A 144179-nucleotide genomic window follows, 5' to 3' on the forward strand; every position below is an offset into this window, starting at 1 on the left:
GTATTTTATGGCATTGTACATTTTTTGTTTTTATTTGAAGGCTGAGGCTTCATTAATAAACACAACCCCAATAATCATCATTAGTTTTGAGATGTTGCTGTGAATACCTTGTCTGATAGGCTACAGTAGTGTGGCATACAGTAGATAGGCTACAGTAGTGTGACATCAGCACATCCTGGCTAGTGTCTGTCGCACACGGCTAGGCGAATGGGATGATGGGCCTATTTGGGAGAAAGTCCAGGGCTGTTTTTTAGCCCCAGTCCGTCCCTGGATGGGACTGGATAATATTCTGGTTGTTCCAAACCAATCTGACTTCTGACCTATAATGCTGCCTGAATCATAATTATACACTGTTCGTTCATTGGCCAGAGGAGAACTGGCCCCCCGACTGAGCCTGGGTTCTCCCAAGTTTTTTTTTCTCCATTCTGCCACCTGATGGAGTTTTGGTTCCTTGCCATTGTCACCTTTTTCCACCTTTGTTGTCATTGGCTTGGTTTGCTTATTTGGGGACATTAAATTGAATACGTAATACGGATGTGCATGATATCAATGTCTTCAGAGATTCGCGTTTTTGTTTTGGGAGACCGTTTTCAAAAACTTTCACTTTGAAACCCGTTTTCAAATCTTTGTGTTTTTTGCGCACCCAAAACGTTGTTGTCGTGTAAACGAACGGCTAAAACGCATTCAAAGTTTTACGTTTTTAGTTGAAAACGGTGTCGTGTAAACAGCCCCTAAAAGGGAATACACCCTGGCGGCGAAACATGGTAGTTGGCCGATAGTGCAAAGCCAGAGCTCAGCCTTCTCAGATGACAGCCCATGGCTGAGTCGAGGGAGGGAGGAGCCAATGTGTAGCTGTGGCTGATGACATCCTGGTGACTACTGATGGAGGCAGAGCTGATGGAGCCCAGGGCGCATATGGAGATCCGATGGAACTGAGCGACATTGCTGGGATGCTGTGGCGACGAGCGTCTGAGGCGGAGCCGGTTTGATGGAGGACAGAGGCGACGCCGAAGGGAAGGAGGAGCTCACTGCTGCCGTAGGGGTGGTAGAGTGCAGTGGAAGAACCTGTGGTGGAAGCAGATTGACGACTGACCAAGGTGGGACTAGGGAACCTGGTGAAGCCACAAGGCCGATGGTATCTGGTGGAGCCGGAGGTGGAAGGAGCCAAGGCGAAGCCAACAGGTTGACAGACTGAGATGGAGCGAAGGGATCAGAGGTGGAGCCACAGTATCTACTTGCTCAGGCACTGATGGTGGTTGCTTGACCTGAGGCTCGACATCATAGCAGGGCATCCTTAGAGATGGCGAAGGGCTGCAAACCTCCAACAGAGGCAGGGTTGGAGGACTTGGCTGAGCTCTGCGGTGATGGTGACAGAGGTAGGCTTGATGAGATCAATGACGGTTATTCCAATTCCCAACAGGTTAATGAAACAGTCTCAGTGCAAACTAAAAGGGAACACACATCAACTTAAATACTAAAGATAACGAGGTGTAAACAGCTGGACCAAACTAACTAATAACAGTGACCATGGAACTCATTAGTGGTGGGAAACAAAGACACCACTAATGGGAAACAAAGACAAAGAAACACATGTGATGAATGAAAACAAACTAAAAGTCCATGAAAGCAAACTAACTGAACATAATGGTGACATCAGCATATTAAACAAATTTTAAATACCAAAATACCAGTTGAACAAAAGGCATTGAACAAAGATTATAAGGAAAAATGGGAATTTAATGAAAAAGGTAATTTTTATTTTAAAATATAATAATTTCAGATCTATTAATTTTAAGCATTTGCATATTTTTCTGAATAATGACACTGATTAACTTTAATAGACTGACTTTTTTGACACTGGATAGTTAAAATTTTATATTTATGGGTCGATGGGTTTAACTTAGAATAATGAGTGTAATAATTCTTAGTAACATATGACGCCAGTAGAGGGCGGAGTTTTTTTTTTTGTATTGACTGTTGGCTCTGACAACAGAGGTGTATCAGATTGCAGCAAGCACACTTTGATGTACATTAGAGGTTATTTGTCTGTTTCATTGTGCATTTCAGTAGTACTTGTTGGCACAGGGTTCTCGCTGTGAGTATAAATCAGAAATTTCCAATTCACATGTCCTGTATTCTGCACATACTCATGTACAATGATGACATCTTGTGCAAAAGCTGAGTAGAGAACATCTGATCAACTCTTTAAGTATGATGCAATAAAGACAAGAAAAAAAAAGAAGAAAAGAAAAGAAAGAAAGACAAGAAACAAAGTCAGATTTTTTTGTAATTCATCACCATGGGACTTTATTTTTTTTTCATTGGTCATGATGAACATGTAGTTTTCACTTAATTAACAGCATCGTGAAATATATTTGAAGTACTTTAGGCCTGGTACTTTATTATTATTATTATTATTTTTATTATTATTCTTTCAAGTAGCCATATTATTCTTTCAAGTAGCCTACATTTAAGCACCTCCTGATAAAGAACTTGGCGTGTATTTTCCATTAATGACCAGTAGGGGTCACCCAGTATTTGTGTACATTTTCTAATCTGGTTGTCTTTGAATGTGTTTGATTCTTACTGTTTACTGTTACATTCCCATTCATCTCAAGGACATTTTCACTGATTGCTCATAAAGCCCTGGTAGTGCTATAATGAGTTGTGAAGACAGCAGGCAGAAAAAGTCAATTTCATGCTTTCAAGCAAGAGCTTCCAATTAACTTTAACATATCACATTGCTTCTTAAAGGGATAGTTCACACAAAAATGAAAATTCTGTCATCATTTACTTACCCTCATGTCGTTCCAAACCCGTAAGACTTTCGTTCATATTCGGCACAGATCGCTTAATATGATTAAACAGATTTAATTTAGTCTTTTAACTATTCCTAGTTGAAAGACTAACTTTCCCTTTAATGGCTGTTGAGGCTTTTTTCTTACAGAAATGTTTTTCCTTAATGATGCAGTTAGCATATACCAGGGGCTAACTGTCTATGCTAACCAACCAAACCCTAATTTCTCTGAGATGTGAATAATGTATCGTGAACACTAATTTGGGCATTAACAAGGGCCTTAATCCACTACATATTGGGACACTGATGTTTCATTGACCTGAAACACACACTGAAAGTTAGTATTTATCAACAGCATTGCAGTATTTTGTATTTGTCATTCATTCTGCCGGTGTTATAATGTGATTTGCGTTCTGTCTTTCTGCCTGTTTGTTTACAGTGTTCCAGCATTTCTGGATATGTAACACAAGAATGGCCAAATGGAGCGTCAGATGATGGGCTAGATGTTTCATGCCTCTCCCACGCTGCACATATGAGCTGTTAGTAACATTGAAATTATGTTATAAGAAGGATTAAAACTGGTATAATGAAACTGATGTTAAAAACTACTGCTATACTTTTCACATAAAATGGTCAACTATATTCCAAGAATTCCTCAATAAGGGTGTCTATATATATACACACAGTTTTTTTATGTATATTTTGTAAAAAAGAAAAGAAAAAAATGTCTGCCTTCTGATAGAAATGTTAGCTTTTCAGGACAACACTAAGTGTTCTTTTGTATGCAAAGTGTCCTTTGTTTTTAAATGATTAATTTGAATAAACATTAAATTATTATTAATCATTTTTTTAAATATATAAATTTATATACTTTTCACAAATAACTTTAATTTAATTTCCTGACTGTCTTGACAGACAAATAGGAGGTTCTGGGACATTGTGCTATATCATTCTCGATCTCTATAAACCGAAGAGAGTCCTCAGAGTGGGGCGTCCTCTTGAGTTCTGTCCCAAATCCCAGTGGGCCGTCTGTAGGGCTCTCACGTCACTCCTTCCGTCAGTCTCATAGGGGTCTGACATCTGCCACCATCCACAGCCCAATTTTATTATCATACACAAACAGTACAATCATAATTAAATACTGTGACACATACTAAAAGTCATATTGTGAGTTTTTGTAATTAACAAAAGCATATGATTTTTCTAAAAGAAAGTACCAAATAAAACATCCTTAAAACAACATTTGCTGCATAATTAAATCCTTTAAATTGATGCCTGGTTCTAGATATATTCTCTTTTTACTAGAAAAGACAAAGATATACTCATTAAGAATATGATTGTTTACAGTATCTGGTCAATTTAAATGTTTGCCCATGCATGTTTATATTTAAAATGCATCCAGCATACAGCAGTATTTGCTCATAATTTAGACAGCTGCATGTGCATTGAGGGCATCTCTGTAAATCCCAGTAGATTGAAAAGCAATGATCAGACAGTGTTATCTGCAGAAAACACACGCTCTTTTAACATGTTCAGGAAGACAGGAAAGGACATCAGCGTGCAGGAATGCTCTGGCTATGATTTCCTCCTGTCGCTCCTCTTAATTCCTAATCTGAGGGGAAAGCTGTCTATCTAGGGGATTTGTACAGCTGTCAATTAAAATCCCTTGACACAACCCTCCCCCTCTCTTTCTCTTTTATTCACTGCTTTCCCTTTCCCTTTGTTTCTTCTCTTCACTGGGGCTGTGTAGTCTTTAAAGTCAATGTGAAATAGTCAGAGGCGACCTTTGCAATTCGGAAGCAAAACGGTCGTAGACCCCCTAATGACAAAAAAGACAGACAAAAATATTGCATGCAATGCGACAGCAATTACTTTATTATCTCTGTTATATTTAACAATGTTATCTCATATTTCAGTCTTAAAGTCCCCTGTAGTCAATAATTGTATCCCTTAAAACTCATCTTTGATCCTGTGAATTTTTTTTTAATTCATGCCTTAAAGTAGCTTGAATGTAACTCTACACCATTGCTTCATTTAGTATACGTGGATTCATGAATATGCAAATGAGTTCCACCTCCACTCACTCATACAGGTTAATCTACAAGTCGATGTATCAGAATGGTAATGTGTTTTATGCATCGCTCTCTACAGCGTCAGACACAAAACGATAATTAATATGATTAGCCTTTGGCTTGACTATGTTATCAAACAGCTAATAATGTGTTACTAATGTTACACAAACCATGTTCCCGATCACCACCTCAGAGTCAGACAGCAACCTATAAAAATCAGCATCCTTATAAAAGATTTGAACAACGTAGAACTTCAGTGGAGAAAGGCATATAGTTCATCATAACATCATAATATACACCATACATATAAATAATTCATCCGCTATATTGCTAAATGTACCTGATTTTTCATATCAACAGAAAATAGTATACTGGGATAACCTGACTTCTCTTGAGACTCCCCTGCTTCAGAGTATAGTTAATGATATGCTAAAGCCCACCCCACATTGACGCAATTGGTTACAAAGTAGTTTGTGACATAAGACAGGCTATTATAAACCATGTTTTTGAGACTGTCTTTTTTTCACTGCAGTTTTAAGGAGAAAATACTCAGCAATGATGTTGACTTAGGAATTTGCAAATGGCTTGTCTTAAAGAATATTAAAAACACCACATAGACATATAAACAACATTAAAAACCCACAGGGGGTGACATGTAGAAATGACATCAAAAGCAGAAATCATTGGTCAAAAATTTATATTTACACAAATTGACCACCAACCACAACTTTCAGGCGCCTTCTTTATTTTTATTTTTTTTTAGCTTAACTGTCATGGAATGGAAACCACAGGATACAGCTATGCTGCCTTCAAAAATCAGTCAGATGAAGGTATCTCAGGAGACAGGAAGTGAAGTTAACGTTGGATTAAGACGTGCCTTGATGCCTTCCTACCTTACAATGCATCCACTGTCTTTATGAGTGAGTCGTCGAGTCATTCATTAGAAAGATTCGTTCAAAAATGCAGATTCATTCAGGAACCAAACGTCACTGTATTGCTTGGAGACACACAATGATTTGTTTAGAATAATTTTTGTGGGCAAAATAGATAAAAAACAGACAATATTGACAAAATTGTGTCTAAAATGTAACCTAATATGTCACCTAATATTCTTGTTTATTGAACTGTATTAAATCATATTTTGCAAACTCGCTGATATTCAAGAAAACAGCACTCTTGCTCGCATGGTATTGCATGAAAATTCATACAGTATTTGGTCTTGTTTACCAAATCGCTTCCTTCAATTACTTCCTCCTGTCCTGTCTCCTCTGTTATCTACTCCTTACCGGAGAAGGAGCACGAGTGGCCATGCTCTGCCTCTGGCCATGACTCCAATCCTAAGACTGTGATGGACCAGGTCTCTCAGAGGTGTTAGGCGAAGACGTAGACCGGTACAGACAAGTTTCCTCGGAAAGCTGCTGACCGTTCTCCCTCCTCTCTAAACCTTCCGACTACTGTCTCTATAGATGTGCCAAAATGTTCAGAGGGTGAGACTGGTACATCAAGGAGAAAGTTTTTCTCTTTCTCCTTGATGTCTATGACCGTTGTCTGAAGCACGTATATACACAGTTTAATTGGCTGACAACAGTCCATGACGTCACTACTGGAGCGTATGTGTGTATAAGAGGGTGCCTACAGTAGTAATACAACTTTTTTGTCTGAAGGAGACGTGCAGGCAAGCCGAGGCATGGCAATGAGAGGCAGTGTTTCGTTCCCCTTCTCAGGAACTTCTTGAAGTTGAACTGAACTCTGCGTCTTGGATTGACGCTATGGAGAACAAATATCCACTCTGCCATGCTAAAGGAATGCCTGCCTCATTAGCTGTGCCTATGCACAACTACAATGGGCATAGCATTATTGACTTTACGGACTTGTTTAGCCAGATTCAGAGGTGTCAATCATACAGGGTGCATCCTAAAACTCATAGACCTGTCAAGTGGTAATAATCCCTTGACCATTTTCCAAGCTCATATGCCCTGTGACAAGGAAAGTCCCAACCTTTTTTAACCTTCCTCCCTTCCTTGTTGGCCCAGCCTTAGCCACGTGCGGCCCAGGAGCAGAGCTTTAAGATTTAGCTATGTCAGCTTCTTTAGCTTGACACAGCTATTCATGAATACTGACCCAGACAACTTTTATAAGCTACCCTGGCCTACCACTACCACAAGAGGGAGGAAACAGGTTGCCAGGTTCTAAGGGAGTGGTTTTGGCTCCAACAGGGAATAGAGGTCCCTACATTAAAACCCTGACACTATTGGAGGGTTCTACTCTACACTCATCCCAGAAAGGACTGCCCAGACCTGTCCAGGGTACCAATACTCCCAGCACCTGACAAAGGTGCCTGATAAGAAAAAGAGCAACTAAAAAGCAATTTAACCTCTACTTGTTAGGTTCCACAGGACTAGTTGAGGACCCTACTTTAAAACCTAAACTGTAGGAGAGGGTTCTAAACGAAAGCTGCTAAAGGCAAATTAATCCCTACTTGTTAGGTTCTACAGGGCCGTTTGAGTTTCAACAGGGGGTGGAGGATCCTATTTTAAAAGGGATGTTACTTCTCCTCTGTGATTTGGTCTTGTTTACCAAATGGCTTCCTTCAATTACTTCCTCCTAGTGTCCCGGAGGTCTGAATCCATGGTGCAGCATGGCTCCACGACTGCTTCACAGGAGACAGTCCCTGGTCCAAGTCTTTAAGCAGATCTGCCTGGTAAGCTTGCAACACCGTCATCGCGTGCAAGGAACCACCGGCCTGACCTACTGCTGTATAAGTCCTGATGTTAAACACAATTCAGCAGGAATTCATTAATTCAAGGACTACCTTCCGACCCGAACCATGGGCTGTATGTGCTCAACTCTCATCCCTCACGAAAGAGTCAAGCATAGGTGGAGCTTCTCACTGTGACCGCATCACAAAGCATTCATTCAACTCCTTCGAGACCCGAACAAGCTCCGTTCAAAGACAGATTCTTATCACTCAATCGGAATTACAGCGTGAACAGAGTCTGCTACCACAAATGCATTGCTATGAGTGCCATCAACTCCCTCGAGAGCCGAACGAGCTTGTATAAATGCTGACTACTATCCTACGGATGAGAATCAAGGAAGTTTATTTCTTGTCTCTTTCAGTCACTCTCACAAATGCATCATAATGAGCACATCCGGCTTCCTCGAGGAGTCGAACGCGCTCACAGCGTTTGCTTTAAACAGGTATACAAACGAGCATCTCCTTGTTCCCCCACAGCCTTGATCCAGGGACAAGATCACTGCATGTTGAGTTCCATTTTGAAAGGGAACCTTTTTCATTTTTTATAACAGTTGTATTCAAATGGCGAAAAAATCTATTTGAATAAATCTCAGTATTAAGTGGTATGAAATTTAAACTTTAATTACAATATGCATTGATTTTCATGCTAGCAATAAATAAAACAACATAATATGAATAGGTCATTGTCCACCCTTGTCACAAAATATCTGTATGTCAGTATTAGAAAAATCAGTATTTCAAAATCAATCACCTATTTTCAGTTTTGAGTTTATTTAATAAAAGACTACTGCCCTTGGATCCTGCTTCCTCTAGTGATGGGCAGATCGAGACTTCATGAAGCAATGAAACAGTTGAACCAAATGGGCCATATTGTTTCGAGGCTTCGAATCAATCCGACACCCGTCTCAACGGTGACACCTAGTGGTCACTTGCAGGTGTTGAACTGAAACAACCTTGACGAGCCATTAAAAAAATTTTGTTTTTTTATTATTGTAATTTTCTAATATGTGAAGCTTGTAACCTGTAGGCTCCTCACTGTGCATAATGTTATTTTGGTCCAGCAAAATTTATATTAATAAAAGAAATCAAGCCACAATGTCTCACTTTTTTAGAGATTTTTATTCAAAAATATTAATTTCTCTGCTTTGGAAGGACTTAAGCCTGGTTCACACGGCAGGATAATTGGGCCGATTTTAGCCCCGATTCACCCCTTCCGACAATCTTAAGGATGCTCTGATTATCGTAAAATAATCTGATCAGATATTCCTGCCGTGTGTGGTGTGTTAAGGCTGCTCTCGTCTGCTCGGAAGGACGTCGGGACCGCTCCGATCTCAAATCGGGGATATCCAACATGTTGGATTTATTTGGCCCGATTTCTTCTTGTGTGTGGTGTCCCCCGAGCACGCAGCCTGTGGACTGTGGAGTGTAGCCAATCAGAAAGCGAGGTGACGAGGCGCGAGGAAGCACCGGGAAATATAATCAAAACAGCCGGCGGCATGGCGCACCAGAAAGTCCGGTGGACGTCAGAGATCATCGCCTTTTATTTTGATAACGTTTTTTTTTCGGTTACAAACAAACTACAAAATATTGCCACTGCATCCTCTTCGTCCGCCATGATTGTTTTCTCTGAAGTCACGTTTGATCTCGAGGTATAGTGCGCGATTTCCCATCTGATCTGGGAATGCTCGGGAGTCAAATCGGTTCGTGTGTGATGTGTTGATTTTGCCGTGTGGCTGCGCACCACACACTGTACGACCAAAACTGTTAGACCCGTGATTTTATATCCCTGTGTGTGGGGTCTCTCAGGTTTGGAAAATCGGCCGACAATTTTAAAATCGTCCCGTGTGAACCGGGCTTTAGCCTACTTCTTTTTTTACAGTTAATTTCTCCAGCCTTTGAAAAAATCCTCTCACAAGAGACACTTGTTGCTGGCATGCAAAGATATTTTTTAGCTAGAACATACAAATGAGGAAAGATTACTGCTCTCTCTTTCCAGTAAGTTTGTGGATCATGAGTTCTGGGCAAATACGCAAATTTCAAATTCTCCTCAAATGGCGCATCATGGATGATGTATTGTTGCAGTAGGGTAGCTGCCGATCATACACACATCTCACTTTATTTAGGGTTTCTAAACGGAAATGCTCCCACACCACAGATGTACGGCATCTCTTCTGGGGAGCCTCCATTTTATCTATCTATCCAAATCTATCTATCTATGTATCTATCTATATGAATCTATCCATGTATCTATAATCTATCTATGTATCTAGATATAATCTATCAATGTATTTATATATGTGTGGTCTGTTCCCGACCGTGTCAATCAAACGCTGATTCGGCGGACCACACCTGATGAAACACTTAGGATGCTTTCACATCTGTAGTTTGGTTCATTTGGTCCGGACCGGGCAAAAAATTATACTTTGTAGCATTTTTAAGGCGTTTTGGTTCCTTTTCACACCACACTGATCGCTCTGGTCCGAATCAGTTTATGAGTTGATAAAACGAACCAAAATGCAGTCATGTGACAACATCCACATCACTCGGAATGCATTTCCATAACTGCACTTCGTTTGGTCAGAATTAACGTGCGGGACAATTCCAACAGAACTCCCAGAAGTAAACAAAGCCAGCAGACTACACGTCGCTGTTTACTATGGAGAGACGACTGCGTGGGCTGATTGTATCCTTGGTCATATTTTATTATATAGTTTGTCTACACCACTTTAGACAAACAATAATATTTGAGAATGAACCGAGGATGCGGCTCGAAAATAATGTTAATAATAATTTCTATCAGGCTCCGCACCTCCTCACAACTCCAAGTTTGTCCGCGAGCTGCAAACTGTCAACAAACATTTCTCCTCATCCTATAATGCACAGCGCAGCTGACTACGGCAACTGGCTTAGTCCAAAAATGCGCAGTTCTTTGGCAGTTGGTTCTGTTCGAGGTCGGATCACGTTCTCACCACAAACGAACCGCTCCAGAGTTCGTTTCAAAGCGTACCGAGACCACCTCTTCCAGGAGGTCTCGGTACGCTTGTTTGGTCCGCTTTTGGTGCGCACACGAGTGCGATTGCCGCATTCTCACCTGCCCAAACGAACCGCACCAACGGGGAAAACGAACTCTAGTGCGATTCAACCGAACTAAATGAGGCAGGTGTGAAAGCACCCTTAGTGAAACACTTCGAGGCTTCGTTTGGCCATAGTCACGTGACATGGGTGTTTTGAATCACGCTTCGGATCAGTGGTTCGAAACATCTGCGCTTCGGGATCTCGCAAAGCTTCGGAACGACTGTTTCGGGATGACTGTCAGCCATCCCTACAAATGGGCCATATTGTTTCGAGGCTTCGAATCAATCCGACACCCGTCTCAACGGTGACTCCTAGTGGTCACTTGCAGGTGTTGATCTGAAACAACCTTGACGAGCCATTAAAAAAATGTGTTGTTTTTTTATTATTGTATTTTTCTAATATGTGAAGCTTGTAACCTATAGGCTCCTCACTGTGCATAATGTTATTTTGGTCCTGCAAAATGAATATTAATAAAAGAAATCAAGCCACAATGTCTCACTTTTTTAGAGATTTTTATTCAAAAATATTAATTTCTCTGCTGTGGAAGGACTTAGCCTACTATGTCACTATATCACCAAAAATCCGCTATCTCAAAATCAAACTCCTCTCACAAAAACCCACGAGGTCAATATGCGTTGATTTCACTTTTATACAGATGTGCGATTGTGTGGTCTGTTCCCGACCGTGTCAATCAAACGCTGATCGGCGGACCACACCTGATGAAACACTTAGTGAAACACTTCGAGGTGTTTATCACTGTTATTTATCACTGTTAAATTGTTATACCACCATAATAATGTTGCTATCATTAGCCGGTAGGGTTGGGAAATAGCCAATTGCCAAATAAATCAGAATTTTTGGGCTAAATGGCGATGTATGGTATAATCTGAGTATTTAATTATTATTTTTCTCTTTGAAAAAAAAAAAAAGTATTTAATAAAAATATTAATTAATTAATTATCAATTAATATCCTGATCAATATTGTCCTACAAACAATGTTCATATTGAAGGTTATAAAAACAAACATAGTGTAACCTTGCTGTCTATCTGCAGTCTATCCAAAAAAGGGGTCAAATCACATTACATTCTAACATTGCAACATTACAATCTAAAAACAAAATAATGCTTTTTAAAGAAGTAGATAAATTTACTAAACTTAAAATAAAAAATAAAAACAAAGCTAATATCATAAAAATACACATGTAGGTTTGAAATTCTCTAGCACATTTATGCTCACCAACAACAACAAATATTCAACAACAAATATTTTAGCTAAATATATTTATCATTTAGTGCTAATGTATATTTTAGTCAGAATAATTGCGCTCCTATTCTATTGCGCTCCGTCTGTTCGGCGCGCATGCACGCGGCGGCGCTCGTTCACGGAAGTTTAGCTTGCAGAAAGCTCATCCTCTCATGACAGCAAACTGGAAATATTGACTTTCTAACATTTACAGATGGAGAATATGTCCGTGAAATATAAGTTATGCACTGAGGAAATTATTGGATGTCACTTCAGCTTATGGCTAAAAATTATTAGAGGTATATTTGTTTCCACCAATCGCTGCACAAGTGAAGTTTACGTATGATGACGAAAGCACGTTAGTGCGAGCCCTCCCGGAACCCATAGAGAATGCATTGCAGTGCCAACAGTTTGAAAAAAAATATCTTTGAATGTAAGTCTATGGGAACACTCTGGGCGATTTTCGGCCATAGTGAAATCGGCCAAAAAGAGGCGGTACTCCACAGAACGTGACTTGGCGCTGATTGGACTATATCCAGAGGCAGAACAAAAGTGAGTGACTGCTAGCATAACTCTGTGGTTGAATGAGATTGTGATTGAAAAAGTCCCTTTCACACTTTGGTGGTGCGTCGCCCGATCGCCCTAATGAAGAAACCGCCGCTGTTCATAATGCTGTTCGACCATGAAAGTCTATTAAAGGTACACTGTGTAGGAATTTCTCCCATCTAGTGGTGAAATTGTATTTTGCATTCAAACGAAAAGTGCTTTCTAGCGCCTGGCTTTTTCAAATGCATGTTGCAACTATGGTAGCTGTTATGTACAAAGAAGCTATGACAACATGTCTTCCAATAGCACTTCATCGAGTTTTCTTTTGGGTGATGAGGTTCGTTATTTCACTTTTTTGGCGACGAGGATTCCTTCTCCTGTGGCTCGGCATAAGTATGATCCTGCATTATGAAGTACCGTGCAGTGCACCCTTTCAAATTTGCCGGGGCAGTGACAAGCGCCTCTCACTGATCTCCTTGTCTGTTTCAGCTGGTTTCAGTCAGCTGGCTCTGAACGAAAACGCATTGTGGAAATGCGTTGAGGTAGGCTAGTGCTTTTTGTCCCTCTCTGCTATTATAGTTTTTCAAAATGGTGGAATGACATGGAAGCCTCCTTGGACTTACCCGTCCAATATAAGTAAAGATAAGAAATTCTTCGCTTTCGAGGATAAGTCAGATCATTGGCAGAGGTAATTTTATACCAATGAGGACATATTTATGAATAAAGACATTGATTTTAGCTAATAAAATACTTAAAAAACTACACAGTGTACATTTTAGAAAGTATTTTTTTATTCATGTTGGATGTAAAGGGCAGTTTAGCAGGCAGATACAGGCTGTGCATGAGTGGCTAAATTTTTACTGCTACAAGAAGTGCTGCAGACAGACTTTAGTCTTGTTTAGAGCAAGAGAAAGACCTTTCCTTCCGCTGACATGATGAAGGGGATGACTCAACTGTCTGTGCTGCGCAGAAGCGTTTAACCCGTTCATGAGCTTCAGGAACAGGCAGGATGCCCAACGATGACAGCAGCTGCTGACTGACTCTTCAAAATAACTAATTTTACTGATGCTTTATGTAATGCTCACATGAAACATACCATCAAACCCTGAAGCATCACACCCAAAATGATTAGGATGAAAGCATAGAAACAATAAATGGACAAATATTGTTAATATTATTATTATATTTGTGCCTCATATAGTGTTAAAGGAAAAATATTGGCATAAAATGTATTTAAAAATTACAATGATTACAGAGACTTAAAATATTAATCAAAAGCTTATTTTAAAAAGTCATGTCTTCACAAGCTTGGTAAAAATGTGAATGCTTGATTTCACATTTTTAGGCAGCGTCACTAGATCTATTTATGTTTTACAGTAGAGTGTGGCAAAAAATGTCACCAGTTGAGAAACAAGGTTTAAAGTGATAATACTATAGAGCTTTATAATAGTAAGAAATTATTTCTAAACATATTTGTGTCGTGTTTAAGGGAGTATTATGCATGCCGTTGCGTTTTGTTGGTACATATATGCCCTGACATCAGCTCAGATCTGCTGTCAGGACGCTTTACCTTCATAGCAGTGCACTCAAATCAGCCCTCACCGGCTAATTCTCTCTCTCAGTGCACAGATGCCACAGGCTCTCTGTGTTTGCTCTGAGTGCATGATGGTCAGTGTTAGTCATCAGCCCTTCTGTTCCCTGCAGGTACTTCATGACTCTTTTTTTCATTCCAACTTCTGTCTTTACTCAGTGTACTGAAAGGGGCTTCGGATAACAGCACTTTAAAGGGCTTGTGTCGTGAGGAAACTCATTTCCTTTGATCTTTTCAGATAAAAGACTTCAAACATACTATGCATTTCGAGCGTCGATCCATTTATTGAAAATAAACTGGACATATTCAGCTCACACAGTAGAGCATGATGCTAGCAACACCAATGACATGGGGTTTGATTCCCAGACAACGCATGAATAGATAAAATGCATACTTTGAATGCAATGTAAGTTGCTTTGGATAAAGCATATCCCTGTAGTTATCCTTACTTTAAGGCCAGACACTACGGGCAAAAACAGTGTTTTTTCATGCATCTGTCACTTTTGAGATTTGGGCTTTTTGGCTTTTCATAAAGTGTTTTGGCTTTTCATAAAATGTTTTTAAACTAGTGGACAGAAAACATCCAAATTACACTTTTAACTGTATCTTTAATAGCACTTAATATATTTGCGTTTGTAGATTTCAATTACAGTATATATCTTTAAAGGACGTTTTCTCAAAATGAGTTTTTCCTCCTACATTGAGCCATAAATCTGCACTTCAGTAGCACTTACATTCACCAAACTTTACAGTTTTGTTTTTATCTATATTCTGAAGGTTATTATAGAGGGGTTTATTCATATATAATTTTCCTGATTTTATACAACATTTTATTCGAAAATGGCAAATCTATTTTTGGCAAATCTGTCTAAATCTGTGTTAGTGAGCACTTCTCCTTTGCCAAAATAATCCATCCACCTCACAGGTGTGGCATATTAAGATGCTGATTAGACAGCATGATTATTGCACAGGTGTGCTTTAGGCTTGCCACAATAAAAGGCCACTCTAAAATGTGCAGTTTTACTGCATTGGGGGGTGGGAAGAATAACGCTGTCGTATACGCTGATCCAGAGCATCACAAACACATTCATTCATGCTGACTGCAGGATTGTCCACCAGAGCTGTTGCCCGTGAATTGAATGTTCATTTCTCTACCACAAGCCGTCTCCAAAGGCGTTTCAGAGAATTTGGCAGTACATCCAACCAGCCTCACAACCGCAGACCACGTGTAACCACACCAGCCCAGGACCTCCACATCCAGCATCTTCCCCTCCAAGATTGTCTGAGACAAGCCACCCGGACAGCTGCTGCAACAATTGGTTTGCATAACCAAATATTTCTGCACAAACTGTCAGAAACCGTCTCAGGGAAGCTCATATGCATGCTCGTCGTCCTCATCGGGGTCTCGACCTGACTGCAGTTCGTCGTCGTAACTGACTTGAGTGGGCAAATTCTCACATTCAATGGCGTCTGGCACTTTGGAGAGGTGTTCTCTTCACGGATGAATCCCGGTTTTCACTGTACAGGGCAGATGGCAGACAGCGTGTATGGCGTCGTGTGGGTGAGCGGTTTGCTGATGTCAGTGTTGTGAATTGAGTGGCCCATGGTGGCGGTGGGGTTATGGTATGGGCAGGCGTATGTTATTGACAACGAACACAGGTGCATTTTATTGATGGCATTTTGAATGCACAGAGATACCGTGACGAGATTATGAGGCCCATTGTTGTGCCATTCATCCACGACCATCACCTCATGTTGCAGCATGATAATGCACGGCCCCATGTTGCAAGGATCTGTACACAATTCCTGGAAGCTGAAAACATCCCAGTTCTTGCATGGCCAGCATACTCACCGGACATGTCACCCATTGAGCATGTTTAGGATGCTCTGGATCGGTGTATACGACAGCGTGTTCCATTGAAGAGGAGTCAACAGCCATTGAAGAGGAGTGGACCAACATTCCACAGGCCACAATCAACAATTTTTTTTGAGAACTGCACATTTTAGAGTGGCCTTGTATTCCGGCAAGTCTAAGGCACATCTGTACAATAATCATGCTGTTTAATCAGCATCTTGATATGCCACAACTGTGAGGTGGATGGATTATCTTGGCAAAGGAGAAGTGCTCACTAACACAGACTTAGACAGATTTGTGACATTTTTTTGAGAGAAATGGGCCTATTGTGTAAATAGAAAAAGTCTTAGGTCTTTGAGTTCAGCTCATGAAAAATGGGGGCAAAAACAAAACTGTTGCGTTTATAATTTTGTTCAGTGTAATTACTTTATAATGATATGGCAATATGAACTTTAGTGTTCAGTATTCATACCGTTTCGCTGTCTGTGTTTTAAATGCGCATCTAAAGTGTCAGTGCTCTCTGTGAAGCGTGATCTCTCTGTGCTGCGCACAGCCTCACGTGTTAATGTAAACAACTCAGCCAGTGATAGTTCGTTATTTGGCCTCTGGTTTCCGCTCTCGCTCTGTATAATGCCAGCATTGTCTCTGTCTCTTCCCAGCATGCTCGTACTGTGTTATGACAGCATACTCTTCTCTCAGCCGCTCCAGCAACGGACGCAACCCGGGAAAATCGACGATAACGATAGTTCCACCAATCAACTATCGGTACCAATATATCGGCAAAAACGATGAATCGGTCGACCTCTACTAGGGAGAGTTAACTTATTGAGGCCTCCGATCCCTAGGATAGCAATTTGTGAGTTATAGGCTCTCTGTGAGCCTTCTTACAAGATATCCTGAGTGTGGGGCATTGTAAGGTCTCCTTTTGCTTTAGAGAGTGGTGATGCTGAGACCTCCATTCCTAGAGCTCATCTAGGTTGTTTTCCAAGTGGTTAGGCACCTGTCATGCCGGAGGCATTCCCCATAGTGACCCCTAGAGGACTCAGCGTCTTGTTCCTTATTCTTAGGGAACGCCTCGGTTACGACTGTAACCTCGGTTCCCTGAAGAGGGAACGAGCGTTGCGTCGAAACTGACGCTATGGGGAACGCTTTGCGTGATGACGTCTTGAAGCACATGTAAAATCAGTCCAATGGTGTGGCGGAACGTCAGAGGCGGGTGACGTCACGTACCAGGAAGCTATAAAAGCCGGTCCGAAACAGAAAACGAAAGCTTCGTAAAGTCTGAAGTCGCGCTGACAGGCATGAAGGAGATATGGCAAGGCGACGCATTGTCGTTCCCTCTTCAGGGAACCGAGGTTACAGTCGTAACCGAGGCGTTCCCTTTCAAGGGAACTCGCGTTGCGTCGAAACTGACGCTATGGGGAACGTCTATACCAACGCCTCCATAGCTACAAATGTCTGTCCTGTGTGTAATCAAGTGAGCAGCACTAAGAAGACAAAACATGAGACCCTGGAGCAGAGTCTAAATCCAGAGAGTAGAACCTGACGAAGGTGTGCGGTGAGGACCAGCCTGCCGCATCACAAACGTCCTGTAAAGACACTCCTGATATAAGGGCCTTAGAGGCCGCCATACTCCTAGTAGAGTGCGACCGGACAGCCAAAGGAGAAGGCTGTCCCGCCGCCTCATAAGCAAGTGAGATAGCCTCAACCACCCACTTGCTCATTCTTTGCTTAGACACCGGACCTCCCTTGTTAGGAGACCCAAAGCACACAAATAATTGATCACTTTTACGCCACAGGGCAGCTCTGTGGACATAAGCGTCTAACGCCCGAACTGGGCAAAGCAAATTATTAGCCTCCTGGTCCGCATTTTGAAAAGGAGGAGGACAGAAGGCCTGCAGAACAATAGGTCTAGCCACATTAGTGGGGACCTTGGGGATATAGCCCGGTCTAGGGTGAAGAAACGCTTTGACCATACCCGGAGCAAACTCCAAGCATGACGGAGCAACCGACAATGCCTGGAGATCCCCTATTCTCTTCAGAGAAGAGATGGCGAGAAGAAACAGAGCTTTCAGAGTTAGAAACTTCTCAGGAACCTCCTCAATGGGCTCAAAGGGGCCCAGGGAAAGGCCTTGCAGCGCAACGGACAAATCCCATGGTGGCACCCTAGAGCGAACTGCAGGCCTCAGCCTCCAAGTGCCACGAAGGAAACGAGATACCAAAGGGTCTTTCCCCACAGACATTCCACCCAAAGGAATGTGGTAAGCACCTATGGCCGCCACATAAACCTTTAAGGTGGACGGGGTCAGACCTGCAGTGAACCGGTCCTGCAGGAACTCCAGAACTGTACCAATTGGGCAGTTGACTGGATCCAACCGACGGTCACTACACCAAGAAGTGAATACTCTCCACTTCAGGGCATAAAGTTTCCTCGTGGAGGGAGCTCTGGACTGTAGAATGGTCTCAACAACCTCAGTTGAGAGACCTGACTCTATGAGCTGGGCCCCCTCAGAGGCCAAGCCCACAGGTTCCACAGTTCTGGGCGGGGGTGAAATATTGAGCCCCCTGCTTGGGACAGAAGGTCCCTCCTGACAGGAAGCTCCAGAGGATGCCCGTCGAGGAGGGACACAAGATCGGGAAACCATACTCTGCCCGGCCAGCGCGGGGCTATAAGAAGCAGGCAAACCCGGTCCCTGCGAACTCTCTCCAGAACTCCCGGGAGCAGAGCAACTGGGGGAAAGGCGTACAGACATAGCCTCGGCCACGTCTGTACCATAGCATCCAGTCCCAGAGGAGCTGGATGCGTGAGGGAGAACCAAAGTGGACAGTGAGACGTCTCTCGAGACGCAAACAGATCCACTTGTGCTTGGCCAAACTCCCTCCATATCAGCTCCACCACCTCGGGGTGGAGCCTCCATTCCCCGGGCCTCGGCCCCTGTCTCGACAGAGTGTCTGCTCCTATATTCTGTACCCCAGGGATGTAGGCTGCCCTGAGTGACAGCAACTTCCCCTGGGACCACAAGAGGATATGGCGTGCCAGATTGGATAATGGGCGCGAGCGCAAACCCCCTTGGTGGTTGATATAGGTGACTACCGACGTGTTGTCCGTATGCACTAACACATGGTGTCCCCTGAGATCTGTGATAAAGCTCCTCAGAGCCCGGAAGACAGCTAACATCTCTAGGCGACTGATATGCCAGGAACGATGATGGTCTTCCCACAGACCTTGAGATGAACGACCCTCTAGGATCGCTCCCCAGCCCGTGAGGGAAGCATCCGTCGTTAGCAGTTTGCGACGACAAGGAGCTCTCAACACTGGGCCCTGGGACAGGAACCAGGGTTTCTTCCACATAACCAAGGCACGTAGGCATCGCCGCGTGACCTTGATTGTGCGAAATGGGTTGCCCCTCGGGGAAATGGGTTGCCCCTGCTGCCATGAGACCCAACAGTCTCTGGTACTGTTTGACAGTGAGTAGCTGGCCTAGCTTTACACTTTTCACAGCTGCAAGGATGGAATCTACACGTGGCGGTGACAGGCGCGCCTGCATCGACACAGAATCCCAAACCACGCCTAAAAAAGTGGTCCTCTGAAGTGGAGAAAGCACACTCTTCTTGGCGTTCAGCCGTAACCCCAGCTCTTTCATGTGGGCGAGAACAACATCTCGATGTTGAACCGCCAACTGATGCGACTGAGCTAAAATCAACCAATCGTCGATGTAGTTCATGATGCGAATACCCTGGAGGCGCAGAGGCGCCAGAGCTGCATCCACGCATTTGGTGAAAGTGCGGGGTGATAAAGCCAGGCCGAATGGAAGAACTCGATATTGGTATGCTTTGCCCCCGAAAGCAAACCTCAGGAACTTCCAATGACACGGACGGATGGAAATATGGAAATATGCATCCTTGAGATCTATCGTGACAAACCAGTCCTCGGACCTGATCTGTGGCACGATTTGTCTCAAAGTTAACATTTTGAACTTGAGCTGCATGACTGACTCGTTCAGAACTCGAAGATCTAAAATGGGACGCAATCCCCCGTCCTTTTTTGGAACTATGAAGTACCGGCTGTAAAACCCGGTTTCCCTGTTGGAGGGAGGTACATATTCTATGGCCCCTTTCTCTAACAGAGTGTTTACTTCCTGTTCCATAACCAGAACCTGCTCGGGGCCCACCACTGTGGGCAGGACCCCCATAAACCGAGGTGGGCGTTTCTTGAATTGTATCTGATACCCTTTTTCCACGGTCTGCAGGACCCAACGAGAAACATTTGACAGTAGCTTCCACGCTGTCAAAGATTCTACTAGAGGTACCAGCCTCTCGAGACTGGTTTCTGGATTTTGTTGTTGTTGAGTAGTCGGTTCGTCGCCCTGTAACGGCGCACCGGCAGGGAACGACCGAACAGACTGCTCTAGCACCCTCCTCAGAGGGGGCGGGCATCCCGAGGCCACTACGTTTCCGGGTGGACCTTGAGATATGTGCTCGCCGGAGACCGCTGCGCCCTGTAACACCGGAGGCGGCAGGGTTGGCAGAACGGTCCCCTGAGGGCACAGAAGAGAGACGGGCACCGTGAAAAGAGGTGTTAACCGCTCTGCTTCGGGGGGGACTACCCTCATTTGTCCTGAGCCCTCGGACGTCAGGACTTTTTCCCAGCAGCCTTCTTGGCGGTAATAACGGTCCGCAGATCCGTTCTACCCCTCGAAGGCTGCTGGGTTTGAGAGCGCCCTCCGTGTCCCCGAGATTTTTGTGGGGGAGCACGGGAGGACACACTCTGTTTTTGAGTGGCACGATGTACAGCGCTCTTTTTAGAGGAGTGAGGCTGCTCCCGCTCAGCAGCCTCAATGAAAGAACGGCGGGGGAGAAGTTTTTGCAGCTTCTTTTGTTTAGAAGCTTCTTGAGATTTAGCTACAGCACTGTTAACTGCATCACCAAAAAGACCAACAGTGGAGACCGGAGCATCTAAGAGAACGTGTTTCTCTTTGTCTTTAATATCGCTCAGATTGAGCCACAGATGCCTCTCAGTGGCCACCAGGGCTGCCATAGACCGCCCGATTGATTTAGCGGTCTCCTTGGTGGCCCTGAGAGACAGATCTGTGGCTCTGCGTAGTTCGGCCACCGTGTCAGGACCAATTCCCCCGCCCTCCTCTAAATCTCCCAATAATTCTGCTTGATAAGCTTGCATAAGGGACATCGTATGCAGACACGCTGCAGCTTGACCAGCGGCTGCATACGATTTATGAACCAGTGCTGATGTGAATTTAACTGGCTTAGAGGGAAGTGAAGGAGCCTTCAAGGAAGATGCCGTTGCTGGAGAGAGATAGCTCGCAAGCGTCTCCTCCACCTTCGGCATCTCCCCATAACCATATTCTTTATATTTATAAATGGAAGAATAGTGAGATGTTTGTGGTGTGTACACTCTGTAAGACACTGGTTTTCCCCACGATCTCGACACCTCGGTGTGGAGATCGGGGAAAAACGGAAGGCTCCTGCGCTGAGGCTGTGTACGAGATGGCAGGAAGCGTTCGTCGAGCTTACTTTTCGAACGAACGTCCTGCCTATCCTCTGGCCACTCAATAGATAATTTCTGAACTGCTCTCGTGACAACATCGAGCAATTCCTCAAAAGCGTGAGACTGAGGTGGCGAATCCTCAGACTCAGCTTCAATACTAACAACGTCCAACTCCTCAGAGCTGGACAATTGCAGTATTGGTGCCTCCATCGGGGGGGAAGAAACCGCAGCGCGTGCTTTCACACCCTGATGAGAGGCACTGGATCTATCAGAAGGAGGCTGAAATAAGGCAGAGCCCGTCTCAGCATCCACTGATAAATCCATTTGTGAACCCCAGGTCGGAGATCGACGCCGTGCCTCGGCAGCGGCGGGACCCAAGCCCTGGGGAACGTGATCGGGATTGAACCGAGCCAAGCGGGATCGGAGCGTACGAAATGGAAGCGCCTCGCAATGCACACAGTCACCACCCTCGAGTGCTGACTGGGCATGCTCCTCACCCAAACAAACAACACAAAGAGTGTGAGTATCACCTCCCGTTAAATAACGCGGGCAGGGATGGACACACACTCTAAACTGCTGCTTGCTCGCCATACTGAATATATATATATTCGGTTGTTAAGTCGTGACGTAACCAATACTCTTTCCGGGTCCAAAGTCCAGGTCCTCTCTACCTACCTACCGCTTTCGCTGGTGTTTTGGTTATTATTGAGTGTTTTTACAATGCCGCAGTGCTGTGTCTCGTGTCCCGAGCTAACTCACTTCAACCTCGTAAATCTTCTTTTTCATTGAGGACTCTACTCTTAATTATGCCACCTGAGTGATGAGCTACACTAACCACTCTGTTGGTGTTAAAGGAATTTAAACCCTTTTTGACCGCCAAGGGTGCCTCACTAAGAAGGACGTGATCGTAAATAAATTTACAGGTTCCACCGTTGTTATTTCTGGACCGCTTGGGACCCAAAACGTCACGCGTGACGTCAGACTTAACAATCGGATATAATATAGACAGACAACACCAAATAACAAGGACAGATTCAACACAGAGCGCAACTGAAGACTCAGAAAGCTTTCGTTTTCTGTTTCGGGCCGGCTTTTATAGCTTCCTGGTACGTGACGTCACCCGCCTCTGACGTTCCGCCACACCATTGGACTGATTTTACATGTGCTTCAAGACGTCATCACGCAAAGCGTTCCCCATAGCGTCAGTTTCGACGCAACGCGAGTTCCCTTGAAAGGGAACCATGGTTACATGCGTAACCTGAGACGTTTTCCGAACTCTGATGCGCACCCACGAAACGTACCCGAGTCCGCATAAAAAGTGTAATTGCTGTTATTCAGATGCTCTATGCATTTGTTTAATTATTCATTTATAATTAAATCCATCATTTCATGCATTAGGCATAGACCAGATGAAGAGCCAGCATATCAGATAAGCAAAGCCCATAACCTATCGTCGTTATAACGATCGCAAGCAACGGTGATTAGACTTTGAAAGTGCAACATTTCAAGGTATAATCAAGAAGCTACAAGGAAGCTATAGGTGACGTGAGAAATGATTCAACTTGAAGATTGCATCTAGGACAAGTCTATTTATCCTGCATACTGTGTCTGGGAAAATCTATCATGCTGGTGTTTGATTGATATATTTTTTTAAAGGTTTAAAAATAATATTATTACAACTGAAATCAGAATTTTCAAATATTTTGTGCTTGTGAGATATAATCAAGCTTTAAGTGCTATTTAAGTGAAGCTTAACCCTCTGGGGACCAAAAACGCGCCCGCGCGTTTTGCTCGTTTTTTTTTTTAGCAATGAAAAATAAACACAAAATGCTCTGTTAATTTTGATCTTTCATTTTCGTGTAATACATCAATCGATCCTGTTCAGTTTCTATTTTTTTTCTGTATACTCACAATACAAATAAAGTGTTTTGCTTTTTGACAAATAAAGAAAAACTAACATGATGCTATTTCTGCCTTCTCTCTGTCAGTAAACTCCCATTTGAAACGCGTTCGAAAATTATCTATAACTCCGCGAAAATTCAGTCAAACAGGCAAACAGACCCACGGGCATAAAGCTTGAGATCGCAGCTTTTAAATGAAGTAATTTATATAAAAAACAAATATTATCAGCTTCTGTAATCTGTATAAAAAGAGAGCGACTCCAGTCGAGCTCATTAGGAGCCATTCAAAAGTAATTTGACCACGCCCCGGAGAGCGCGTGCTATTCAAACGCAAATTCTGAGAACCATTTCAGTCTGTGAAACGCCCCCACATCAGCTGTAAACAAAGAGGCATAATATAGCCTACCTTATGGAGAAAATTTTCCGTGCTGATATGAGGAGCAGATCCCGCTGAGGAGTGAGGTAGGCTAAGTTATCCTTTCTCAAGTGTTAATGTGGAATAACGTTATGGAATAACGTTGTAGGCTTATGTAAACAAAAAGATGAATCGCGTTTCTATAATATGAATAGCGTTTCTGTGAGATGAATGAAGGGTACATATTTGTAAAGACTGTTTAGCCTAAATATGAATCGCGCGTCTGTGTGTGAAAGAATAAACTGCTTTTACAGTTACAGTTACTGCGTTACAGTCAGGCGAAGTATGAAAGACAACATTTTGTTGACTAGATTTGGGTACAGTTTTTACTGTAGAATATACTGTCACATCAAATAAGCTTTTCTGCTCATATATATAAAATACTATTTTGTCAAAAATAAAGTCATAGACTAAGATGTTCCAATGTTGGCTATATTCAAACTAATGAATACATATGATAAAATGTAGGCCTATAATCTTTTTTTCTTTTTTTTTACAAAGAAAGAGTACTTTTTTTTGCAGAAATATTGCTGAAATTGTAATTATTGTTGTAATTGTAACCTTTTTAATAAAATAGCAAAACATATTTACAAGATAGATGTAAGCAAAATCTTAAATGGTCAATATAAGTCTTCTTCTAAATATATAGGCTATTTTGTCCTTGCATTGTGGCTCAGTCAGTGTCACACCTGAATGAATGGCTAATTATGCAGAGTCATTATGCAGAGTGGGTGGGACTGGGTAATCTAAGGTGTAAACTACTCCTCCCCCTCGCATATTTGCTTTCCAAGCAAAACCTGTTTTACACCATTTAAATCAATGTTTTTTTTTTTTGTGAACGATAAAGCAAGACTATTTTCACATAATTTTGAAGCTAGAACTCCAAGAGAAAACATCCATTAGTCAAAAGTCTTGTGGGCACATATTTTGTATGAGTTTTGTGGTCTTATTTCAGCAACTTTCATTTTTATTTTTTTAAATAACCACGCATAAACATTATTCTCTTAAAAATACAAACATCTACATACATGTTGCTCGCATATTATGGTAGGCCTGTTTGTGCTATATAGAGTGAATTTACACCTTTGCCATTAACATGTTTATAAATAACTGAAAAAAGCACAAATGTCAGAGCATGTCAGAACATCTCAAGGGCCCCAAAAACAGCTTGGTCCCCAGAGGGTTAAAGGGAAACTACACGTGTATAGAAACCTTTCTTTTGGGAAGAATAAGTAATTTAATACATTTTGAGTACATTCTCTCTGCAGTTAAGGTTTATTCATTGTGTTATACACAGTGAAGTGAAATTTGTAATCATTTTATTTTATTTTATATTTCTTGATCCAAAATTGAAGCCATTTACAAGTAGATAAGTTTAAACTGATGCAATATTGAAGTCTGTATTTAGAAAATTCTGATTTCCATATTTCTATAGTTGTTAAGAAACTCGCACAGTTATTATCAACCTGATTATTCACTTTCAGGCACATTGTAGCTTACATTCACTTATAAACAAGCTTAATTTAACACACACAAATTTAATTTAAGCTCAGTGGTCACATACATTCTATATTCATTCGAGGATGTCTGACTCAAATGCTGAAGCCTGCCTTAAAAATGCCAAATCAACTGTTCAGCTTGAAGTTACAGACCAAGAACATGCAGAGGAAGAGGTGGAAAGGCTGCAAAGAAGTGAAAGAACCAGAACCTTAACAGAAAAGGGAAGAGAACTTCAAGAAAAGAGGTACCGTTTTTTCATATTAAACTATGTTATTCCCTTAACTAAGACGAGTTGATACATATCTCTCTCGTCTCAGTGCGTGCACTCAATCGCTCTGGCGCGCGGCGACACTTTGATAGCACTTAGCTTAGCCCAGTTCATTAGTTAGGGACCAAGCAGAACAGGTTGTGTTTCACAATTTTTCAGACGCAAGTTTCAGTGGATACGGTGCATGTTCATATCTCCATGCAGTAAGTGAAACAGGGCAGGTCAGTTGCTCACTCATCGTGGGAAAAGCGAGAGTAGCCCCTACAAATTTAACGACTATCCCAAGGCTTGAACTGTCGACAGCTGTGACAGTCCATAACGGTGATGTCATCAGAAGGGAACTGTAAGCGTATTACTGGACTGATTCGATGGTGGTCCTTGGCTATGTGAATAACGATGCCAAGAGATTTCAAAGGTTTGTAGCCAACCGAATTCAACGCATTAAAGCCAGTACATACCCTGAACAATGGCGTCATGTCAGCTCTGAAAACAATCCTGCTGACCACGCCTCACAAGGGCTGAGTGCCATTCAGCTGAAAGAGTCTAACTGGCTAAAGGAACCCAACTTTCTGTGGCAGAGGAATCTCCCACACAAAGAGGAAACGGTGGGAGAAATAGAAATGACTGACCTGGAGCTTCAGAAAGCCCACGTTTGCACAGTTAAGACAAAGGAAGTCAATTCAATGGTGAACCACTTTACTAAATTTTCTGACTGGTCCAGGGCAGTGAGGGCTGTCGCCAGGCTCAAGAGATGCATCAGAGAATTCAAGAAAGTTCAGCCAAGAATGAATGAAGCAACTAGTCTTGAAGAAAGAAAAGAAGCTGAAATAGCCATTATCAAGCTGGTGCAAGAAGACGCCTTCACTGAAGATATCCAAAAGATCAAGCTCCAGAAAGAAGGTACCCTGAACAAGCACAACAGTTTGCGTCAGTTAAATGCCTTCTTGGACAAGAATGGTGTCCTCAGGGTGGGAGGACGGCTATCTCAATCAACCTTGCATCATAACGTTAAGCATCCCGTAATACTTACGAAGAAATCTCACGTGTCTGCCTTGCTCGTTAAACATCATCATGAGCATGTACACCACCAAGGAAAAGGCATAACCATGAATGAGTTGAGTGCAAACAGATTATGGATCTAGGGATGTGGAAACGTGGTCTCTTCACACATCTACAAGTGTGCAAAATGTAGAAGATACAGAAGAGCTACTGAGGTTCAACGAATGGCAGATCTATCGGAAGAGAGAACAGAGACATCCCCTCCCCTTTACATTCAGTGGTATAGATTGTTTCGGCCCCTTCATCGTAAAGGAGGGAAGAAAGGAATTAAAACGATATGGATTGCTGTTTACCTGCTTGTACTCTAGAGCCGTACACACAGAAAGGCTTGACGATCTGACCACAGATGCTTTCATGAATGCACTTTGAGTGTTCATAGCCATCAGAGGACCTGTATGCCAATTAAGATGTGATCAGGGAACAAATTTCATGGCCACTAGAAGAGAGTTTTCTGAGTTGAGCAAAGGGATGGATTAAGGAACGTCTGCGAGCAATCAGTTGTGAATTTGTAGTGAATGTTCCCTCAGCGAGTCACATGGGCGGAGTCTGGGAGCGCCAGATTCTAACGATCCGAAGTATCCTGACCGCCAAGCTCGACAAGTCTGCAAGTAGACTTGATACCACAACTCTGAAGACATTCCTTTACGAGACAATGGCCATAATAGCAGACCGCTGAGAGTTGAACATCTTCACGATCCTGCCGGTCCAGAACCCCTCACTCCTAATCACATACTAACCATGAAATCTGCAATCATTCGGACAGTTCGGCAAAGAAGACCTCTATCTGCGTAAAAGCTGGAGAAGAGTGCAATTCTTGGCCAATGAATTTTGGCAAAGATGGAAACGTGAATATCTGTTGAATCTCCAACAACGTCAAAAATGGAAATTCACAAGTAGATGACATTGTGATTCTGCAAGTTGACAACGCTCAAAGAAACGAATGGAAGCTTGCCAGAGTGGTAGAAGCTCACCCTAGTTCAGATGGCATTGTGCGAAAGGTGAAGCAACTAGTCAGTGACACTACCTTTGTTAAGGGAAACCCACAAACTACATCAGTTTACCTAGAAAGGCCTATTCACAAGGTAGTTACTTTACTTGAAGCCAATTAAGTCACATACACATCATGACTACACTCATTTAGGACTAAAAGGCATGAATCAAATTCTTTTCATATTATTATTTGATCACATATATTATTTGTTCTAAGAAAATTCCCACATTTCGAGTAAATGAGTGATTTTGGTGGGAGTGTAATTGTTGTTATGCAGATGTTCTATGGATTTGTTTAATAATTCATTTATAATTAAATCCATCATTTCATGCATTCATCTATTGGAGGTACAATGTAAAAATGTGAATTTGATGTAATGCCATGTAAATTCATTTGTGGCTCTTTAAATGTAAGGCGTAAGTCGTTCCACTTTAGCGGAAATGACAAAATATTGCGTCGCCCCCGATGCAGCCAACAAGGTATTTGCAGCCAACGAGGTATTTGTTTCACATGTATACTTGTTTGATGTATTGAAAGCATATTTTTTTTGCATCTCGTTTCCTTTAAGACTGCATTGTATAATAGGCTGATGTGTTTGTATTATGTTAATTTATGAATGCATTTCTCATGGCGTAAACAAGACGAGCCAAATAATTAAAACGCCCGTTTTAAGGAACCGACCTGTGTCTGTGTTGTAGTGAAGAGAGCTACAAAAAGGGTGGTCTGGGGTACAGTTCATGTGATCTCCAGTATGGATCGCTGCTGATATGAACGCAATTGTACTAAATCATCGAAGCAAGCCTCTATTGATGACGGATTATTTGATGAAACTGTGTGTGTTTCACTCCCTTCCTGGCAAGCATGACGGCAATGCAAGCAGTGAATGTATATCTCACTCTGTTCCTTAGAACATTTACAGTACATTCGTGGCCGATTGACGCAAGTGTTGTTTTGTGGTGACAATCTGAAAACCAAACCAAAGGTTCAATAACCAAAATATAAAAGTGAGGTGAGCAACGCTATGCATTTTGCCACCTTAACATGCGCCACCGTTACCATGCAGTAGAAGTAAACAGCTGTTGCTTTAATGAGGCAAGGATTTAAGATTGCTCTCTGTCCGAAGCTCTAGACTGAAACATAGAAGGAACTGAGCCTTTGCTACTGCTGGCCCTAAACTTTGGAATAACTGGCCAGTATCTATCAGAACAGCTTCATCTCTTTCTGTTTTTAAATCAAAGCTCAAAACTCACTTAATTACTGTGGCCTTTAATCTTTGTTCCAGTCTCTATGTTATTTTTTATATGGATTGTTAATATGTATTAATTTTGTTTTTCCTTATTTATTGATCATGTTGTTTCTGTACAGCACTTTGGTCAACCTTGAGTTGTTTTCAAATGTGCTTTGTAAATTAACAATGAATGAATAAATGAACACAACTAGCAGAGAGACTACCACTGCATCAACAAGTGCAGTTACAGTTTTTAAATAAAGCAGTATAATCTTAATGTTTGTTGGCCCATCCTCGACCTAACCACATGTTACTGTAATCTGTAACAAGCCTGGCTTATAATTATTTGTAATTTGACTCATTATCCCTACTGAAACATTTAATAATACACACTATTTCAGACATAATATCATCATGAATTGTAACTGTGAAAAATATGCTTACATTCATCATAAATGGCTCTACTCTTCAGCACAATGTAAAACCAAACATAACAGAACATTAACACTAACAGATCTCCCCTATATTAATATTGTGCAAAAACACATGCAATACCACTTAATTTCAACATTTACTCCTAGAGTCTTAAGCAAAGCATGATGGGAACTAGAAATCTGCTGTAACTCATTCTGTTTAATTGTGTAAATATGTATTGAATTTCTGCCCCCTTTATGACCAATAGCTGTATAGTAATTATATATAGCTGAAATTGCATGAGTTTCATAATGAATTTTTCCGCATTAACATTGTTTCTTTAACATTATAAATTTTTTTCCTGTTTATTACTGTGAAACTTTGAAAAAGCTTTGTTACATTTCTTTGTGAATTGTGGCTTTCTCTATAGGCTACTATATTTGCTCCAAAAACAGATTCATTGAATATAAACACAGTGATTCTGAAGCACTGGGACAAAAGACTTAACCAATATGAAATAATCTGAATGAAGGAATGAAGACCAACTGTTATATTTCCTGATTTTAAAATGTTAAAAACAATGAACTTCAGTAACACTTCATTTCGATAGTCTACTTTAGACACTCTACTGACTATAAGTATCTTTGCAACTACATCAACTTCTACTAACTCTAGCCTAACAATCTACTAACAGTCTACTACTAGACTGCTAATACTCTAATGAGAGTTAATTGACAATGTCAAAAGTGGATCATCAAAATAAATTGTAACCTGAACTACTACTTCCGTAAGAATATCATAATGTTACTTATTATTTTTTATGTTTTTTTCTTAATGTAATATGTAATTGAATCTATATAATGTATTGAGTAATGTATGGTCTAAAATTTGAGGGATTTGAGGTAGTATTATATTCTGTGTGAATTTGTGTTAAGAACACTGTAGTTGAAGTCAAGTCAAATGTATTTGTATAGCTCTTTTCAAAATAGACATTGTTTCAAAGCAGCTTTACAGAAAATTGTGATGTTAATATTTATGATATCAGTTGAGATTTGTGTATGTAGTGATGATCTGATTCAAGTTGTTATTCTACCAGCTAATGGGGAGTAACATTGTAGGGCACATTTGGTCTCATGTCTCATGAATAGGAAGGGAGCTGTGCTCGTGGATATTACCACCTCTAGCCTGCTGATCTGAACAACTAAATTCTTCCACTGCAATTAGAGGTGCTCACCAGTGTGCTCAACATGATCAACGCTGGTTGTTAGTGGTTACCTGTTGTTATGGTTACCATTTCCCTCGTTCCTCGCAACAAAATCTCCCAAGAGCTCTGTGTAAGCACCAAGACACTGCATACTGTATGAACGTGGCATTTGTCCCTGAGATGTGCAGCAGACACAGACACACGCAGACAGTTACTCAGCATAATTATATAAACACACACACTTGTTTATTTTGAGGACTTGCATAGATGTTGGGGTTTCATATGTTTTATGGGGATGTTCCATAGACATAATGATTTTTATTCTGTACAAACTGTATATTCTATCCCTTAACCCTACCCATAAACATACCCATAAAAAAACAAAAAAAAATTACATTTTCAAAAACCATCATTCTGTATGATTTATAAGCGGTTTTCCTCATGGGGACCAAGAAATGTCCCCACAAAGTCAAGGATTTCTGAAATGGCTGTCTTTTTGGGGACGTATGGTTTACCAGGACCACACACACACACACACACACACACTCCATTTGTCGATAAATGGAAGATAAAAATATGAAATGTAATGCAAACACTAAAACATTAATGTAAGTGTAGAATAAAGACCATCCTGTTAATGGTAATATGTTTGTTTATGCATAGTTTGTTCTAACAACAACAACAAAAATTATTTTGAGGCAATTTGGTTACTGTATATTTTGACAGATCCATCACAGAAGTGATGCACACTGCATTCAAGGTATAATATATATATATATATATATTTTTTTTTTTTTTTTTTTTTTTTTTTATCAGTTCATGCATTGGCTGGGAGTCAAACCCACAATCTTGGCGTTGGTAGATTTGTAAACTTGGAACAACAAAATTCTGCTTTATACGTTTATTTAATTTGTTTTTATTATTTTGTAAAATAATTTTTACTATAAAGGTTTTTTATACAAAGGTTATTTTAAAATTTCTCACACATTTGTATTTTTTAGTTAGAGATGTAAACCTGCATCCGCAGGTAATTACGCTTTTTACTTGTGTTTTTTTATTTTTTTATTGCTAAGATAAATTATTAAGCAGTTAAGACCTTTTTACTGTATATATGACTTAATATAAAAAATATACAGTATTAATAGTGTATTTCTGGTGTTTGGGGTTGGTAAATAAGATGCATGCGATAAGAAAATTTTGTATCTAGTGCATGAAATTGTAATGCGGCTAGAGGCCAATTACGCTGCCACATTAGCTGCTGTTGTGTGCTTTTATTTTAGCACAGGCCTGCGGACAAAACCTTTATATGAGTCAAGAACATGCAGATTCACAATATTAAACTGGATGAGCAGATAAACATACATCTAACAATCACAGTCATCAAAGCAGCAAATGCATAGAAGCTTTTAAACAGGACATACATAAAAAGGAAGCAGCCGTCATCTGAGCTGCGGTCATCTCTCGATCATGTCCAGAGCTTGCGTCTTTTTGCATTTCACTGAAGACTGGCATTATTGCTCCAGGCGAGCTTTCATGACAGTTAATGCAAAGACGAGAAGAGCTGTGTCACGTGTGCAGATTAGAGTCTCTCACAAAAGCCATGTATTCAGACTTCAGCCCTTGGCATCTGCTGCACTCTCAGCTCCTGCTGAATCAAGAAAAAGAGGTTCTTTAAATCTCTGTTGACTTACCGCTCATTCAGAATGCCTAAAGGGAGCTAACGCAACAGAAGAATAAAGCTCTTTGCTGTGTACATATATGGGGGCTGGCTGGCAGTACCACATCAAACAAAAATCAATAGTACAAGAGTAAAACTTGAGAAATATTAGGAAAAATAAGTTTAAACAGCATATTAACTACCAATTGTTTGAGCAGAAAAAAAACAAAAAAACTGCGGAAGCCTAGCATGCCATTTTGTTGTGCGTGGGGTTTCTGGTTATTTTTTGGGAACCAATTCCTAATGTTTTAGGTTCTTTTTAGGTTCTATTATTTGTAACCATAAATTAACGTTTTCAGAATGTTGCAGAGAGGTATTTGTATGACAGCTTAATTAAAGTTATAAAGAACACAACAAACTCTAAAGGTTTTATTTTTATAACCATAAATTAACATTTCCAGAACGTTGTAGGAATGAAATGTTGTTAGTTGTAAGGCAGCATGAATTGTAATCATTATTAAAGAAGCACTATACAAATTTGAGATTGATCGATCCTGAGGGCGGTGTGGAGGGCCAGGCTCATGTGGCGGAAGTGGGCCTGGAAACTAAAGGTTCTTGCACAACTGAGTCCGAATTTTTCATATGCGTGATTCGGTGGCTCTGAATTGTCAAAACACCATTCAAAATGCTTGCTCTGGATGCGAAAAACGCAGAAAATCGAACCCGATCTGAATTTTATTATGACAGACTAAAGTTTTGGAGGCAGTGTGTAAGTGTGATTGACAAAACATTAAGTCGTATTTATTTTTTAACGTGTGAAAATTTCGGACGCGAATTTCGGACTCAGTGTGCAGGGACCTTTAGGTGGAGACGGAGGTTCCGAGAGCCAAGGCGGAGCCGGCAATGACCAGGATGGAACCAGTGGAGTAGAAGGGCCCTCCAAGGTGGAGCAGGACGGAGCTGAAGATCTCAGGAGACCACCAGGGTGCAGGAGACCACCAGCGTGAAGCAGGCCGGGCAGAAGACCACCACAGCCAAGTAGATGGGACCCAAGACCCCCACAGTAGAGCAGAAGACCCCCACGGCTGAGCAGACAGGACTGAAGACCACGGTGGATCTGGCTTTTCTTAAGACCACTGTGATGGATTTTTTAATTAATCATAACTAACATTTATTTTTCTTGCAGGAACAACATTCATATGCTTTTGAATTTTAAATGTTTCAAAATTCTTTGGCGAAAACTCGTGACTTTGAGTGTGTGAGTGTATAAATAACAAATAGGCGAATTGAAACAAGACAGATGTATACGGTTCAAAACTTGTGATTATGAAGTAATCACAAAAACAGAGTTTGCGTCATTTTCGCCATGCTCCTATTCTATAAAAACAGTTGTATTCCTGTTTGCTGGTAGGATTCTCTCTGAAATTTGTCTGAGATCATCCGGCCGTGATTAAAGCTTCTTCTTTGGGGACATTCTCTGAGGAAATGCTCGAGAAATCTCCCGGCCATGATTAAAGCATTTAAAGGACATTTGCTCAAGTCTGTCTGTTTATTATTGCAGCACAGCCAGTTAGTTTGTGGAACAAGTTATTTAGTGAAACACTTGAGACCTTACTACCAAGTGATAGTGTGAAGCGGGCTAAGAACACTAGAGACCTTATTCCCAAGTGATAGTGTTCGGTAGGGGGCGAGACGTCGTTCGACTCTTTGTGAGACTCTTAGGCGGGGTTAAATTGCAGTCAGGTAACTCTAATTCTTGGGCATTTTATTTATGCTGTAAGAACAGACTACGCTTAGGCAACTCAACTGAGTATAATACTTTCAGGTGTCAAGGACACTTGGTTCAACCTAAATCAGGTGCGTAGGGGGAAAATCTACCACACCACCATGGATCATAGAATGATGTCAGTACTGTCGGTGCTGGATACCACGGCAAAACTTAAACATAGAGAACAGAGAGATTATTGATGGCATCAATGGCTGTAACAGGGAGCTCAGAGAGTTCAAAACAGGCAGATATTTTATAGATGGCCTCCTTTGTCATGACAGGGCAGACAGATCATATTCGGCATATTCGGCATCCTTGGCTATGACTGGGCAGAGAGAGAATTCATATTTGGCCTCCTTGGCCGTGACAGCGGTAACTGGGAACACAGGTATAGCAAATTAGCTCTAAGAAATATTAATAATCAATAATAACTTGTTATAATTGATTATGAGTATTTGGATCAGTTAATAGAATTAACTTAATGTAGTAAAATTAATATTACAATCAATTAACCTGTTTGTGCCGTTGAACACTCAGGGCCCTATCTTGCACCCAGTGCAATTGACTTTGTACACCGACGCATGTATCATTCCTATTTTGCACCCGCGCACAGCTGACTTTTCCCTCCACAGACACATGTCGGTAAATTAGGGGATGAACTTGTGCACCCGGGGGCGGTTCAGCGAAAAGAGGAGGCGTGTTCCGGCGCAAACGTTCCCTGGTGCTATTTTGCAGTTCCAGAAAACTATTTCGCCACAGACCAGGAAAAGCCTAGTCTAAAGTCAGTGCGTTTTCAGTGGCGCGTTCAGATGCTATTTTAAGGGCGCATGCTTGGCCATAATGTAGCGTGTGCACAACTTTGCTTCTCTCATCTACACACAGACGCAGCAGTTGCCATTTTTGCAAACCGTACATAATTACAAGGAAAAATATTCCACATGAGGGAAATCATTGTGGTGTCCATGAAGATGTAAAAAAATAGGCATAAATCTAGCTTACACATTTACCAAAATTATTATACGCCTGTTTAACGGAAACAAATTTTTGGGTAACTAACCAATTTGTCACTTCTCTGTCTTTTACGGCCCTGACGAGAACGTTGGTCTCCTCGGCTTTGAACCGCTCCTGGCAAATCCGCCGTTATAATAGCAATCCGCCATGGAACAAGCGCGCTTGCTCTTAAAGGGAATGTAAGATGATGCTCTGATTGGTTTATTTCACGTTACGCCCAAACCACACCTATGAGTAATGTAGCTAGTTCAGACCAACCCATTTTAGATTTGCGCCAAGATCCGCCCACAAAGTTACTTGCGTTTGATACTTACGTTTCAGATCGTTAAAATAGGGCCCTCAGTGTTAATTGTTTATTAATTCTAAGAAATGTACATTTCTGGGGCATGGGAAATGTCTTTCTTACTGTACAGTACTATTCAGAACCTGTAGTCAAAATCTATGATTTGGGACTCCAGTATATGAGATTGAGACATGGACAACTTTACGTGTGACATGAACAAGACTTTATTAACTAGACTAAACATTTAAACTACTCTAACATACACATACATGCATACAGTTTACCGAGGGAAAGAGATCTGAAGCAGAATACAGGAAAGCAAGAAGTTATAGCATTGTTTGAAATTCAGCAGATCAACAGCCTTGAGAAAACCATTAGTTTAGTTATAACACGCCCTTCTTTAAAAGGGGTAAGGATACTTAATGTATCAAATAATGAGACTAAGTTTGTTTGATACTTGCATGTCTCGCCCATTTGAATTAAACTGTCCTGATGCAATTTGTTGAGGCTCCAGTTGATCTTTGCTGATGTGGTCTTGATGAGAGAGAACCAGTGGTAGTCAGAGGATCTTTGGTGTATGGAAAGACAAGGCCGCAGCCTCCCAGCTTAGAAAAATAAGTTGTCAGAACGTTTTGCTAACATTCCCATTAGGTTAGGAAAACGTTATTTCTAAATGTTTTTTAAACATTGAAAACGTCCAGTTTTTTTATGTATTAAGAAAGTTTTTTCTTGGTTAATGTGAACGTTAAAGGAACATTCCATTTAATCATTTTGAAAATGTTTTTGAAAACATTATTTATAAAAGTTTTCTGAACGTTCAAAACATCCGTTTTTCTAATGTATTAAAAACAGATTTTTTTTTCTTGGTTTATGTGAACGTTACAGGAACATTCCATTCTATCATTTTGGAAATGTTATGAAAACGTTATTTTTGAATGTTTTCTGGACGTTCACATCACCCTGAATGGACGTCCATCACCGGGCTTACACACAGACACTCGAGTATCGCTAATTAACCTATGCTGCATGTGTTTGAACTGTTGTACTTGAAGGAAATCACAGAGAACCTGCTAACTCCTGGCTCAGCCGGGACTCGACAAGTTGTGAGGTCATAGACCTTCTTGTTGTGAGGCGATGTGGGCGATGACCCACTGAGCCGATGTGCTGCCCTGTTTCTATATATGTATATATTTATTCATAAAATGTAAGCAATTAATTTCTTACAGCTACAGGTCTGGATTTCAAAGTAACAGGATTTTTAAGTACCAAAAACTGTTGACACATTTGTCCAGAGTGTTTACATATTTGTCCAGAGTATAAAGTTTCTAAGTGCATTAAATATTTGAATTACAAAAATAACAGAGAAGACTTTACTTTAAGATTCACAATTTACTGTAGTAGTACACAACATTTTGTAAGAATATCTGGGAAGTACACAGTCCAAACAATGGAATCATAAAAAGCAAATATTACATTTACTAAACCAAAAACACAACCCACCACAAGGGAAAAAAGAACACAAACTCAAACATACATCTAGACAAGTCAAATCTAACAAGACATGTGGAAAACAACACAATAGAAAGAAGAAGAAAAAACACCACAAAATGATGTTCTGTGTATGAATTGTTTCATACGGAGTTTCAAAAACTGTCATATTACAGTGATGAAATGATGTTACTGAAGGGAAATTCAAAGTCTTGATTGATTAGTGTAATGCATTAGGTTCAATCACAGCTAACAAAGAACCCAACAAACACAGAACTTTCCCCCTAACGTGCCCATATGGTTCCCATTTGGTTATTGTTTTGGGAACCAAATAAGAACGTTCTAGGAACGTTCTCTGTATGTTTTTTTAGGTTTTATTTTACAGTATATTTTAAAGAGAGCTTTCCAGAACGTTCCCTGCAAGTTCGTTTTTTTATAATCTAAAGTTCCCATAACGTTCACTAACGTTCTTATGTTAGGACAACACATTTTCAAAACATAAAAAAAAACTGGATGTTTTGAATGTTCAGAAAACATTAAAAAAAATAACGCTTTCATAACATTTCCAAAATGATAAAACGTTCTTAATACTTAAAAAAACGGATGTTTGGAATGTTGAAAAAAAATTCAGAAATAAAGTTTTCCTAACATTTCCAAAATGATCAAATGAACAAAGAAAAAAAAAAACGTTTTCCTAACATTTCCAAAATTATAGAATTGAATGTTCCTCTAATGTTCTCATAATACATTTTACATTTATGCATTTGGTAGACGCTTTTTATCCATAGCGACTTACATTGCGTTATCCTATACATTTATACATAGGTATGTGCAATCCCCTGGGATCGAACCCACAACCTTGCGTTGTTAACGCAATGCTCTTACCACTGAGCTACAGGAAAGCTATATAAACAAATAAAAAAACGTTCTTACTGTAATACTTAAAAAAAAAAACTGATGTTTTGAACGTTGAGAAAACATTCAGAAACAATGTTTTCATAACTTAATGAATGTTAGAAAAACATTCTAAGAACATATTTTTGTTATCTGGGAATGTTGTTCTAAGAATGTTCTCAGTCCCACTGCCTTCTATGTGCCATAGACATTGGTGTTTAAATGTAAATAAATAAATGATATCCTGATCTAATCTCACTTTTTTATATTCATATCCAGTTGGGAGAAATATTTACTTTTTTTTGGTAAATATTGGTAAAAATTCTTAGACATTACTGCTTTGGCTCTCAGGGCCCAAGATTCTCATCTTTGATTAATATTTTGAGTGTTTTGGATTTTTTCTTTTACAAAGTGCTACGGCTGGCCCAGATGGAAATGTAAACTGTTCCAAAAAAGTATTGTCTGGACCTCTGCTGGGAAGGAAATATAGAGACTGGACCTCTTGGAACTTTAATTTTATATCCCTGCTTTAGATGAACGTTTGACCCTGATTTCAATGTCACAATACTTATACATCTGGTTTAACAAGTGATAGCCTCAACAAACTACAGACACACAGAAACAGGTGAATGCAGTTCTATTTTAAACTGTTTTATATAGCTCTGGAGATTATCTTGAAGCATGAATAAAGACTGAGGTCATGTGACCCATATTTTACCACAGAATGAAGTGAATGAGAAAGAGTGCAAATGCCACGATAAGAGAAGCAGCAGCAGATCTTCAGCCAACTCATTGTTAATACTCCACCGGGATCAGTTCTCCATCACCTGTTACCCGCTTGACACCTTCAAAACATAATCTCTCTCCTTTCCTCTTACACTTAACCCACTCATTCCTTTTTTTTAAGCATTTATCATTTCCCTACTTGTCTTCAACGGCAGCAGTTTTTCAGTGTTTTATTTTCACACAGGCAGATTGTTCAGCATATGGAGAGGGCAAATGAGACGGTGTTTGAGGGATAAAGGACTTCTGTAAGATATCACAGCTTCCCCGCAAAAAATTAAATAAAAAACGAATGATAAAAGGGACATGTCTCACTCAGCGTGACTGAGAAATTGTGTACTCTGGATTTTCAGTAACATCTTAAGTAAGTTTTAAAGTAACATCTCTCAGTAAAACGTTGTACCTAAAAAGCATCAGCCCGAAGGAGCGACGTGGGGCCGCCCTCCCATGGGCTCACCACGGGCAGGAGGGACCGTAAGGGGCCGGTGCAAAGTGGATTGGGCGGCAGTCGAAGGCGGGGGCCTAGACAACCCGATCCCTGGACAAGGAAACTAGCTCTAGCGACGTGGAACGTCACCTCGTTGGCGGGGAAGGAGCCTGAGCTTGAGAGGTACCGACTAGAGATAGTCCGCAACCACTCACAGCTTGGGCTCTGGAAACACACTCCTTGAGAGAGGATGGACTCTTTACCACTCTGGAGTTGCCCATGGTGAGAGGCGCCGGGCTGGTGAGGGTTTGCTTATAGCCCCCCAGCTCAGCCACCATGTGTTGGAGTTCACCCCGGTGAACGAGAGGGTCGCTTCCCTGTGCCTTCGGGTCGGGGATAGGTCTCTTACTGTCGTTTGCGTCTACGGGCCGAAGAAGCGGAAGAAGATTATGATGATGATAATCCATGAAGGCAAGTCAAGATACTTTATGTGCAAGGCATTTGTAATGATATATATTCGTAAATCGAATTAAGGCAAATCAGGGTTTCAGGTAAAATAAGATGTTAATTTAGAAAGTATTTTAAAAAATCACTCTGACAATGACTTGAATAACTTGAATTAAAGACTCTTCAATGATACAAATATTTTAAATGTTTTATTATTTAAAGGTATAGCGGAGGATCTTTCCAAATTTTAGATAAGACCCGCCCTCTCCACTTTTTGAAAAGTTTGATTGATTCACCAGAATGATTGACAATTAGGAGGACCAATAGTTTAGACTACCCACCAGGAAGTAAAACATCCTCTGCTATACCTTTAAGTACACTGTAAAAAAAAAACCCGTGAAAAAACGGTATTATTCCGGCAGCTGGGGCGCCAGAAAATTACCGTAAAATAACGGCAAAAAACAATCTCGTTAAAATACAGTAATTTTCCATAATTAAATAACAGATTATATCTTTAATATTACATAAAATCTTATGTAATTATTGGGATTTTTAACGTTTAAAAAAAGTCATATACACCTTTAAAACAATTAAATACTGTAAATTTAAGGTTTTATACAATTATTTTATATAATAATGCTGTCTATCTACAGTAATTTTATTTTAATATAGTTTTTCTGTGTAAAATAACAATGAAATTATGTATAAAAAATGCACACAAGTACATAAATTCAAATACAAATGTTTGTAAATTTACAGTTTTTATTTTTATTTGTACCGATCCAATTTCACAACATCTCTAATTAAGTTCTTAATAATAGCAAATGTACAGTCAATTTCTTTTAAATTAACTAAATGTATGAGTACAGAATACCTGCATATTTACAGTATTAGTAATTGAACAAACACTAAACATCAAGATAAGTGATTGATAGGAAATAGATGCTTAGTATATAATTTAGAACATGTAAATATATCCACAATAAAAAGCAATTACCGTATACCTTTACAGTGTAACTTATTTTAACATTTACAATTACATTTTATCCAAAGTGACTAACCAATTAAGATAATAATTAAAGATAATAAAAAGCAACAAGTGCAGTGACAAGTCCCAGTTAGTCGCACAGTACACATAGCAAGTTTTTTTTTTTTTTTTTTTACAAAGATATAGTATTATTGGGTGAAGTGTTTATGAAAAAGATGGATCTTTAGCAGTTTCTTGAAAATGTGTTGAGTTGCGCCGGTCATTCCACCACCAGGAAACAGTCCAGGTAAATGTCAGTGAAAGTGGTTTTGTGTCTCTTTGGGATGATGGCACCACAAGGCGCCGTTCACTTGCAGAACACATGCTTCTGGAGGACACATCTGAAGCAGTGAGTTTAGGCATAGGGCTACCTTTAAAGACAACTCTTGCTGCAGCATCTGGATCAGTTGCAGAGGTTTGACTGATACTGGAAGAGCTGCCAGGAGAGCATTACAATAGCCCAGTCTGGATAGAACAAGAGAGTTGTGTAGCTCCGATAGGAAGGGCCTGATCCTCCTAATGATAAGGCAAATCAGCAGGATCACAGCAAGTATGTTTTGGCTGAAAGTTGAACCATAAGCAGTTCTGTCTTGGCAAGGCTGATTTGAAGGTGAAGGTCATTCATCCAGCAAGAATTTTCCATCAGGTAGGCTGAGATGCGAGCAGCAACCGTCAGATCATCTGGCTGGATTAAAAGGTAGAGATATGTGTCATTAAGATATTAGTGATAGGAAAAGTCATGTTTCTAAATGACAGAGCCTATAGTTAAAAAAAAGAAAGAAAGATGGGTGGAATCTAACACAATCGTAATCTTGCTGTAGCAAATCCAAACCTTGTGCATACTTTTAGTGCAATCATATGGAATCAGAAGACTGTTATGAACATATGGAATCAGAACCATTATGATTTTTATGTTTTAATGAATTCTTCCCATACCTTGTTTGCCATGATCATCTGCTTTCCACGTGACCTGAAATCACACACACACACACACACACACACACACAAGTTATTTTAAAACTCAGTATTAGATTTACACATGTCAGAATATGTTCCATTGGGACAATGCAAAAACTCAACTGACTATGATCTTGAAGCTGAGCTGGAAAGGCCAGCAGTAATATTTTGAGCTGCCATGTGATTTTAGCTAAGTTACATTTATAGAAAGTAACATTAAATGAATATGATTTACTGTGACCTAGACCTAGATACACCTAGGGGTTCATCATGTTGTATTCATATTCTAGTCTTCCTGTTCTAGGCTTTCCTGTATCATCAACAAGTACGTTAAGTTACAGACAGTATTTCGATTTCTTAACGGTCTTAATAAAGTTAGTCATGTTAACTATTACGAAATAAACAAAAGAAACACAGTAGGCCTATTTTTAGTAAAACTGTGGCTATTACAATGGTAAAAAAAAATCAGCTAAAAACGTGTTTACTACAATTTTACTATAATAAAATAAAGTACAAAAAAAAAGTTTACAAAAAAAAAAAAAAAATTTGAAAAATAAAGTTTTCAGCTTCCAGACATGGTTTCAAAATGTCCCGCCATTTAAGAGATTGGTTTAATGTTACTGACTATCATAACGAAGATTTTATACACAATTATGGACTTTAATATGAATAACAAGTCTACTAAAGATTGTTTTAGGTCTATAAGTTAACAAGTAAGTTAGAGTGGGTTCAACTGATCTTTCTTAACACAGATCGATAATTGAAAAGACCCATGCTGCATTTGTGTTTTGCCCTCGACGCCAGTTATGACTGAACATAATTTAAGAATGCTAACGTTAGCATGGAAACAGTCTAACCACTTAACACAAATGTAATATAAAATATCATTTACATGTAGTATTAGACTCTTACCTCAGCCGTTGATCGGTCGGGATGAGGTCTGCTGTGACGAACCAGGCTCACTGAAAAAGGGCGCGTTATTTCCGGACTGACACCAGACTACAACTAATATGTGTTCAGCAGCGCTCCTGCTCACGGCTGCTTCTGTCGAATACGATTATAGCTCTGAATTCAAATCTCCCGCTTGCCCTTGACACAGATCGACGACAGAGACAGATTTGTAGCTAACCGTTGTGGGCTGGGCGGGACTAAGCAACGAATCGTAATGGCGGATAATTTGAATCTGCGCGCGGCCGCGCGCGCGGGCACACACACACATTCAAACGCACACAAAGCCACGCAATGTGCAGCAACGCAGATTTGGAAAAACGATTCATAAAATACATAAAATATAGGCCTAAATGAAATTTACGGGCAAATACAAATGATGATCAAAATGAACATCTATTTGCAAGACAAAATTAAAAGATTATAAATAATTAAATAGGCCTGCCTAATGTGTGGACAAATCTTAAAACTCACTTTAACCCCCACATGCTTAATAATCTTTAAGGAAAACATGTTAAGTGACTGCTGATTTCTGCAGTTATACCTTATTTTCTTTGTTTTCTAATTCCACAGAAATAATCTGTAAAATATTACTTAATTTTTTATGTAAAATTACACATAACCCTATAAAATTACAGATAATTTCCTTTAAAAAACGTTAAATTAATGTAAAACCACAATAAAAGCAATTACCTGTAAATTTAATAGTGGATCTTTAAATTACAACAAATATCTGTAAAATAACAGGTATTCACTGTATAATGACAAAACGGCAAAATTCTGTAAAAAATACAGACAGTTTCCTGTAAATTTACAGTTTTTTTTTACAGTGTAGGGTTTGATGTCAAACACTCTATGTGGTGTTACTGTACCACCCTTAATGAAAAACAAATGTTAAAAGTCCTTAATAATTTTAAACTTTTATTTAGGACATGGTTGGTTGATAGTTCATGCAGATTTGGTCAAAAAGATTTTTTTGTCATATTCTATTTTGGTACCTTAATGACCTGAGTCATGAAGTTGGCTTCACGTGTCTCAATCAGAAGTGCTGTTGCCATAGTTTTATCCCAGTGGGAGAAAATATTCCAGATTTTGAAAATCTAATTTTAAATCAGGCTTCAAATCAAAAGCTTTGACATTTGTGTTCATGCAAGGCTTAAAATGTGTGCAAGTTGACATTACACAATATTTGAAGAAGAAAGTATCTGGTCCTGTGAGATTTCTTTAGTAAAATTGAGCATTGTGATGCATCATTTGCAGTTCTAAATTGATGCACATACAGGAATCATCCATGTGAATTCCTCTGTGCTCGGTTAGTTGAATATGTGCACCGTTTCTCAAAATAACTCACAGATGCCAGAGAGTAAATCACATGAGAAGAGTCAGAAAATGGCAGTTAGCAGGCTTTCATATATTTCATACACCATTGTCTGTAGACAATAACCTACGTGTCTTGTATATTGCATAATGCATACATATAAACATGTAAATAAAAAGCTTAGTGAGCATGATAAAAGAATCTACAACAAAGACAATAGTTATATTTATCTTTTATTAATGCTTTCACTTTAGTTACCCTTTTATTAACAGTGTTGCTTGGGGTTAAAAGTCCACTGAAGTGCCTTGAAACAAATAGCATTATTCAATGTGTTGAGGTCATTTCTACTGAAACAGGAAGACGGGGGGGACATATTGAACAGCTCCTCCCCCTTTTTAAAATAGCCAATAGCGTTTAGTTTATATCACAGCTCGACCAGAGCCGTTGAGCTCGACAAAGCCGCAGTTTCCTTCTAATCTCTAACCGTTTCTTCTCCTAATCTCCTCCGTCTCTTTAAAATATAGTATTCTGTGCAGAATTCAAATGGGTTCGATATACGTTTTTTGGTCTGCGCCAACTCGGTCATCCGCTCTGTGCTATCGTGTCTCTGGACCAGAGCAGACTGTGTGCGTGGTGTGGTGGCTCGCGTGAAACCAGACTTCATTCGTCCCAATGGAAAGCATATTTACACTGTCTGAATAGTTCCCTATTCCCTATATAGGGCATTATGTGCCATTCACCATGTAGAAAATAGTAAATGTGTGAACAAGTGACTGATTTCAGCAGCAGCTTCAGCGTCTATTTATAATATAGGCGGAGGGGCGCTTTAGATTCTAGAGAGCATTTGATTGGCCAGAAAATCTGATGAGAAGCTGAAGTACAGAGTGATGTCATCATAATCATTGATACATATTGGCAGAAGTGAGAGACTGTTTTGAATGCTTCTATCTTCTAAATGCATATTTTGTCATTGTTTGGAGCACACTAGCTTAACCTTGAGGCTTAATTACATTAAAAACTAAATCTTAACTTAAATTTGCAAACATTTTTAAAAAAAAAAAGGCTTTGCTACATGGGTTAGAGATCAACAATTAAAAACTCAAACCTTCAATCTTAAATAGGGTATTAAACATTAATTTTATAGCATGTTTGGTATTAAAAAACATAAATAGCTAGACTGTTGAACGGAATCTCTCCCCCCACACATTTCAGCGAAATGATTCGCTTCATTCAATTCATTTGTGTGACCACTCTTGTTCTGGTCCCCGCGCGACAGGTGGCTGCTTCTTATCAATGAAATCAACATTTGGTTTGTTTATCACTGCGAATTTATTTCCATATCCATCCACCTCAAAGAAAGTCCTCACAGCCGAGTGATACACCAACGCTTTGCGAATCGATTCATTCAAAAGAATCCGTTCAAAAGAACCGAGTCCTATGAATCACTTCAGTACTTACGCTCAGAGCACACACATGTATTACCAGAGTGACGGGAGGATGTTTGGATTATGATGCACATCTTTATCCGAAGCAGAATCTAACGGCAAAGAAAACGAGTGTGGATTTATGAGTGGCTTTTTGGTTTTTAATTCTACAGGTCTTTTATTAATGAATATTTAATGGCTTGGAAATGGAGATAGCTTTGGTGAGTTTTGATAAGCGAGGAGATGGAGGCAGTGATGGAGAAACCTACCAGAACCAAAACTCACTGGATCGTCCACGCTTGGTCCACAACAAAGAAATATACTCCAGAAGTCCACAACAGAGCTCATGGAAAATGAACGACATGAACAACACAATGATGGGCTCCACTGAGAATACGGTGGATTATTACAGTCCCCATTTGTTTGATGAGGACATTCTGGATATGGATATGGACCATGAGAACAACGAACGAGTTCTTATTAATATCGCCGGGCTGAGGTTCGAGACCCAGTTGGGCACTCTGAACCAGTTTCCCGACACTTTACTGGGAGATCCTGACAAGAGAATAAAGTATTTCGACCCCCTCAGGAACGAGTATTTCTTTGATCGTAACAGACCGAGTTTTGACGGAATCCTTTATTTCTATCAGTCCGGAGGGAAAATCCGGCGACCTGTTAACGTGTCGATCGACGTGTTTGCCGACGAAATCCGTTTTTATCAGCTGGGAGAAGAAGCGATGGACCGTTTCCGCGAGGACGAGGGCTTTATCAAAGAAGAGGAAAAACCGTTGCCACAGAATGAGTTTCAGAAACAGGTATGGCTCATTTTTGAGTACCCTGAAAGCTCCAGTCCTGCGCGAGGCATCGCTATCGTCTCCGTCCTCGTCATCACCATTTCCATCATAACTTTCTGTCTGGAAACTTTACCCGAGTTTCGCGACGAGCGAGAGCTTCCAGTGACCAGTCGCGCGATCAATGGTACTCAAGAGCGCCCGTCGCTCACCTTCACCGACCCGTTCTTCATCATTGAAACCACCTGCGTGATTTGGTTCACCTTTGAGCTCTTTGTGCGCTTCTTTGCTTGTCCAAGTAAGTCAGAATTCTCCAAAACCATCATGAACATCATTGACATCATGTCCATCATGCCTTACTTCATCACACTGGGCACAGAGCTGGCGGAACAGCAGGGCCAGGAGCACAATAATGGCCAACAGGCCATGTCTCTGGCCATACTAAGGGTCATTCGTTTGGTTCGGGTGTTTCGCATATTTAAGCTCTCTAGACACTCCAAGGGGCTTCAGATCTTGGGTCAGACTCTGAAAGCCAGCATGCGAGAGCTGGGCCTCTTGATCTTCTTTCTTTTCATTGGTGTCATATTGTTCTCCAGTGCTGTCTTCTTTGCTGAGGCAGATGAACCGGAGTCTCACTTTTCCAGCATCCCAGATGCCTTCTGGTGGGCGGTGGTGACCATGACAACAGTTGGGTATGGTGACATGAGACCGGTGACGGTGGGGGGCAAAATTGTGGGCTCTCTCTGTGCCATTGCTGGGGTGTTGACCATTGCACTACCGGTGCCCGTCATCGTGTCTAACTTCAACTATTTCTACCACAGAGAAACTGACCAAGACCAGGCATCTCTCAGAGACGAGCCAAATAATGGTGGCCCTTCAAACCCATGTGATGAAATTCATGGGCTGAGGAAATCATCAACCTCCAACTCCAGAGATACAGAACACAACGAAGAAACAACGCCTGTTGAAAAGACTAACATGAAAGCTAACAGCAGAATGGATATTAAACGTTCCCTTTATACATTTTGCTTGGACGCTAGAGAAACAGACCTCTAGTTCATCCATCACCATCCCATTGCACTACCGGTGCCCGTCATTGTTTCCAACTTCCACCTTTCCAGCTATTTTAATCTCAGGGATACTTACCAGGAGCAGCGTTGTTGTGTTGTTGTCATGTGTTGAAGAACTCTTCAAATTCCAGTGATTAAGAATATAGTGAGGAATGAAACATGTTTGAGAAGACTAACGTGATAAATTGAATATTAAATGCTCCTGAGAAAGACAAACCTCTAGTCCATCCATGCTTAATGCACCCAAAATCTGTGCAATCCAAGGATCATCGCACTGCTAAAATCCTGGAAAGTTGCAGTTATTTTTTTAAAGTACATTTTAATCTGTTGATCTCTTGGGCACCAACAGCTTTTAAGCGTTACTTTTAAGATTTGTTATTCAGAGCAGAAAACAAAATAATAATTAATTAAATAAGTAAAATATTAAGAACTTGCTTTGATGGGATGCTTTGAAATTCAAAAATCACAGGCCTTAACTCTTTTACTTATTTTATTGTATATAGTTCCCCAATGTCTCCAACTTATGTGAAAAGCCAAAATAGGGTTTCTTCTTTTAAAGCATATTATTTAAAAAAAACAAAATGCATGTACATAATTTTCTGTAAAATAATTGTTTGGACTTTAGGGTCTTGATCAATACCACTTTTATTGTTAGTCTAAAACACAGTTTTTGTGAAGTTTGTGGCTATCAGTATCTTAATTTATTTATAGCAATATTTTTTCACTCGATTTTAAAACTAATTGGTGTATGAAATCTAAGAAGCACTCCAAGGAATCGGACAACTTTAATGTGTTTTGCCGCTGAACTCACAACGATGAAGCCTTGTCAATTTTATCCCTGAAGTTTGATGTATTCAAGCAGAAATGGCCGTGTACAGGAGAGAGAAACCTCTACAAATGACTGAACCATGATAATCCACTGACACCAGAGGAGAACTTGAAGAAAATCCAGTGATCCAATTTCATATAAGGTCAGTCTCCTCATTTAGTCTTCACTGTCTGTTTCATTTGCTTTCAGTGCTTTTCTTGCGTTTGAAATGTTGTGTTTTTTTATACACAATTGTAACCACAGTTATTGTACATTTAATATTTTATGACATTATAATATTTTAGCATTTGTTCATTTAACCCTAATAGACTAGCCAAAAAAAAAAAGGTTTATGTACAGCGTAAAAAAACGTTAACCCCAAAAATGTGCAAGTACATATTCTTGAGTAGGCCTATGTTTATTTCAAAGCAGTCGACCCACACACACTTAACATTTTCATGATTCTGGAATACTCTGGAATTTACCTCACTGACCCCCTGTATAGCACCTGAAATGGCATGCTGTGAAAATAGTATTTAATAAAAAGGATCGTTCACCCACATTTTTTTATTCTGTCATCATTTACTCACCCCAAAAAATACTCATACAGATTTGGAACAATTTGAGGGTGAGTAAATGATGACAAAATCTTCATTTTAGGGTGAACTATCCCTTTAAATTGTTCTAAACAAGTGTTTAAATTTTTACACAGCCATTGCGTTGCATGATCTAAAATTCTGAGAATTAGTACATATTTATTCATGTTGAGCTGTTAAATGACATATCATAGACAAAATTAGAATCATTATTGACGCTGTGTGAACATCCTGTATGCAAGTGCTTGAAAGAGAGTGAGGAGTTATTAGGTGCCAGGAACCTGAAAATAAGTGTGTGTGATTGTGGCCGTGGCGATCACACACACGGTTGTTCTATGAGGAGTGACATATCCTGTTTCACCGAGGATTAGATATGCCCGTTATAGGTTATATCACATAACCTTCGAGAAAGTGTTTGAGTTTGTGTACTGCATGCTTATTTTGGTTGCATAGATACATGAGACAGCTGCATTTTGGACAGTGGGCAGTGTAGGTCAGGAGTATAAAGTATAAAGACTGATAGCAATAAAACTTAGGCACATCCAAATGACATATCGACACGTTTCTGCAGGAAGATCTTCATATGCACTCTGAACTAAGCTCTATGGTGTTTGTGTTAATTACACACTAAAATGTGAAATTTGGCGCTGTAGAGACTCCATTCAGACCCCTGGGCTTGTTCATCTACTAATTTCGTAATTTTGTAATTTCCACTGAAACAGGAAGCTAAGGCGAGACATATTGAATGGCTTCTCTCCCTTTTTAAATAGCCAATAGCGTTTAGTTTACCTCATAGACTGCAATTCGGACTTGACAGCACCATGGAAGCGAATCCGAGCGCTGATGATACGTTTGATTAAATAGAAGAAGTGTGAATAAATTCTTGTCATTTCATTCATAACCAACGTACTGTTGGAAAACGGTAATAAAACTCAAGCGTTTGAGCAACCGAACACACTTCTCCAACCCATATTGTTCCATGACGTGTCAACGGTTCCTTTGGCCAGGTGGTATTTATAGCTTAGGGGGCATTTATAGCATTTATAGCATATTTATAGTCGCGGGACGCTCTAGATTCTAGAGAGCATTTGATTGGACAGAAGATGTATTGAGAAGCTGAAGTCCGCGGTGATGTCATCAAAATCCAAGATCCATTTTAGCGGAAGTGAGAGACTATACGTTTTGAATGCTTATATATCTCCTAAATGCGAATTTTGTCATTGTTTTGGAGCACACCAGCTTATTCATAACCTTAAAACCCAGTTTGTACTTCTGCGTCGAACTCGCGCCGTAGCTACGTCGTAAGCTGTGTGTAGCAAGCGTAGTCTCTGCCATACCCTGACGTGCACAAAATGTAACAACGCGTCAATTCTATGCGGACCGCAAGCGCTGTGATTGGTCTGCTATAGCCCCTCCCCCAGGTTTCACATGCTCCCTCTGCATGTGTAATTGCACATCAATGCGGGCAACGACGCAGAAGTATAAATGAAAACCGACGTGTATTCCACAGCATAGAGCAGTGGTTTTCAAACTTTTAACACCAAGTACCACCTCAGAAAATATTTGGCTCTCCATGTACCACCATTATGACCAAAATTAAAATACAGTAGTAGTAGGCCTAACTATTCAGCTACAGCTATGCACAGCTCAAAAACCAGGCAGTTTTATTTATAATAAGAATATTTATTATTGTCAGCAACTTTAAACATTGTAACAACACAGTTTTAACATCAACACTGCACAGTGCTGCTTACATACAGGTAAATAAAAAAACTTAAATAATGATTAAATTAAAATGTATTGAACCTAAAAGCGAAATAAAACCTGTACTTAAAGATTAAATTAAAATGTATTGCATTTAAAGTACACGTTGTTGACAACTTACATGAGCTTAATGTTATGTGTGCGCATGCCTCTGTGAACACAGTCCTGAGATGTCTGGGTCAATGGAGGTCAGTTTCAGTCTCACGTTTGGCTTAGCATCCACCCTGCTTCTGTACTTTGTTTTTATGACAACAAGTGAAGAGAAGCCTTTCTCGCTTAGATACGTGGTCACAAAAGGAAGGAGAAAACGCACGGCCTTGTCAGAAAGCACAGGCTATTCACTGTGCTGCTTTATCCAAAAGTCCAACAATGTCTGCTTTCTGAAAGCTGCCTTCTATGTTTCGTCACAAGACAACTCTATTAAACTCTCCTGCTCACCAACAGTTAAGTCCTCTGAAGCCATTTGAGAGGTGTCAATGTTGAAATGGTTTATCATTCAGCTGCTAGCTTCAGGCATCACTGGGAATAATATTTAAGGAACTGTTGTCTGAGCGACACGAGGTGTGCAGTGATGTTTTCCCTGATTCCACCAACAAGCGTCAGGTCATTGTCAGACAGAAAACTCTCCAAGCAGGGAAAGCTGAAACATCACCTGTCTTGACTTTGATTTCAAATAACTCAAGTCAATTCAAGTCAAGTCACCTTGATTTATATAGCGCTTTTAACAATATGGATTGTTTCAAAGCAGCTTTACAGAGATAATAGGAAATTACCGTAACAGATTGTTTAGGCTTTACAACAGCTCTAGGATAAAGTTATTGTCCAGCTAAAGTTAGTTTCGATTGATTGATTGATTCACTATCCGTTATCTCTGCGCAAACCTCAAAAACGCAAACCCGCGAAAATGAGACGTCGCGCACATGCGCATTACGTGTTCAGTCCAAAGGTATGTGCGTTTGAATATATATGTGCGTAGGCGTGTAGTCCTTCTTTACAAATCAACCTTCAATAAACTACTTGTCTGGCCTTAATTTATAATGCAGATTTTTTTTTTTTTTTTTTTTTTGTCTGCGTAGCCACGCGAACCGGAATTATCCCGACAATATTTTATCTGTACTGAGGTAAAGCTAAAGGCCTATGTGCGATGGGCGCCACCTGATAATAATTGATAGGATTATTATTGCTGCTTCCATAGCCATCAGTGTGTATTTTACAAACTCTAAATGTATTGTTTTTTTTTAGTACTTATATGAATTTAAATGTCTGAAACCTAAAATAAACATTATGTGGTTGAAAACCCTGAATAGTTGTGAATGATATATGACAAGCGCTGACTCCGCTGAGCGCGTCCGTCTCTGGCTCAAGGCTGATTTAAGGCCTATTTATACTTCTGCGTCAAACTGCCGCCGTAGCTACGTCGTAGGCTGTGTGTAGCGCGCGTACCCTTCGGCGTACCCTGACGTGCACCTCTCCAAAAATGTAACAACGCGTCAATTCTACGCGGACGCAAGCGCTGTGATTGGTCTGCCAGAACCCCTCCCTCGGGGTTTCACATGCTCCCTAGGTGCGCGTCAACGCGGACAACAACGCAGAAGTATAAATTAAAACCAACACGTTGCCTACGGCGTATAGGCTCCAGCGTAGGTCCGACGCAGAAGTATAATGAGGCCTTTATACTTCTGCGTCGGACCTACGCCGGAGCCTCTACGCTGTAGGCAACGCGTTGGTTTTCATTTATACTTCTGCGTCGTTGTCCGCGTTGATGTGCAATTACACTTGCAGAGGGAGCATGTGAAACCCGAGGGAGCAGTCCTAGCAGACCAATCACAGCGCTTGCGTCCGCGTAGAGTTGACGCGTTGTTACATTTTTGGAGAGGTGCACGTCAGGGTAAGCCGAAGGGTACGCGCGCTATACACAGCCTACAACGTAGCTACGGCGTGAGTTTGACGCAGAAGTATAAATTGGGCTTCAGTGCCAGCCAACGCGCGAAAGCAGAGTTTGAATTTAGCAGTTGATCACGTGATGCACTGACCGTTCATTGACACTTTGAGAATCAATGGCAAAGAGGATACGCCGTAGGTCCAACGCAGAAATATAAATTTGGCTTAAAGGGTTAGTTCACTTTCGGAACACAAGTTAAGATATTTTGTATTATTTCTGAGAGCTGTCTCACTCCTCCATAAAGCCAGAGCTGTATGTTCTCGCGCATGCGTCGTGGCGCTCGTGAACTCACTCAGAGGCCCATACAGAAGAACATGAATAGTTGAATAAACTCGTTCTTTTTTTATTTATTTTTTTTGTACAAAAAGTATTCTTGTTGCTTGATAAACTCAAGGTTGAGCCACTGTAGTCACTTGGACTATTTTAACGCTGTCTTTACTAACTTTTCTGGGCAGGCAGATGCAATTTCATAGAAGCCTATGAAGGAGTGAGACAGCTCTCAGATTTCATCAAAAATATCTTAATTTGTGTTCCGAAGATGAACGAAAGTCTTACGGGGTTGGAACAACATGAGGGTGAGTGATTACTGACAGAATTTTAATTTTTGGGTGAACTAACCCTTTAATGCTAACATATTCATACTAAAAGCTAAAAAAAACGTTAGATTTCAGGGGGCCTTTAAGCTCTTGAAAGTGCTTCATGATTGCAAACATGTCACGACTGTCTATTTTATTTTATTTTATGTGTGCAAGCTAACCATGTTAAATTTGGTTGAAGAGGAGGGTCTGAGCTCATCATAAGCATTCGCTGGAGATGTGATAAGCTCAGACCCCTCTTTTCAACCAAATATAACATGATTAACATAATGGTTAGGCTGCGAATGGGGACAAATTTGACAAGGACCAACGGAGGCTTTCAAAGCAAGATTCACTGCACTGCAATAGTACAAAAACAGCACAAACCTTTGCCATTATAGTGAGATGAATAACATATTCTGACATCACCTGTGCTCCTTACTTTAATGTCCTTGTATAAAAAAAGTAAAAATGTAATTCATTGCATCACAATCATTAAACAGCAATTTTGTACATTTACTATAACCAAATAGCTATTGCTGCAGTTATGATGAATTTTTGTAGGACAAGTGGCCAAACACAGACGTTAACATTACACTAGATCCAAAAAGGATTTTTCCATTTGCTTTAGGACAATTCTAGAAAATAAGCATATGTCCAACAAAAGATTATGATTCTTAGACTTTTTGTTCACAATGATAATCTTCACAAATGAACATGTTTCCGAATTTTTAAGTCTAAATAGAATCGCCAGAAGTAAAAAGCTACACAGCAGTCACATGACTTAGTCACCACCATTAAGCTTCTGATGACTCTTTATTTAAAAAAAAAATGTTCCCCTGAAAGTCTGAGTTAGAGTTCTTTGCAATAACACAACGAGGCTATAAAAGCAAACTAGTGAGTAGATGAGTTCACCTGTCCGACTGATGTCATTTGATGTCCAGTTTCAGGTATTTAACCAAAAGCCCGTTCAAAAATCCCATTGACTTCAGGACAACAGAACCAGAAGTGCTAAAATGCCCTCAAGTTGTTCCAAACCTGTATGAGGTTCTTTTTTTCTGCAGAAAACAAAAGAAGATATTTTGAAGAATGTCCAAACAGTTGTGGGGCACCATTGACTTCCATAGTATTTGTTTCCTTACTATGAAAGTCAATGGGGTCCTTCAAACTGAACAGTTGTGATTGTGAATTGCTTGCCTTTATTGAATCAGTTATCTGTATTGACCATACAGATTCATTTGCTTCATTTGCAATCAAAAGGCTGTTGTATTACTCTGAATCTAACCTGTCACTGTACATCGATAGATAAGCTTTTGTCAGTGTGATCTGGCTGTTGGTGAACATCTGGCTGGAGTTAGTAATACCTGTTAGTAATTATACTGTATTATATAATTATACTGCATTTAACTTTTTTGGGGGTGATTATGTTGAAAATATTTGTAGAGCATCAGTAGAGTATTATTTAACACAACAATCCATCTTTCATCAATGAATATTAACACTATTTTTATGAGGCAAAGATGGGCGGTGTTTGCATGTGCAAAACTCACTAGCATGATGCTAGGGTGTTATAAATAAAGCATTGCTATAGTTTTCTTAGTGTTTTATCATGTTGTTATGCAATGGCTACAGTGTTCTAGGTGGTCAATAATTAGTTTAGCTTTGAAGCACTTTTAGGCATTTGATTTACTCAAGCATAACTTGGTTTCAACTTAATGTTGAAATCCTTAAGGATGGAAAATTGCCACCCTGGCTCAGAAAAGGGTTACAGTTTGCTGGTGTAAAATCAGCATAAATGTGGTCTAGGTCATTTTGTGTCTATTCACAGTCAAACATCTGTGTGTTGGTGAATTGGATCTCAGTATGTTTTATTTTCCTCATTCTTCAGTCAAATGCATCAATATTGCGGATAAAGTGTGATTTCAGCACCACAGACAGCTCCATAAATTCTAGCGAAGCTTGTAAAAAGGATGCTATTCATTTGCAAGGCATTTAAAAAAGAAACCCTTTGAATGGTACAGTCATCATATAACCGATGAAAATAGCATTAGACAGGCTTTATCTAAGACTTGCCCTCTAGCCGTTCTCATTCAAATCAGTAGTTCAACTGATTTGTCCAGGTGAAACACTCTTTATGACCCACGTCCACAGTACTGCATGTGGCAGTACAGCACCCTGCAGCTTTGTTACAATTTGAGCATGACGTTTATAGGAATGTTCAAGGTTCAATACTGTTTCATTGAACTGCAGTTCCCTTTCAGTTGGTCACGTTCGATGTAACGTCGCAGAGGGTTTATACTGAGATGCTCTTTGGACTTAACTGAAAGTAGTTTTTGACTTGTCAAAGGCAAAAATCTCAGTTATTATAATGCACTTACAATAGAATAAAATAAAATAAATAATATAATTAGATTAAATTCATTTACCCACGTTCATGTCACTTCACTTTATGACTTATTTTCAGTTGAACACTAAAAGGAGAAATTTAGCAGAATGTCCAAGATGCTCTTTTCCATACAATGGAAGTGAATGGTGACCATGACTGTCAAGCATGATTTTCAGTGAAAAATAAAAGTGTACTCTTAAGTTTCAGTATGTTCCTTACACAGAATTATAGTAGGACTTCAGAAGTCTTTGAATATGGTGCACAAAGTCATAAAGACTTCTTTTACCGCAACTTTCTGTTAAGCATCTGCTTTTGTGTTCCACAGAAGGTTTGGAAAGAGGTTGAGTGAATGATCACAGAATGTTTGGGTGAACTATAATTTTAAAATGTGTTTTAAAAAAAAGTATAATGTTTCGTCCACTTAGAACCCTCCACATTTTTTTAATATTGTGTATTTTATTATTTATTTATAGGGGTGTAACGATACCCTCATGTCACGATTCAATACATATCATGATACTGAACTCATGATACGATATTATTGCGATACTCCAAGACATATGTTAAAAGGTTAACAAAAAATTACTGTTGATTAAAATGCTAAATTTGATATTACTTTGTGGGTGTAAATGGATAGGCTTGGACTTGATGCTAGTAATCCAATTCACAGGACAGTTACACCAGAATAAAAACATTGATGATTCTGAAGCTGAAAATACAGAAATATTTGTTTGAACTCTGTCACTGACTAGATATATTTAAAATAATGTTGGCCACTTTTGTTACTGGTAATATAAGACATTTGGCATTATCAGGACCCACAAATATCCCCCCATCGCATTATTATACATGATATTCAACATCATATTTAGTAGACTATCCACAGTACATATTGTCAGTATATCCACATTACATCCCCATTGATGCATTTTTGTATTGCGATATATTGTGACACAATATATTGTTACACCCTTATTTATTTATTTTACTGAGGAACAGGCTGAAATTACACCACAAATACTGTGAATAGAGCTTAACTTGTATTGAACCCAGAACATCCTTTTAATCTTACAAAGATTATCAAATGTTTGACTCCCAAAAGTACAAAGTGACTCCGTTTTAAAGGAATGCAGAAAAAACTCTTATATTAGATAGAATTGACAAGCAGCGTGATTCTCACCTCCCTCTCGTGTTAATATTTTCACAGGAAGTGTCACACGCAGTGAAGCTAGCAGGATAAATCAGGTTCAATCTGGCAGAAGTGCGCTGCTAAACTACAGCCTACATCAGCCTACAAAGACACTGTGAGGATTGTTAAAAGCTGTTATAGAGTTACTGGTAAATCAGTAACCAATTTGACTTGTGAATCTTGAAAAGATTACCATTTAAACTAGGAAAGTAAAAATTCCAAGTCCTTTCTGTAGACACAGCATACATGGTAATGTCAAACATGACTCAGATGGAAACACAGCTAAAATTAGATCTAATCCTAATTTAGTCATATTTTAGTTTTTCATGAGCATGTCCCCTCACTGACCCTAAGCATGTCCCCTCACTGACACAAAATGAGCATGTCCCCTTTCATGAGCATGTCCCCTCACTGACACAAAATAAAACGTGGCGCTTTTCTAAGCGGGTTAAAAAGAATAACTATAATGTATGGCGGAATAGCACTTTTGGGAGTAATTCGACTCGGCGCAGTAAAAAGTCACGCCTGATCCTCTTCCTCTCACTTCTGTCAATAGTGGGAAGAGGATCAGGCGTGACTTTTTACTGCGCCGAGTCGAAGTACTCCCAAAAGTGCTATTCCGCCATACATTATAGTTATATAATTTTTAACCCGCTTAGAAAAGCGCCACGTTTTATTTTGTGTCACCATACTTGGTCGTATAACTACTCGTGTAACTGTTTTTAAATAGGGAAAACGTTGATGTGTTTGGTCACTTCTAAATTCATTGCTGTTAGATACCTTTGAATATACTGGGCTAAGCTAAGTACTATCATAGTGTCAACGCGCGCCAGAGCGATTAAGTGCATGCACTGAGATGAGAGAGGTATGTATCAACTCGTCTTAGTTAAGGGAATAACATGGTTTAATATGAAAAAACGGTGGAGTATCCCTTTAAAATGCAGGTTGCACACTCCAGCTCTAGGCGGGAACTCTCGGCCTTCCAGGCCAAGTGCATGCAACCACTGGCGCCTAATTTCCAAGTTTAAATATTACTGTAATTTTTAAAATGGTTACCTTTACTTTTTGTAATTGAAAACTAAAAGAAATTATTACAATAATTTTATAAATTACAAATTGTTTATATATATATATTAGAATCTCAGAATTAATCATACCCCGGGTAAATATGATCAAAAATGGCTGTAAAAAATAAATCTGCATTGTTTATCCTTTTGATCTTTCATTCAAAGAATTGGCAAAAATCCTAACCTTTCATTGAAGTAAAATAATTGAAAGTGGGGGGGAAATCACATTATGAAATAAATGTTTTTCTCCAAAACACGTCGGTCACAATTATTCATACCCTTTTATTAAATACCTTTTTGCAATCTCCTTTTGCCAAGATAACTGCTCTGAGTCTTCTCCTATAATGCCCGGTGAGTTTGGAGAACACCTGACAAGAGATCAGAGACCATTCCTCCATACAGAATCTCTCCAGATCCTTCATATTCCCAGATCCATGTTGGCGGCGCTTCTCTTCAGTTCACTCCACTCATCAGGTCAGGGAACTGGGACGGTCATGGCAGAAGCTTCAAGCTTCATTTTGTGCTCCCTAACACATTTTTCTGTTGATTTTGATGTTTGTTTTGGATCGTTGTCCTGATGGAAGATCCAACCACGGCCCATTATAAGATTTCTAGCAGAAGGCATCCGGTTTTGATTTTTTATCTTTTGATATTTGATAGAATCCACAATGCCATGTATCTGAACAAGAAGTCCAGGACCTCCAGCAGAAAAATAGGCCCACAACATATAAGATCCAATGGTATATTAAATTGTACACATGGGGTACTTTTTATCCTTGTGTGCACTAAACCCATCTAGCGTGCTTGCTGCCAAAAAGCTCTTTTTTTAGTTTCATCTGACCACAGAACCATGTGCCGTTTGAAGCTCCAGTCGTGTCTGACAACTGAGTTTGTTTTTGGAGGAGTTTGTTTTTGGAGGAGCATTTTTCTTGAAAACCTCTCGAACAACATGTTGGGATGTAGGGGTTGTTTTATTTTTTTTAATTATTTTTTTTATAGGCTTTCTGACCCCAAGACTCAACTAATCTCTGCAATTCTCCATCTGTGATTATTGAAGAGTCTTTGGCCACTCAAACTTTCATCCTCACCATCCATTAAGACAATATAGACACACGTCCTCTTCCTGGCAGATTCGTAACATCTTTAGTTAAACTTATAACTTCTTTATTATAACTTCTTAATTATTGCCCTGATTTTATTGCCCAAAATGAGAATTTTCAATTCTTTAGCTATTTTCTTAAAGCCACTTTCTGTTTTGTGAAACTCAACAATCTTTTGCTGCGCATCAGAACTATATTCTTTGGTTTTACTCATTGTGATGGATGATTAAGGGAATTTGGCCTTTGTGTTTCCTCATATTTAAACTCCTGTGAAACAAGAAGTCATAGCTGGACAATTTCATGTTCCTAGTCACCCTGGTGTGCTAAAAAAAGGCAAATATCAATGGGAATATACTTCAGAGATATTTTATTCATAAAAAATTCTAGGGGTATGAATAATTGTGGCCAACATGTTTTGGAGAAAAACATTTATTTCATAATGTGATTTACCCCCCACTTTCAATTATTTTACTTCAATGAAAGGTTAGATTTTTGCCAATTTTTTGAATGAAAGATCAAAAGGATAAACAATGCAGATTTATTTTTTACAGCCATTTTTGATCATATTTACCAGGGGTATGATTAATTCTGAGCACGACTGTATGTATGTATATATATATATATATATATATATTACATATATATATAATTAGTTATCATGTGTGGTTGCTTTTAGAGTAGAAGTAAAGCCATTGGTTGGTTGTGTTGTTGTTAGGTTGTGTGTTAGAGTTGAATTGCTTATCCTGATGTGGCTGTTTTATCTTGTCTTTGTAATAGAAAAAAAGGCTTGAAGCAAGAAAACCATTCCGGGTCTGTTATATAAGCGGCACTTCTTCTCTGACCGCCGCTCACAGAGCGTAAATGGCCTTTCAATTAGACAAGAAAAAAGAACGTCTTAAAAGGAAAGGAAATGTGATGTGAAAGGAAACAGATTTAACCTCATGATCTGAGTGGAAGTGGATTAAAATATCACTTAAAAATATATATACTTTCTGGCTTTCATTTGGTTTTAAGACAGATAACTGTGTTATCACTTTATTATGTTCCTCTAAGTGCCATTTCTCTGTTTTCAACAGATTTTACTTCTGAATTCTAACATATTTCCAAGTTAAACAAAATATTTGACGAGCGCTAAAGATATGTACATTTAAAGGGATACTTCACTGATTAGCATTAAGCTTTGTATCAGTAGAAACCCGGTAGTATTTTCGAATGACTTCTGTATTGAAGATTTCTGTATTGTGTGTCTGAAAAAATCTCACGATAAAACGGCGTCTTTTCAGTTTCGAGTCAACTAGTAGCCTAGTTGTATCAATTCCTTTTTTTTATTTTTTTTTATTGAACATTTATTGGCTTGGGAGTGGCCTCATAGGGCAGCGAAGCAAGTGCATTCTGGGAGTTGTTGTCTTTCATCTACATGAGGCAAAAAAAAAAATGTCTGGCTTTTCTCAGTCTAGAAGGCCAATCAAACTTCAAAAATAATTTCACATTTCTACTACATAAATGACCCAATTTAAATACACATTTATCTTTATAGCGGTGAAATATCCCTTTAATATCATTAAATTATATTTTTGTTTATTTTATTGTGCTCTAATGGTGCGTTTTGTCCAGAATATTTTTCAAAAATGTAGTTTGTGTTTCACATAAGTAATCAATATGAGTCTGGAACAACATGAGGGATGTTTTTTGTTATGTGATTTGTATTAGTTTAAATGACAACAGACATTATACCTTAAAATTCTGTCAGGTTTCTCAGCCCGCTTGGTAGTTTGCTGGTTAAGAAATATGAATTCAGATATGCTTTGCTATCAGAAATGGCTTGTTTTGCTTTTAAGAGATTAGGCCTCTATGAGCATCATGAAACAGCTTGTGAGACTTTAGATGAATCATTGGGCTGGTTGTTTTATGGCTCTGCATTGTTGTGTTTCTTCTGGATTACATGAATGAATGTGTCAACTAATGACAAAACTAGAGTCTGAAACTCCTAGCACATACACATATTTAATGGGTTTTTTAATGGGTCCTTTTCACTATCTATACAGAAATGGAAAGGACCCATGAAAAAGTAGGGGTTACAAGCAACCTTTTTTGACTTGAAGGCCCCCACATATTATCTAACACAACAGAGTGTTGCTTTGATGCAGGGATGACGTATTTTTGTTGGCCAACCCGTAAGTTAACATCACTTTGGTTCCCTCAACAGAAACCCAGTATTTTTCATTGGCTTCTGAATTATTGCCGAATATAATCTCTGTGTCCAACGAAAGTTTGTGATTCTTGCACATTTTGTTCATCATGATAATCTTCACGAATGAACATGACTTTTATGAATTTCGAAGCCTAAATACAAGAAGTAAAAAGCTAAACGTAGACTTTAAATGAACTACACCATGGTCACTTCAGAATCAGAATCAGAATCAGAAATCAGAATCAGAAAGAGCTTTATTGCCAAGTATGCTTGCGCATATGAGGAATTTGTCTTGGTGACAGTAGCTTCCAGTACACATACAATATAAAGTGACAAGACAAGTAACATAGGTATAAATAAAAAATAGAAAAAATAAAAATAAAATAAAAATAAAAAGATTATAAATTATAAATATATATAAAGTTATAAGGTGCTATAACGAAATGTCTGAGGGAAGTATTGCACATGTTTGTTCCACAGTAGCGGAACATTTAAGTGTTCATGAGGTAGATGGCCTGGGGAAAGAAACTTTTCCTGTGTCTGGTTGTTTTTTGCTCGGTGCTCTGTAGCGTCGACCAGACGGTAACAGTTCAAACAGAAAGTGTGCTGGGTGTGACGGGTCCAGAGTGATTTTGCGAGCCCTTTTACTCACTCTGGATGAGTGCAGTACTTTGAGTGTGGGAAGGGTAGTGCCAGTGATTCGCTCAGCAGTCCGAACTATCCGCTGTAGTCTACGGAGGTCGGTTTTGGTAGCAGAGCCGAACCAGACGGTGATGGAAGTGCAGAGAATGGACTGGATGACAGCTGAGTAGAACTGTACGAGCAGCTCCTGTGGCAGGTTGAATTTCCTCAGCTGACGCAGGAAGTACAGTCTCTGTTGGGCTTTCTTCACAATAGAGTCTATGTGAGTGTCCCACTTCAGATCCTGAGAGATGGTGGTGCCCAGGAACCTGAATGACTCTACTGCAGTCACAGTGCTGTCCATGATGGTGAGTGAAGGGAGTGCAGGGGGGTTTCTCCTGAAGTCCACGATCATCTCCACTGTTTTGAGCGTGTTCAGCTCCAGGTTGTTATAACTGCACCAAAGAGCCAGCTGCTCCACCTCCTGTCTGTACGCAGACTCGTCACCGTTCCGGATGAGTCCGATAACAGTAGTGTCGTCCGCAAACTTCAGGAGCTTGACAGAGGTGTCTTTAGAGGTGCAGTCATTTGTGTACAGGGAGAAGAGCAGTGGTGAGAGAACACATCCCTGTGGAGCACCGGTGCTGATGGTGCGGCTGTCGGACGTGATTTTGCCCATTCTGACTAGCTGTTGTCTGTCTGTCAGAAAGCTGGTGATCCATTGACAGATGGAGCTAGGGACAGAGAGCTGGGTCAGTTTGGTCTGGAGCAGTGATGGGACGATGGTGTTGAAGGCAGAACTAAAGTCCACGAACAGAATCCTTGCATAGGTCCCTGGTTTGTCCAGATGTTGTAGGGTGTAATGCAGTCCCATATTGACCACATCATCCACAGACCGGTTTGCTCTGTAGGCAAACTGCAGGGGGTCCAGCAAGGGTCCAGTGATGTCCTTCAGATATGCTAACACCAGTCTTTCGAGTGACTTCATGGCCACAGATGTTAAGGCAACAGGTCTGTAGTCATTGAGTCCTGTGATCTTTGGTTTCTTCGGGATTGGGATGATGGTGGAGCGTTTAAAGCAGAAAGGGACTTTGCACTGCTCCAGTGATCTGTTGAAGATCAGTGAGAAGATAGAGGCCAGCTGGTCAGCGCAGGTTTTCAGACAGGCTGGTGAAACACCGTCTGGGCCTGGTGCTTTCCTTCTCTTCTGTTTCCTGAAGATCTGACGCACATTATCCTCACTGATCTGAAGTGCAGGGGGGGAGGGGAGGGGGATGGCTGGAGGTGTTGATGGCTGTGTAGAGAGATGGTCAGGGCGGGTATGGGGTGTCTGATCGGGGGTCTCAAATCTACAGTAAAAGACATTCAGCTCGTTCGCAAGATGCTTATTGCTGTCGATGCTGGGGGATGGTGTCTTGTAGTTGGTAATGTCTTTCAGGCCTTTCCACACTGATGCAGGGTCGTTGGAGGAAAACTGGTTTTCCAGCTTTTTGGCATAGCTCTTCTTAGCCACTTCAATCTCCTTTGTCAATGTGTTCCTGGCCTGATTATACAAGATCCTATCCCCACTCCTGTAGGCATCTTCTTTGACCTGACGAAGCTGTCTGAGTTTTGGTGTGAACCATGGTTTATCATTGTTGAATGATAAGTAAGTCCTGGTAGGGATGCATAAATCCTCACAGAAACTGATGTATGATGTTACAGTCTCTGTGAGCTCGTCCAGATCGCTGGCAGCAGCTTCAAAAACACTCCAGTCAGTGCATTCAAAACAGGCTTGTAAGACCTGCTCTGTGTCGTTGGTCCATCTCTTTACAGTCCTTATTACTGGCTTAGCAGTTTTAAGTTTTTGCCTGTAAGTTGGTAGAAGATGAACCAGGCAGTGATCGGAAAGTCCTAGAGCTGCTCTGGCGACGGAGCGATATGCATCCTTTGTTGTGGTGTAGCAATGGTCCAAAATATTATTGTCTCTGGTGGGGCATGTAATGTGCTGTTTGAATTTAGGCAGTTCACGTGTGAGTTTTGCCTGATTAAAGTCTCAGAGAATGATAAGAACAGAGTCCGGGTGTTGTTGTTCTGTTTCTGTGATCAGATCAGCCAGCTGTTGCAGCGCCGTACTCACGTGTGCTTGCGGTGGAATGTAAACACTGATGAGAACGAGCGAGGAAAACTCCCGCGGCGAGTAGAACGGCTTACAGTTAATGAAAAGCACTTCCACATCAGGACAGCACATCTTCCTTAACACAGTTACATCAGTACACCACCTTCTGTTGATGTAAAAGCATGTCCCACCACCGCGCGTTTTCCCCGTTGACTCCATATCGCGATCCGCTCTGAACAGCTGAAAGTCCGGTAGATGTAACGCGCTGTCCGGAATGGCTTCGTTCAGCCAGGTTTCCGTGAAACACAGAGCAGCAGAGTTGGTAAAGTCCTTGTTTTTGCGTGAGAGCAGAAGTAGTTCGTCCATTTTGTTAGGGAGAGAGCGGACATTCGCCAGATGGATGCTAGGCAGCGCCGTTCTGAATCCGCGCTGCCTGAGCTTAACGAGTGTGCCGGCTCGCTTCCCACGCCTGCGCGTCTTATACTGTTTCCACAGTGCAGCGGCACAACCGACGACAATGTTCCGCAAAACGCCAGAAGAATCAAAAACTGGTTGGTGATCAGTTGGTGTGCACTGCCGAATGTTCAGCAGTTCGTCCCTGGTATAACTGATAGCGAATGACAAACATAAAACAGGACAAACTAACAAAAACAGTGTAACAACTGGAGAGCTCAACACCGAGGCAGCCATCCGCGGCGCCATCTTGGATGTTAATCACTTGACTTCAACATCACAAACATTTAGCTTTCGACGACTCTTTCAGTCTTCTTTTTTTTTTTTTTAACTAGTGAGCAGATGAGTTTACCTGTTCGGCTGATGACGCTTAATGAAATAAAAAAAAAAACAACACACATTGACATCAGGACAGTAGCACCGGAAGTGGTAAAATGCTAATTGATTTCCAGGTTTTGGCTTACAAAAAATGTGTCATCCATTAGGGCTGTAGTACTCTATATTTGAAGGCCACCCATATTGACTAAGATATTTTCTCTGGTATTTCTGCTTTAATTGTGACAATGCTGCTTGTTTTCATACGTTTTACTAACAGAAACAATAGTTATTGTGGAAAAAAAATATCTCTGTGTCCCATCCACAACAACAACAAAACAATGGGATTACAGTTCAGTGCTACTGATCATTTTGAATGTTAATCTCTTTATTTGTATAGATTTTTTTTCCACATCAGTCGAACATGGTCGTCTGAATCAGATTTATAAGTTCAAAGGTCGGGGCTAGTGACCTCTTTAGATGGCAGGTGATATTTAGTAGATACTTTTATCCAAAGTGACTTGCAGTGTATTTAAGGTTTATCTGAGTGTTTCCTTTCACTGCTGAATAACATCTGCATCTTTGAGTGTGGTTCATCAAAGAATCCTAGAAAAAGACGCTGTATTGTGGTTTCTGTATTGTGCGTGTACCGTATGTTGTTATTATAATAAAATCATTTTTAAGATGTCATTTTTTAAGATGTAATAATTTGCAATTATGAGAAATACTTTAACTTTAAAAATGTTAAAGTAGTGGAGCTTTATCTCAGTAATTTGAATCTTTTCAATCTGTTTACTAAAAAAGATTTGTTCATTGATTGATTTATTCATTTACTCTAACTTTAGGTAACAGCGTTATATGTCAGCATAGTGAGTCATCTTTAGACATTCACAAACTTTCCTAAGCATTTCCTGGTAGCTATTTTGGAAGTGTGTGCACGGGAAGTAGTCCAACCCACATAAAATCCAAATAATTTGTGACGTCACAGTAGGTTGTGCTTAAAACTTACCCCCACCCCACACAGTTCTAGTGTATGATTCTTTGGAGTTATTTTTTGCAATGTAACCGCATAGTTCTTCCCGCATAAAGACGTCACACTACACATTTCATTCCATTGACTCTCATTCATATGCATGTGAATGCGGGTGACGGGGAACACAAGCTCATTCGAATTTTGCCACATTCCAGAGATTAGGGCTGTGTCCGACGTCGCCCCCTATACTCTCAAATGGGTTATATTTGAGGGGACAGTCATTTGTAGAGAGCACTCATTCAATTCCACAATGCACCGCAATAACGAGAGTACAACCGATGTACGCTCAATGGCTAGAGAATACCCATAATGCACTGTGAGACGCCAAATGAATTCCCGCGTCTGAACAGAAGATGGCGCCTGCAGCTGAATCATCAATCTTAGTAATGGGAAGTTCGGATCATTTTACTGACTCGGATCTTTGAATCTCGTTCATCAAAATGAACGAATCTTTTTGCAAGTAATTTAGTTCATTCCAGCAGAATATAATTTAACTGTCACATGTTAATAGCCAAATTCCCCAAACACATCAAATGTTGATCACATTTAGAATAAGAAAAAAATTGCAATGCAAGGACAAGGCCAAATTATGAGAAACAATTCATTCATTATGGGGATATTTAATTTTATTTTATCAATCAATAAATTCCTCTTGAAACAAACTTTGTTGTACTATTTTAATTTAATACTGTGAAGCTGCTTTGATACAATCTGTATTGTGAAAAGCGCTATACAAATAAACTTGACTTGACTTGACTTATCTGGGTCTTCAGGCTATGCAGTCTAATAGTTTACCTCACCTCTTGATCTGAGTTGTTTGTTCATCCCGTGACATCCCCATAAACTGATGTTATGTAGTCTGTAGTATCGGATACAGAATTGATTAGTTCATCTCTCGAGTCATTTTGTCTTTTGTCACGTAACTGTAAGTTGTTATTATATGTAGGTATGTTTGCTTTATCAAAGTGATTTTCCCCATCATACAAATAAAGTTTAAAGCATTACCAACTCTTTATTATCACATTCAATGTAATGGAAAAGAACCATGACATAAATTAAAAAATATATATATATTGTAAGAAATAAAAAAGCTACAATTTGAGACCAGAAACACAGCATGTAACTGTAAGAGTTAAAAAAAAACTGACAAAGTGCTTTTTTTGTAAGTAAGTTTGAGAATTATTAACTAATTTCTGTGTCCAATACGCTGTCATGTGACAAAAGAATGAAAGACTCAGACCCGAAGACTCGAGAGGTGAACTAATCATTTGTCTTTCTGGTACAGACAGCATAGCCTCTATGGGGCTGTCACGGGATGAACGAATGACTCGTACCCGAACCCGAAGACTCAAGAGGTGAACTAATCATTTCTGTTTCCTGTACAAGAACTTATAAGATGTCGCGCATGCACGATCAACACAAAATGAACGTATCACTCTCTGAGACAACTCGGGGTTCCCAAGTCATATTTAAGATTTGTTCAAAATGTATGAATCGGTCATGACCGACCCATCACTACAATCCATCCATTTCCAAACCGCTCAAATGTGGCTACTGCATAATATCGTACACGTATAAATTCTGTTTTTAATTGATTATTAAATTGTTTAATTAAGGTTTATACATAGTTCATAGTTTCATTACTACTGGAACTGCCTGTTTGCTAAGTTTTAAATAATTATTAAACAGCAAGCACAAACTTTGAAAAAGTGGCGGCTCAGTGTCCGACTTCATTCACTAGTTTTCATTCACTCCTTCAAGTGGACTATAATAGTGGACTAATGTAGGGAATAGTGAACAATGGTATAGGGGGCCACGATTTCGAACACAGCTTAAGTTTGGTGAACTCTTCTCTGCAAAGTAACTTGTTTGGGAGCGCATGGCCTGTGAATGCCTTGGCGCCAGCCATTAGCCGCGTTTCCACTGTCGGGCCAGGGCCGGGCCAGGGCTTTAAACGGGCCGTGCCGGGCTAATAGCCTCGGGCTAATAGCACCGGGCCTGCGTTTCCACTGTCGGGCCAGAAGCTCCACAGCGCTTCACTAAAACACGCCCGTAACACGCCTCTCTGGAACAACGTCACACTAACCCATTCACCAACAAATGGAAGTTTTATCAGAAAACTAATCAGAAATCACTGGAAACAGCGTTGAAAACAAACATGATAAAAGCGGCCGTTTGCTGGCATTTTTGTTGTTTACTTGAATATTTAAAACCCAAGCATCGATGTTTTACCACAGGTTTACAATAAAAAGTGATACATTGATCATAATGAATTAATTTATGTCAAAATTGCACATTAGTCACTCAGAAATAAATTACCGTTAGGTCTATTTCACAAAAGAAAGAGGACACACTTACTTCTTCAGTCACATCTGTTACTGTTTATCTGGTAGTTACAGGACATATTTACATCACATTTAGAAAGAATGATAATTTCTACAAATATATGCCACCAAATATACGACCTGAGGAGCTTTAGCACTCTCTCGACTCCCATTCAGATATTTTCCGTCAGAGAAACAGAGGAAGCTCCCGAAAAAAAAGTTGCTTTATTTTATGATAGTCCGGTATAATGAGACGAGACGTAGGCTACTGACAGATAAAATAAAAACATGATTGTGATAGCCTTTATGATTGGTCTGATTTCTTCAAGCGTTCACTATGTTTTTTTACTATGCGTATCTTCAAGCGTTTACTATGTTTACTATGGTAATGGTTAGCGCGCATAGTCTTTTGCATCACAAACACAAGGCATTCAAACATGAACGCGAGTTAAATTATTTTAAAAGTCTTTAATGCTGACAGAATCATCCGGCGCTGCAGTCTCCCGACTCAGGTGAACTCCGCCTCTGTTCGTAACCACTCCTCTAGCCCGAGCTGGCCCGCTCTGGCCCAAGGTATTCGACGGGCCAGAAATCCTGGCCGTTGGCCCCGAGTAAGCCCCGATCAAGCCCCGGAAGTGACAGTTGAAACGCGACTGGCCCTGGCACGCACTAGCACGGCCCGGCCCTGGCCCGACAGTGGAAACGCGGCTATTGTGTTCATAGAAATTTTGCTTGCCCAAATTCCAGTGTGACTGTTATTTATTTCCCTTAGTTAAAGGTGCATTCAGTGGTTATTTTACTAGAGTTAGCATCGCTATTCTTTGTGTACTTTAAAGGCCAATTCACACTGCACAGACATACGCCAACAAACACGTTTGTTGGGTTTTGTCGGGTCAGTGTGTTACTCCTGTCGGCGTCTGTTGGCGTTGGTCAGGGTTTGTTTTCACCCTACTGAACATGTTCAGTCAGCGTTTGTCTGTGTCTGGTTGGGCAGTGTGAACATGACAGTTATTTTTCATAAAATTTTAAATCCAACGGCCAACTTGATTGTTTCTTGCCGTTTTTGCGGTGTGAATTGGCCTTAAAGGTCCCATGACATGAAATGTTCACTTTCTGAGGTTTTTTAACATTAATATGAGTTCCCCTAGCCTGTATATGGTCCCCAAGTTTCTAGAAATTTCAATCGGTGTAAATCGAGCTTTTGCTATCTTTCTCTGCCTATGAGAAAATGGAGGCTCATACGCGCTGATCTTGAATCTCCTCCTTATGACGTCATAAGGAGGAAATGTTACCTCCCCTGTCTCTGCTTTGCCCGCCCAGAGAATATTTTCCGCCCATGAGAAAATGCGCTAGGAAGTAGGAACGCGCGCGCATACGTTTTTATTAGCTCTCGACCTCAAAAAACGAGTGTTTAGTACATAAAAGTGGATACAGGCAGTTGAGACAGAGCGTCACGTGTCTCATTACTCTGAGAACTAACGTACGCCCGCCGGAGGAGACTGTAATCGGCAACACAGGATAGTTTATCTTACAGAAATATAATATATAAAACTGACATTTGGATATTTGACTCACCAGTGACCAAATGTTTAACTTACTGCACACGTGGTGTATTTTTAGTGCATACTGAGTGTCAGGATCCCACAATTTACCCATTCGTTCCAGCCTGTATCCACTTTTATGTCCTCAAACGCTCGTTTTTTGGGGTCGACAGCTTATGAAAAATTATTTCTGGGTTTCTTAGCTTGTTTGCTGTACACCTTGTCACATAGCAGCTTTTAGGCATTATTCTGTATTTTGTTAGAAGCAAGAAATGACAAGGAGGCAGCCTCTCGCAATGCAAAGTCAATGGAGACAGTTGGTTTGTTTTCCCCCTTGGTGGGCGTGGTCTTCAGATTATGACGCGTTGCGCTCTGTCTCTATATCCAACGTAAACATGCACGCCACGGTACCGTTGGAGGGTGGGTGTGGCCTTGACCATCTTGCGCCGCCTTTCTCCTCCTCATTATCATTTAAGGCTACAGACACCGAAACGGCCCGTCTGAAGGAAGCTCATTCTGGGACTGGCTTGTAGTGGCTATAATTCTGCACCGAGGCTGAATTTTTGGAAAGAGATTTCAGATACAGTACTAGGGACCACTAAGGCCTATATTAAAGCCTACAAAAAGTAGCATGTCATGGGACCTTTAAGTATCAATACCACACTCTGCACTCCAATCTATCAACGTGGTTCAGCATGATCATCTCTACGTTTTATGTGAATTACACCGATACTAAGGAGTTTCAGAGAGTGACTACTCAGTAATTAATTATCTTCTCTGTCCAACAAAAAAGAAGCAACTTGGGAAAATCTTTAAGTCAAGTCACCAATTTGTATACATTGTTTTATACAAGACAGATTGTTTCAAAGCAGCTTCACAGTAATAAACAGGAAATCAGAGATCAAATATGAGAAATTCAATTCTACTGTAAGGCAGCTCTACAGAAGACAATATTATTAAACTCAAGTCAGTTCGGTGTTGATTCAGTTAAGAAATTGGTCTACGCAATCGTGTATGCCGTATCAGTTTTTACACTTGTTTTTGTCTTTGTCGATCGTACGTGTACTGATTTTCCATTGTCTCAGCTGGTAAAGCACGATGACAAGTCTCTATATATGCCTTTGTCTATATGCACTCGCTCGATGTAAACAATGAGATGCATCCGATTCCTCGAGACAAAGGGAAGCTAGTGAGGGACGGGATGTGTTCCACTTCAAATATTTATGCCCAAGTCGACCAAGCAGAACTTATTCTTCATTGAAATTTGTGTCTACAAATCTCAAGAGACTTCACATCAACACAGGATATAGTAAAAGGACACAAATTATAGCCTAAATAAAGCTGGAATTTTAATCAGGATTTTGTTTTAATTGTATATGTTCATCAGTAATCTCAGTCATATACATTCACAATTCTTTTGATCCCTTTCTCTTCTTATTCAAAAAGGTGATGTCCCAGTTGATTCAGTTTGTTCATGAATGAAATGTCTCGCTCAGAGTCCCGCTTAAAATAGTGTTCAGCAACTTCGATTAAATCAAACAATGAAATGTTCCTTCAGACTTTGGATGCTGTTTGTTCATATATAGTCAATCTTTGAAGGCATTATAGAAGTCACAAGCTCTTGTATCATATATCCTTTCCTTCCAAGGTGCTTGCAATTCTTTTTGGCATCCAGGCGTCTGGTGCCCCGGGGCCTTGCAGGATAATAATCCATCCTTGACATAACAACACTAGAACCTCATGAGCCGCAGACACACTTGAATTATTCAGGGAAACTGAGCTCAGCTGCTTACAGAAACAAATGACTGTGTTTGATCAAGGAATCTGATATGCTGATCTAGATCACTTAACATGTTCAGCATCAAAAATGAGGATTATAGTGCATTCTAGCCACTATAAAAAAAAAAAACATTTAATTTTTTATCTTAAATACATGATTGTACTGGTTATATAAGTTGAAGCAGCATATAAAAGCAGAACGACCAGCGAAGCGAGTGTTGTGTCTTTATCAGGTTAAATTAAGGCATAATGATTCCCAGAGGCAGTGAGGGGGATGAGGAAAACACATTCCTATTAAGGTCAGTTTAATTCTCAAGAGATTACTTTTACAGCTATTTAGATTACTTCTTTTATCATAAATTATTAGGGGACCACCAATATCACTTTTTCCAGAACTAGGCTGATTAATTTTTGGTACTTGCAGATACCAATACATGTAAATTCCATCAATAGGCCTTTATCAGAGTTCCGCGTTCGAAAAGCAGAAGCTTCAAATAGGAACGTGAAAAAAGCTTCCTCTGCAGCCTGTATCAATGGCTGTGCAAATAACACGGGATTGTTGTGATTTATTTTTGTAAAATTCAGCTCAGATACTTCTTTTAAAGACACCAAACTCAGTTTACAATCATTAATTGAGCATTGTGAAGCAAATAAAAAGGTGTCATAATTTTCAGAGAGTGATTTAAAGGGGAGCGGTCAAACCATAATGTATGTGTATTGCTCATTACTTCAGAGTCTGATCACCTTATTTTATTGCAGAACTGCAAGAATACAATACAAACAACAAATCACATTAAAGAGCATTAGAATTAGTTAAATCTTAAAATATTAATTACAACTAAAGTCTATTTTGGGGGGATTAAATCAAAGGTTTGGGGGGAATATTGTATTAAACAATAATGTTCGCATTTTTTCATGCACTTACTTTACGATGCAATTATCAATAATTAGACAAAAATTGAAGTTGTTTAAATAAAGGACTATTTCCAGGCCAAAAATAAGTGGTTTGATCATCGTAAATGAGTTAAATCCTCTGTGTTTGAGTGCAATGATCGGATAGCATTATACTGTAGACAATAATGGGTGTGGTAATATCATAACATAAAAAATTAAATTAAATCAGTCCAATTATTCCATCTGGCAGTAACTTGAATCTCATGACTGGCAGTGCTGGCAATCACGTCTCTCAGATAATGTTACTCAATAAAATAAAAGATGACATACACTGCCGTTCAAAAGTTTGGGATCTGTACGTTTTTTAATGCTTTGAAGTCTCTTATGCTTACCAAGGCTGCATTTATTTGATTAAAAATACAAAACAAACAGTAATATTGTGAAATATTATTATAATTTAAAATAAAAACATTTAAAACGTAATTTATTCTTGTGATTAAAGGCATCATTACTCCAGTGTCACATGATCCTTCAGAAATCATTCTAAAATGCTGATTTACTGCTCAAGAAACATTTATTATTATTATCAATGTTGAAATTGTTTTTTTTCAGGATTCTTTGATGAATAGAAAGTTCAAAAGAACAGTATTTATCAGAAATATAATCTTTTGTAACATTATAAATGTCTATACTGTCACTTTTGATTAATTTAAATTCTTACTGACCCCAAACTTTTGAACAGTAGTGTATAATGCTACAAAAGCTTTCTGTTTCAGATAAATGCTGTTCTTTTGAACTTTGTATTCATCAAAGAATCCGGAAAAATTGTACACAACTGTTTTCAACATTGATAATAATAATAATACTAAATGTCTCTTGAGCAGCAAATCAGCATATTAGACTGATTTCTGAAGGATCATGCATTTCCTTTGCATTTTGATTGCATGTTTTCTTTTTTTTTGTTAAACGTCACTATTACTTCCTTTTTCATTTTTTACATTTGAGTTAATAAGTCTCCCAGGTACTTTGAGACATTGAGAACAGTCTGCTCAGTCTCTTTCCAGCTTCAACCTATAGCGAGAGTTTGGGTGTTTAGCCACTATGAAGCCCAAAGTATACTTTGTTTTTTTACGTACACGTGACGGCCCACAAATATCATCACACAGAATAGTATACGTGTACTGGACCCACACCACCCGAATTTTGTACGGGCTGGTCGCACATGCGCATTGAATTTGTTTTGCACTAATCAGTAGTTCCACAAGGTGGCAACACTTTTGGCCCAGGCCATTGTTTTACAGTAGAAAACGAAAATAAAGAGAAGGAACAATAACAACAAATAACCGGAGACTTCAAAAACAACAGACGGCCGCATTGACAAGCGCTTGTGTGAGGGGGTTAAGAGAGAGCTGCAACTTTAGTTTAAAACAAAACAAAGACATTTTAACTGGTCATAAATTCTGGAGATAAGAGCGCAGACACTTGACAAAGATGAAACTTTCTAGAGTGCATGTGTCGACCTCCTGCGTTCGCGCATGCTATCAAATGGAGTATACTTTGAAAGGCTAAGCATTTGACAATACGCATACACTTTTGTACAAGTAAAAAACGATGTAGAATTTGGGCTTGAGATCTTGGCTGATGCTTTACATGGATAAAGAAATTCAATGTGCGAAAGGGCATTTGCAAGTTTTTTTCAAAATATGCTTTATTTTTGTAATTCCCCTAGATGCCACTAGTGTTGCAGAAACGACATACTTTACCTTTAAGGTGTGTTGAGTGCAGAGGTGTAAAGTCCAGGTTTAGAAAGTAAAAGTCCTCCTCAGTATTTTGTTCCAATCACCTGGATTTGCTAATTAGCACAGTTTCTCAGCCAGGAGATAGAACTAATTAGTGAAATCAGCTGGCTGAGTTAATGGGTGGAATAAACATATGGCAGGACTTTTACTTTCTGACCCCTGGACTTTACACCTCTGGTTGAGTGTTTTAATCACATTGCTATGAGATTGCTAGGGTATCCTATTTGCTTGTTATGCAGTTGCTAAGGTTTCCAAGGTATTGCAAGGTTGTTAATGTGTTGGATGTCATTTCTAAGGTGTTGCTAGGTAGTTGCTAAAGTGTTACATATCAACCCAAGTGCCCAAGTGTGCATGTTATAACCTTTTTGAGAAGTCCTACAGTCTATTCAGGGCCTAAATTTCAGTGTGGGATTGCAGGCATTGAACTGTGAGCCTCGTATCTTTGTAGATGTTGTTTATGCTTAAACTGCAACATTACACACAAAGTTCAAAAAGTGAAATAATTATCAAGGACCTCTTTAAATTAATAACTTTTGTAGCTTTAATAAAGATTCAATCTAAATTACATTTTTACAATAAAGACTATGCAGAGTTATTGTATATTTGATTATTCAGTTTCTGTGGTATTTCTTACCTGAATACTTCTGTTAGACCTACCTGAAAACCATACAGCGCCGTTTAAAATAATAATAATTGTTTCTTTATTCTATTGTATTTTTCTGTGCTTCTGTAAATTGTAAAAAACACATTGACTGAGCAAACATTTAGGTGTTTTCCAAAACGAAATTCAGGCCCTGCTATTCTAACAAACCGCCTGTAATATTTCCTGGACATGTATTAGATATTATGTTTTGCTGATTGTGTTCCTCTTGTGGTGAGCAGAAGGATTTATGCAGCTGTAATAAATGCAGAATTAGACTGAACATAAAGAGCATAAAGGCCAGTGCTTATGTCTACCTACTTCAATCTCAAATCCTCAGGCTCTGATTTAGACACTGGGAGGTTTTACTGTAGTAGTCATAATGGCTGAGAGAGATACAATCCTGTCAGAGCTGAGCTGAGCTGAGAGTCTACTACACTACAAACATTCAAATGAATAAGAGACTGAGAAATGAGAATGTTCAAATTGTGAATTATGCACAAACATTTAAGCACATCTTTAACCCAAAATCACATCCCTTTCATGCATTACTTGGAAGTTACGACCCGAGACACTGGGATGGGCTCCGGCATCCCCACGACCCTACATAGGACAAGTTTTTGAAGAATAGATAGATGATGTAAATAAAAAAAATCCTAATGGTCCATCTTCTATTAAATGAATAGACTGAACAGACAATATTTGTAATCTTTAATTGAAATTTTGGGATGAAATGTGGCCTGCATGTTAAAATTGTTTAATGAGATTTACAGTACCCAGTAATACCTGAGAATGGAATATTACGGAAAATTATAATATTTGGACATTTCATTATGTTCTTACACTCAAAACACTGTGGTTAAGTGTCCTATGTGAATAATGCCATGCTGTGATATGACACAAGCCCGCTCCGCTTAAGTCCACCCACATACAGCACAGCAATCACACAAAACAGTTGAACCAGCCCTTCTGACTGCATGTACCAAACACATGCAACCACATACAAAATCTCAAACACAAACTAGGCTTATTTATATTACGTCTTAGTCACAAACCAAACCTTCAAGCCGGGCTACTGTGACATGATGTTGATTTCCTTTATTAACAGAGAACACATGTGTGTCATGTGACCCTTTCAGGCAGAGATTATCCAATATAATGCACATCATCATCATCCGTGTGCAGATGTAGTATTTATAACTAGCTCAGAATAAAAACAGATTCTATGCAACAATAGAATGTATGTTGACCTGCTTGGGATCAGGCTTTGGTCAGCCTCGGTTTGAACTCAGCATGGACACTGTATCTCCCATGTTTGAATACATTGCATTAAAATCCCTAGAATATTATGCAGCAAAGATCAGCACAGGACAAACACATTTCAATGTTCTTTGGCTTTTCACTTTGGCTTTTCATCAGATGTTCAACAGGTCTAGGCGTTATTTAGGCCATTCAAGTTCTTCCACTCCAGAACTGTTCCAACAAAATCGGAAGTACACAATCTGGTGCATTATGATTAGTCAACAGAAATGGCTGGAATAGCTAACCCATTATTTAGAAGGGGGCATTCACATACTTTAGGCCATGTAGTGTAGATCATGTGCAAATGTGTTTCATAAATTCACGTCAATAACTATTGACCCCAGTCACGCATCCCTGAGAGGTAAATTCCCACCATTCCATTGGAGATTTCCCCATAAAGCTGTATTTAATCTGCTTTGCATCATTACATGGAGGTTACATTAGTGCTGCAGAGTCCTAGGAAAATAAGTCCATGTGGACACTGCCATTTCAATCTTAATATAGATTACACAGCTCATCTGCCCTCCATAGGCACATGTAGGCGGCAATAGTTGACAGGCTTGGCAGAGCCAGAGCACTCTGAGTCATATTCATATTGAGTGTCTTTTTTTTTTTTTTTCAGTCTTCACAAAAGTAGCTTTGTGTCCACTAGAATAACAAAGTCATGAAAATACATACATGAGAGGATTCTACAATTATTTGTTGTCTTACCATTGTTTCTCATGGATAACATACTTCAGCTGGCAAACATGTAGTGGAGTTTGCAGTTGAAGCAGACTGAGATATGGGACCTTATTCAGAAACAAGATTTGAACAGTTGAATAGTGTCACCTAGTGGCATTAGGCAAAACTTTGGTAGACAATGAACAATGTGTTTGGATATTAATCAACTACTACTACAAATTATAAATAAATTGGTTGCCTACAATCATATTTTCATATTCATATTTTTAACTTTATCAAATAATTATATAACATTATTTTTTTGTAATAATAATAATAAATAAATAAAATAAAAAAAAATGAGGAAAAAGACAAATTTGGCATCAAATGGCATCTCTCAAATTGTAGGGCTATATGTGTAGATTAACTGTCATGTCCACAAAAGATCAACACAACCTTCAATATATGCATACTAGTGTAGCAGCATAGACAGAGAAGTCTGGTCTATTTTGGTCCATCATCTTTGTAAACCGTCTGAGGACACAGCTCCAACAGTTCATATTTTTCCTTGAATCCTGGACCTTACAAACACAAATTTGTTCCTAGCTGACTGATAAAAACCTGTATATCCTGACTTGAATGTTTCATAGTGCCACCCAATCAGATTGGAGATTGTGATTTCAGCCTGCTATTCTTTTTATGTGCAATATGCAATATTAGGCGGTCAATGAAGGACTGTGCGACGGAGGCGAGAATTACACATATGTAATTTTCCAATTAATTTAAATAATGTTTTCAATATTTACTCAAATTTAGTGTTGCTGCATTCATCAAGCTCAAACATTTTAACCCTGTAAGAAAAGTTATTGTAAGTAAAAAAATGTCAAACAAAGAATTATCTTTAATTGAAGGAAAATACACATTTATAACAATTAAAAATCAACATTTAGTTACTAATTAACTCCTACTGAGTGAGCTTAATTTAGGCTAGCTGTAATGTACACTGGCATATTTTACAAATGTGTCTATTTCTTTCTGTTTCTAGAGGTGTTCCTCAAGGTTCGCTTCTCAGTCCACCTCTCTTTTATATGCTACCCATGGGTCAGATTATTTGTCAGCACGTTTTAAATTTCCATTCATATGCAGATGACATTCAAATCTACATCATAGCCTCCCATTCTATCTGTATACCTCATTTCTTTCCCTAACAAACAGAATTCAAGATCTGAAAAAATGCAGGGCTTCTGATTCTTTGAACCAATACTGACAAGACTGAAATTTTGTTAGTTGTCCCCAAACATGCTATATTTAGATATTGATGGTGTTTTGCTTGTTCTCTCACCAACTGTTCAAACTTTGGGAGTGGTATTTGATTCCTCTCTCAGTTTTGAAGCCCGTTTATTTGAATTTTTTACAATCGCTAGGACACATTTCTCAATACTTAGGTCATTTTTTCCAAACTCTTCACACAGTTCTCCTTACCAACTTTCAACTAGGCACAGCAGTTAATTTCACATTCAAAATGCACTAATCTACCAAAACACTTCATTCATGTCTCAAATGAACTCATTCTTCCAGAACACTAGCAAAGGTTTTTACCCAGCAAACACACTTTGTCAATCATAAAACACAGACCTAAAAAAAACTAACATCAAGTAGCATTATACAATATTTTCTTTTGTACAATTTCTTTACAAAACAAGAATGACACTCTCTACTGTTTATAATTCACTGCAGTTTATGTTACATGATTGATGTTTACATTACAGGACAAAATTATTACAAAGTTTTACCCTTTGAATGGATGATGAAATTGAAAGACTTGTGTAGGTGTTCAGTTTTATCAAATTGCTTTGATTGTATTTGATTTTTTAGATTCAGTATATTTCATTTCTATATTACTGTAGAAATGTAGCATATTTTATTTCTTATTCAGTTTTGTATTATGTTATTGTTTTGAACTTAAGTTGAACAGTTTTGAAAACAGTATTCATGAGCAAATTGGCCTGAGGTACACAGAGTTTGGCATCATCATTGAATGCATTTTGTGCTAAAGCAATGATAAATTATCCATAATTTAGCCTCTGTTGTGCTCACTGTGTGAAGAGTTTTGCAAAAGTGACCTAAGTATTGAGAAATGTAAAAAACTGTAACCATCTCATCAGGTCCTCATTTTTCATCTCCGCCATATTGCTTGTCTTCAGTCCTGCCTCAGTCTTATGGAATTTGATACTGTTAATCATGCTTTCATTAGATTATTGCAATTCCCTTTTTGTTGGTTTACCTAAAATACTTCAGTATTTACAACTTGCTCATGCTATCACAAAAACTTCAGTGTTTACAACTTGCTCATGTTATCACAAAAACTAGTAAGTCACTCCAATAGGATAGATCCTACAGAGTCACTGCTACTAAATGTTGGAAAAATATATCACAACCTCTAAATGGATGAGTGAAATCTCGGATATTCAAAACTCAACTGAAATCTCACTTCACTTCTGTTATTCTTATATTTCTTGTTTCTAACTCTGTCCTGATTCTCACTTCATTGGTTTTGGTTCTGCTATTGTTTGCTTAGATTATGTATTTGCTTTTATTTCTGCTGTTCTCTGTTCAGACTAATATACTATTAATTTGTTGTTTCTTTTGTCCCTTTGTAAAGCGACCTTGAGCACTATAGAGTGCCTGAAAGACAATATATAAAAATAAATTATTATTATTATTTCATTTTCACTTTTCCTAGAAAATAATTAAATCAATAACATAAATTAAATAAAATTAGTTTAGATGTTCCAAATGGCTGTAACAGGGCTGTAAAAACTGATACTATACATTTATGTTTATATAAAATGAATAGAAATGGCTCATATAATATTTACTTTGGTCTGCTAAAGGTTAAGCATCTCCTTTAGCAGACCCATCCATCCATTTTCTAAACTGCTTGTCCTATAGGGTCGCAGCGATGCTGGAGCCGATTCCAGCATCTCAGGCTATAGGCACTTTAGCTGACCATTTGTTGAAAATGAAAAAGAAAAAAAATCTTCATTTTGTAAAAGTTTCAGGCTTTGTTTTGTAACCTATTGATGGTAAGTGCCAGGAGCTCAGTGGATGCTGTGGGCTTTGGTGGACATGTGGCTTCTGTGCTGTCAGAGTGTTTATGTGCATGCATCCACTGAAGCAGTATAAACTAACTAGAAAACCCAGTGAAGCAGAATTTGACCACAAGAGTCTCATGAGAGAGAGAGAGAACTATATATATTTTTACCTGTGTGATGTGGATCTTTTTAACCCATTTAAATGAAAACCTGGGATTGTGTACATGTAGCTTAAGAGAGGCACTTAAAGTCGACCTGGGCTATGGTCTGAAACCATTTTCCCCCTGATGTAACCAAGGCCTTGTTACTGTGTCATGACAGTGTCATTTTTTGTTTTTTTTTTGTTTTGTATGTCTTTGATGCAAATATTGTGGCCATTTCTTCAATCATATTGTGCATACTGTGGTTCTTCAACACCTATTGTAGACTGACTCAAAAGCACTCGCCTTTCGCTGCTTTTGCGGTACACATGAGCAGCTCTTCACAAATGTCCCCTCTGGCAGCTGGAGCAGCTGTCCTCATCCGAGAGCGAGGGATTTCTCTTTCTTTGAAGATGAATGAGATGACAGTGTGTGAGAAAATTGTTTTCTTCAGACTCATTGACCTGAGAGCAAGTGAATAAAGGAGAAATACATTACAGTACTAAAGTGTCCTTGTGTAAACAAACCAGGAACGAGACATGAGAGAGTATGTGGGTACTTTTAATTTTACCTTTACACACTAAAAAAGATGGTTCTTTAAAATGTCTATGAATGGACTTTTAAATTGCGACCTTTTGAAAGGGAACTTGCACTGCGTCGATGACGCTATCAGGGAGTGCCTCCGCGTGAACCGGTGTCTGAAACGCAATCACGGCAATCGTATTGACCGGCGACAGTCTATGTATATGACAGTCTATGTGACACTACTAGTGCGACCCGGAAGTATGTAAGGGGCGCCTAGAGAACATGTCATCCTCTTTTCGTCTTCAGAGACTGTTTGTTTGTACGCTTCAACCTGAAACTTCAAAAGGTAATCATGGCTTGTGAAAAACGCTTCAGGAAGTGTGTGGATCCGTGTCTAAGATATTTGACACCTGATGATACACACAACTTGTGCGTTTACTGTTTGGGCGAAGAGCATGCACAATCAGTTCTTGAGGGAGCTGCTTGTGCCAACTGAGAGATTTTCCCTTAAGAAAACTCCGCTCTCGTCTGGCCCTCTTCTCAAGGGAGGAGGGACAGGCAATTGTGCCAGCCAGTTCAGGTCCCGCTCGCGCTGAGGCAAAGCGGAGACTATAATTGTGGGGTTCTCGCCGAGGAGTTTGAGAGAGGTGTTAATCTCTCACGCCCCTCGGAGGCTCGCGAGAGTGAGCTGTGTTGTCACTAACATCCTCTGATCTGGCAGCAAGTGCTCTGCTGGCACCCAGCCCAAGAGAGCATGAGATGGCTGATGAGGGTGAAGAGGATGTACAACCCGAACCCTCACAGCCCCCCTGCCCCCCACGTATGTTAAGATGTTGAGTGTAATGGAACGCGCCTCAGCAACGCTTCAGTTGCCATGTGAGCGCTTGAGGGAAGAGACTGCTCGTGGCAGACTTGACGGCCATAAAGCTCCAGCTCCTGTGAGCCTTTCATTCCTGCCCGATCTACACAATGAGTTCGAAAAGGCAAGGAAAAACCTGTATTCAGCGTGCATCCATCACCATCAGCGAGCGAACTACGCTGATGTTGAGGGGATGCGCGAACACGGGTATGTGTCGATGCCCCCAATTGATGATACGTTCGCAAACTATCTCCAGCTAGAGAGGCACAGACACTGAGTGCTCCTGCCCTGCCTTCTAAGCCACTAAAAAATGACATTGTGCTTAAATGGCAGGGCATACGCGGCGGCGGGTCTGGCTGGTGCTACCTTGCACACAATGGCTGTGTTGTAAGCATACCAGGCTGATCTGCTGAAAGATTTGGACCACGGTCAGGGTCTTTCCCCTGAGGCAGTGGACGAGCAGCACCAAACCACAGATTTAGCTCTCCGGGCCACCAAACAAACAGCCTCCGCTATCGAACGTCCACGGCCACGGAGAGGCATCTGTGGTTGAATTGAGGCGGTCGTGGGAAAGTTCAGAGAGGCTGCATTTAAACCTTGCATAACACATCAGCCCTGAGGCTGGACCTATGATGAGTTATCCCTTCAATTTGGAACCCTTCTGTATGTCTGGCGTTGGGTTTGGTAGTAAGTGCGCTCTTCTGAGCTCTTAATGGTGATAGGCCTTCATTTTGCGAATGTTGTTTAGTAGGTCTCATCTCTTTAGGAGAGTTCTAGTAAGGTTGAACAGTAGACCTAGGTTCCCTGTTAGAAATGATTAAGGGATATGTTAGGTAGGGTTTTTATAGGATGGTGAAAATAGGGCTCTGAAGATCCCATATATAGGTAGGCTATGCATACCCTTCTCATAGGCCTCCTCTTATGTTAGAGTCGTCAGGCTTATGTAGTGGGTAGTGCCAATTTGTGGTAGTGAACAGGTTGGCTTTATTATATGGAAAATTCTCTAGTGAGGTCACCATTCATCCGAGCATCAAACAGACATTTCTGCGTGAGATGGCTTCCTGCCTATAGGGATCTATTCTACTAAGTGCCACCGCACTGTCAAGCACCAGATATAACTACAAAGTCAATCATTGGCCCTCGTCAGGCCACCTTGAAAGCTACCTTATACTAGAGCAGCAGTTCTCCTCTCACTTTAGAGAGTCGTTTTGAGATTATAGCTCTGAACTTCAAATCAAGTCACCTTTATTTATATAGTGCTTTTTACAATACAGATTGTTTCAAAGCAGCTTTACAGTGATAACAGGAAAATAATGCAACAAAGTTTGTTTCTTCAGACATAGCCTCAATATCTGGATTAGGCTTGGTAACTAGGAATTTGTTGGTGTTCTGCTAAGCATTCTCAGTTTTTCCTAGTACTGGCCTCCTCTTACAAGTCTTCTAGCCAAGGCCCGCCTTTTGCATTAGGTGTAAAAATGCTAGTGGCTATCTTCAAAAAGCCTCACATGCAGATATCTCATGGGTGTTGTCAGGCCTTTCTCTCTATAAAGTAAGAAGCAGTATGCTCAGGCCCCCACCTGAGCATACTGAGCCGAGTATAGTAGCTAGTATATCCAGCAAGGCCTTTAGTCGAAAAAGGGTTTTTCCCTCTGAGCCCCTTGAATTAAATAATTCAAGTCATAAGGTAAAATGCCGTTGGCCACTTACTGTGGCATCCATTCCCTTGGGTTTAGTTGAGAATATAAAATCTGTCTTTTAAAAAATACAAGATAATATGCCTTGACCCTGATACATTTCTCAGAGTCATGCTGAGTCTGAAATAATGGGTCATTATTTAGAGTACTTTGCTACACATTGCTCGTATGTTATCACCCTTCACCACCCAGGCTCAGGTAGAGACAGATTAGTTACTCCCTCACATTTGGGATGGTTGAGTATGCTACCTTAGAGTCAAAGCACTGCCCGGGTTGACGTCCGTGACATTCAAAGATGTAGCCCTTACAGTAGGCCTCCTCGATAGTCCGGTAGCATAAGATTGTACTCCCCTTGCTTTAAAGGGTCGATAGCACTTCTGCCGAGTACACTGCCTGTTGGCAATGTTAAATAAGTATAACCAGGCCCATAGAAATGTCTGTAAGAGCACGTGGCTTCTGAGGCTAGCTCTGCTAACAGTCTCGCTATCAAGTAGTTAGGCCTTAACAGGCCTCCTTGAAGGCGGCTCTCCAACCAATTGGATGCTGAGCATTGCAAAGGCATTAAGGATCACGTTGCAGGCTCCCATGTAGCCTCCCTGATTCTAGCCCAGATTCTGGTCAATACTTGTCAGGTTGAGCATAGTGTTCCAGACTCTATCTGAGGATCGCTCTGTATGAATGCATAGCTCCCTAAGTCTGATTGGAAGGTCGAATGACTCTCACGAGGCCTCCCTGTTAGATCTTCCCCCTTTTAGAGGGCACTGTTGTAGATCCAGGATCGAGTAGAGTTACTCCCCTTGTTTGCAAGGGTTCGAAAGCGCTATGCTGAGTTCTACTCTCCAGGATGTCCATCTCTATGATCAGGTCTGTGAGCGATTACAGCCACTATATGCATTCCTCCCCATCGGATGCCTCCACAAGTTGAGGCAAATAATGTTTGAGACTCTGTTTAGGAAACAGACATGTTGTTGGCAAAACTAGATCAGTAAATTAGACCAGGTCAGCCTCCCTGGTGGCATGTGGGGTTGACTTTATGTCCCCCTCAGAAAGTGACTGGACAGGACTCCTTTCGGACACCCCGGACATATTCCCTTAAAGGACCCCTTCCTTTGAAGTTGTTGGTTCCAAGCCTTTGATTGGCCTTGGTAGGCCTTGTTGTATCAGAGGCCTCTTTGAGGCTTATAGCTTGGGCAGTGGCCTTAGGGAATACGGTCACTGACAATCTTTGTGACCTGAAGGGGGAGTGTTTGGCATTTCAGTGAAACTGACGTTTTCTGCCATTTTTGTCACAGCCATAATTGGCATGCACTCCCTTCAGTATGGTGGCATGGGTACTGTATATCGTTCCACAATAGCGTCATCAACGCAGTGCGAGTTCCCTTTTGAAAGGGAACGTCTCAGGTTACAACTATAACCTATGTTCCCTGAGAACAGGGAACATGACACTGCGTCGTTCGCCATGCCTCGGGGATGCCTGCTGAACGGTCCCTACAGACAATAAGTGGATGACATGTTCTCTAGGCCAGTGGTTCCAAAACTTTTTGAAAGCATGGCCCCCTTTATTGCATTTTTTTTTTTTCATGGCACCCCAACCCAATTAAACTAATTACATACATGAGTACATGCATATGTTTAATATTATTATGAAAATAGCATATAAATGATCAAATTGACTTGTTTTTTCAAACAACTTGTTGAGAAAAATAAGAATATAAAAAAATATATTTAAATTGTGTGTCATTTAACCACTTTTTACACTCACTGAAGTTAGCTGAGCAGCGTGTGGGACATGCCAAAGTCACAAACGTCCAATCAAAGAAAATGGTATGAAATGAAGAAAAAAACACATTTCAAGAGATTTTTCATTGTACTTCTATGTGTGTAAATGTTTGTTTATTTAACATCTTGTAAGACCTCAGAATTTCATTATTTTGCATTATGTTCATGATGACTGAGTGATTCTGATGAGGACACCAAAGGTACTTTATAGTGACTTTGACCCATATATAAAATTAAATCTAGATGTGCAAATAACAAATGAAGCATGAACAGCAGCATGAATTTATTATGAATGCGTCATAACAGACATAGGCCTAACACCGTGTCCTAACCAGACGCGACACGACGGCACGCAATAAAAGGTATATTTTCCATGTTAATCAGAGTTTTTGTCCTAACCAGCCGCGACTGTGACACGCGATGATTTTATTTTAGAAACGGTTTCTATTTCTGCGACGTCGCGGATGGAACAACAACAGATAGTATGATAATCTCAGGTACTGTTTATGTTCTTTATTTATTGTTAAAAGCGTCTGTGTGAGTTTGAATATAATTTTTTGTGTGTTTTATAGCCTTACTGAAACCAACAATTCACCTCAGATCTTCAAAAAAAACAAAAAAAAAGTGAACAAGAACGTTAAAACCGTCAACTCATTGTTAACAGACAATCGTTGTCATAAAATACAAAGTGTATTTTATGACGATTGTTTCGGTAAGTGATTTGAACCAATTACTTTATGTGGGAATCATTGGAACAAAACATTTAAAGATTGATACTTAACTCTTTAAATAATAATAACCAAATACAATAATTTTTTTAATTCTCATTTGCTTTGTTCAAACCTGACATTTTAACTTAAAAAATGAAACTAAAATATCTGTCTATGGAACTGTGTCGTGGGCATTTTAATGGGATACATGTGCCTGCTTTTGCGAGTACAGCCTCTTGATGTGGGGGTAGATTGAGGATAGGGCAACTCGTAGATCATGCTCCACCGACAGGCGCTGCCTTTTTTGTTTTTCACGTATGCCAGGAATGAGAACGCTAGCTCCATCTTTGCCCTATCCTGTCAATCTCTGCATGAAATATAAAATTGAGCGTGCTCCAGTACAGAGGGTGGAGCTGAGCGGAGCGGGTGATTTAAACTTGAAATATATTTGAAATATATCATTGTTGTTTCACTTATTTATATTCGTTGTGATCATAGTTATATTCCTTATATTCATAGTGATCTTATGAACCACTGACAACTCTTAAATAACTGGTTTGTAAATAATGCAATACTTAATTTAGAAATGATAAATTGATCATTAATAAATTATAAAAATGCAATTATTAAACACATTATAGATATGTTTATAAGTTAAGAATAAATAATTTATAGCTGTATTTATAAACTGCTTATTAATGTCTATTAATGCTTTTTAAATTATTAATTAACTCTTTACTAATGCTTAACTAATGATTAATAGCGTGCAGTTATTATAAAGTGTTACCAACACAGTTCTCTACATTAGACACATGCCTCAAAACTAACAAGCTCTTGTGTTTCATTTAGAAAACACTGTCATTAACAGTAAATGCCACAACAATTTCCCAAATTACTTATACCCAATGATCACGTGTGGAAACATTTATACATAAATTGATCACTTAGAAATCAAAACTCAATGTTTTGAGAAACAAATACATTTTTGACCCTTGCATTTCTGTTTATTTTGTAAATATATACTGAATATGCATACAAGTCAAGTCACGTTTATTTCTGTTGCTTTTTACACAATACGGATTGTTTCAAAGCAGCTTCACAATATAGTAACAAATTCAAATTGTGCTGTAAAGCAGCTCTAACAAGCCAATTATGTCATTATTCAGCTCAAGTCAGTTCAGTTCAATAACAGTAAAGTTCATCAATTGTGCATACATACTGTACATATTTGTGCGTATTTGTACATGTACATGTGACAAACTCATGTACACTCCAATGCACACTAAACAAGCAAAAGACACAATATTGTAGTGTTTTACATTTTTCACATCCGTGTGTAGTTTGACGTGTAAGTGGCTAATCATTTCATGGTTTGTGTGTAGAGTTACTGTACAAAAACACAATTTTTAGAAAGGTTTAAATAGTTTTGACGTTTGAAATGTGTGACGTTTAGCATCTTGTGTGTGTGTTTTGTGGTTTTGTGTGTACAGTTTTAAGATCACATGGAGACATAATTTCAGAAATTGTGTGTAACGGAGGCCAGATAGTAAGAGCTGTGCGAGTAAACCTCACTCCCCTGATCTCAAGAGGCGCTCTAGCAACTGTGACTGTGGTCTGTAGCCTCCTTGTTAAGAGCTCCCGCCTCCCATGCCGTAGTCCTGGGTTCGAGGCCCGCAGAGAGCAAGGCGATTAGGACCTGAGGGGTTACATAAGCAATTTAAAAAAAAAAACTGTAATAATACATAATTAATATAAATGAAAATAAACTATTATTAAAAAGGTTCCTTATAACACAATATAATATTTAAATTCTATAGTACTTTCAAAACATGGTTCTTTATGGAACCTTGTTCTGTTTAGCACCAAAAGGGTTCTGCTATTGTTACAAACTGAAGAACCCAAATTGGGCACTGTTCAGAATTATTTTTCTTAAGAGTGTAGGGGTACAACAGCCCTTATAAAAGGACATCTTCAGAATGAGAATGAGCTTTATTTTCCAAGTATATTTGCACACACAATGAATTTGTCGATGACAGGAGCTTCCAGTGCAGAAGTACAGACATAGTGCAGACATACATGGGAATTACACAGTAGAATTAAAACATAATAATATAAGGAACAAATTTAAATAATGTGATATATACAGTAGTAGAAATATATAGAAAAAATACAGTAGTAGAAATATATAGAAAAAATATGTATTACATGGTTGTTTTAATGAATGTACAGATATATTATTTACAAGTGAACAGTTTATGATGTAATTTACAGATGTACAATTTTAGATGTTATGTATAAATGTACAGTTATGGTAGACCATGTACAGTTCTGTTCTTGTGCCTGGCTGTTCTGATGCTCGGTGCTCTGTAGTGGCTGCCAGAGGGCAACAGTTCAAAGAAAGAGTGTGCTGGGGTCCAAAGGGATTTTCTTAGCCCTTTTTCTCACTCTGGAGGTTCAAAGATCTTGGAGGGTGGGCCAATAATCTTCTCAGCTGTCCTGACTGTCCGTTGTAGTCTCCTGATGTCTGATTTGGTAGCTGAACCAAACCAGACAGTTATTGTTAAGCACAGGACAGACTCGATGATGGCTGAGTACAACTGTTTCAGCAGCTCCTGTGGCAGGTTGAACTTCCTCAGCTGGCGAAGGAAGTACAACCTCTGCCGGGCATTTTTCACAATGGAGTCAATGTGATTGTCCCACTTCAGGTCCTGAGAGATAGGGGTGCCCAGGAACCTGAATGACTCCACTGCTGCCACAGTTCTGCTCATGATGGTGAGGCGGGGAGTGCAGGGGGGTTTCTCCTGAAGTCAACGATCATCTCTTGAGCTTTTTCTGCTCTAGGTTGTTGTGACAGTACCAGACAGCCAGCTGTTCAACATCCAGTTTGTAAGCAGACTCGTCAATGTTTTGGATGAGGCCGATAACTGTCATCTGAAAATTTCAGGAGTTTGACAGAGGGGTCTTTTGAAGAGCAGTCATTTGTGTACAGGGAGACGAGCAGTAAGGGGGAGAAAACACAATCCTGAGGAGCACCAGTGCTGATCGTGAGAGTCCTGGATGTGAGTTTTCCCAGTCTCGCAAGCTGTTAACTGTCTGTAAGGAAGCTGGTGATCCACTGACAGATTGAGGTTGGCACAGAGAGCTGGGTCAGTTTGTCTGTGAGAAGATCAGGCATTATGGTATTGAAGGCCGAACTAAAGTCCACAAATAAGATACTTGCGCAAGTCCCAGGTCGATCGAGTTGCAGGATATAATGCAGTCCCATGTTGACTGCATCATCCACAGACCTGTTTACTCTGTATGCAAACTGCAGGGGGTAAAGCTAGGGTCCGGTGATGTTCTTGAGGTAGGTCAGCACCAGTCTTTCAAACGACTTCATAACCACAGACGTGAGAGCGACTGGTCTGTAGTCATTAAGTCCATTGATTTGGGTTTTTAATTTTTAATGATAGTGGAGCGTTGGTCAGTGCAGACTTTTTAAACAGGCAGGTGAAACACCGTCTGGGCCTGAAGCTTTCCTAATCTTTTGTTTTTTGAAGACCTTGCTCACGTCCTCCACACAGACCTTAAGCGCAGGTTGAATAGCAGGAGGGGAGTTGCAGGAGGTGTATGTGTGAAGTGCAGGTCAGAGCGGGTAAGGGGTTTGGGTTTTTCAAACCTGCAGTAAAACTATTGAAAATGCATTCAGATCCTCAGCCATTTGTTGATTCTTCACAGATTGGGGGGATGGTGACTTGTACTTTGTGATGGTCCTCAGGCCTGTCCAGACTGATGACGGGTCATTGGCTGAAAACTGTTTTTTTCAGATTTTCGGAGTAGTGACTTTTAACCACTCTGATCTTCTTTGATAGTTTGTTTCAGTCAGGACCACTATCGTCAAATACTATTGACAATTAGCATACAGTTTGGATTGGCGGGTATGGTTCTGTTTTGGGCAAGAACTCCCTGTGCATCCATGCAGCCTAGCATAGATAAGAGCAGGGAGAGCAGCAGTAACCCCCATTAGGGTAAACAGAACAGAACCAACATGATTGTATTGCAGATATCATTAATTCAAGATTTTAAAGTACAACATATTTCGAGAATTTATTCTGATTCAAGGGGAATCAGAATGCCAAATCCTGACTGACAAGAGGAGGAGCTGGGGATGGAGGAGGTTAATTAGCTCCTGAGAAATGTGATAGCTGCTGATAATACTAAAGGAGCTTATACATGTATACAGTGATAGGCGTCGTATTTCTATAGGTAGACGTGGATCAGCTGAGAGTTAGCTGAGGCAAGCTTGACTAATGTGACCTGCCAGAACTGAGGACTTGACTTCTGGCCTGGTTATACATGATTTTATCCCCAATTCTGTAGGCATCCTCTTTGGCATTATGAAGCTGTTTGAGTTTCACAGCAAACCATGGTTTATCATTAGTGAATGATAAGAATGTCCTGGTAGGAATGCATGTATCCTCACAGAAACTGATGTATGATGTTACAGTCTCGTCCAGGTTGGTGGCAGCAGATTCAAAACAGTCCGATCAGTGCAATCGAAGCAGGCTTGTAAATCCCAGTCTGCTTCATTAGTCCATCTTTTTACAGTCGTTATTACAGGTTTAGATGATTTCAGTTTCTGCCTGTTGGCCGGTATAAGATGAACTAGGCAGTGATCAGAGAGGCCCAAAGCTCCTCTTGGGACGGAGTGATGTGCATTCTTTATTGTGGTGTAACAGTGATCCAGTATATTACTGTCTCTGGTGGGACATGTAGCATCCTATCTGTATTTTGGCAGTTTACGCGAGAGATTTGCTTTGTTAAAATCCCAAAGAATGATTAAAAGAGAGTCTGGGTACTTTTGTTCTGTTTCAGCTATTTATTTAGCCAGCTGTTGTTGCGCCGCGCTCACACACGCATCTGGAGGGATGTACACATTCACGAGAAGAAAGGTTTATAGTTTATGAAGAGCACCTCTTAATTAGGAGACCACTTCTTCTTCAGTGTTGTTACATCTGAACACCAACTTTCGTTAATGTAGAAACAATCCACCACCTCTCGTTTTCCCTGTTAACTCCGCGATGCAATCAGCCCAGAACAGCTGGAAGCCTGGCAGATGTAGCACGCTCTCCGGAATAGTTTCACTCAGCCTGGTTTCAGTAAAGCACAAAACAGCAGAGTTTGAAAAGTCCTTGTTTCTGTCAGGACCGCTATCGTCAAAGACTATTGACAATTAGCATACAGTTTGGATTGGCGGTATGGTTCTGTTCTGGGCAAGAACTCCCTGCACATCCATGCAGCCTAGCATGGATAAGAGCAAGGGAGAGCAGCAATAAAACCCCCCTTAGGATAAACAGAACAGAACCAACATAAATGTATTGCAGATATCATTAATGTCAATATTTTAATGTACAACATAATTCAAGAATTTAGTCTGATTCAAGGGGAATCAGAATCCCAAATTCTGACTGGACGAGAGGAGGAGGTGGGGATGGAGGAGGGTAATTAGCTAACATTAAACTGACATTCTTGTATAGTGTAGAAAACAGTGTTAACTAAAAATAGAAAACATGAAATTTGCATATAACAAATATTTTTATGGTGAATTTTGATATTCTTAAAATCTTGAAAATCTTAATATTTTGACCAGTGTGGCTCACATGATGACAAGAACACTTTTTATTTTGGTGGCATTGAGAAATTTACTGCCACAATAACTTAGCCTGGATGCCAGCCGAACTTAGCCCCGCCCACAACATTTGAGGTCGGGAAGTTCAGTCTGGACTTGATCCGTTGTGGAGCAACTATGCTCGAAATCAGAGCTGTTCGGACGAGACATCATTATACGATGATGAACAGATGATAGACAGTAACGTAATCATCCACGTCACCATAGAGTGCTTGGATTTAATTATTTTACAACAAAGAAGACTGCAGCTGGAGAATTGAGATGTGTAGATTCCGCCATCGCATCTGTTATAGAAGATATCGACAGCGCATTAATTTTAAAAGAGGAATAGAGAACCGCGATTAAGGCATTTGTTGATCGGAAAAAAATTAATGAAGAACATACGTCACTTACTCCGTTTCTCTGATTGGTTGTAGGTCTATCCACTTGAGTGCAGAGGAATTTTCTTTCCTGGTTTGGTTGAAACACGCCCCTTAATCACAGCCCAGTGGAGCAGTATCAGACTCATATTCTGACTAGAATCTGAGTATGATGACGTCAGGCTAACAATAACTAGGTTTTGAAGCATTAATTAAATGTTTTGGGTGAGTAATTGCATTTAGCAGACAATAGAGTTGTGATGTTCCAGCAAACAGTTGTGTCAATTGCACTTACAGTTTAGAGAATGTTAAGACTGTTTTGAAAAATGTGCCAAAGCAATTGAGAAAAACTGTAATATACTTTGCTTAAGACATTTCAACTGAAATGTTAAATTATATTTACTGTACAAATAAATCATTTTATCAGTGCATACTGGTTACATCGATGGTCATGGCCAGAGCCATAGAGAGAGAGAGTTGCGACACTCTTTGATGTCGCCGCTATGGCTGTCACGTGGTTCATGTAAGCCCCAATAGTTCCAAAACGTACGCTGGCTGTCATGTTCTTCTATGGGACAGACAGCAGCGATTGCATTATTGAACGGTAAATATAAAATAAAACACACACCCAAGTACTTTTTCAGCTGTTATTGCATTATTGCATTTTGTTAATGTCAGTTTTGCATTTGGAGACAAGTTTTAAGCTATATTTTTGGAGGGAAAAGCTTAGTGTTCATGTTCGCATGGGTAGTAGCACTGGCTTTAGCGGCTCTAACTTAACTTTTCCATATCATTCATCTGATGATGGACGTCTCATGATATTTATTTTAGCACAACTGGGCTGTATTAGGCTATTTATTCCCGTGATTTTGCTTATAAATTTTGATTCAGCCATTAGCCTACCTTCGTGATCACGCAAAGAGGTCTGCCGTGGCGGTCCGTTCAGAATTCGCTTAGAAGCTAGCTCACTTCTTCTGATGAAAGTGGCCATCCCCCAGGACCACAACGTGAAACATGATCATGTTAAGACTAAGAATATTATTTTAAGATTAAGGCCATACACATTATCAAAACTATAACAGATTAAAAACGAATTTAAGCATGGCTGATACAAATGAAGGTTTTCAAATAAAATATTTTTTATTAAACAATGACAGACAACAAAAATGTGTGCTTGTGTGTGTGAACAAGAAAAACAAAAACCAGGGGCAGGTGATCCATGAAACAGACAGGACTGGTGATGGCCATAACAATCCTAAAGGTCCAGCATTGTTCTCACAAGCCGCTTCACGCAAGACAATAATAACATAATGAAAAGTTAGTATATCCCAAAAAATTTAATTAAATAAAAGTTGCTATAAAGGTGGTAGCGATTCATTACCGAACTCTTAGCTGACGAAGTCGCGCTAGCTAACTAACGTTAGCTAGCAGGCAGTGCTTGAAAATTGGTTGAAACAACCAACATAAAATATAAATAATTACGCTGTGCATGTACAAATGAAGACCAGTATAAGGATCGCAAAGGGCCTCTGATACAATATAGACAGTTGACAATTCAAAAGAGGTCGATATTTCGGCAACTTAACTCTGGAACAACTCGACGCGCAGCAATGTAAGTGAATGGTGTCCAACGCCCAAATGACAGTGTTTGGAACTATTCCGATCTTCATATCCCGGAAGTAGGCGGTTAAAAGCGCCGCCATTATTTACAACGGAGGTCTATGGGAGTGTCGCAACTCTCTCTCTCTATGGCTCTGGTCATGGCTATATCATGATATGCAAGGCTTTTATGAGGTTACTTAGATGGTCTGGATTCTGAGGATAATTGGATGGTAGTTAATGAGTGGTGTTTTTCCTGTGCAAAAGTCACCTCCACCGCAATGCTAAAGTACTATGAGAGGTTGCCAGGGCATTGCAGTTCCTAATATGTTCTGAGTACTTATTGTGTTTCTATGTGATTGCTAAATGTCAGTTTTAAATAGGTTGTATTGTTATGTGGTTGAGGGTGTTGGGAGTAGTTGCAAGGGGCTTGCTTATTGGTCTATGGGTTTATCAGATCATAAACCTATGTGCAATTCTAACTGTGTGGCTTGACCAATCAAACGCTGTCGCTGAATATGAACCCATGGTAGTATTTCAGATGAAGTTATTAATGAGGTACAGGACTGGCCGTGGATAAGAACATGAGGCGGACAGCAGTAGCTGTAGCTGCAAGAAGATCAGTAGTGTATCAATGAGTGACTGGGGGAGTGCAAGTGTGTCCTCAATGGATCGGGCCTGCAGGCCTTCTGCATATGCTGCACAGGATTACACTGATCCAACTTAATACTTAAGACCAAGGCATCATTCATAACTACAGCCACCATCTGGCATCGCTGCCCACCCGACCAGCCCACCGGATTAACTTTGAGGAAGATTCCAAGAGCGGGTGTATGCTGCACTCTCTAATACCTCAGATGGGTCAGCATCAGCATGCACTGCTCTGGGTGGGATTCCTGTCACACCAATGACCAAAGTGCTTTAATTGCAGCCGCGGTCACTGCACTTATCCGTCACAAACCTTCACTGATCTGCACTGACAGAGAATCAGTAAGCCAGTAAGAGACTGTTGAACAGTGGGTCAAATTTCAGAGGAGTGCTGTATTGTTGTAGGTTTGAGTCTTACACAGCAGAAAATCATTCTCAAAATAAATACTGTACTTTTGTACTGTTGACCAATAAATATTTATAAACATCTTTTTAAATCGAAAATTGCATGAGATAAAAATACTTGTTTTCAGACAATATATCTTAAGTTTATTTTTGTAAACTCCTTGCTCCAGTTTTTTAATTTATTTAATTTTTTATCATTAGATATCTTGGTCAAACCTTGGTCCCTTTTCATTCTTCAATTAATCATTTTATTTATTTATTTATTTAATGTACTTTACCGATCATTTAACTCTGCCTACGAAACAATCTATATTGTCTACATGTTCATATACTGCATACCTGTGATTGATATTGAATATTTGCAAGTTTTTTATATATATATATATACTGTATATACATCTTTAAACATGAGCAAACACATTAGCTTCACTGATGGAGTCAAATTCAAAATCAAAATGTGTTTGATTCACTGTTCACAAATGCATGTATTCTTACAAACATGTTGGGTTTCCATGTTTTATAGGGACTTTCCAGAGACAATTATTTTTATACTGTACAAACAATATTCTATCCCCTGACCCTAAACACAACCCTCAGTGGGGGAAGATGCATGGGCATTAATTTGCATTATTATATGGACATGTCCATTCAAGCATTTCATACAGTGGGCTTAAACAGCTTTTACAGCAGATTTGGTTCACAAACAACTGACAATCGTGACCTAAGCATGATTTTCATTTACAATAATAAATCTTAAAATTCTGCATTAGTAACTTAGTTTTAGTGCCATCAGTCGCACATTCACTCAAACTCTGAGGATCTTTAATTTTGAGTCAGACTTGTGAATTCAGCAGATTGACATCTGAGGACTATTTCTCATTTTTCTCAGTTATTTGGCTTTATTTCCAGATTCTGGATTGTTCTTACGTACTAGAGCACGTTCGCACATGCGCACTCTTCAAAAACAGTGCTTTAAATCTCTTGACAAACTAAAACACTTAAATGACATTTGTATTTATTCTAAATAAAAGATATAGATTGTACTGACTGTTAGCTTGCTTATTTTGCTTAAGATTTATTTAGTCCACGTCATGCAAACAAGAAACTATGCTTCTAACCACAGGTTAGTAGCATAGTTTAGCTGGTTAGCAGGTTAGCTAACCTGGTTAGCAGGTTAGCTGTCATTCCAACCCAGAGGTGTATAGTCCAGGGGTCAGAAAGTAGAAGTCCTGCATATGTTTATTCCACCCTTGAACTCAGCCAGCTGATTTCACTAATTAGTTCTATCTCCTGTCTGAATTAGCAAATGCAGGTGATTGGAACAAAATACTGAGAAGGACTTTTACTTTCTGAACCTGGACTTTACACCTCTGGCCACATGTCAGCCAAGAGAAAAAAACACCTTATCTGAGCCACAAAACCGGTGTATATTAAATATTGTGTCATCTCAGCCTTAATAAGCCTGTTAACAAGCAGAATCACTGAAGAAAAGAAGAGAAAAGAAATAGAGCCGAGCAGAAACACAAGAACTACTACAACTGACTTCAGCCACAGCCTTAGATGAAATCCACTGAAGAGAAAAGAAGACATTAAATCTGTGAAGATCTCAGCAGAGGAGGATTAAACAACTCCACAAACAGCATTACCAGCTTCATTTATTACTAACCAGACTGACTTTATTTCTGTCAGACGTCTACAAAAGTTTTTTTTGAGAATTAACAGAGGTTTAACTCTAATGTTTTTCATTTGAAGTCACCATAACAGTGATTAGTGTTTCCATTAGTTGGGCTCTTAACTCTTATTATATATTTTGTCCTTTTTTGGCTGCTGTGACAGTGTGTTTGTCAAACACATCTGCAGCAGCAAAGAAAGCTAAAGTGAAATAATCATCATGAAATAACCTGCTTCACTGATGTTTTTAAAATCTAACAATTGTGTTCCATTTATATTTTCACATCACAACCCCTGTGTTACTGCAGCATGAGATACAGCAAAATTATTAGCATCAGTTAGAAGATTTATTTGAACAAACTTGAGCATTAAATCATTTAATCTTCGATGATAAACACATACATCAATAATCAGCACATGAATCTCAACAATGGAGACAATCAAAAATACCTTGTTGCAATGCATGCTGGGTACCAGCATAGTACAAAACTCCCTGCATGCATTGCAACATGAATAAATTATGCAGCTGAATGTTCCTATTATTTTGTTTAATTCTAAATATTTGCTTTGTATTTTTTTGCTGTTGTTTTTGTTGTGACATTTAGTAGCTTTTTTGTGATGTTCAGAGTTGATCTGTTTATCTGAATATTTTTGATTGTCACCATTGTTGAGATTCATACGCTGATTGTTGATAACTGTGTGTGTCACTGTAGGTAACATTTTTGTGCTCATGTTAAAATATTTTAACTGATAGGTATAATGTTGTTGGATCTCATGATGCAGTGTAACAGGGTTTGTGATATGAATGTATTAATGGAGCAACAGAATTGTTATATATAGTGTAAATGACATCAGTGATTCAGGCTATTTCATGATGATTTTAAAACTATCATCTATCACAACTATCACTAGCTTTCTTTGCTGCTGCAAATGTCTTTAACAAACACACTGTCGCAGTGGCCAAAAAAAGACAAAATATATAAAAAGAGTTAAGAGCCCAACTAATGGAAACACTAATCACTGTTATGGTGACTTCAAATGAAACACATTAAAGTTAAACCTTTGTTAATTCTTAATAACTTTTGTAGACGTCTGACAGAAATAAAGTCAGTCTGGTTGGTAATAAGTGAAGCTGGTAATGCTGTTTGTGGAGTTGTTTAATCCTCCTCTGCTGAGATCTTCACAGATTTAATGTCTTCTTTTCTCTTCAGTGGATTTCATCTAAGGCTGTGGCTGAAGTCAGTTGTAATTCTTGGGTTTCTGCTCGGCTCTATTTCTGTTCTCTTCTTTTCTTCAGTAATTCTGCTTGTTAACAGGCTTATTAAGGCTGAGATGACACCATATTTAATATACACAGGTTTTGTGGCTCAATAAGGTCCAGTTCTGTTTTAGTTCTTTTGCTCTTGGCTGACATGTGGCCAGAGGTGTAAAGTCCAGATTCAGAAATTAAAAGTCCTCCTCAGTATTTTGTTCCAATCACCTGGATTTGCTAATTCAGCCAGGAGATAGAACTAATTAGTGAAATCAGCTGGTTGAGTTCATGGGTGGAATAAACAAATGGCAGGACTTATACTTTCTGCCCCTGGACTATACACCTCTGTTCCAACCGCACAACTTTACAATGCTGTTTGTGAATGATCGTTGGAACTACCCTGTTGAAAAAAAATAAAAAAATGCTAAGTATACTTGCAGCCAGACTAATTATCAATATACTTCAAGTGTATTAATGATTAGTTAACTTGAAGTGTACTATTTTGAAACAACTAATTTTGTAATTAAATTGTAGTAAAGCATAACTTTAAGTGTATTTAGTGTACTTTAAGTATATGCCTGTACACAGCAAAATCCCCAGTGTTAAATTAACCCTGCTCAGTGTTTATAAAATCCCCACTCTCAGAGTGTTATAAGTAGCACGGAAGCAGTGTTAAAGTTAATGAGATAATTGAGTGATGATTGAGCATTATTAAAGACACCTGATGTTAACAAGCAGAATCACTGAAGGAGAAAATCACAAATTTTAAGGGCGCTTTCACACTGGCAGTTTAGTGCGGACCGGGGCACGGTTCGCATGAAAAATCGCTAATGTGAACGCTGTCATCGGACCCGGGTGCGCACTAGAGTACCGAACCCGAGACTACCTGGAGGAGGTGGTCTGAGTTCGGTTGCTCCCGAACCGTGGCGCGGTTCGCGTTAATGTGCAAGCAACACGGACTCGGGTGCGTGCTTGTTCAGGAAGTATAGTATCCCGCGCATGCGTATCACTGTTGCATCAGTGAAAAATCTTCTGCGAGCAGCAGAAACACGGCGTCCCCTGGATATGTGCTGAATTACACCATGTAATGAACATAAACGTAGTTGTCTCTCACTATGTTGTGCATAATAGCACCAAAAAAACAGACAAATTACAGCTATGCTCAGTCGAGTTGTATTCTCCATGCGTTTTCCGTGTGCGTTTGCGATGACGTAAGATCACTGCAAACGCACCTGGGTTCGATACAACTAATTGAGTGTGAAACCAGACCAACGCTGCGGGGGGCGCCGGGAACGAGCGCACTCGGGTTCGGACCGCAGCAAACGAACCCAGTGGAAAAACGCCCTTAGTCACCAGTATGGAGATCAGTGTCTGCTTTAGTTGGGCTCTTGACCCTTAAATTTTTTGCTTTAGATTTAGTTTGGCTGCTGTAATTCAGTTATAACAACCAGATGAAGAAAGAGAAAAAGTGATCTGGTGGTGTTGGTTGTGTTTAAACAATCATTTTTAACATCAATCACTGAACTCATTTAGAGCCTAATCTTTGAGTTAGGTTTACTTTATTGATTATAAATCTTGTTCTGAAAGTTGTTCTGAAACCAAAGGTTTTTATTTTTATTTTTATTTAGACACATAGACATCAAGAATCAGCCTGTGAATCTCAACAATGGTGACAATCATATGTTGCAGCTGGGTACCACCAATCAAAACTCATTAATCATGCATTGCTGCATGAATAAATAATGAGGTTAATTTTCTTGTTAATTTCCTTTATTCTTACTATTTTATTTTATTTCTGCTGTTTTTATTGTGACTTTTCAGTCGCTTGTTTTCTAATGTTCAGAGTTGATCTGTTTATCTGAATATGCTGTTTATCACCATTGCTGAAATTCATACACTGATTCTTGATGTCTGTGTGTCCTAAATGCCTAAAAGTTTTTTGTTTTGTGTTTTTGTATCAGAATAACTTAAGAAATCCTTTGGATTACATTGAAAATGCTAAAATTATTATACTGTACAAGGCCAATGCTCCTATAATCAATAAAGTAAATCTAACTCAGAGATCAGGCTCTAAGGCCACATCCACACGAAGCCAGAGCTTTCCCTATCCGATATTTTTTTTCCCCGTTCAAAAAAAACATTCCGTAAACACGGCGTCGTCTCAAGAAATATCTGCGTACACACGAAACCACTGAAACCGACTCAAAACGATGTAGTATACATGCCAGACCAGTATGTGGCACTGTAATTCTGCCACAGACATACACTAAAAACGGAGAAGAAGACTTAGAGCATGCGCATAAACCATACTGTCTATGGCATAAACCTTGCGCGCTGTATACAACAATAATATTAGGCACAGTAGCTTCTTTTTTTCTTTTCTTTTTTACCAAGAACTTTATTGAACAATATGAACAACCATAAATGGCCCTGGTACAAAATATGAGTCACGATATTCGATAGTTAGCGGACGCATAAAGCTTGCCACAAAGAACTGGCAAAAGTAATCATTATGAATGTGTCAAATATAGCAAGGAGACATTTTAATTTTAATTGTTTATTTTTATTATTTAATACAATTATTAAAATTATACATTTATACATTTACAATTGTATTTACAATTTTATATATATATATATATATATATATATAAATATATAAGATTTTTCATCGTCATAAGAGAGTTGTCTGTTTCTTTTAGTTTTGAATTGTTTTGTTTAAAAGTAGACATTTCAAGCTTTCTATATATTTCTGAGTTTCGGTTCATTTATGAGACGAGCTCAGTTCACGAGCAATGCAAGTTATATTGCGCTGGTGCCGCGCCTCCATGTCCTGATTAAATTGTCTGCTATATTTTCTTCTTATTTATTAAATCCAGCCTCCAGGCAATTGGTGGATGAAACATTGATTAAAATGAAGATACAATTTATACAAAACGAAATTCACTTTAAAGAAAGGTTTTATACAAAACAAAACTTAATGTGGTCAAAATGATGTCTCCCGATATATTGCGCATCTTATGATTAGGCCTACTCATGCTGTTCACTTTTCATATAATCAACATAGGCCTAGATGAAATTAAAAAAAATACATTGTTTACACATAAATATGAAACTAAATACATTTTCTTTAATGGCTACAACATTTAGGCCTATATAGAGAAATTTAATGTCAGAGTGGAATTTGAGCGAACGCTGTTTTACCGGTGATCATGAGGGGCAGGGGTGCGTTTTTTGAATAATAATCAAATAATTCCCAGCGATCGTCGAATATTATTTTTGCTTGAAACGCCCATCCCTACAAAATACGAAATGTCTTAATTAGACAACAGACAAGCATCATAGCATAATAAAGAAAATATAAATAGGCCTAAATAAAGAAGTAAAAAGTAAAAAAGAAAGAAATGAAATAAAAATACATTCAAGTAAATAATAAAGAAAGAAATAAAAGAGGCTCAGTAGCTTCTGCAGCACGAACACAAGCATGTAGTCGGCAATTGTTGCTGTGATTTAACGTGTCTGACTAGTTGAAACTTGGTGTGATGACATCATCGTTTCACAAAATGTACGGATTGGGCGTACACACGAAAACGCAAGGGTGGCGTTTTCAGATTTAATATTTAAAATAGTTTTAAAATAATATTATGTTAAAACATAACCAAGACCACCAGATCACATTTGCTCTTTGTTCATCTGGCAGTTATAACTCAGTTACAGCAGCCAAACTAAATCTAAAGTTAAAAATGTAAGGGTCAAGAGCCAAACTAAAGCAAATACTGATCACCATAATGGTTTGTGATTTTTCTCCTTCAGTGTTTCTGCTTATTAACATTAAGTGTCTTCAATAATGCTCAATCATCACTCAATTAATCACTTAATTATCTCATTATCTTTAACACCGCTTCAGTGTTACTTAAAACACTCTGAGAGTGTGGATTAGATAAACACTGAGCAGTGTTAATTTAACACTGGGGGTTTTGCTGTGTGTAGGGACTAATTACATGCTTGATTAGTGCTATTAAAGTGTACTTTATTTGTGTTACAAGTTCATTACAAATTCATTATGAGTGTCTTCGAAACATACAAGCATATGTTGCATATACCCAGGTGAAAAATAAATATATTTAAATTGTACTATGCTAAGTGTGTATTAAATGTATTATTTTGAAACAACTTCAAGTATATTACGTGTTTTTCAAGATATGCTTAAGATCAATTTGAAGCTATTTGCACTATATTTTAATATATTAAATTGTGCTAAAATGGAAATACTTCAAGTACATTTAGTGCATTTAAGCTTAATTTTAATGTACTTTAAGAACATTTAAATAGCATTTCAGCTCTCAGAATTAGCATTACACTAATAGTTTATTATAAAGCTGTTAGAAATGTATTAAAAGTATGCTTGTGTTTAGCATTTTTCTTAAAAGTGTAACTAAGCATATACTGTATTTATTACCAATACACTTCTAGTATACTTTTTTTAGAAATATATTAAAATGCAATTCAGTGTATTTTTAATGCACTTCAAATAAGCATGTTGGGAATACAAATGTATTATAAACATACTACTTGAATTTCAAGTATATTTGTAATACATTTAATACCACGTCTTTTTCACCTGGGTATGTTTTTGAGAAACACCGACTCATTGAACTATGCTGATAACAACGCAACTTGCGACCATAGTTGGCTAACAATGCTTTCGGGAAACGTACTCTAGATCAATTGAATCAGTGAGTTGTTGACTCAAGAACAGATGCCATTGGATCAGGCCATTTCACGAATTAATAATTTAGTGTGATTAGCGAATAGCTAAAGAGGTGTATGTATGTTATTTAAATATAGTCTCTCGAACTTGCATACGGACACACATTTGAAGGTAATTTTTGTCACACGTAGGCGTAATTTATGGAAAAAAGATTTTTTCACTTTTTGAAAATTCTTTAGTTGACTAGCCCATTATTAATTTTGTTCCTTTGTGTTAAATAAGGGGCAATCTGGTGTTTTTAAATCATGCTGAGCAATCATGCTGTTATCAGTGGTGGTGGCTCGCACACAAATGAGCAAAATATATTGTATTATATTGTATTATAGTAGATGTAGGGATGAAATGATCAGAATATGTGAGATTTTAACCTGCGCTAGCAAATATTTATGATTGGAATCTATTTCGGAGTTGCATATTTAAAAAAATAAAAAAAAATAATAATAATTAAATAAATCTGTTTTTCTTTTTATTTATTTACTTTGTCACAGATCCCAGAAGAGGAATTCGTAATCATGACAACAGATTCTTCAGACTCTCTAAACACCTCTGCAGAAAACCTGTGCCTTTGATCAAACCCTGTGAATCAATCGTTTTCTGGACATTTATGGGACCAACATATGATGACTTGTACACCACTTCTGACAGACACCTTTATGGACTGAACAGGTGTCATGTAAATCCATGGATTCCAACAAATATGTGTAGAACATAAATCATGTTTGAGGAAATCCCATGTGCAATATTAGTCTATTTTAGAGTGAACTTTATTTCTAAGTAGATTTTGGATGACTATGTTCAGTTGGTTTATTTTTGTAAAGCTTTTTCCTGATGTATATTTTTCTAAAACAATATTGTTCTCCAACGGAGGAGACACTTCTGAACACCTATAGATAAAATAGTGTTAGGCAAAGAAAATGCCTCCTTTCTTAAACAGGGGAAAAGCCATCGTACCTCTCATCAACAACAGTGATCATGTTAAGAATGGCATTTGATGATTTGTGTGTCATACTTACATACTGTATGTGTGCCCTATAACTTAAACAATTTGATGACTAAGAGAAATGTAATATTTGGATCTGATGTTTTATTTAGTAAAAAAATTATCATGATTTTGATATGATTATCCAACGCTATCTTACCCTGGAAATCCAGAGTTCTGACGAGAGCACAAGTTGAATTTGCTCAGCGAGTTACTCTGGCATCGAGTAATGATGCTCATTAAATATGCCCTTGTATCCGAGGTGCACCAATCACATCGGGTTATCTGATATAGGCGGGTCAGAGGCGAGCTAAACAGAAGACGACAGCGCTGTGACGTCGAAGTCATTAGTAAACATTGCAAGATGGTTTTGGATGAACACCAGTTGTTTGAAACGGCTTTGGCCGCTACAATGAACGAGTTAGACTTGGCTTTTTATCTAAAAGAGGAACAAAAGACGGCGCTCGAATTGTTCCTTTGCAAGAAGGGCGTTTTTGCTGTTTTGCCAACCGGATACAGTATGAGTCTAATCTACCAGTTAGCTCGCTGGTAGCTAAGCGATAACTTGTTGTGATTGGTCATAGTGTTATCCAATTGCGTGCAGTGAGATTTTCAAATGCATGCTTGGTGCCGCTCCTCGAGCTGGCCGATTTTCATTAGTCGATGCCAGACCCTTAATCTTTCAGATTCCAGGCCAGGTTATTTACAGGCTAACGCTCTCTCACAACCAATTTGTACAAATTTGTACGATTTTTCTAAACCCCAGTGATGGGTAGGTTTAGGGGTGAGGTCAGGGGTAGGTCATTCGTGCGAATTCATACAAATTGGCCAACTCGTAAAATATGTACAATTTAGCAAAAATCGTACGAGTGAGATCGTATGAATTCGTACGAATTAGCCACCTTGTAAAATACATATGAATTGCCTAGAGATCGGGTTGGATTATCATGTTTCAAATCAACAGCTTTTATTGATTTTCTTAATGTGTGCATTTCGTGTTTAGGTCTCAAAACGCACATGTGATGAAATATCTATATTATTTTATATTTATCTGGGTCTAAATGAAGAAATAAGAACATTTTATATTGTACTACACTAGCAAATCAAAATATTTAACTTTGCTGTTGTTCACAAATGTTGAGTCTAATACATATATTCTGCAAATATGCAACCTTTTCTCCCAAAACCATGTGTGCTTCACATCATTACCTTTAGTGACAGACATTTTGATGACAAATTGACAAGGGAGCTCTGATTTTCATTACTTCATAAAATATAATAATAATAATGGTTATAGAATTTATGAATTAAGTTGGATTGTATGTTTCAACTGTAAAATATATAAAGTCTTGCCTAATGCTGAAGTTACAGCAAAAAAAGAAAGAAAAAAAAACTGTCAACTATGTTACTCAGAATATTAAGTATAGATCACTATTTATTTTATTGTCATTCATTTTGAAGAATGAATTGTCATTGTGTTGCTGCACAAAATATATCTTTAAGATACAAATTAAATAATGTTCAGATTTGTCAACTGTCATGTCAACTGTTACCTTTTTTTACATTGTCAGTGACTTAAATTGACTTGAAAATGCTGCTTCTGACATGCTATAATTAAAGTGCATTTTATATCCCCGCAGGTAGGACTTTTGCATACCAAACTCAAAAGTATGAAACTGATCTATACTGTAGATTTAGCTTATATAAAAAACAAAAAATTTTAAAAGAAAGAAAGAAAAAAATGTTACTATACCTACTGATACCTATACCCATGAGAATATCAGTTCATTAAAATCTTAACATCTGTGTCATCTGACCCTGTGGATGCATTCCTCGATATGTACCAGTACGTATACTGCTATTTACTGCATATCCACATTGATATGTAACAAAGTATACTGAGGCTTTGAAATACATTGTGGATTATTTCCAAATGCTTGATTAGAAGTGTAGAGAACACTTGTGTCCTTTAAGCTGCTGTCTTTAGACCGTTTGGCCAGGATGTGGCTACACAAGGATCCAGTGCGTCATCTGTTACGACTCTAACAGAACATCTAACAGAAGTTGATCTTGGATGCCTGAATTATTATTATTATTATAATTGTTTTTTTTTTTTATTGTTTTTTTTTATGTCCATGTTATGACACATTTGTACAATATTCACACTATTAAACCACCAACATGAACATATGACACACTAAATCATGATTGATTGATTGATGAATTATTTATTTATTTGTTTGTTTGTTTATTTATTTATGACAGGTGCCCTGGTTTGAGAGAAAAAACTGTTTTTTGGGCAGTATATTTTCTTAATTCACCTGTCATTGGCAGAAAGGTAATTTTGTACTATGGCTACAGTAGCGGAAATATTTATTGTTGGATGAAATGGCACAAAAGTTCTCAGAACACATGTACGGGTCATGCAATTGTATTGGGATTTTATGGAGATGCTGGAGAAAACTGATCTGATTTATCTGAATAGATGTAGTGTTTTACAAAATCATACAGTCATGTCGATATAAACAGTGCTTTATTTATTTGTTATGTCACTCACGTCTTTGTCAAGTGTTGCTTACTCTGTTCTGTTATGAGAGGGAAATATCTCAATAAAATGTTAAATTTGTCATTGTCCTAATGAACATGTTGTTTATATGAATTGTTGATGAGTATGTTCATTTTTCATCCTGTCACTGAATAGAGCTTGTGAGAATTGAATGGATCTGAATCATTTTCCCCAGAAACCCCAGCAAAGCTGGCAAACTGGTTTTATCCACAGAACTAGATCGGGTAACACTTTATTCTACAGTGTCATTGTTACATACTGTATGTTACATGCAGTTACTATAGTAATAACTATAAATGATGCATAATTACATGCAATTAACCCTAAACCAAACCCTAATCATAACCCTATAGTTAATTATTATATTAATCAGTACTTAAATGTATAATTAAAGTGTAACAAAGACACCTTAAAGTGTAACCCTAGATTGTTTCGCTTCCCTTATTTTCACAAATATTCTCATTAATATACAGGACACTTTGCTTAAAATTAAAGTGTATTTTAGAGTAAATGTTCATGCATATTTATACATACAGTGTCCTGGGGACAGAAATGGCACCCATAAAGTTTTCTGTGACGGGTACGTTTTGGGGGATAGAATATACCGTTTTTACACTGTAAGCCCGTTTATCGGTCCAAATGGGGGTTTCCGCCAGAACGGGTGAAGGTCTCTGCGTGTTACTGTCTTTCCGCGTGGCAAAGTAATTTAATTCAAGCTTTGATCTGACTCCATTTGATATCTGACTCCATTTTATCACAACCTCGAATTTAAGTTAGATTGCCAATTGGTTATTGGTCAATTATATAATAGTTTAGCAATACATTTGATTGTTCTATTGAACTCTTTACTTATATTCTACCCGTTCATATTAAAAAGCTGTCACTAAACAGAGGTAATTGCTATATACCTGAGATCGGTCGCATTCACGCACATACATAATCAAAGATACTTTGGTATAGCCCCCGTGATTGCATACACTTGAAATTAAAGTAACATTTACTTCAGTAGAGGTATGGCCACTACTATAGATGTAAGTCAACCAACTTTACTTGTCCTATAATAGCTTTGGTTTGGCCATGCCGTGGTTTCCCACGTACACTTATCTAAAGTAACATTAAATTAAAACAGAGGTAAGACACACCGAAATTTAGATTGGTCAAGCAGCACTTTTGCTGCCCTAAACGGAAATTCACTTCTTGTCTTTGCAAAACACGTACACTTGAATTAGCGCCAAATATTAGTCGTCACTAATCTGACGCAAAACATGCGGTAACATACGAATCCGTTTAATCTACTTTGGAAAACAATTTCAGAGTCAGTCAGAATAAAATCAGATGTAATAATTTATTATGTCAGGTAAATGTATCATGCCAATTTCATAATCAGTTCAAAGATAATAAATACAAAACATCAAATGCTCTGGAATAAAGAGAGAAGATGCGAACCTGACATTATAAAATACATGATGGCGGGCTAATTTGAATTACAAATCGCCCTGAGCAATTCATTATATGCCCAGACCAAGATAGAAACTTCTTTCACATGGAAACATTTGCTAACAGTGGGAATTTGCATTCAGAGTTTACACCTTTTGAGAGCAGGAGGCCATTTGCCTGGAAGACGCACCCTCCTCTGTGTGCAAGTTATCTCTAAACTTTTAAAGACTTTATCACCTTTTGTTTTACTTCTTTGGGAATGAAACCTTTGTACCAGTTGCACTGAGACATTTCAAATGATACCAAACATGTATAATTACTTATTGTACACATTTAACATTGCATAGGTTTTTAGTGAATTTTAGGTGAGGAGAAGGAAAGGGGTAGCAGGGGGAGATGAGCAGACTGTAAAAGTGAGGTGTGAGCTGCACTGTGTGGTGCATCTCGGATGTTGCTGTTACATATGCAAGAGAAAGTTCAAATGTTAATTCTCAGGAGAGCCTTTTGCTTTCACCCGCCCTACAACACTATAAAAATCATTATGTCTATGTAAAGTCCCCATAAAACATGGAAACCAGAACTGTCTTGTTGCAAAAAAAACAATCTCATTATAATTTGTTTGGACATAATCCAAATTTATTTAAGTTAAATTCGAAGTATTACATTGTGGGACAATTTGTTGTTGTTGTTTCATCTTAAAATGATTTAAATACCTCACAAAAATTGCCTGATTGTCAAAATTAATACAATAATAACTACATCATGAGAATATCTTTATCTAAGGGAGAGATAACAGGGGAAATTAAGAGAACGGAAAAGAAAATGGAAGTGAAAGTGCAGTTTAAAAGAGAAAATTTAATTGTTTTACATGGCCCAGAGAGATGGCCATATAATGACGTGTTATCCATTTCCCCCCGGGAATTTCACCATTTATTTCATCAGAAATAAATGCAGCCAAATATCAACCAAACAAGTAAAAACGCTCTGGATGAAAGGCTGATTAATATTTTAATACATACATCTAACTCCTCAAAGGTCAGATGAGTATATATATTGTTTTCTCAAATTAAATGCAGCCAAATATCAACCACACAAGTAAAAAAGGTCTGTATGAAAGGCTGAATATAGTGTATTAATACAGACATCAAAATCAGATGAGTATTTAACATTTAATTCCTCAAAATTAAATACAGCCAAAAACCAACCAGATGAAAAACTCGGTCTTATCAGCGAGTGCGTGGTCCGCGTGATCCTTTCCCAGGCAGGAAGCGCACAGCACGTCTGCACGAGCCGCAGGACATGGTTGGAATTTAAAAATGCCTTTGCTCTTTTAGGAAAACGTGTGTGTCGCAGCGGCAAACACACACGGAGCAGTGAAAAGGATATGGGCGTCGGATAGCGCAGCAGCTACGGCGAGCGAAGGCGGCGAATCCGGCCGGCGTCCTCGAAACTCAAGCTCGTCCCGCTGAAGGCTTTTCGACGGCGCAGCTTCTTTCCAGAGATCCAGCGAAGTGAAGTCACTCGCTGAAGGAGACAAAATCATCATGCAACTAGCGTGTGGGGTATTTATAGGCTCAAGGCCACACCCATTTTGGCGGTTCATGACGCAGCGCGGGAAAGCTTCCCATTGGCGCTGGCGTCACGCCAAGACGCACTGATAGGTTGCAGCAGTTGCTGCAGAGCAGCCAATAGGCGCGCGAGCCGTCTCGCCTATGTCTGCCTGCTGCAGCAAATGCGTTTTACATTTTGGAAAATTAAGGATAATTTTCTTGCTTCAGTATTCTCGAGAAAAGGAGTTCTCTTACGAGAGGTTCTCTCGTATTGCATAAGTTGCTTACGCTACAGGTAAAGTCATCTTTTATCGAGATATGAATCCAAAAAATTATCCTTAATTTTTGTATTTATTGTCAACACGGTGCAGCAGCCAGCAGACCCATAGCAGGCTATCTAGCGTGCTCATTGGCTGCCCTGCGGCAGCCAATCCCTCTCTCCCTCTGTTCGAGCCGCGCAAACTGTGCCATTCACAAGGGATGTCAGAAGCGGACGGTCACAGGGCTAGCTTTCTTTACGTTACAAGAAAGCTACCCCGCCCTCGCGCGTCACTCACCGGAGAAAGGAGAAAAGAGAGTGTTTTAGTGAGGGCAGCCTTGTTCCCCTGAAAACTTTTCAGAGAATGTTAGGTTGCATGACCTCAGCTGCAGCAGTGCTTCAGCTGGGCTTGCTACGTATGCGCCCGCTACAACGCTGGCTGAATGCACGAGTACCACACCGAGCTTGGGCTTCCGGCGGTCTGTGTATCAGAGTGACTCAGCTCTGAGCCTTGGCTAGCGGCCGAATGGTACCAGTTGGGAGTGACAATGGGAGCTATCTCGTACCGGAAGGTTATCTCGACAGACGCCTCCAACCTAGGTTGGGGCGCCCTCTTCGAGGGCAGGCCGGTCTTTGGCCAGTGGTCAGACCAGGAAAAGTGCCTTCACATAAACTGTCTGGACATGATAGCGGTCGAGATTGCGCTGAGGCACTTCCTCCCATGCCTGCGGGGCCACCATGTACTGGTTCGCACGTACAATATGTCAGTGGTGGCCTACGTGAACCGCCAGGGCGGTATCAGATCCAGAAATCTCAATGCTCTGGCGGAACGCCTCCTCGTTTGGGCTCAGCACTCCCTGCTCTCGCTGAGAGCCGTGCATGTGCCTGGTCGCCTGAACGACGGTCCAGACAGACTGTCCAGGGACAACGTTCCTCCGGGAGAATGGTCCCTGCATTCTCAAACAGTCCAGCTGCTGTGGCACCTTTTCGGCAAAGCGAAAGTCGACCTATTTGCGTCAAAAGACAACGCTCATTGCTCAATGTTCTTGTCGAAGAACGAGGATGCGCTGGCCCAAGCATGGCCCAGCTGCCCACTGTATGCTTTTCCCCCAATATCGCTGTTACCACAGGTAATCAGGAGAATCAGGGAGACTGGCCACTCGGTGCTCCTCATAGCCCTGCGATGGGAGAACCAAATTTGGTTCCCGGAGCTGATGCGGCTGACGGACTTAGCCCCATGACCGATTCCGGTGAGAAGGGATCTCCTTTCTCAAGCCGGCGGCTCGATTTGGCATCCTCATCCAGAGCGCTGGTCTCTGCATGCATGGATAATCAATGGATACCCATTGTCCTGCCAGAAGGGGTTGTGAACACGATCACGCAGTCTAGAGCTCCTTCTACGAGAAGGCTCTACGCGTCTAAATGGTCTGTGTTTACTAGCTGGTGCGCCGACAAAAACCTAGACCAGTGGTTCCCAAACTTTTTGAAAGCATGGCACCCCTTTGTAGTGTTTTTTTTTCCACGGCACCCTAACCCAATTAAACTAAACGAACATATGTGCATACATATATACAATTATATCCAGATGAGCAAACAACCAATGAAGCATAAACAGCAGCATGAATTTATTATGAATGCATAACAACAGACATAATATGAGGCGAAACAACCCCTTCAGATGAATCATCAGTCCATTAATAACTGGACACACGTCAACAGACTGATTTTAACCAATAAGGCTACTGTATGTGAGAATCATTGGAATAAAACAGATTTAAAGATACTTAACTCTTTAAATAATAATAAACAACTCCAAATATTTTTGCATATGTTGGTGTTTTGATATGATTTTAAAATATGCTGTAAACAGGGTTAGCCTATTATAGTTTTTCATTTTTTCATTAGTTTTTATTTTTATTTCGTTTTGACTTTTTGTTTTCAAATTCAGTTTAGTTTTAATTAGTTTTTAAAGTGGGTTTGCTAGTTTATTTTATTTTTTATTTTTTGAAAATGCTTAGTTTTCGTTTAGTTTTTATTAGTTTTAGTGTTAGTTTTAGTCTTTTTTTTTGTTGTAATTTGGGTTATTTGTCAGGGGCAAGTTTCAAAAAGACATAATGACATAACATTATTTAATATTTGAATCACAGCTTATAGGCTATAGTGTTTTGACATCGACAACCACAACCAAAAAGTGCATTTTTCCTCAAACTTGCGACTAGTTAAAGAAGGCGCAATCGCTTCTCGGGTCGACAATAACACACTGACAAATTTATATTCAGAATTTAAAATATTTTTATACCACTTTTTAATGTGTGATTGTGTAAAGGTGTTCACGAGATAGAGAGACCAACCTTTCGCGAACTTGCTTTCAACGTCGAACGAACACTCGTTCTCATGGAGACGCGGTGTGCACGGAGGGGAGGAGCTGTGTGTTTGTGTGTGTGTGTGTGTGTGTGTGTGCGCGTGCGCATGTGAGAGACGCATGAGTGACAGAGAGAGCAGGGAAAGGAAATGCAGCTGAACGAATACGCTGCGTGTTTTAAATAGCGTTTTTTCCCACCTAGTTTTCGTTTTTTCGTTCGTTTTCGTTAACGATTATAACCTTGGCTGTAAAAGGTTATTATATGGTACGATAGTTATTTTAGGCTGTTTAAATTGGAAAATAAAGCTGAGATTCTGCGGCACCCCTAGCCAGTTGTCACGGCACCCCAGGGTGCCGCGGCACCCACTTTGGGAACCACTGACCTAGACCACAAACCTGTGGGGTCTCTGGAGTGCTTTGTTTCCTTCAATAGCTACTGGATAAGGACAGGACCCCTTCCACGCTCAAAGTATATGCCATTGCGGCGTTCGCTGAGTCGATGCGTGGCCAGTCAATAGGAAGGAACGAGTTCGTCATCCGCTTCCTTAGAGGAGCCAGGAGGATGAATCCCCCGCAACCCCCGTCGGTTCCTATTTGGGATCTTTCTATGGTCCTGGAGGTCATGAAAGCACATCCCTTTGAACCTTTACAGACCGTGGATCTGAAATACCTTTCGCTCAAAAACGCTTTTCTGATAGCCCTGTCATCAGTCAAGCGTGTGGGTGACTTACACGCGTTATCTGTTAACGCCGCGTGTCTCAAGTTTGGACCTAATGACTCTAAAGTCATCCTCAAGCCGAGACATGGTTATGTCCCCAAAGTGCTTGGCACTCCCTTCAGAGCGCAGGTTATTACATTATCGGCCCTACTGGGATCCGATAGCGAAGTCGATGTTAACCTCCTTTGCCCTGTTAGGGCGTTAAAGGTTTACATCACGCGCTCCGCCGCCTTCAGGCGCTCGGAGCAGCTCTTCGTTTCGTTCGGTGGGCGCGCTGTCCAGGTGGATTGTGGACGCTATCGCGGCAGCATATGCGTCTAAAGACCTGCAGTGCCCCTTGGGCGTCAGGGCTCATTCCACTAGAGGCATGGCCTCTTCGTGGGCTTGGTCCAGCGGAATTTCTATTCACGACATTTGTATGGCGGCAGGCTGGGCCTCCCCCTCTACATTTGTTAGGTTTTATAATCTAGAAGTTCCTGCCCTGCAGGCTAGACTTTTGTCAGTCTAAGTTACGAGTATGTTCTGCTCAGATTCGTTCGCGCGCAGGCTACTCTCACATTAATCCTAGCTCCCCTGGTTGAGCTGCACTATAAGGGTAGATATTCCCATTTCAGTATGGACCGGCTGTGCCGCTCTGTATTCCCTCCCACATGATACTGTGTGCTCATGTACATGTACTGGCCCACTCAAGTTGGCCGTCTTATTCCCACTAATCTGTGTCCCCCGGGTGTGCCCCTGGGACTATATGTGGTTGATGCTTGGCGCGCACGGCGTTGACAAGAGGTTCCCGTAGCGTAAGCAACTTACGCAATACGAGAGAACCTCTCGTAAGAGAACGTACTCGGTTACTGACGTAACCTCCGTTCTCTCTAGAAGAGGTGTTGTGGCAATTTTTCATTAAACAATCATCTCTGCATAAAAGACAGTCTGAAATCAAATGATCATTAAAAAGTAATTTATTATCTTGCAAGAGGCCCAATTGCCCCACAGAGGTAGTCAGTACAGTCTGTGAAGTAAGTGCGACAAGGAGGGAGGGGTAGATCACTCTACTTATACTGTTATTCTCTCAAGGTCTCCTCACCCATAAATGGATAAGAACCTAGCTCAATGCTCTCATTTAGGGCTGAGCTTTAGGTTTAGCCCTCCTAGTCCCAAATTGGATCCCCTCTGACCTTAGGGGTCAAAGGTCCCTTCCAAACCCATGTCTCCCCCTCTCTACTTGTCCCACAGTTGTTCACATCAATCATTATATTGTAGAATCAGCAGGACACAGCAGCACACCTAAGAATTAACCCTGTGTATAAGAGAAAATCAAAAATTCCCATTACAGTCCTCCCTTTTTATCATTCATTGATAACTGATCAATCAGAACACATTGTTACACACCAATCAACAACAATCATAATGATATACCAAGTTCAAGTTTCACATCACACTTATACTTCTCATTCCTGATTTTCATATAACTGATCACACTCTTAAACTTGTAGGAAAAAGATTAAAATTAAAACTATTATGCAAAAACATTAGAATTAAAACTAGTTTGAAAAAAGATTAAAACGAAATAAGCTCAGGCTATTTTTTCAGGGATAGACCCTTAATTTTACAGCAAGCAGATAAAGGTTTATTCTGAAACCGGGCTAGACGAACGAGCTCTGTCATTGCATCCCCAACACTATAGGTCGGACCCTCAGTCATTACAGTATAAACAAGAAAAAGTTGGATTAATATTTAGTAGGAAAACAAAACATGCTATAAAAACACAGATAAAGTAGATAGGAAAACTCCTCATATTCAAACCCTGTCCTTGTATGCCATCTCGTAACACGGATGGCTACTGCTTTTAACCCTCTTTACATATCATCATCGTTCCAAAAAATAAAAACATCAGAAAAATTCAACAAAAATGAAATAAGAAAAATAAAAACATAAACAGAAAACATAAAGAAAACATTCATTTACCACATGTTACTATAGCTTCCGCTATCAGTATCAGTCACATTTTGTTCACCAGTTTCATCATCAGAATGGACTGTCATTTTCGCCAATTGAACATTCATTCCCGCACTCATATTCACCCATGAATAACAAAATTATCAGAATAACACATACAATCATAACCTATACATTCAGCCTTTTCCATTAATCCACGCCCATCCACATATTTCCTAACCATTTTTTGTTAACCTTTAATTCAATCGGGCAATGGTTTTACTTAGTAAGCTCTATTTAATACCCTATTTAATAAAATCTAACCATAAGAGTCATCATTGAATAGATTTTCTACTTTTCCTGAAAACATTTGCACCAATCAAATCATTAGATCCATATCAATACTAAGCTTTTAATTCAATCAAATAAAATCATCAAAATCGTCACAAAACAAATTATTCTTCTAAACTTAAACCATTAGTTGGTCCACATCCTCCTCCAGGTGTGTTGATCATCTCGTTCGCCCCATGGACATTCCGTCTTCACCAATATGACACTTTGCGTGCCGTTGCAATGGGCTTTCCCTCGCTGGCAAGGGAGGTACGTTACTAGCACGTCCTTGATCCCTCACTGCCCTCCGCGTCGGCGCGTGGGGTTGCTGAGGTTGGTTGGTGTAGTCTAAGGTGAGAGGCGTGGACCCAGGTGTCACCCTCTCCAACCACTTTGCGTGCATTACAAGATTTTCCCTCATCCCGACCGCACCTCCACTGGACTGAACCATTTCCTGCCTGCTGTCACCTGTGAATGCAGACCCTAGCTATTTTATTATTGACCGCTTGTCTAGCCGGTCGTCCCTTTTGGTGTGACCTGTGGAATCAACCACCTGAAACATATTTTCACCAGATAATTTTGCTCACTGAATAGCACTCAGAAAAACAAATGTCGAGGTTACTGTCAGATAGTAAAGTACGTAGTTTCTTTTGTCTGCGGTGCTGCCGCGGCCTTCGCTACCGCATCTGCCCTGGCGTTCCCTGTTCAAACAGTCCCTGTTATTAGCACACACATACAACACTCTTGTTAGGGAGAAGAATGACCCCAGTTAAACCCAGTGTCCTCCCTTTTGATGCATGATCTCGTGCATCAATTTAACATAATGGTGTTTGGGTAAACAGTAACCCAAACGTTGTCCTTCAGCCAAATTTCCCCCCAGATATCTTTCTGCCTCTGAAACAAAACATTACATTCTTCACTCCAAGCCACAATCTCATCTTCTTATCGAAGTATTTGAAGGACAGCGGCCCTCAGTTTCACCGCATATCCTGCCTTTCAGACCTGTTGTTTGGTCTCTTAAGTCAGTCATCAACAAACATTTTCCAATGTCAAAGTCATCAATTGTTTCTATCAGGTCAGGTCGTGGTGTACAGACTTGGTCAGTATCAGTCAAACAACATTCTCCTTCTTTGTTCAGTTCACAATATTCATAAATGTGAGGGGCTCTCTGGATAAGTTGATATTGCCTTCGCCAATGTGTCACCTTTGTCGTTGCCATCAAATCTATACCATTTTCTCAACTCATAATGGATGACAATCTGCAACTTCACAATTCAGATTTACATAAATACTTAAACTGATCCAGAAAGTAATTCAAATCAACACCATAAATGTCAAAAATAATTACTGCCAGACAGAGCTTGATGACTAATCACCTTAAAGCTTGCCCCGTGTTCTGTATTGTCTTTTCATCAGATTTTTGGCTTCTTTAAAATTTGTCATTTGCCTTAACGGAATAGCTCCCCTAAACAAACACATACCAAACATGAATTAACACTCATAAAACATACAATGCTGTCACCGCCAAACAAACACACACGCATACCTGACTATGAACCGCTCATATTCTCATATTCATATCTTTTGGTGTTTACTCTAAACATATTTAAATTTTAAATAAGATTTTAAACTTCTCATTTTCCTGTAGCTTTGATCTAATTTTACATGGTCTCTTAACCAGTTTCAAAGCACGTCTGTTCATTATTTTCATTTTCTCTTAGAAAAGTCAGCTGGGTTGTTTTTGTTCATTATCATTATTTTGCTTCAGCTTGCTTTATCAGGCCGATAACAGAAAGACAGACAGAGTACCCTTCCTCCACTCAGCAGTCTCTCTCACTATAAACAAATAATCTTTTCAACAGCCCCCTAAGACTGTAACTAAATAAATCATAGTCTAGAACCCTTAATAGTTCACAAATTTTAAAATACAAATGTTTAACTCAAATTAGTACCATTACAACAATCTAAAATACATTATGCTATGAGCATTTCTAAGGTTATCTTTAGTTTAAATACTCAATTCACCTAACCTTTGTTATCCAGAAATGTATCTTAACTCATCACAAGCTGTCTTCCTCTTTAGCCACCAACATGTCTAATGACCTTCAGGAGTTAGAACTATCTTACAGACATATTATTTCAATATCAACACCCTTGCCCATAAGGCAACCAGCATCATGTTCCTGACATAAATTAAGTTTTGTTACTGTCTCCACAACAAATAATGACAGTCCCCTCATGGTCTCAGCTGGCTCTTGAAAGCCCATTCCCATTAGCTCTTAATCTTTAATTTTCTTCTCTTCAGGGTGTTGTCCCCTGGCATAGTTGCAGACACTTGTCATAATGAAAAACAAGCCATACAATGAATGCGTTTTTTCTGGTGAGTGGTATATAGAGGAACTCACATTTTCTGGGTCAGGCGTGCCGTAACTCCTCACAGCCCATCCGTCCTCTCAGTGATCTGCTGATGCTGCTGGCCTCACAGTCACCTGCTCAACTCTAATACCTTTCTCACATAAAAACACCTACCCATTATGGAGATGCCCAGTGTTTGTGGCGTGACTTCCCCTGTCTTAGGTTGACCTTTGGCCAAAAGATCTTACCCGTCTTTGGGGTAAGCACTTCGTACACACTTGGTTACCGCTCTTTCCCATCACGAAATCAGTTTTCCCCAACAGACTCAGTTGTTTTCTGGAGCTTAGGAAAGGCACATTCAAGAGTCACCAGAGCACTCTGGACTGCCTAATAGTGTTAACACAGGGAGACAGGTTAATAACAACAGTATTTAATCACAAAAATCTGGTAAATCTGTCCGAATCAGCAAAATCTCAGTGAATTTTAATCACATCCGTCTATTCAGTGTACTGTTACATCTGTAGCCAGAACCATCAGGCCTGTCTCATGGTGGAGGCTAAAATCAGACAAAGACGTTACTGGTCCTGAATTAAACTAGTCAAAAACGTCCCTTCTATCGTTTAGGACTTCTTTAAAGTCATTAAGTTTTACTTTTGAAACATTTACCCTTTAAATGTATGACATGCCTGTAGCATAATTTCTTTTAACATCTCCATATCTATGGTCTTCAACTAAAACACTGTGCCTTACTATAAATAGCCTATTATCATTTATGACACAGGCTCAGATAACAGCTTTTAGCTGTCATTGAATGAGAGAGAGACCCTGAAGCATTTAGGACTGGTACACTGCACTCTCATACATTTCTAAAATCAAACTTTATATACCATCTTTTAACTCTAGCCCAGCATAAGGCATCTTTGCCAGAAATAACATGCGTTTTCAAATAAACATAATTCTTATATTTGTCTTTTGCCCACATCAGGGAATTTAGACATTACAAATTTCCACTCAGATTGTGTCTCTGTCGCACTGGCCATTTCAGCCACAGCACACACCAGATTCAGATAAGCAAACTGTTTCAGCCAATCACAAGCTTATCTTCTTAAAGCAAAACATCAGCTCCTAGTTCTTTCATGGTCAACACTATTCCTCCACGTTCACGTTCAAACAATCTGTTTGTTTAATCAGATGCATTTCTACACATTTTACATTTAGCAACTCATATTTTGTCATTATCTGTAATTTTACATCAACCTGTATTCATCAATTCACTAGATCTTTCCTTCAAAAGGATTCCCGACTTAAATCTTTCAACCTTCAATCTTCTTACGACTTCCATCTATCCACTTTCCTTTAACTTTCTTTTCTACCTCACTTACTCGTACGTTCTTTTCACTTTCTTTAACACTGCGTTCACATTCTTAGTTCTTTCTCAGACGAAAACTTTAATATCGTCATTTAATTACTGTTCTACTTTCAAACCCACATTAATACACGTCACTTTCACATTATCACTTTTTTCCCTGAGTGTCCATTTACAATTACGGGCTAAATGGCCCTGCTGACCACTTCTCATTTTCCCTATAGTTTGATCATTGAGCTTTCAAACGGCTCCAACTTACTGCACACCCTTGAAGCAGTGTGTCCCGATCAGGAATGTAAACAGAGCCACTGATAAGCAGTTCTCTGTATTATTTTACAGTCCACCAGTGGCGGATTCAATCACAATAGCCAAATCATAATCTTCATCATTATTATTGGCCGCACTTTAACTTCATAAGTTGCAAAGAAAATCACTCAACATTTACTTGCTTTTTTTTTTAATCATCGGAAGCAATACAAGGCTAAAAATGAACAATTTTCAGTTTCTTTCTTTGTTTAGCCAGTCAAGTTGTTGTTTAAATTTCCAAACACAATCAAAACCCTGACTACCATTTACTTAATAATTTCTCCACATTTCTTTGAAGTGAGCTTCAGAGCACAGCTGCTTACAGCGTTTGCTCTCTTCTGTCCTCTATCAAATGGTTAGTCTGCATATTCAACTTAATGTTATCATTATTTTCTCAGTCCCTAAAATGCACAGACAGCCATTATAGCTGCCTCCTTGATTGATGACGAAAATTCTCTAGACATCATTATTTTACCAATAAAATATATAATTGTTCCCCATTCTTCTTAATAAAACCTTTTTTCATTCCTCATCTTTATATCACTTAATTTGACTTGCATGCATTTTGCCCATAATTTTCTTCATTGCACAGTATACCGGTGTGCGATATTTACTGTTAGATGCTCCCATGATGGCTGTTTTCTTTCTTTCACCACTGCCTGTGGCTTTCTCAGCGCGCTTTAACCAACTTTTCACCCAAAGTCAGAAGGGTTGAAATTAACTTCTGCTTACTTTCAATATCTTTCTCTGGAATTCAGTTTCGAAAAACTTCGTTCCTCGATCAATTATTTCAGCTTTTTGAATTAATTTCTTATAACGAGTACTTGGCTTCGGTCTGGACAATATCTTGACCTTTCGTGGTCTCAATTTCCGTCCCCTCTTTAAAAGCCTCCCTTTCCCCCCTCGTACCACAGCTTTAGTTTCAGTTATCAAATACAGCCATTATGGTTCATCACAACAAATTCTTTCCAAAAAATTCTTTTCAAAATAAATTCTTAAAAACAAAAAATTATTTTCAAATCCCCAAAAGTAAATGAATTTACTGTCTCTTACCAGAGATTTTTCTGTCGCCACTCGGGTTCTTTTTTGAGTTCCCTCTAGAAGTCCTCCAGGGCCTGAAGCGGCTGGTTCTCCTTCTCTCAATTTCTACGAGGTGAGACTGAAGCCTGTTGCGTCAGGGCGATCTCTTCCACCGTCCGCTGCCAGGTCCCGGAGCCCTCAAGGAAAGCTCATCCCAATAATCTGACACCAAAATTGTTGTGGCAATTTTTCATTAAACAATCATCTCTGCATAAAAGACAGTCTGAAATCAAATGATCATTAAAAAGTAATTTATTATCTTGCAAGAGGCCCAATTGCCCCACAGAGGTAGTCAGTACAGTCTGTGAAGTAAGTGCGACAAGGAGGGAGGGGTAGATCACTCTACTTATACTGTTATTCTCTCAAGGTCTCCTCACCCATAAATGGATAAGAACCTAGCTCAATGCTCTCATTTAGGGCTGAGCTTTAGGTTTAGCCCTCCTAGTCCCAAATTGGATCCCCTCTGACCTTAGGGGTCAAAGGTCCCTTCCAAACCCATGTCTCCCCCTCTCTACTTGTCCCACAGTTGTTCACATCAATCATTATATTGTAGAATCAGCAGGACACAGCAGCACACCTAAGAATTAACCCTGTGTATAAGAGAAAATCAAAAATTCCCATTACAGAGGGAACGAGTATTGCGTAACCAGCCGTGCTGGCGCCTCGAGCTGGTCTCGCTTCAGTCGATGAAAACCAGGTAAGCAGCTACCGAGCCCGTCCTTTTATATGCTAAGCCACGCCCATTCTGGTGGGCTATGACGCGTGGGGGCGCAAAGCGAGGGTCACGCAGGGCTCAGTGGTAGGCTGCTGCAGTTGCCGCAGAGCAGCCAATGAGCGCGCTAGTTAGCCTGCTCTAGGTCTGCTAGCTGCTGCAACGCATTGACAATAAATACAAAATTAAGGATAATTTTTGGCTTCAATATCTCGAGAAAAGATGACTTTACCCGTAGCGTAAGCAACTTACGCAATACTCGTTCCCGCTTCTAGAGAGAACCAAGGTTTCGTTAGTAACCGAGTACGTTACTATATATGTCTGTACTGACAATCCCTCCAGGATTTTGCGATATCGCAATCGCAACTATTAACGCAACTTCCACAAATCCCCGTGAATTCAGTGCGACTTGCAATTTTGACCAATCACCGCAACTTTTCTGCTACTTTGACCAATCATCGTGGTCTCCTGAAAAGCGTCGTTATACGTCAGCAAACTGTGTGTGTATGTGTGTGTGTGTGTGTGTGTGTGTGTGTGTGTGTGTGTGTGTGTGCGTGCGTGCGTGCGAAAGAGATAATGGGTTTTCTGGAAAATTCTTTGTCTCATGCATATGTGCTGTTGTTAACTATATTATCTGCCATTCTTTTTTTAGTGGACTCAAATGAAATAAGATCACAGTATAAATATGAAATGGCAATTGACCAACTTAAGATAACCAGTTTCCACAAATGAAATGAGTTTACACAGGTTTTAATTCATACTGTAAAGATTATAGTAAAGAACTGTAAATTCACAGCTGCTCTTGTTTTGCTGCTTTTACAGGTGTGCTGTATTTTTACAGTTTAAAGGAACCGTATGTAAGAAATGTATTTCAATTAATCATAAAATGGCCCTGATATGTCACTAGACATTAAGAAATCATGTTCATTTCAAATACTTATATCACTGACAACAGTAGTCCGACCAGGATATTGTCATTTAAAAGCGAAGTTGCAGCCCTCAACTGATGTTGATGTTGTCATGTAGTAGTGTTTCGGCATCCGGGTTGCCATCTCTGCTCTAGTTACCACAGCTGCAGCTACAAACGTGTCGGATAAAAAATGCCAGCCTATCTGGCAACCTCGAGTCAGGGGGGAGGGGGAGGGGATACACCGCTCTACAGTAATTTGAAAGTGATTGCAGTTCCAGTTTTGGCCACAATCTTACATACGGTTCCTTTAATTGTAGTTGATTATTCACGGTAATCTTGTAAAATTGACTGGCTTACTGGTAACCAAATTTACCAGTAAGTTGCTGTAAATGTTACAGTCATTTTTTTTTTACAGTATGGGTTAAAAACTGAAGAAGTAGATTTTGGAGGTTTAACATCTTTTTATGATTCAGTTCTACATGCATGGCAGATTTTGAATATATCAAGAGATTTAACTGCCTTACCTGGCATGTGGCTCTTTGAATTGCCACTTTTTTTAATAATGATTTTATTTTTGTGTGGTTGATAAAGTCTGCCAGTCTACGTTCAGCACTGAGAGAGGCAGGTGGAAGTTTTCTTTTCTTTCATTTTCAAATGTTCAGCTGGGTTCTTTTGATGAGCTGGGCAAGAAACAGACTTATATTGTGTGTGTGAAAATAATCCGTATGAGATCTTTGGAAGAAATTAAACCATCAATGTGGTTTGATTTTTTTTTTTTACCCAGACCAGTCTGTGAAAGGTTATTGGAGATCTTTGTATAAGCTAGCAATAATACATGGGGCTATAGCCACTAAAAAACATGTAGCCCATTTAGATTCCAGTCAAGGGGTGGAATGTCCATTTTGTACCGAAAATGAAACTTTGGTGCATTTGTTTTGTGGATGATGTTGGTTAGGAGTGTTAATTAATTTATTAGATTTATTAGAATTTATTTAACAGTGGTGTTCGATTTGGGAGAATGTTTTTATTTTTTTTTATTTTTTTGTTTTTAGACTAAAGTATTCTGTTAAGAAAAACACAAACATGTTCTCTTACGAGAGATACTCTCGTACTGCGTAGAATACGCTAGGGGAAAATCCTTTTCCACGAGAATACTGAAGCCAAAAAAATTATCCTTTAATTTTGTATTAATGTAAAACGCGTTGCGGCAGCATACAGACATAGGCGAGGCAGCTCGCGCGCCTATTGGCTGGTCTGCTGGCAACTGCTTAAGCCTATCGAGCGAGACCTAGAGTGACGTCAGACCCAATGAGGGCTTCGCGCCCTCTGCGTCACGTCCCGCCGAGACGGGCGTGGCTTAGGTCTATAAATACCGCTCGCAGGCATTATTTCTCTGATTTTTCATCCTTCAGCGAAGCAACTCACATCGCTGGATCCGAGAAGAAGCCGCGCTGTTGAAGAAGCACCTCAGCGGGACGAGTCGACGAAGCTGCTGGCCGCGCCGCCTTCATCGCCTTCCTGCTGCGCTATCCAGCGCCCATATCCTTTATTGCACTGTGTGTGTGTGTTCGCCGGCGCGACTCACACTGTCTAAAAGAGCTGCGTCTTTTTCAAGATGCCTGCTTGTGGCTCGTGCAAAGCCACACTCAGCGACGGGGACCGCCATGTCATCTGCGCTTCCTGCCTGGGTCAAGAACATGCAGCTCTCGCGCTCGCTGATGGCGGCTGCCATCACTGCGAGCTGTTGCCATTAGCGACTCTGAGGACTCGCTTGGCACTGTTCAACGAGACTGCGCCCGGAGTTCTCAGCGAATCCCGGAGCCCTCTCTCAGCCGTCAAAGCTCGCCGGTGCGCCCGCCTGCTTCTCCGGTTTCATCAGCTTCACTTCCGGACGGACAGCGGCCGCGGTCTGCCGCCGCTTCTGTCGATGACGCTGATGAGATCGACGCGCTGCTACGAGAGGGGGATTCCTGCTCTCTCATAGCATCAGGCAGTGAGGATTGGGCGAGCTCTGAGGATCCCACCCCCCCTGCCCGTGCTTCTACGGGAAAGAGAGCGAGCATTGAGGCGGAGCTCATGCGCGTGCTCACTCAGGCCACGGCGAGCCTCGGCCTCGAGTGGATTACGCCTGAGCAGCCTGCTCACAACCGGCTGGACGGCTACTTCCTGCCTGGGGAGCGCGTTTCACCTGCATCCAAGCCAGCGCCTTTTCTTCCTGAGCTTCATGAAGAAGTCGCTAAGTCTTGGGGCTCCCCTTTTTCGGCCAGGACACGATCCTCTGTCTCTTTGGCGTTCTCCGCTGTCGACGACGCAAAGAACAGAGGCTACCACTCCATACCGCCGGTCGAAGAGGCTATTGCAGCGCACTTATGCCCGCCCTCTGCTGGACGGCGTGCTAAGATGGCGCTGCCCTCAAAAGCCTGCCGCACGATGTCAGCCCTGCTCCGCCGCGCTTTCTCCGCCGCCGGGCAGGCCGCGTCAGCGTTGCACACCATGGCCACGCTCCAGATATACCAGGCCGATCTCCTCCGCCAGCTGGACGAGAGAGGACCTGACGCAATCTGCGTGCCGGACTTGAGGAGCGCTACAGACTTCGCTCTTCGCGCCACCAAGTCAGCAGCACAGGCCATTGGACGGAGCATGGCCTCACTCACCGTGTCTGAGAGACATCTGTGGCTTACGCTCTCTGACATGACTGAGTCAGAACGCACCGCGTTCCTCGACGCGCCGCTTTCCCCTGCCGGCCTCTTCGGAACCTCGGTCAAAGATTTCGCCGATAGGTTCGCTGAGGTGCAGAAAGCGACCCAGGCCATGAAGCACTTCCTCCCGAAGCGCTCCGGTTCTGCAGCAGGCCGTGCGAAACCGTCTGCTCAGAGCTCACAGCCTAAGCCTCCGCCCGCCGCCTCCTCTTCTCAACGCCGCCAAACCCAGAGCTCGAGACCGCGCTCTCGCTCATCCGGTCGCCGCCCCGCCCCGCGTGGCCCGCGGCAGAAGATTGCGTTGAAGCCAGAGGCCCCGAAATCGTCCTAGCACGCCTAGGAAAGCGACGGTGTCCAAGTCCCGCTGCGGCCGGACTTCCACCAAAGCTTGCCGCTCGTCCAGTTCCAGGAAATGTGACTGGTCCAGCGTATTTAGCAGCCAACAAGCCGGTTCCATTACCCGCTTGCCTGCACACAAAAGCCGTTTTTACGGCTACCCAGATAAATCCCTTAAAGAGTGTATTTTCTGGTGTCCCGGCCACGGCCGACGGTGTTTCATGTGTAGAAAAAATGCCCACTACTCAGTGCCCATTCCTACACACAAGCACAGCCCTTCACACAGGGCCCGCGCACATAAAATCGACTCAGATCGATTGCGCTTCAAATGTAGCAAAAGTGCCCACTACCCAGTGCCCACAAACGCTACTTCCCACATGTCTCACGGTCCCTGTAAATACAGGACCAGTATGCATATGCTCTGCTCACGCGAGCAATGCTGTAAAGGTGGTGTATGTGCCCGCTGCTCTGCGCCCACGCCCACACACAGACATGAAACTAGCCCAGCCCTCCTCCTCTCAGCTAAACACTGCGGAGGAGTCGAGCGCGGGCATTCTGCCCGCTGTTATCAGCGCGCCCCCTGCCTCAGATGTCATGAGCGCGACGCTTATGTCACAGCACACAAAAGCCGCTGTATCGTGAGCCGATCAGAGCGTGCTTCGCATCCAGCCCCTAGCTACTCGCGCACCTGCGTGGGAAAAACTTCCCGGGGTTTCGAGATGGGTGCTGAACATCATAAAAGAAGGCTATTCGCTGCAGTTTCGCCGACGCCCTCGCCGCTTCATGGCGAGACCACGGTAGAATCGAAAGTAGCTCATCTACTTCGAGCCGAGATTTTGAAACTGTTGAGCAAAGGGGCTATAGAACCCCTATCTCAAGCTCAAAGCGAAGGGGGGCTTTACAGCAGATACTTCCTGGTGCCCAAAAAAGACGGGGGTCTCAGACCCATACTAGATCTGCGGCAGCTGAACAGAGCGCTTATGAAGCGCCAGTTCAGGATGCTCACAACCAGAAAAATCCTTGCGCACGTCCGCCAGGGGGACTGGTTTGTGTCAATAGATCTAAAGGACGCGTATTTTCAAATACAGATAGCGTCACGTCACAGGCGATTTTTGAGATTCGCCTTCGAGGGCCAGGCATATCAGTACACAGTCCTGCCTTTCGGCTTGTCCCTGGCACCCCGTACATTTACGAAGTGCATGGACGCAGCGCTCGCACCCCTCAGATTACGGGGCATACGAGTGCTGAACTATCTGGACGACTGGCTGATTCTAGCCCAATCTCACTCAGAGCTCGTAGAGCACAGGACCATTTTACTCGATCACCTCTAGAATCTCGGTCTCGCAGTGAACTGGGAAAAGAGCTCGCTTTTCCCCAGACAGATTATATCTTTTCTGGGAATAGAGCTGAACTCGCTGCTAATGACAGCACGCCTGTCATCTCAGCGCACACTGGACATTCGGTGCGCAGCCGGCTCGTTCCGCTGCGGCGCGATAGTCCCTCTCAAAGCCTTTCAAAGGATGCTCGGTCTGATGGCCTCAGCATCTTCAGTTCTCCAGTTGGGCCTTCTGCGCATGCGCCCACTGCAGTTCTGGCTCAGAAAGAGAGTACCACGCACAGCGTGGGCCTCCGGTCGGCTTCGCGTCAAGGTCAATCAAGCATGCATTGCAGCTTTGAAACCTTGGGAGGCAAAAGACTGGTACCAATCAGGTGTAAGCCTGGGGACTTCCTCGAGAGTGATGGTGGTGTCCACGGACGCATCCACCTCGGGATGGGGAGCGCTGCTCGAGGGCAGACCGCTTTTTGGCCAATGGTCAAAGCAGGAGAAGCTCTTACATATCAACTGCCTCGAAATGTTGGCAGTGAGCAAAGTGCTCACGCGCTTTTGTCCCCTCATAAAGGGACACCACGTGCTAATACGTTCAGACAACGTCAGTGGTGTCCTACATAAATCGCCAGGGCGGCCTCAGGTCCCTGACTCTGTACAGGCTAACCAGGCGCCTCCTGATATGGGCCCGCAGCAACCTGCTCTCGCTGAGAGCAGCGCACGTGCCAGGGCTCCTAAATATAGGACCAGACAGACTGTCCAGGAACCAGGTTCCGACAGGAGAATGGTCTTTGCACCCACAGACAGTCCAGCTGCTGTGGAAGAAATTCGGCAGAGCGGAAGTAGACCTGTTCGCGTCTCAAGAAAACGCTCACTGTCCAGAATTTTTCTCGAAGAGCAAGGACGCGCTGACCCACGAGTGGCCTCGCCGTCCTCTCTACGCTTTTCCCCCCGTCTCCCTCCTGACTCAGGTGGTAGAACGGGTCAGGGAAGAAGGATGCTCAGTGCTGCTTGTAGCCCCACTTTGGATGAGCCAACCTTGGTTCCCAATTGTGATGCAGTTAGCGAGCACCGCCCCGTGGCCAGTGCCTCTGAGGAGGGATCTCCTCTCTCAAGCCAACGGCTCGATTTGGCATCCTCACCCAGAGCTGTGGTCCCTGCATGTGTGGGCCATCAACGGGTACCCGCTGACCTCCCACAGGGAGTGTTAAACACTATCACACAGGCCAGAGCTCCGTCTACGCGACGTCTCTATGCCTCAAAATGGTCAGTGTTCTCTAGCTGGTGCACAGCTCGTGGTGTGTCACCCCTGCATTGCGGTGTGACGGAGGTTCTCTCCTTCCTACAGGAGCTGTTGGATAAGGGCAGGTCCCCTTCCACGCTCAAAGTCTATGTAGCGGCCATAGCAGTGTTCTCTTCGACCACGCTCGGCCAGTCTATTGGAAGGAACGATTTAGTCATTCGCTTCCTTCGAGGAGCTAAGAGACTGAATCCTCCCAGACCTCCCACAGTCCCTATATGGGACCTTTCTACGGTACTGGAAGCCATGAAAGGTCATCCATTTGAGCCCTTGCAGGAGATTGATCTTAAACACCTGTCTTTCAAGACGGCGTTTCTTCTGGCTCTCGCTTCAGTGAAGCGCATAGGGGACTTACACGCGCTCTCAGTAAGCGCGACGTGCATGGAATTTGGGCCGAATGACTCTAGAGTTATACTCAAACCTAAGCACGGTTATGTTCCTAAATCCCTCAATACACCGTTCAGAGCACAGGTCATTTCCCTGTCTGCCCTGCCGGTCACTGAAGGAAATATGGACGAAAGCTCCCTTTGCCCAGTCAGGGCGTTAAGAGCTTATGTGTCTCGCTCGTCTGTTTTCAGACAGACGGAGCAGCTCTTTGTTTCGTTCAGCGGGCGTTCTAAGGGACTAGCCGCTTCGAAACAGACCCTATCCAGATGGGTAGTGGACGCAATAGCGCTAGCTTACACAACCAAGGGCATGCAGTGCCCGCTGGGTGTCAAAGCGCACTCCACGAGAAGCATGGCTTCATCGTGGGCATGGTCAAGTGGGATTGCCTTGCAAGATATTTGTATGGCGGCAGGCTGGGCCTCTCCGTCTACATTTATAAGGTTTTACAACCTAGAGGTTCCCGCACTACAGGCCAGACTACTGTCGGTCTAGTATGGCCAAAATCTCATAACTGGCGCTGTCAGTTATGCAGCTATTGAGTATTGCAATCCTTGCTCTATGCTGCTATAAGGAAGATAGTGGCTAACCCCCCTCTCTTCCAGGATTCCCTGTGAGTCCCTTGGGTGATTATGTACTGTATGAACTCCGGGCTGTCGCCCTTGAGTCTATGGTATCAGATCCCAGCACGCACGGCGTTTTACAGTAGGTTCCCCTAGCGTATTCTACGCAGTACGAGAGTATCTCTCGTAAGAGAACGTACTCGGTTACTAACGTAACCTCGGTTCTCTCTAGAGAGAGGAACGAGTACTGCGTATCCTGCCGTGCCTGCACGCGCTCTGGTTGCTTCGACTATGAAAAACCAGAGAAATAATGCCTGCGAGCGGTATTTATAGACCTAAGCCACGCCCGTCTTGGCGGGACGTGACGCAGAGGGCGCGAAGCGCCCTCATTGGGTCTGACGTCACTCTAGGTCTCGCTCGATAGGCTTAAGCAGTTGCCAGCAGACCAGCCAATAGGCGTGCGAGCTGCCTCGCCTATGTCTGTATGCTGCCGCAACGCGTTTTACATTAATACAAAATTAAAGGATAATTTTTTTGGCTTCAGTATTCTCGTGGAAAAGGATTTTCCCCTAGCGTATTCTACGCAGTACTCGTTCCTCTCTCTAGAGAGAACCGAGGTTACGTTAGTAACCGAGTACGTTTTGTTGAATTATGTTTTTGGAGTGGCTAAACTTTCTATATGGCTTTCAAGGAAAAATATGATTCAGAATAAAGGGTCAAAAGAAGTTTATGGGGTCTTTTTAGGACTATTAGCCTTAAAATTGAATAGGCTTACCACAAGTTGACTGAAATTTACAGTTTTTTTGTTGTAAAAAAAAAAACTCTCTCTCTCTCTCCTCTTCAAGAACTATATCATCTGTCTGGAAATATAAAATGATATCTATACACAAAGGCTAAAAAAAAAAGAAGAAGACTGAATTATCCTGAATCACCACAAGAGCAGATTCCAGAAGTTACCTGCAACAACAGTCAAAATGAATGATCCCTACACATATTTTATACACTACCTTTCATGCAAAACCTTTTCCTTAGATGCAAAATGTTTGTAGAAACAGTGATTTTCATTTGGAGTTTGAATTTTCTTTATTCAAATAGCTGTACATAGCATGGAAATCTTACCATTGCTCAGTAAGAGTACACACATAACATTTTTCCTACACTAACATAACTTATTTTGTGTTCCAAAAAAAGTCATAAGAGTTTCAAAAAAGGTGAATAAATTATGAAATGGTGAATTATGCCTTTGAACCTAATACAGTCGTATACCTTCAAGCAAACGATGTGCATAAGGTATGTCTCAATTATACTGACCAAGCTTAAACATGTGATTTCCTCTATGCTATTAAAAACCACCCTTACAGCAGGATTCTAACCAAAGTTAACCTACATGGTAGGCGGGCATGCTAACCCCGCTAAAGACCACAGCCTATAACCAGGGGAGTGAGGTTTACCTTCAGAACTCTTACTACCTTACGTAGTACTCCGTTACGTGTGCGAACAAGGAGGGTTTTAACTCAACTTTCCTACTTTATTTCTACTAGACTCACACAGATTTAACACTTGACAAAACTGTGAAAGTGACACATAATTTTAAAATGACTGGCAAAAAGTTACAAAGTAATTCATCCATATGTTATGATCCTGGGCATCCGTGTTCCTGTGTGGATTGTTCTTTTGTATATGTGTGCAGGGATTGGTCGCTGATGAAGGAACATGATTGGTGGACCTGTTGACGCTCCGATTTTAAAGGGTGGCAATGTTGGAAGATGTAACGCTCTTTTTGCCGTTGGCCTTTTGGCATGAAGAGCTCCAGATTCTTCTTCTCGTCGACAGATACCAAATCGTTACTGTTGTTGTAAATGGATTATGCTTCTTTTTTTTTTCTTTTTTTTTGACGACACTTAACAAGACTCTTAATCGTGTTTTTTGTTTGCAAGTCTGTTTTGTTTGTTATTTTGGCCTTGGGTCACCCTGAAGCCATTGCTCCTTAAACTAATAATTTCATTCCACTTTAATAAATTATTTGTGGATCTGATCGGCAGGGGCTGGATTCCAGTTTAACATCCCAACGTTCACATCAAGCCATTCTTTTTAAAATAGGCCGTAACATTTTGTCACATGTCTTTGGTAAAAATTTGTCAGGCTTAGGCACACATATTGTCTTATGTTTTTTTAGCCAATGTTTTATGCATTAATTACTTTTTTTTTTATATATATATATGTTTGCTGTTTAGAAATAATATTTTATCTCTTTTTTTTATTTTTGATGGAGATAATGGGAAAGGCTTGATGTGGGTGTAATATAAAAGTATAAAAGTATAAAAATGTAAATAAATATAATATAAAATACTTAAAGCTGCAGTCGGCAAGTCTGGCAGATTGGGTCGATTAGCCAAAATTTTTAATGTTTACAACTCTCATGCCCCTCCCCACTACCAGCGAGCACTCTCCCATCGAGGTCGTGCTCGTCAGTGCGTCACTGTGCGTGTGTACCTGATTTTCTGTGAACGCGTCCGTCTCTTCAGCATCTATCAACACCATGGACTCGGAGGTAGGCTGCCCTGGCTAATCTATCCATAGATAGCAATAACCGAGGAATTGGAAGCTTGTTAGTAGATTTTCTCTCCGCCATGACGCTTCATGCAATCTCCAGGCGAACTTCAGGCGTGGCGTGTGCATGTGATATTAACGTGCGCGAGTGAGGGGGGATCTGTGGCGTGTGCACGACCTGTGATTGACAGTCAGATCTCACACCCCCCTGCGCTGATTGGACCCGATGATCCGGGAGCAGTGGATTTTTGCAAAACAAATAACACGCTCCAGGTGGAGTTAGAAGCTAGGGTTTTTTTTCTAAAACCATCTTATTTATGTTGTTCTGTCGGATTATAGTGTCAATTTCACTGAATATGATCAAAAAATTTTTGCCGACGGCAGCTTTAATAATTACAAATTATTTAAACTTATATATAACCGGTGAGAAACTTCAGTTTATGAAAAGGTTAGAATTTGATCTGGACTTGACACTTGTCCAGTCCTTTCCTTTGATGACACTCATGAAGACAATAGCTGCGTTTCCATTACCCTTCAAATTGCGCAATTTGAAATTGCGATTTGAAAATACGCCCAATGTAAACGCCAATTTCGCAAAAACTCCCATATATGGCAAAAGTTTGTATGCTCGCATGAGGTGGTTTTTCAAGCAATTCGAAAAAGGAATATTTCGCAATACTGCAATGGTGTCACGATTTTGGGTTTGTTCTTGTCATGTTTCTGTGTCTTGTCATGCTTCATGTGATTCCCTGTTTGTCATGTGATCCTGCCATGTGTCTTGTCATTGGTTAATAGTCTGTTCATTGTTCACAGGTGTCCCTTGTCTTGTCATTAGTCTGTGTATTTAAGCCCTCATGTTTGCTATGTGTCTTGGTCAAGTATGGTTTCCTGCAACCACTGTTGTGAGTCCTTTTCATGTTTTTTGAGTTTTCGTGCCACACCATGCCATGTTTTTGTTTCATGTTTGGTTTGGTTTTGTCTATAATAAACTGCACTTGGGTTCTCATTTACTCTTGCCTCCAGTGGATCCTTTACAAATGGAAACAGTTTTAGGGCCACATTTTTTAAACAGGTCAAATTAGCGTGAGCACAAATCCAAAAATGCTCAGATGGCAGTGGAAAGTTATGCAAGTGATCTACTGACGACGTGCAAATTAAACAACACCGATATAGCCTGATCACTTCCATAATGACCAACACAATTTACCAGTTCGTGTCTGGTTTAAGCATGCTTTTTATACCGCGGTCAAGTGAGCCGTCATCTGTAAACGCTCGGTCAAGCCAGCCGCGGCCTAGATATTGATGCTCGTCTATTTGTGGAATTACGGTACGGATACATGGAGGTGCCAAAAAACCTGAAAAAGACCTGTATTTCATCGGTTATTCGTTGATTTCACAGAACAATAAGTGAAACCTATTAAAAACTATTGAATTATTTTCAGTTGAACTATTTTCGAAGATGTTTTACTGTGGAGTTTTAAAGAAAAATAAAGGCAAAGTCTGTCAAAATACATATTGCTCATTTCTTGCATTTTGTACTGCCATTATTAAAATTCCTTCAGAGTTGACATTCCATTTTCAATAGTTTCTTTTTCTGGATGACCATCACTCTGTCCACATCATTTTCAGAGGGTTTTACTGTGGAATTTTAGAGAAAAATAAAGGCAAAGTCTGTCAAAATGAATTATTACATTTCTCTTTTCTTGCATTTTTTACTGCCATTATTAAAATTCCTACAGAGCTGACATGCCATTTTCAGTGAGTTCTTTTTCTGGATGACCATCACTCTATCCACATGAATTTTCAAAGGGTTTTACTGTGGAGTTTTAGAGAAAGATAAAGGCAAAGTTTGTCAAAATACATTATAACATTGCTCTTTTCTTGCATTTTGTACTGCTATTATTAAAATTCCTTCAGAGTTGACATGACATTTTCAATAGTTTCAACAGTCTACAATATCGATAGGTTGTTACAAGAAAAGTTAAAATGGTTGAGGTTATTACTGAGGTCAGTGATGTTCAACGGATGTCACTGTTTAATATAGTTGGATAAGTTGTGTTATTTGTAATAGTCAAAAAAGACAAAAATGAGAATTGCTTATGAAAGTTTATTAGCTAAAAATAAAAAAATAAAAAGCTAATTGTCACACAAACAGCAATCCCAGGCTGTGTTTTTTGCTTGTTTGAGTTGTGTTCATCTGCACATACTGTGTATGGAACCACCTTGTACAGCTGTCACACTGTATCTGGAGAGGGACAAATAGAACATTTTATTTGCAAAATAAACACTTTTATTCAAACAGATTTTCTGCACAAAAGCTATTTTCAACTCCCCCAGGTTTACTATTTCACCAACTGTTACATTACTGTCACACAGTTTTCCATGTATTATTTAGATTACTTGGCAATCTGCAATACAATAGTTCTTTAAATGAACTTGACAGCTACCAGAGGGCAAGTGCAAGGAAAAGAGCAAGGTGTAGAGATAGATGTATCATTGTGGCTTTTGTAGATGATTTCAAAGACTGCAATGTACTGTGAGGAAGTGATAAAGAATAAATTAAATTTCTGAACACTTTAAGTCCATTGACAACTCTAGCAAATCAACAAGTAGGGCCTAATAATCCCTGAAATCTCTGAACTGTGTACACTATTATGTTTGTATATGCACATCATTACCAATCTCTCTATACCCTTGTTTCCTAGCTAATGTCCACTTTCTGTTCAAGCCACAATATGCAAATACAAAACAACCAATTGGAAGGCCCCAGACTTGGTGGTTTAGACGCCGAACACATGGAGCAGTTTCTCTGTGCATCGAACACTAATGGAAATGGAAATGCAAATTTTAGACTAAGTATTTAAATATGGCAATCGGAACACAAAAACCTGCTACTTCAAGTATTTTCAGTGCCAAAGCCCTGCGTTCCTGTCCTTTTTAGAGGTCCCAAAATCCATTTTAGGCAATTCAGGAAATGCTTCCATGACTGCCTTTGCCATCTAAAAAAAGAAAAAGGAAAAATACACTGGATAAATATGCTGGCTAATCATTTAAATACTGTAAATAGCTCTTATCCAAATATGGGGATATGCTATGCACATACTGACTCCAAATATAAATGCTAATTGATTCATATCAATGTAAGAATACAAGTATTTCACCAATATAAGGATTGTATCATGAAGATGATCACACCACAGCTAAATCCATCCTGTTGAAATGGGTGTTCCATAACAGCTCCTCTGAACTGAATATTCACCCAGTCTCTTGTTCGGTGGTGGATCGTCCTGATTTGAAAGTATTCACTGTGTGACAATAAGATGTAACATTATAAATGTTAATTATACAATTATTCATAAATCTACGTTGTATACAGTTTTTTTTAAATACTGCTACCCATACCATTTCTGAACAGGATGTCTACTTCATAAATTGTATGAAAATTATATGGTTCAGATCACGCTTAGCATTTTTAAATGGAAGAGTCCTTGTATGGTCCTGGATATGTTATCTAGTGGAAAGTTTGATACTGCGCCCAAACAAACACTTACTGAAAGCCTATTTGAGATATCAACCTAAAATGTGGATTACAAATTTTCTTGAATAGAATAAAGATTTGAGAAAAAAAAAAAAAAAATACATACTACATTTTTAGAAACTTAACTTTTATAATTTCATATATTTTAGTCTTCTACAATAATCTGCCAAGTGTCTGTGCTACAAAGTATTCAAGATTTAGGGGGGAATTACTGCACACTCTGCCCATCTGTGGTGGACTATATAGCTGTTCCCTCTTATTTGAGAGGGAATCACAGAAATTACCACTTCTGTGTCCTTTTTTTCCACAAGGCTTTTATCTGAAGGTCAAGAAGACAATACATTTATTTACTCTAGATGTGTGCATGTATCTGACAATTGTGGTTACATAAACAGCTAATGTGCTATGATGTAATGTTGGATTTACTGTCTGTCACACAAACCTGGAATAATACATTTTTGATGTAAAAAGTCTCTTCTAAATAAGTTTATTTAAATTATAAACTTTTAGAAGTTTCTACATCACATAAATCCGAAACAATTACATACTTACTGTCCTGACAATACATTCATTTTATTTATCACCTGTGATGGAGTGTCATTGTTGGTACCCTTTGTGTCCTCCTGATGTTCCGTCATAGTGGATGTAGATGGAGCATCACATGTGACCATTTTGTGAATTCTGTTAATAAAAATGTAAAGATTAATGTGCCCTTTCTATAACATATTTTCACATCACAATAAATAAATAAATAAATAAATAAATGTATTAGATCTATAATTTTACCATAATAAAGCATGCATAAAATACTTAATATTATATTTTATTATTGAGTTTAACTAAAATAACCTGCGTATGGATGACTTCAGGTTGTATATGAAGTAATGGAGTGGAGAGTGGAGAGTTCTCTCTTCTTTTCTGTTAAAAAAATATTTGGGGTGAAAATTAACAAAGCATGACTGCAAACAAAATACTTGGCAGACAACAGACAACAATAGCCTCAACAGATGTTGTTACAGTTACTTCAGTCATTTTATGTTCTAAAAAGAAATGCAAGACAAAAATAGAATGTAGAGGTGCCTAAAATCATAATGTGTTTGTGTATGTCAGCATCATTACAGCTTTTAATAATTACCTTAAATGACAGGTCCATCACTAATAGCCCCTTTCACACAGAGATTCCGGAAAATACACGGATAAAGTGACCCGGGATTTGACCCGGGTTCGTTTGATTTTGGTTCATTCACACTGCCAGTGATTTTCCGGAATCAGAGAGTGCGTTCACACACAACCCGTAAAAATCCCGTAAAGACACGTGACATCGATGTGACTTGTAATCTCAGCAGCGTCTTAAGTTTGCTTATGAGCTGCGATCTCTCTCTCTCGAGAAACCACGCTTGTGCATTTTTTTTCTCTGATTCGATCATAAAATTGCGCTTTACGTACCGTTTCACAGCTGGCGAACGATCCCGGCTTCAGCGTCATCACTACGACACGGCATTATTACGGCTTTTGTTCACACAGCGCGCGTTCCGGGACTGAACACGGCAATGTTACTAGGCCCCCAACACGGCATCGATCCTGGCATAAATGATAAATCCCGGGTCGAGTTTGCGTTCACACAGAAGGCGCTCTGGCAATTTGCAGGCAATTTCCCGGGTTCAAAGCGCTGTGTGAAAGGGGCTAAACGTACACCCCTTTACGCTTCCGGCTTTTCTTCCAAACCTCCATTTCCACTTTAAATGACTGGGAAAATATATACCGTAAATCCTCTAATATTGGCCTGTATTCCATTAGCGGCCGGGTCTCTAACATTGGCCGGTCTCGCTGTCGGCGGAGGTAAATAAAGGCCGGTCTCTAATAGTGGCCGGGGCTATTATTAGAACCAACGTTTTTCTGGGCAGGCCACAACATTATGCTTGTCAGAGGTGTCAAGTAACGAAGTACAAATACTTCGTTACATTACTTAAGTAGAAATGTTGGGTATCTATACTTTACTGGAGTAATTATTTTTCAGACGACTTTTTACTTCTACTCCTTACATTTTCACGCAATTATCTGTACTTTCTACTCCTTACATTTTAAAAATAGCCTCGTTACTCCTAGTTCATTTCGGCTTGTTTCCATTCCGGTTTGCCGTCGTTAAAAAAAAAAATTGGCCAATTACACAAACGGTTAATATCTGAGTCCCGCCTCCTGAACACACATCGCTAAACTGATTGGCTTTGTGTTTTCTTTCTAACTTGTGAGAGGCTGTAGTCACATTTGGTTGTGCGAAGCGCCAAAACTCCTCCGAGTCCTAAGGAAACCTAGATGCGGTAAGCGCTGCGAGGGAGAAATATCAATATCAAATATCGCGTCAAATATTGATTTGGGGACAGACGTTTTTACAATATAATGACAATCGTAATTAACATAACACTAACATAATCGTTTGTGTGTGTGTGTGTGAGCGTGAGAGAGAGAGAGAGAGAGAGAGAGAGAGAGAGAGAGAGTGAGTGTGTGAGTGTTGTGTGTGTGTGTGTGTGTGTGTGTGTGTGTGTGTGTGTGTGTGTGTGTGTGTGTGTGTGTGAGCGTGAGCGAGAGAGAGAGTGAGAGTGTGTGTGTGTGTGCGTGTGCGTGTGCGTGTGCGTGCGTGTGTGTGTGTGCAACTCTACATTATAGGGTCAAAATATCCCCACAAAGATGTCAATATCCGAAATCCTTGTCCTTTTGGGGATTTTTTTTGTAAAAATGCTGACAGTTTTCTGTGATAGGTAAGGTTAGTCTATGGGGGGTAGAATACACAGTTTGTTTGTACAGTATAAAAATCATTATGTCTATGGAAAGTCCCCATAAAACATGAAAAAATAACATTGCTTGGTCTGTTGAAGGCTGGTCTTGTTGAAATGAGAGGCCTGTTGATCAAATCTTCCCAGTCTCATCAGCTGGACTGAAAGAAGTTTCAGTGCTCTTAGGACACTGAAAACATGGCTCAGAGCAATGGTCACAAGTGACACGACAGTATTGCTGTGTGTCGTGTCCAACAGGACAAACTGGACAGTATTGATGTGAAACATATGCTAACAGTTAATTTCTGTTAAATGATTAGTTCACTTAGTTAAAAATGAAAATTCTGTCATCATTTACTCACTCTCGAGTTGTTTCAAACCAGTTTCTTTCTTCTGCTGAACACAAAAGAATATATTTTGAAGAATGTCGATAACCAGACAGTTGATGGTAGCTATTGACTTCCATAGTATTTTTTTTTTCCTACTATGGAAGTCAATGGGGTCCATCCACTGTCTGGTTATCGACATTCTTCAAAATATATTCTTTTGTGTTCATCAGAAGAAAGAAATTCATACAGGATTGAAACAGTTTAAAGGTGAGTAAATGATTTTCATTTTTGGGTGAACTATATCCCTTTAATGAAAGATGTAGTGTGTTTGGCTTCTTCAAAAAGCAAGGAACAAGACAGTATTGCACTATTGCATTGCACTATGAGCGTAGTAAAGTTAAGTCTCTGTTAAACTGCCACCATGTCTTTATTAGTTATTTGTAACATTACAGAATTAATTAATTTACGTATTGTTAAGGTCAATATAGACTAAAAACCTTAATACATTATCCTATTAATTTCCTGATTCCTCCGCCTATTTAGCTTATTTATTTAGAAAATTAATTTTCTATGGTTATATACGGCTGAAACAGGTAGCCTAGTGCATCATCCCAAAATTTTCAACATCAACATTTTAATATAATTATAGTCAAATAATGTTTTTTTGAGGAGCTGGGGTAGTGCACTATAGGCCCCTGTGGCGCGGCCTAAGCTTTTGTCCTAAATGGCATTTTTTACTTACATTACTTTTACTTTTATACTTTAAGTAGTTTTGAAACCAGAACTTTTATACTTTTACTTGAGTAAAAAGCTTGAGTTGATACTTCAACTTCTACAGAAGTCTTTTTAAACCCTAGTATCTATACTTCTACTTGAGTAATGAATGTGAATACTTTTGACACCTCTGATGCTTGTGATAGTAACATGCAAATACCACAGGGGGGCAATGTTTGCTAATGAATCCAAGCCATAGCTACGGTAGCCTGGTAATGTCACTTCGCTCTTGACTCGCACGTGAGACTTCAGTCACCGGTAGGCTAATGTTGTTTACCATGGCAGCTGCGGAGCCAAAGAGGATTTTTGGCGAAAATCTATTTTTTAACCCCCTGGGATCGACAATCGCGCTGGCGCTATAGGCTCACTTTTTTTCGAGGTTCAAAATACTCTGTTGACTTTGATCTTAATTACGGAGAGCGCGCGCTATTCAAACGCAAATAATCTGAGGCGATCCACGCAAACCTGTGAACGCCCACAATCAGCTGGATAACACACATCTATCTAAGTAATAATAATCCTGGAAAATGTACCTCAGAAGTGCTTGGAAGTATTATTTCGAGGAACGGATCCAGCTGAGAAATAGGTCAGTTCTATATTTGCTTTGTTCTAATCGCAATAGTGTCTGTAAGTTACACGCAAAAAGACTTTTTAAATATGAATCGCATTTCTGTGTGTGTGTGAATGAATGCACAGATGCGCGCTGTTGTGGAGCTAAGCTGGAACAAATACTGTTTCAAAATGAATCATTGCTTTTCACAAAAAAATATAATTTATATTATATTTATTTGTTGTTAATGCTCTGTATGCATACCATAATGTTATATGGTAACTGTACGTTTTCAATAAATTAACCTAGTATTTTATAGGTTCAAATAGACACAAAATCTCGTTTTTATTCATTCTACTGGTAGTCCGTTTTGCTCAAATAGAAATAAAGGCCTGTCTCTAATTCTGGCCTCCTTCCAATAAAGGCCTGGGCCGCAATGCGCTTGAGTAAAATAAAGGCCCGGGCCTATATTAGAGGATTTACGGTATTTTCTTTGTCAAACACAAACCCACATAATTGCACATTTTCAATATAATATCTGTGATCAAGCATATTGTTTTTAAATTGTGATCAGGGTAACCTACAAAATTAAGTGCTTTCACTGAACTGACTTTAAGTAGCATACTTTCTTCCTGCATCTTTCCACATCTGCATATTCGAGGAGCAGTGCATCATGCATCTTTTTGTAAATGGTCACTGTGATGAGGTTCAGTCTAGTAATAGTGAGGAAGGAAGAAGACAGGGGTCGGCTTGAGCTGGGACACTCGATTTATTCACGTTTCTCAAAGGTAAAACAAAAGGTGCACACAAAGTGCATTCACCGTGCACAAGCACAGCCACAAAACACAATAACTCAGAATATTCTTTCGATGACTCTTGATCGGTTTCTCCGCAGCACACGAGGTCCCAGCTCGTCTCTCTCTCTCACTCCGGTTTATATCCGGTCTCTCCACGCCAATTACTGAAATCAGACACAGGTGTTCATCATCTGCACTTGACCTACTTACACTCCGTTCTGCTCCGTCCTCTCTCTCCCGCTACAGACTCCGCAAAACCACGCCCCCCTCGCCACAGTCACTAAGGGCGCTTTCACACTGGCAGTTTAGTGCGGACCGGGGCACGGTTCGCATGAAAAATCGCTAATGTGAACGCTGTCATCGGACCCGGGTGCGCACTAGAGTACCGAACCCGAGACTACCTGGAGGAGATGGTCTGAGCTCGGTTGCTCCCGAACCGTGGCGCGGTTCGCGTTAATGTGCAAGCAACACGGACTCGGGTGCGCTCTTGTTCAGGAAGTATAGTATCCCGCGCATGCGTATCACTGTCGATAATATCATTGTTTCCTCACACACGACAACTATGAGTGGCAGGGGAACGTAGTGGGACACTGAAGAGGTGATGTCTCTCACTATGTTGTGCATAATAGCACCAAAAAAACAGACAAATTACAGATATGCTCAGTCGAGTTGTATTATCCATGCATTTTTCGTGTGCGTTTGCGATGACGTAAGATCACTGCAAACGCACCTGGGTTCGATACAACTAATTGAGTGTGAAACCAGACCAATGCTGCGGGGGGCGCCGGGAACGAGCGCACTCGGGTTCGGACCGCAGCAAACGAACCCAGTGGAAAAACGCCCTAAGTCATCCAGTCTTTTTAACCTCCTCCTTTGGAACTGGATTTTCTTCAGGTCCCATTGACTCTTCTCCATTATCCCTTGTGAAAATTTAAGGTACATCTCTTATCTGTTCACAATTTAAGGCCAAAAATAAAACTATGGTTTTGATACAAATTTCAGATGTTTCTTTCAGCAATTTACCTGTTTTTTTTACTGTCTAACTTTGTTGTAGACCTTACTCAGTTTCTGATACACAGAGCTTGTCCGTGGCGTCCTAGATCCCCTAAAGACCATTTTAACCTTGTAAAGAACTTGACACAAATGCTGTATTGAATAATTAGTTGTCTTAAAATCAAAGACTTAAACCTACCTAGCATCATTCCAGACCACAGGGTGGCATGTGGAAGGAAATATTTGGCCAAACTGGAAATGAAAGCTGGTGCATAATAAAAGTTGCATTTACCATCAAGGTCAAGCAATGCACCATTTATTGTTCCCCGGAAATGAGTCATGAGAGGTGTGGTACCGACATCATGCTGAAAAGCAATATTCATAATTTCAGACAAATTTCAAATGTTTATATCAGAATGCATTACTAATAATTTATTCTGTTTAACACCAATCTCGCACAGCTCTGCCTGTCTGAACTGAATTGAGATGCATGATATGTCCTGGAGAGGTGTTGAGTTTATCAGATAGTTCATACACAGAAATAGAACTTTAACCCTTTTGTCCACTCTGCTGCAGCCATAAGATTTATCAGCCAGAAGGTTCACTGCACTAACCAATAATACCAAGCAGGTCTGGTTGGTTTTTGTCATACAGTATACTGAATTCATTACAAATGTGAGGCCATGTGCTGATTTTTTTCTAATATTAACATTTAATACCTTGTAGTCTTCGGCAATGATGTTTTTCTCATCCAGATCAAATGTCCGCCTTTGCAAAGATTATTATAATCATAGATTTAATTTCTGTGACAATGACAGGAGCAGGATGCAATTGCAAAATAGCGCTTTATTGAGAAGCTGATAAACAGCTGCAAGTCAGGCAAACAACACAGAAAGTCAACAACACAGATGATGGGTCAGACGATCACAAACTCAGATGGTGGGTGACGCAGGGACCTTGGTGGACAACCAGTGATGGTGCTCGGTGATCCACAGCTGTATCCCTTGTGACGGTGCTCGTAATTCCAGTGCAGAGTGCAGGAATCCAAACGGAAGACACGACGAAGAACAGAGGGGGAATCCACGATCCAAACGAACAGCACGGGAACAGAACGGGAACACACCGGAGAACCACAACGATCTGACAACATGAGACACCAGTCACTGCACATATAAAGGCACAAACAATTGGTACCAGCTGGCGCTGCTGATCAGCAGTGATCAGTGACCACGCCCACAGACACACACACACACACAATACGCAAGACGAGAGAGACAGTGGATTCATGAACCGTGACAGTACCCCCTCCCCTAGGACCGCCTCCTGGCGTTCCTCGACGGACTTACCTATCGATTGTAATCATCGATCAGGGAGTGATCCAGAATGTCCCTAGCAGGAACCCAACTTCTCTCCTCCGGACCGTAACCCTCCCAGTCCACCAAGTACTGGAATCCGCGTCCCCTCCTTCTCGAATCCAGAATACAGTTAACCGAATATGTTGGTTCCCCGTCTACGAGACGTGGCAGGGGAGGAACCGGGACAGGCGGTCTAATGCGTGCATGAAACACAGGTTTTATTTTAGACACATGGAAGGCGGGATGAATTCTCCTGTACGCAGGAGGAAGTTTGAGTCGGACTGCCACCGGACTAATGATTTTGGTGACAGCGAATGGGCCAATAAATTTAGGAGCCAATTTTTTTGATACGGATCGGAGAGGAATGTTCTTAGTAGAAAGCCACAATTTTTGACCAACAACGTATACGGGAGGCTTCGAACTGTGGCGATCGGCCTTAGCCTTGGTGCCTGCCCCCACCTGGAGAAATCTCCAAATCTTGGTTGGCTCTCTCGGTTTGTCCATTGCTTTGGGGATGAAACCCCGAAGATAAACTGACACTCGCCCCCAGTAATTTACAAAACTCTTGCCAAAATTTGGACACAAATTGGGGACCCCTGTCAGAAACCACGTCCATCGGGAGACCATGTAAACGAAAGACGTGATCTATAACAGTTACCGCTCCTTGGCGGGGGTTAATTTTGGCAAGGGAATAAAATGAGCCGCCTTCGAGAACCAGTCCACGCCGGTCAAAACGACCGTCTTGCCCTGGGAGGGCGGGAGGGCGGTAATAAAATCTAGTGCGATGTGGGACCAGGGTCTCGAAGGGACTGACAGCGGTTGAAGTATCCCATCTGGGGGTCGATTGGAAGTCTTACCAGTGGCACAAACCGAGCAAGCCAAGACAAAACTCCGGATGTCGCGAGCCATTAATGGCCACCAGAATCGTTGCTTTACCAAAAAACTGGTGCGGTTAACCCCTGGATGACATGCTATGCTGGAACTATGTCCCCACTGAATGATGTCGGACCGATACCCCTCTGGCACAAACAAGCGATTCGGTGGGCAATCGGGCGGAGGCGTTACCCCTTCTAAGGCCGACATGACCTTCGATTCGATCTCCCACCTGAGAGTGGAGACAAATAGGGTCTCGGGTACACTCGGGAGTGGACGGGCGTTCGGCTTGATCAAAAATTTGAGATAAAGAGTCGGGTTTGATGTTCTTGGAACCCGGGCGGTACGAGAGAGAAAAGTAAAAACGTCCGGGAAAAAAGTGCCCACCGAGCCTGCCTAGAGTTGAGTCTTTTGGCGGTTCTGATATATTCTAGGTTCTTGTGATCGGTCCATACTATAAAAGGTACCCCTGACCCTTCTAACCAGTGTCACCATTCCTCCAGCGCTAACTTGACTGCCAACAACTCTCTGTTACCAATGTCATAGTTACGTTTGGCAGGTGATAAACGATGAGCCAAAAACGCGCAAGGATGCATCTTGTCGTCTGTGGAAGAATGTTGGGAAAGTACTGCTCCTACCCCCACCTCTGATGCGTCGACCTCCACCACAAACTGACGTGATGGATCAGGGGCAACGAGGATGGGAGCCGAAACGAAGTGACTCTTAAGTTTAGCGAATACAGCCTCGGCTGTATCGGACCACCTGAACGTCGTTCTGGGGGAGGTCAAGGCAGTCAGAGGTGCGGCTAGTTGGCTGAAGTTGCGAATGAAACGCCGATAGAAATTGGCAAACCCCAGAAACCTCTGTAGGGCCTTACGGGAATCCGGACTTGGCCAATCTATCACAGCCTTAACCTTGTCAGGATCCATACGCACTCCCTCAGACGAGACGATGTACCCTAGGAAAGGAACAGACTGTGCATGAAAAACGCATTTCTCCGCCTTGACAAAAAGCCCATTCTCTAGCAACCTCTGAAGCACTCGTCTGACGTGCTGAACGTGATCCTGGAGAGAAGATGAAAAAATCAATATGTCATCCAGGTAAACATATATGAATTGGTAAACCATATCTCTCAGCACGTCATTGACGAGTGCTTGGAAGACCTCTGGGGAGTTGGACAGCCCGAACGGCATGACGTCCGGAAAAAAAGTGCCCACCGAGCCTGCCTAGAGTTGAGTCTTTTTCCATTCATTCAAAGTGCCCCCTGGGGGTATTAAACGCGGTCTTCCATTCATCACCCTTCCTTATGCGAACCAAATGATAAGCGTTACGTAAATCCAATTTTGTGAAAATGGATGCTCCCTGTAATCACTCGAAGGCTGAAGACATCAATGGTAAAGGATAATTATTCTTTACCGTGATGTTGTTCAACCCCCGGTAATCAATACACGGTCACAGAGATCCATCCTACTTCCCCACAAAAAAGAACCACGCCCCCGCTGGAGATGAGGAAGGACGAATGAACTTGGATGCTAGAGAATCAGAAATATATTTCTCCATAGCCTCCCTCTCCACAACAGAAAGTGAATATAACTTGCCTTTAGGCAGAGACTCACCTGGTACTAAGTCTATGGCACAGTCATAAGGACGATGCGGAGGAAGAGAAGCAGCACGGGACTTACTGAACACTTCCCTCAGGCCCTGGTACTCCTCGGGCACGTTAGACAAATTCACTGCCTTCTCCTGGAACACAGAAACAGGCACAGACGAACACGCAGACACTAGACATGACTCATGACACGTATTACTCCACGCAGACACAGAATTGTGGCCCCAATCAATTCTAGGATTGTGCTGAGTGAGCCAGGGATGACCAAGTACTACTGGTGCCAGTGGTGAGTCCATGAGGAGGAATGTTATAATCTCAGAGTGGTTGCCAGATGTGGTGAGGGTGATGGATTCAGTAGCTTGTGAAATGTTGGGGAGTTGCTGGCCATTGAGAGCATTAACAGATATCTTGTGCGTGAGGGGGGAGATAGGAATTTGAAGTTGTTGAGCCAGTCTAAAATCCATAAAGTTACCTTCCGCCCCAGAGTCCAGTAAAGCCTTGGCGTGTGGGTTGCCCACCTTAGTTTTACCGGGCAGGAGTGGATGAAGTGGCCCGCCTTACCACAGTATAGGCAAAGCCCTTGGGATCTCCGCCTTTCTCTCTCCTCCCGGGAAAGCCAAGCTCTACCCATCTGCATGGGCTCGGGATCGGATACGAGGCTGACCGTGTCTCCTCTGCCAGTGTGTACGTCCTCCGCGACGCAAAACTGATGACTCTGCTGAAACCGGCCCATTCTGCTCAACCGAGCATCGACTCTTAGCGCCAGTTCGATGAGTCTGTTCAACTAAGGAGGGAGGTCCAGCATATAAATCTCCCTCTGGACACGGTCAGCCAACCCATGCAGGAATCGGTCCCACTGCGCCTCCTCGTTCCAATGGCACTCTGCGGCCAGGGTGCGGAACTGGATGGAATATTCCGACACCGAGCGCTCTCCCTGGCGGAGATTGGCGAGTAGTCTGGCCACCTCCCTACCTGCCACCGCACGATCGAAAACCCTCTTCATCTCCTCGGAGAGTGCCTGGAACGAGGCGCAGCATGGATCTTGATTCCACCACACCGCCGTTCCCCAAAGAGCCGCCTTGCCGACAGTAGAGTGAGACCACCACCATGGTCTGTTCCTGGCGAAACGTCTGTGGCTGTAATGAAAAGTACATCGAGCAACGGGTAAGGAATGCTCTGCAATACTCGGGCTCACCTGAGTACCCTTCAGGTGTTGGTAAGCGTGGCTCGTGCTGATGGGGCGGCTCTGGTGGAACGGGCTGAATGGGCGGTGTGGGTGGCGCAGCGGGACTCCTCAGATGTTGAAGTTGTTGGGTGAGCTCGGACACCTGTGCCACAAGAGCTTGGACCGCCCGACCTGTGTTGGTGATACTCTCCTCTTGTTGATCCATCCTCGCTATGCTGCGAGAAGCAAAATCGTCCCAACTTGTTGCGCCTGCTGCATCCATAATGTGGTCAGATCGTTCTGTGACAACGACAGGAGCAGGATGCAATTGCAAAATAGCGCTTTATTGAGGCGCTGCTGATCAGCAGTGATCAGTGACCACGCCCACAGACACACACACACACACACAATACGCAAGACGAGAGAGAGACA

At 40.4% G+C, this 144179-nt stretch overlaps 2 protein-coding genes and 1 long non-coding RNA gene across 4 annotated transcripts; 1 reads left to right on the forward strand and 2 right to left on the reverse strand.

Annotated features, from left to right (window-relative positions):
• Positions 1 to 876: 876 nt before the first annotated feature.
• On the reverse strand, positions 877 to 22024 carry LOC309496363 (uncharacterized protein; the record flags this gene model as incomplete). The annotated part of the gene is made up of 3 exons (XM_082166357.1): positions 20981 to 22024; positions 19430 to 20736; positions 877 to 1191 (listed from the first exon to the last, which is right to left on the reverse strand). Exons 2-3 carry the CDS (start codon positions 20549 to 20551, stop codon positions 877 to 879), a joined length of 1437 nt encoding a protein of 478 aa, XP_082022483.1. The 5' UTR covers positions 20552 to 20736; positions 20981 to 22024.
• Positions 22025 to 40554: 18530 nt separating this feature from the next.
• LOC309497217 lies at positions 40555 to 42309 on the reverse strand. Its single transcript, XR_014205441.1, has 3 exons — positions 42079 to 42309; positions 41146 to 41179; positions 40555 to 40894 (listed from the first exon to the last, which is right to left on the reverse strand). It is a non-coding gene; the product is annotated as an uncharacterized lncRNA (long non-coding RNA).
• A 2618-nt stretch (positions 42310 to 44927) lies between these two features.
• LOC309497188 (potassium voltage-gated channel subfamily A member 1) lies at positions 44928 to 104573 on the forward strand. 2 transcript variants are annotated; one of them, XM_082167429.1, is made up of 2 exons: positions 44928 to 47688; positions 101461 to 104573. In XM_082167429.1, exon 1 carries the CDS (start codon positions 45063 to 45065, stop codon positions 46701 to 46703), a length of 1641 nt encoding a protein of 546 aa, XP_082023555.1. In that variant the 5' UTR covers positions 44928 to 45062; the 3' UTR covers positions 46704 to 47688; positions 101461 to 104573. The 2 variants fall into 2 exon arrangements, with proteins under 2 accessions (XP_082023555.1, XP_082023556.1); XM_082167430.1 differs by lacking the exon at positions 101461 to 104573 and adding an exon at positions 52283 to 52449.
• The last annotated feature ends 39606 nt before the right edge of the window (positions 104574 to 144179 follow it).

This window comes from Leuciscus leuciscus (genome assembly GCF_965113295.1).
Source record: "Leuciscus leuciscus genome assembly, chromosome: 4".
Classification (NCBI taxonomy): Eukaryota; Metazoa; Chordata; class Actinopteri; order Cypriniformes; family Leuciscidae; genus Leuciscus; species Leuciscus leuciscus.

What these genes read in the sequence shown, in the direction of transcription:
- LOC309497188 (XM_082167429.1), top strand. Translation starts at nt 45,063, where the DNA reads ATGGAGATAGCTTTGGTGAGTTTTGATAAGCGAGGAGATGGAGGCAGT.